This window comes from Cajanus cajan, chromosome 6 (assembly GCF_000230855.2).
Source record: "Cajanus cajan strain Asha chromosome 6, NIPB_CcT2T_4, whole genome shotgun sequence".
NCBI lineage: Eukaryota > Viridiplantae > Streptophyta > Magnoliopsida > Fabales > Fabaceae > Cajanus > Cajanus cajan.
The window spans coordinates 52,707,211-52,832,989 of NC_138522.1; the positions used below are offsets into that span (position 1 = coordinate 52,707,211).

At 30.3% G+C, this 125,779-nt stretch overlaps 9 protein-coding genes and 1 non-coding gene across 14 annotated transcripts; 7 read left to right on the top strand and 3 right to left on the bottom strand.

Moving 5' to 3' along the window:
* Positions 1-9,306: 9,306 nt before the first annotated feature.
* On the top strand, positions 9,307-13,247 carry LOC109801064 (indole-3-pyruvate monooxygenase YUCCA6). The gene is made up of 4 exons (XM_020362043.3): positions 9,307-10,532; positions 11,138-11,386; positions 12,113-12,235; positions 12,331-13,247. Exons 1-4 carry the CDS (start codon positions 9,852-9,854, stop codon positions 12,553-12,555), a joined length of 1,278 nt encoding a protein of 425 aa, XP_020217632.1. The 5' UTR covers positions 9,307-9,851; the 3' UTR covers positions 12,556-13,247.
* Positions 13,248-33,482: 20,235 nt separating this feature from the next.
* TRNAF-GAA (transfer RNA phenylalanine (anticodon GAA)) lies at positions 33,483-33,555 on the bottom strand. Its single transcript has one exon. It is a non-coding gene; the product is annotated as a tRNA-Phe (tRNA).
* Positions 33,556-35,389: 1,834 nt separating this feature from the next.
* Positions 35,390-40,468, bottom strand: LOC109801455 (Ribosomal protein S5 family protein). Its single transcript, XM_020362528.3, has 8 exons — positions 40,292-40,468; positions 39,131-40,193; positions 37,730-37,780; positions 37,536-37,643; positions 36,248-36,343; positions 35,960-36,058; positions 35,825-35,884; positions 35,390-35,733 (listed from the first exon to the last, which is right to left on the bottom strand). The coding sequence occupies exons 2-8, from the start codon at positions 40,163-40,165 to the stop codon at positions 35,668-35,670; spliced, it is 1,515 nt and encodes a 504-aa protein (XP_020218117.2). The 5' UTR covers positions 40,166-40,193; positions 40,292-40,468; the 3' UTR covers positions 35,390-35,667.
* Positions 40,469-42,737: 2,269 nt separating this feature from the next.
* LOC109799817 (P-loop containing nucleoside triphosphate hydrolases superfamily protein) lies at positions 42,738-46,672 on the bottom strand. Of its 2 annotated transcripts, XM_083077601.1 has the most exons (5): positions 46,166-46,667; positions 45,536-45,605; positions 44,897-45,059; positions 43,584-43,836; positions 42,738-43,342 (listed from the first exon to the last, which is right to left on the bottom strand). In XM_083077601.1, exons 1-4 carry the CDS (start codon positions 46,605-46,607, stop codon positions 43,618-43,620), a joined length of 894 nt encoding a protein of 297 aa, XP_082933727.1. In that variant the 5' UTR covers positions 46,608-46,667; the 3' UTR covers positions 42,738-43,342; positions 43,584-43,617. The 2 variants fall into 2 exon arrangements, with proteins under 2 accessions (XP_082933727.1, XP_020216043.2); XM_020360454.3 differs by lacking the exons at positions 42,738-43,342; positions 43,584-43,836 and adding an exon at positions 43,843-43,993 and having other exon boundaries at positions 46,166-46,672.
* A 4,712-nt stretch (positions 46,673-51,384) lies between these two features.
* LOC109800198 (adaptin family protein) lies at positions 51,385-61,414 on the top strand. Of its 2 annotated transcripts, none has more exons than XM_020360942.3 (11): positions 51,385-51,611; positions 52,232-52,748; positions 53,819-53,943; positions 54,482-54,680; positions 55,371-55,599; positions 55,730-55,896; positions 56,062-56,271; positions 58,843-58,953; positions 59,060-59,236; positions 59,891-60,346; positions 60,711-61,414. In XM_020360942.3, exons 1-11 carry the CDS (start codon positions 51,556-51,558, stop codon positions 60,999-61,001), a joined length of 2,538 nt encoding a protein of 845 aa, XP_020216531.2. In that variant the 5' UTR covers positions 51,385-51,555; the 3' UTR covers positions 61,002-61,414. The 2 variants fall into 2 exon arrangements, with proteins under 2 accessions (XP_020216531.2, XP_082933728.1); XM_083077602.1 differs by lacking the exon at positions 51,385-51,611 and adding an exon at positions 51,975-52,052.
* A 1,880-nt stretch (positions 61,415-63,294) lies between these two features.
* Positions 63,295-67,698, top strand: LOC109799903 (proline-rich receptor-like protein kinase PERK15). The gene is made up of 8 exons (XM_020360553.3): positions 63,295-64,250; positions 64,457-64,909; positions 65,073-65,159; positions 65,429-65,499; positions 65,934-66,019; positions 66,332-66,476; positions 66,743-66,904; positions 67,106-67,698. The coding sequence occupies exons 1-8, from the start codon at positions 63,461-63,463 to the stop codon at positions 67,295-67,297; spliced, it is 1,986 nt and encodes a 661-aa protein (XP_020216142.1). The 5' UTR covers positions 63,295-63,460; the 3' UTR covers positions 67,298-67,698.
* Positions 67,699-69,632: 1,934 nt separating this feature from the next.
* On the top strand, positions 69,633-75,384 carry LOC109801191 (signal peptide peptidase). 2 transcript variants are annotated; one of them, XM_020362201.3, is made up of 12 exons: positions 69,633-69,773; positions 70,016-70,122; positions 70,372-70,487; positions 70,599-70,750; positions 70,856-70,941; positions 71,667-71,794; positions 72,085-72,135; positions 72,257-72,343; positions 72,482-72,551; positions 73,222-73,358; positions 73,547-73,624; positions 75,005-75,384. In XM_020362201.3, exons 2-12 carry the CDS (start codon positions 70,083-70,085, stop codon positions 75,080-75,082), a joined length of 1,023 nt encoding a protein of 340 aa, XP_020217790.1. In that variant the 5' UTR covers positions 69,633-69,773; positions 70,016-70,082; the 3' UTR covers positions 75,083-75,384. The 2 variants fall into 2 exon arrangements, with proteins under 2 accessions (XP_020217790.1, XP_020217788.1); XM_020362199.3 differs by lacking the exon at positions 69,633-69,773 and adding an exon at positions 69,780-69,923.
* Positions 75,385-96,837: 21,453 nt separating this feature from the next.
* LOC109800833 (sulfite exporter TauE/SafE family protein 3) lies at positions 96,838-101,382 on the top strand. 2 transcript variants are annotated; one of them, XM_020361733.3, is made up of 12 exons: positions 96,839-97,451; positions 98,344-98,503; positions 98,835-99,035; positions 99,115-99,179; positions 99,424-99,451; positions 99,550-99,629; positions 99,703-99,789; positions 99,874-99,927; positions 100,080-100,301; positions 100,604-100,697; positions 100,811-100,951; positions 101,037-101,382. In XM_020361733.3, the coding sequence occupies exons 1-12, from the start codon at positions 97,242-97,244 to the stop codon at positions 101,120-101,122; spliced, it is 1,428 nt and encodes a 475-aa protein (XP_020217322.1). In that variant the 5' UTR covers positions 96,839-97,241; the 3' UTR covers positions 101,123-101,382. The 2 variants fall into 2 exon arrangements, with proteins under 2 accessions (XP_020217323.1, XP_020217322.1); XM_020361734.3 differs by lacking the exon at positions 99,703-99,789 and having other exon boundaries at positions 96,838-97,451.
* A 4,764-nt stretch (positions 101,383-106,146) lies between these two features.
* LOC109801467 (coiled-coil protein) lies at positions 106,147-109,539 on the top strand. The gene is made up of 6 exons (XM_020362541.3): positions 106,147-106,422; positions 106,910-107,037; positions 107,299-107,402; positions 107,551-107,638; positions 107,787-107,848; positions 109,025-109,539. Exons 1-6 carry the CDS (start codon positions 106,310-106,312, stop codon positions 109,175-109,177), a joined length of 648 nt encoding a protein of 215 aa, XP_020218130.1. The 5' UTR covers positions 106,147-106,309; the 3' UTR covers positions 109,178-109,539.
* Positions 109,540-117,237: 7,698 nt separating this feature from the next.
* On the top strand, positions 117,238-121,254 carry LOC109800876 (la protein 1). Its single transcript, XM_020361789.3, has 10 exons — positions 117,238-117,368; positions 117,455-117,533; positions 117,639-117,788; positions 118,156-118,295; positions 118,626-118,774; positions 119,159-119,260; positions 119,341-119,812; positions 120,076-120,223; positions 120,802-120,880; positions 120,990-121,254. Exons 1-10 carry the CDS (start codon positions 117,318-117,320, stop codon positions 121,087-121,089), a joined length of 1,470 nt encoding a protein of 489 aa, XP_020217378.1. The 5' UTR covers positions 117,238-117,317; the 3' UTR covers positions 121,090-121,254.
* The last annotated feature ends 4,525 nt before the right edge of the window (positions 121,255-125,779 follow it).

The window sequence follows — 125,779 nt, forward strand, 5'->3', positions numbered from 1 at the left end:
CAAATTATTTTATTATATTTTTTATTACAAAATATTTAATTATTTATTAGGTAGGAATTACGTACTATTTGTATTTTTGTCACTTTTTCTTGATAACCTAATAATAAAAATTAAATAATTATATAATTTTCATAAGATAAAGTATTTTTTATAATTATTTAAAATCTATAAATTATAAAATATATATTTAATGAGATTATTTTCATAAAATTTTAAATGACCAAAAAAAGTAATATTATAACTAAACTGAAAAATTTTATTCTCCAATAAACCTATATAAATATTCTCAAGAATCTTTATGAATAATCAAACAGATTTTAGTCATTTGTAGGGATCATGATTTATAATTTAAAGAAATCATAATTATCGAGATCTATAATTCTAAAGAATCATGATTTTTAATATAAAAAAATACTCTCCTATTAAATGTTCATTAGAATATTTCTAAAAAATAAAATTGTATGATGGAAATTGCAAAATAAACAATATAGTAAGCGGAAAAACAAAAATTAATACAATAAAATTAATATTGGTGGTAATATTCTAAAACTTCTTCAACTACAAAATATATATTTTAATCTTCAAATATGTTTGATCATTAAAAAATATGGTATTGAATATGATAAATATAATTATTGTGTAATAGATTTCTAAAAGAGTTATAAGATAAGACAAAAGTCAATTTTTTTATTACTTGATAAATATGAAACAATTTTTTATCTCAAGTATAAAAACGCTCATTATTATGATATTGTATCAATACCATTCTGACCCTTATCATCATCGCCTATCACTATTTTTGTTGATCACCAATGCTGTTATAATCTACCATCATCACTTACTATTATCTTTTCTTATCATTATCGTTATTATTATCATTATTATCATCAAACTTATTATTGTCTTTATTAAGGTAATAACAAATCTCATTACTAGTACTAGTATCTCAGTTAAAATAACAATAATTTATTATAATAATTAATATTAAAATATTATAATAAATTTAATATTATTTTATTTGTATTGATTATTATTTACTAAACAATGTAAAAAAAATTATTCAATAACTTAAACATTTTTATTGTATTACCCTCTTTTCTCACACATTTAATGTCTATCAAATACACTCTTTCTGTCCTACAATTTGCATTTTCACCTAGTAAAAGAATCATAAGGAAACTAACTCATACAATGGCTTTCGTGCCCAAATTTAAATAATAAAAAAAAATATAAAAAAAAAGTAACTTGAAGAGGAGAGAAAGAGACAACACATGAAAACTTCTATATATATACACAGTGTTCACAGTGAGCTCGTGAAAAAATAAAGATTTTTCAAGTTCTTTAATTCATTTTAGATGTTATTTAAAATGTTTCATTTTATTCTGAGAAAAAAAACTCTATAAAAGTTCCATTATATGAAATTTTTTTTTCTGGCTGAATAAAATTCCTTGAACACAACAAATCATCTTAATATATGACATTTTACATTCACATAAAATAAAATTTCTCTCACAAATCCTCATCCAAACACCATAGGCAAATCTAACTCTTGATTTATCTTCTCTTCTCTTTCATACTCAAACAAAATAAAGCCTAATCAAAATCCACTATAAATTCATTCTTAAACAAAAACCAATCTGAATTTAAATATTGTCCATAAACAGTGAATATAAATGAACTTCCATATTGATATAATAAACAATTGTTTGACCCAAAATACTATGCCAAATGCACTCGCATTTGACTGATAACAAGGATGACAATTACCCGCATGAACGTTGCAAATCATGATAGGTTATGAATATTAACATCATAAGTGTGTACTATGTATCTGGATATGCATTTTTGGGTTGACCTAAAAAGGTTGCATATGAATATTAACATCATAAGGGTCTCACACTGCACACTATATATTTTATTTGGAATTGTAATAAACCTACCAATTGTCGTAAATAATGTTATCCGACAATATTAATTGTTTTTAGGTAAAGTAGGGCTAAGTAATTGATCACAGTATGAAAATAGATAAATGCTTGGTTGAAAGTCCACACCAATTCTCTCCCAACTGGTAATCGGGGTCTGTATGTAACCAAAGATTTAATTAAATAATTATTAGTTCAGATAAGAGAGATTTCATCCACTGACAATATTTATCACCCCATTGTCATAAAACATTTTTGCGAGGGATAATTTAAATGAGCAAAACGTATCTTTATACCATATATAAATTTAATTAAGATTTTTTTTTTCTTTTTCGTGAAATCACATAAATATTAACTTAAACTTAAATTTTAATATATTGACATATCGTATAAAATTAAAAAAAAGTGTGAATGAATTATATATAAAGACTTCTTGGGAAAAAGAATATTAAGACTAGTTAATTTTAGTCTAAATTTAAAATTGATTTTTAAATTTTGATTTTGATACAGCTTATCAAAGTAATAACATTGAAAGATTCATCACTATATGTGAAACTAACTTCTATTATAATTTTTTTGTCTTTAAAATATTCATATGTCACACACACACAAACTTAGTAGATATTTTAAATTAACATATCAAAATCCAAAGCATTGTTTGGAGGTGGTTATAAGTTTAGGGTTTTTTTTTTCGAACTTATTTTTGAAAATAAAACCTATTATTAGATAAAAAAAAATAGAAATTATTTTAAATAAATTTTATAATCATTTTAAATCACTCTTGAAAAAAAATCATAGTTTAAATTTTCTTAAAAGTTGTTATATTCCTTTTGATTTGAGTATTCTAATTTTGGGTTATCTTGCAAAAGCCCATACAATATGTGTTTTTGTTGCTCTTAGGTCTCAATTTAGAAATTCAATGTTTTATACTACGACTTACATTGAGCCTACAAACGAATAGAGAACACACATGATGAAATGTTGGATTAAGTTTTAAGTTTTTAGCGCTCATTAAATATGAATATTTTTAAATCAATCAAGATTTTAACATGTGAAAAATCGCACAAATTGGGTTCACCATGCATACTTGAGCCTCATATTTCATGACTCGCATCAAATTTGTAGTCAACTAGCCTGAACCCAACGAAATGTATAACTTTTACCGTAAGTTTTGAGTACAAATTAAATTTGTATCTCTTTAACCCTAATTTGATTACGTTTTGATATGAATTTAACTAGAAAAATTATCCTACATATCAATCTTTAACAAGGATGAACTAAATTTGGGTATTTTAGTTTAACATGCTATAACATGTGATGTGACTGACTCAATCTATACTCACGTCTAATATATAATATTTATGTTCATAGCCCCATGATAAATTATTCTACTGTGATCTTTCATTATTGAATAAATATTATATATATATATATATATATATTTAAAAATTATTGTTTTGGTTCCTATATTTATTTACATTTTGGTCTGTACTTAAAAGTTAAAATCACTACATTTTAATTCCTATATCAATTTTTTTTAGTTCCGTCATTAGTTATCATGCAAGTATGTAACTCTATTAATACTAAAATTTCTTAATTCGTCACCAAATTTTAGCCAAAATAATTCCCTGTAGTCATGAAAACAAAATAATTAGGCTGAATTCAGTTCTATCTAAACAATAAAAAAAATCTGAATCAAAATATTTAAATTGGGTTAAGTGGATTTGGATTTATGTACACACACGTAAACACCTACTCAAAAACTCTTATTAAAATTAAACAGTGTCCTTTATCGGCTTTCTAAATTTTATGATCTATATCCTGTGAAAAAGAAATTATGATCTACATCCACTATTTATTTTACCGCATTTTAATATTTTGAAAAGCGTTTTACTTATAGTAATTATTTAACCGAAATGTAGAGTATAGACTTGCACGCGCTAGAGTTGGCGTGGGATTCTTTTATGGCGTGGAAAATATCGAAATAATTTATAAATAAAGTTTTTGTTGAACTCTGTTGGAGCCCACCTTAGAGTAGGTCATGGTCCCTGCCAGCCCGCGTAGTCGGGGAGGCCCAGATAATTGGTTGATTTGGGCTTTTGGAACTAACTTTTCGGGGGGCCCACCTTGAAATTATAAAATCTTCGACCAAAAAGGAATTAGAAAATAAAGTTAATAGAAGATTAAACAATAAAAACGTTTCTAGGGTTTATAGGCTTATAGCTTAGGTTAGATTCTAGTTTCAGTTCACATTTGAGAGGGACTAACTCCTATTACTTTTTTGACATAAACTAACTCCTGACACTAAACAATGTATCAACTTTCTCGTTTTCAATCTTGGTCCCTAGGTTTAGTTTGAGGTTTAATAAAACCCCTTGTGCTATCACATACTTTGCATTATTAGTTCGCCACCACTATAATTTCACCAATTTCTTTTTTAAGTTCACTAATAATTAATTTATGTACCACGTATTAATTTAATCACATGTATTACAATATGTATTTATGATCCAAGTCAGGAAGTATAACACGTCTACAATATGTATTGACTAAAATATTAGCACAATCGCGAGTTTATTTTCATTTTATTTTTTTTTTATTTTTTTACAATTCAAATGAATGCTTGAAAGTATAAATTTATGCTAAAATATATGCTACTTTGAAGTTTAGCATATATTTTTCACCTCAGCCAATAAAAAAAAACTTTGAACCACACTAATCTGTTTTGCCATGAGGTTTACCAAGACAAAATAAATTCGAGCCAATGTCACATCTAGGAATTTTAGTTTTTGCAAAAATATATGATCTAAGAATTTCTCAAAGTTGCAATACTTGAAAATTTTGATGACTATCGTGTCATTTGTGTGAGTGAAATTAATTTGGATTCCTAAAATAAGATTTTAGATTTGAGTATTGTAAATAAGAAAATGTAATTGTGAAAAGAGAATTAAACAAAAGTGACCAATTGAATTTTAAATTTTTGGATTGAGAATAATTATTAGTAAAATATATGATATTTTGCATAATAACACAATTAAAAAATTAAATATATTTATAATTATTTAAATACGAGACTAATTTATTTTTAGTCTCTCAAATTTAAATTTGATTATTTTAATTTTTATAATTTGGAGAAAAAATATCTGTTTTATCCTTAGACTAAAATGTTGCTAATAAATTTGTTAAATATTATTATACAAAATTTATTTATTAATATCTTTATTAATGAAAATATTTCATTAAATTCAACTAATATTAAATAATTATTTTAATTTTTCACAATTAGATATATTACCAATGACCTAAAAATTAAAATAAATTTACAAAAGTTAAAAGAATGAAAAAGATCAATTTTAAATATGAGTGACCATAAAAAAATTTATCCTAAATTTTAAAATCTAGAATCATATTAATTCTTGGAAAAAATTGAACCCTTGATTAAAAGTTGAGTCAATGGCACAACTACTTAATTGGAATGCTGAATTGAAGAATAACCTGTGCGAGTATTTTGGCCGAGAATTACGAACCTCAAAGGACTACGGAGAAGATGTTCCATCTGTCTCTCACTCACCCACTCTTCACTCTCATCAAAACTGTGGCATTAATTGCACAACTACTACCATCTTACAATTATCATTGTTACTGCATATCTATATCCAACAAAATTTATGTTTCTACGATGATGAGTGAGCCAGTCATATGCACACAACAACACATTATATCTATTTCAAAGACAAAGATATTGTTCGAAGGTCCAAATTGACCATCACACATTTGCAAAATTCTCATTTTCTCTTAGCAAGGTTGGGTTCCTAGACATGTTATGTCGTGCTAATTCAGATTGGGAAGTTTTCACATTAAAGATAAGATAAATAAAGAGTTTATATAAAAGGATAACACTTAATTTACAAAATTTATCAAATAATTTTGTGAGATTGATTTATAGTTGAATAATAAACATGCAGCTATATGTCCCAACTCAACACTTCTTCCCTTCTCGAATAGGAAAATGTCTTTTTAGATGAACCTCGTGATTAAATTCTGTACTTGGGTTCGGCAATTGATATTCATTACTAACAAACTCAATTTGAGAGAGATTGGACGACAATGGATGTAGAGCCATTCATTTTGTTGTAACTTGTCAATTTCATATTCAGACATTTGTTCTATATACGTAGTTTTTTTTTTTTTTTTGCTGGTTACAAAATAATTTTTAAAATCATTAATTATAATGCTTTGTAGATCACTTGGCTGAAAGACCTGCACCTTGTCAATTCTTTGTTATAATGCGTTATATTTGGATAGTCTAGAATTAGATAGCATAAATTCAATTGTACAAGGCTAAATAAAATTTTAATATAATGTATCAATTATTTAATACTTCCGCCATTTTTTTTATATATAAAAAATAAGTTATAGTGTTTGAGGTTTAGATTTTAAGGTTTAGGTTCAATTGAACTATATTGCGGAGGTAGTATATTTTCTTTTTAAATTTATTATTTTATCTTATTATGGCCAATACAATGTAGCAAATAGAGTTGTCCAACTAGTAGGGTGACTTTGCCTTGCTAGATCAAAGTGTGAAAAATGAGAAGTGCCAATTCTACTTTTATATGGATCATATTCTAATTGGTATGACCCGCTAATGATATTAAACTATTTTATTTTTTATTTAATATTTTTTTTATGCAACTTAAAAGACAAAAATGAAATATATCGGTTATCTAATGTTTGTAGTTTATTTGAATCAATCACTTATTTAGTTTTTCAATTTTTTTGATTTAATGGACCGTCAAAACAATAAATAATAAAGTTTTTCATTTTTTTTAATTTAATGGGCCGTTAGAACAATATATGATAACTATGATGAAATAAAATAATGATTTTTAAAATTGAATGGTAAATTGTTTTTTTTTTTATAAAAATAATTAGCATTCAACATATTAAACCTTTACTCTTATAGGAGTTAATTTAGTGGGAAGGAATTTTAATCCTATATATATATATATATATATATATATATAATTGTATTACTTACTAATAAGGATATAAGTTAAAAAAATATTATTAAAATTTATTAAATGCTTTAAATTATTAAAAAAACAATGAAGCAGATGATATTTATATTCTTATATAATAATATGTTATAATTTTCAATAAAATATCACTTTTTTTAACTGATATTTTGTTGTTAAATGTTAACCAATAAAATTAAGATATTTAGGGTACTGGTTAGTAAGACAATTTTTTTTAATTAAAAGTAGTTAATTAATAAATGGATCAAGTTAATATTAATTACTCCAGTAAGTTAATATTAATAAAATAGAGGTAAGAAAGCAGGTTTCATTAAAATAAAAAAAATAAAAATCTATTGGGTTAAGTAATGACCATGAAGAATATGTCAAGTCCGAGGGTGGCCCTCCTTTTTTCCATGTCATTTATTTATATGGCCTTCATTTGCGTATATTTATTCTCTTGATATCCTTTTCCATGATTAGGCCACTCATTGGCGATTCGGCGAGTTCAAGGGAATGTGGTATGATCTATTACTATTTAATGAGATTGCCAATTGACAATAACCTCAAATTATTGCTTTCTCATGACCCTACATAAACTTTAATTAGCTTTAGTTTCGAAATTCAAAAGCATTAACTAATTTAATTTTTAATGGAGTAATTACTCCCTAATTATGAAAATACCAGTAACACAAACTAAGAATATAAATGAAGGAGTTTAGTTCAGTCTGTTGAGTAGAATTTGTTAGTGTTGTAAATATTTTAGTATTCATTTCGATTCTCATAGATTAACAAAAAATATAATTATTACCATACACTTAGTTTTTGTATGTATATTCAAGTTCAACACATGAAAAAAAATGTCATGTATTCACAATATAAAATAATTTTATATAATTATTTAATCACAAACAATTTGTTGACTTTTGTGAAAAAAATTTCCATAAATTTGTTAACTTCATAATAAATATTTTACATTAATGACAAATTTTGGTTGACTAATTGTGTAAATATTTTTACATTAACAATATATAATTATTAAGCTCTAAAATATTTTTTCATCTAATATAACCTTATTTTTTTCTCTCTCTCTCATTTATACTATATAACAGGTATACAAAATATATCAAAATTAGGTATAAAAAAAAAGACATAATTAGAAAGATAGTATTTGCTGCTGTTTCGAACCTACTTCTAAGTGAATAAATAAATAAAAATAAAATATTTTTCTTGAGCGAATAGATAACAAAAGAAAAAACAGAGAAAATAAAAATTGAGACCTTTGACAGTCCTCAGTAAAATTTATAATAATAATTTAAAGATTTAAATATATTTTAAATCTAAATAAAATAAACATATTTTAGTTTTAATGTTTGTGAAATGATAATATATAAATTGTTATCACTGTAAATATTTTCTTTGATTTTCATTATACTAAAATTTAAAGTTATAGGTTTTTGTTCATAACATCCATTTCAATATAAATAAGTAATATTTATTTTAAAAATATGTACAAATTTTAGAGGTGTCAATCATAGATATATGTTGATATGAACAATATACAAAATTCACATAAATTAAAATGAAAAACTTAAAATCAAAATAGAAAAAAAATGTATTTAAAATTTAAAATGAAAACATCTACAAAGATAATTTGAATTCAAAATCTAACAAAGCAAATAAGTCAAGTCACATTCATTCAAATTATTATAGTTTAATAGATAGAGATAAATTAATGTAAGCTCAGACAAAACAATTATTATGTGTGTTTTAAGTCTTTGAAAACAAGTGCTGAATACCTTTTATTTATTTATTTTTTTTTTACAAAGTAAGTTTTAATAATTATTTTAATTTTCAAAGAGGTTAGTAGTTTATTCTTACCTTCATGAAGTTGTACCTTATTCTATTATAAATTTTTTTAATGAAATAATTTTTTATAAAGTGAAAATAAATTAATCAAATAAAAAAATATATGATACATTTTTATAATTATTTATTCTGAATTAAAAAAAAACATTTATTTTGCATGCAATTTTAGTTAGCAATTTTTTTTTTCCAATATCTGTAATTCATTACTATAAAATTTTTAATCAACAATTCTAAGTATATTTAAATAGGCAGTTAGACTGAATAATTAGTGTTCTCATTTAAATAATTTTATTTATTTAAAATAGTAAGTAAATAAGAGAGGGAAGGTGTGGTAGGTAATTTAAAGAGTACAGTTAAAAAAATATTTTTTATAATTATAAAAAATAAAACAAAAAAGATGTTTGAAATGTATTTGAAAATGGAAAATATAGCAGTGACGTGGCTATATATTTGGGATAGAATTAAGAAACCACCGAGGGGAAGCTGAGTCAGTCCTTCCGTTATAAAGCGGAGGAGCTGATATCAGTATATCACGGTTGGATTCGTTAACCACTTGAAAAAGGAAAAGAGAGTAGAGTAATTATTTTGTGGGAGTGCAAGTGCAAGTGCAAGCCATTGACGATCACAGTGACGTTGCTGCGCGAGGTTAAATCCGTAAAATCCCCACCAAAGCTAAGTGCATTTATTTATCTAGCTCAAATCATGATATAGTACTTAAATATTATGCAACTCGTCCCCACCATGGTTTTTACCACTTGGATTTGGTCCATATAAATTCCCTCTATGATGCAACAGGAATGAATATATATATATGATTTCCCCATCTTTCTGAGTCTGTGATGAATGCTGCTGATTTAGCCCCGTAGTTGTTGCTCCTCCTCCCGCTTAACCCTCCTCATAAGAGAGAAGAAACAATTAAGTGGATAACACCCTCTTAATCCACTCCAATTTTCACGCACATAAACCTCCTTTAATAAGGAACATAAACATAAATTTTACTTTACCACTCAACAAATTTAAGTGTGAGAGTGGGTTGTTGTTCTTGATGGACTATTGTCTGCGAGAAATAGAGGGAAAGCAAGCGCATGACCCGTTGTTCATGTCATCCTACTCCACCGTCTGGCTTCATGGGCCTCTCATAGTAGGAGCTGGGCCTTCTGGGCTTGCAGTGGCGGCGTGCCTCAAACAAAAAACCATCCCAACCCTCATTCTAGAGAGATCCAACTGCATAGCTTCTCTGTGGCAGCTTAAAACCTATGATCGCTTACGCCTCCATTTGCCAAAGCAATTCTGCGAGCTACCCTTCGCGCCTTTTCCCTCGCACTTTCCAACCTACCCTTCCAAGCAACAGTTCGTGGACTACTTGGAGCGCTACGCGGAGAGGTTCGGTATAAGGCCCAAGTTCAATGAGACCGTCAAGCATGCAGAGTTTGATCAAAACCTTGGCTTCTGGCGCGTGAGGAGCGTCGACAAGGCGGAGAACGCCACCGTGTACATGTGCCGCTGGCTCATCGTGGCCACCGGCGAGAATGCGGAGGCGGCGGTGCCGGATATCCAAGGGGTAGGGGACTTTGGAAGGCCCATAAGGCACACCAGTTTGTATAAGAGTGGGGAAGAGTTCAGAGAGAAGAAGGTTTTGGTTGTGGGCTGTGGGAACTCGGGGATGGAAGTTTGCTTGGATCTTTGCAACCATAATGCTACTCCTTCACTTGTCGTCAGAGACACTGTAAGAACTAACAACTCTCTCATCTCAAAAACCAAAAAAAAAAAAAAAAAAACTTTTTTTTCTTCTTTACGAAAGTTGGTGTCCCTCCTGATTTGGAATTCATGAAAAAGGTTAATTTGCAATACATCTTTTTTAATTGCTGACTTTTGTCGTGTTTCGAAATATATACACTGATGGGTTTTGCAAAGATGGGGTTTTTAATTTAGTTTAGTTTTTTTTTTCTTCTTCTCATGCAAAAATTTCGAACATAATGGTCGGGGGTTCGTAATATATACATGGAATTTGACATCATCGGAGAAACGAAACTGCAAGGGTTGTTTGTTGTGTTCGTTCTGAAAACAAAAGGAAATCAGTGCAGAGGTTGGCTTTTTTAGTCTCGCACACGAAGTTGATAATTAAAACCCTGGTTTGGTTCTAGCATATACCCACCGGCTTCAAGTAACAACTAGTAATAACAACCCATTGGAACTTGAGAAGCTTTTTGTTTTTTGTGGAACACGTGTCTTAAAGCTTGTTCTCGCAGTTTCTTGGGATTGATTTGAATTAAGCATGCGCGCATGGGTGTGTGATGAGTGATTAATTAACATGGTTTAATTTGGGTTAAGGTACATGTTCTACCACGAGAGATGCTGGGAAAATCAACTTTCGGGTTGTCCATGTGGTTGCTGAAGTGGTTACCCATACGACTTGTCGATGCGTTTCTGCTAATGGTGTCATGGCTGATGCTCGGTGACACTGCTCGATTCGGATTGGATCGGCCGCGTTTGGGTCCCCTTGAACTCAAAAACATGTCAGGAAAGACCCCTGTGCTAGATGTGGGTACCCTTGCCAAGATTAAAGGTGGAGACATTAAGGTACTTCCCCCTTCCCCTTTTTATCAAATCAAATTCAACTTTCTCTTTTAATATTCAATCTTCATATAACACATCTCTGGGCTCATCAAAGTGTTCTTTTTTACGACTTATCTCTTCAAAGTAAATATTGTTTTTTACGGCTCATCTATTCAAAGTAAAAACTTTTAAAACTAATTCCAAACTTTATCCAAACAATTTTTTTTTATATATTTACACGTGATCCGATCCGTGAATATTATTGCCCTTAAACATGTGGTTAAAGGTTTAATTATATAAAGAAAAATATTTATCAGAAGATTTTAATACCTTACTAAATCCTAATACTTACAAAATTAGTCATAATTTAGCAAAGTAAAATAAAATAAAATTACACCGTACTTTTTCCAAATGCTAGCTGCTACCTAATTTTTTCTTTTGCTTTTTCATCATAAAAATTTTCCATTTCCCCTCTCCTTTTTATATTTAATCAAATGAAATGACCCTCGGGATTTTCCATCATTGTGCGTTTTCAATCAAGTCGTGGGCGGAAAGCATAAGGTTTAGAATTTATTAATTTTAGGTTGTTGTTGTTTAATAAAAAATATCCGAAAGCTAATGGACAAAAGACGTTGTTCAGTGATCACTAATCATTGTTGTGATCATGCTTGGTGGGGTTAATTATTTCCGTTGTTTGAAAATCAACGCACAAATGAAAATCTGAGTATGTCAAACTCAAAATTGATGTAGGTACGTCCAGGCATTAAGCGGCTTAAACGTCATACAGTGGAATTTGTGGACGGAAGGACAGAGAATTATGATGCAATCATATTGGCAACTGGTTACAAAAGTAATGTACCCTATTGGCTTAAGGTGTGACACATGACACTTACCCGTTCCTTTTCAAATACATTAAATACAACAAGTTTATTTAATTTCTAGCATTCTTAAATTCATATATTGTGCAGGAAGAAGATATGTTCTCTAAGCAAGATGGGTACCCAAGAAAACCATTTCCAAATGGGTGGAAAGGTAAAAATGGTCTCTATGCAGTGGGTTTTACCAAAAAGGGACTACTTGGTGCATCCATGGATGCAAAGAGAATAGCTGAAGACATTGAACAGTGTTGGGAAGCTGAAGCAAACCATACAAGTGCTTTTGCTCGCTCACACTTGCCGCAACCAAATTCATAATTGATGGATCCTAATTTGGTTTTGGCTAAGTGCAGACATAGAGAAGAGATTGGAAGAAAAAAATGGCAATTGATGTTTGGGTTTGGCCAAGAGGCAAAAGAGAAGAGATTTATTGAAGTTGGTACATTAATGGAAACGGAGGATTTTGGTGGTATTACGCTATCATACGTGTTCATTGCTAGTACCAAAATGATGCTCCTCCAATATCCATTTATGCATGGGAGAATTGGGCAAAAGCGAAACAAAAATGATGAGGATTTTACTTTGATGCCCTTCAGCTTAATTTTGATGGAATCATCGGGGTTGAGAAGGAGATGTTGAATTGAAGTTGAAGCAAAGAAAGATGGTGGATTTTTCTTGTGGGGGCCTAGCTTAGGTCCTTGGTTATGCGTACGTCTTGTACATATTGCATTTTTTTTTTCCTTAAGTAGGTTTGACTTACAAGAGAGAGAGTGAGTGAGAGAAACAGAGTAGGAGAACATGGTTGAGAAAGCTGAGATTTCAGTTTAACCTATATATCCTTTTTATTTTTTTCACCTTCACCTTTTTCTCTAGGGATAGAGTATAACATTTTGATGTTTTTTTGGTTGCATGTTTATGCTTAAATTGTTTGGCTTGGGTTTATTTTGTAAGAGAAAAAAAAAAATCAAAAGTTAAATGAGAGGGAAAAAAAACTTATAGCTTGGGATGAAGTGCTAGATTGTGTACCATTTTGATTACCACTTCCACGCAATTTCACTGTCGAAATGATTTCATTCCAAGTAGGGATCAGGACCACTCCCGGTTTTCAGCTGAAGCTTGATGAGAATGTGCGTTTGGAAAGAGCCAGAAGCAATTAATTTCAGGGAAATGCAGTAGAATTGTTATCACATTTATTACCTACTCACCAACTTCATTAAATTGACACCGCTATGAGAATTCAAGCAAGGCGAAATAACTGGGACAAGCCATTATGCGGTGGCTTTGCATCAATGACAACCACCCTTTTACAAATTACCTTACCACTCTCAAATGTGAGACATATAATTGAAATTAATTCAGTAACAACAGTGAAACAAAGGCACGTTAAAGTGATTTCATTTGGGTTGCTTTGTCAGAAAGAGAGCAGTGTACAGAGTGACACAACCCCACCTACTATGTATATGTGTGCAAGTTGAGTAAGATATAGAAGTGAAAAAACTCTAGGTAGTCACGTTGATTTGATATGATCTGAGTCATTGCAATGATAATAAGAAAAAGGGCGAAGTGTAACTATTTATCCAGAAAAAGAAAAAGTGTAACAGGGTTGGAGGGGTCAACGTCATTCATTGTAGTGTCAAAGTGTCAAATCTGGGAGGTTAGAAGGGCAATGGATGACTGTGTTTGTTTATTCCTTTCCAGGAATGGCTCATAGTGCTCAAATTTATGCTTCTAAAGCAGCTACTGCTAATTATGCAGATCAAGTTTGATTTTACTCCAAATTTAGCACAACAATAGTGATCTCAACGAGTCAGAAAAAAGGAGCAGTCATATCTTTGCTTTCCATTTTTCCTCCAGTAATCTTACTGTTATTTAAGCATGATAATGGGGGAGGGAGGCACATAATTGACAAGTGCCTCCTTAATGCTGAAAAGGAATAAAATCAAAAGGAAAAAAAAAAATAGTGAAGAAAGTTGTTTAAATTGTAAGTAGAAAAATCTATTAAAAATGTAAAACCTTAGACCTTAGTCATTACCAAAGATCTTCTTTAGCTTAGAAATCAAAAGGTTTTACTTTATTTAAAAATATTTTAAAAAAAATGAATGTTCTTCAAGCAGTAATTATATTCAATGACATTATACATAACAAAATGAGTAAAAAAACGTGATTTTGCATACTAAATTAATATAGCTTAAATAATTAATTAGTTTATAAATTTTTTTAATAAAACAAGGGTATAAAAGATTAACAATTAATATATAAATTTGAAAATAAGTCTATGTTTCATTAGTTTTTTTTTTAATTAGACCAAAAACTTGTACGTATTTAATTTTTATATAAAGAATTGAATGGAGTAATTTAATAATTTATTTAATAAAGGATAATTAATATAACTTTTTATGTGATCCTAAATTTCAGGTGATTAGTCATAATTCAGTTTTGCAATTAAAATATCTTCTTACGGTTAATAAGGGAATCCCAAAGAAAGAGGAAAAAGGATAAGCAAAAATCAAGAAAATTCATACGTGGAATCTTTTAAACACGAGTCAAATTGATATGCACATGTGGGAGCATTTAAAACCAAGATCAACTACGACTGGGTAAAACAAAATGGTTTTAATGTTCCACTAAAAATTCATCTTTATCCAGTCTATGTTCCCCAAGTTGAGACAAATTATAACGTTTATTATGTCAAAACTAATAATCATCATCTAAAATTCAGGAATGAAAATATATTATTTAAATTACGATATAAAAATTATGTTTATTATTTTAATATAATATGCTAATTTTTAAAATTAAAATTAAATTGAGATCGAATATATTTACGTAGAATAAAAAAACATTTTCAAAAAGTCACAATCTTTATTTTTGATTGATTTAATTATTTTCCGAAATTAAAGCCTAACTTTAAAGTAAATGGCGCTGCAGTGAAGCTTTTCAAAAATAAGCTACAATTATGATATGGGATTATGTAAAGGGCAACTTTATTTTTTTTATTCGTAATAATTATAATAAGATTAAAATTTGAATATAAAATATTTTCTATATTAAACCTATTTTACCACCAATTCTTTACTTTTGTGCATTTTTTTTATGCCGTTTGAGTTGCCAATTACATATTATCTCAAATGTGTGTATTGACTATAGACCTGATTTTTTTTTATATATACTTTACTCTCTTCCATTTTTATTATAAAATTTAAATAACTAATTCACTAAGATTAAAAAATTTAATTATTTTAAAAAATTAATGAATATGTCTTAAATTTAAACTCTTCTTAAATTGCCGATAAATTAATAAAATATTTATTATATGTTCTTAAAGTTTTTGTATTCTAAAATTAAAAATAGAAGATTGTTTGTATTTTAAGGGAAATTCACTAAATAAATTCTACTTATTTATTGAACTCATTAATGCATTCGATAAGATTATTTTTGTAAAGTAAAAATGAATGTCAAATACGTAATAGATTAGGTCTTATAAAAAGGAATAAATCAATTTAAAGATTTGGCTCCTATAATAAGAATCGGAGAAAATATTATTGTTTATTTTGCACTTTTTCCTTATATATTCTTAAGTAGCTTATGATTTTTATTCGATTATTGTTTGTGACTTTATGTCTAGAGTTCGTTTTTCACCTTATTGCCTTAATATTAAGCATGTCAAATGGATTACCCTAATTTGATCCAATTCGCTTTTAACCTACTAAAAATTAGATCAAGATGGTTTAAACCTATTTTAAAAATTAGTTGAAAATCACAACCTATCATGTAATGGGTTGTAAATATCAATTTTTATAAAAAGAAAATTGATTCATAAGTTGAGATAAAAAAACAAATAATAAAAGTGAAATAAGCATAATATTTCAATCACAAAAATATTACCGCACAACTAAACTTTTTTAGTATACTTTTTTATAGAAATTATCATTAGAACAACAAAATAAGATGAAATTTAAAATACTTTATAAAAATTATGTAAAAAAAATTAATTTTTAATTAAATAGTTTATGAAAAAATTAAAATAATACAAGTCAGTAGGAAAACTCAACTCAAGTTAACATTTTACTAGTTGGATTGACTAGTTATGCGGATTGAGTTATGCAAGTTGAAAGGATAATCAATTCATTCTAACTCTTTAACATGTTAGGATTAATAATAATTTTTTCTAGGCATATACGTGTGTATTATACTATAAGTATAAATATAAAAGTATAATTATATTTTTAAATTATATATTTATAAGATATAAATTTATTTTTAATCTTTCAAATTTAAAATAAGGTTTTTAGGTCTTCAAATTAAAAATATATATTCAGTACCAATATTTTCAAGAAATTTTTTTTAGTAACTTAAATTAACTACGACATTAACAAAAGTCACTTATACTTATAATATTTTTATTAATAAAAATACTAATAAATAAATTTTGCATGAACAGATTATCTATAACGACATTTTGAACAGATGATTAAAATAAATTAATTTTTAAAATTATAAGAATTAAAAATATTTTTTTTTAAGTTTTAGGAAAAAAATATCTCAATTTTAAGAGATTAAAATATATTTAAACTTATTTAATTATATTGTATATAAATAATTAAGGACTAGATTTTTCTTTAGTTAAGAGAGTTCAAATGTATAATTAAGGACCTAGATTTTTCTTTAGTTAAGAGAGTTTAAATGTATGCTCAAATAGTTGATTACTTTTTATAGACATGTCTTACTACTTATTTTTATACAAATACATGAACTATATAATATAAAAGTACGATTTTTTTTGTTCAAAACTTCACATTATACGAAATAAATATGTTATAGACTCTAAGTGTATGAAATGAAATTTCAATTGTGTCTATTCTTAATAAAATGTAATAAAAGAAAAATTAAAACTTGTTAAATGGCTTAGATTAAATTGAACTTTTAGTACTAAAATTCTGACACCTACATGAAAAATAACTGATTTTGTTGGGTTTAACCAGAAGCCAAAAAAAAAATCCAATTATTTGAGTGTACCAGATAACAGAGATAAACAGCTTAAATATGTTTTTAGTTCCTCAAATTTAAAGTAAATTTGTTTTTAGTCCTTTAAATTTAAAATTATTATTTTTAATTCTTGTAATTTCAAAAAATCTTATTTTAGTTTTTATATTTAAATTTTGTTAAAAAATTTATCAAATATTATTGCATGAAATTTACCTATTGGTATCTCTATTAGTAAAAATATTACATTAAATTTGGTTGATATTGTATAATTATCTTAATTAGTCATTTTTAAATATGTTATTAATGACTTAAAAGATTAAAATAAAATTTTTAAAAATTACAAAAATTAAAAATAACAATTTTAAATTTTAAAAAAATAAATTTATCTTAAATTTAAGAGATTGAAAATATATTTAAGTTTAGGATTTAGGGTTTATTTAAGTCGAGATAAAATTTGTATATTTATAACGGTGTCATGTTTGGTAAGATTGTATGATTTGTGCAATGCTGCTAAAATTTAATGATGAGTCATTTCATGCATTGTTCCATGCATGCAATACAGTGAAGTGGGCAATGGGTACATATGATGTGTACTAATCATGTAGGAGAATGTTTGAGAATTTGACAATGCATGTACTTCTGTCATGTATTGTATGACATTACATGGGTCTTCAGTTTGGATTCTTATTTTTATTGAAAAGATTGCGTATGTATTGTATGACAGATGCAGACATCGAAGAACTTTCGTCTTATGCACCATATTTATAATTGTATTTAATCAAAGGAAACACAGTGAGAGATTCACCAAAAATAAAATAAAAAAGAAAGAGAGAGATTACCAAATACCAATTGACATGTTGCCTAAAAAATCATTGAGCCATCAATGTTGGGCCCATCTTTGGGCCTTAAATGTCATTACCTGTCCTTTCTCATTCCTCTCTCCTTTATCATTTCTCACACGGCATCTATCTCCAATTCGAATCCTTCATTAACCATTAATAATGTCATATGTCAATTTTAAAATTATACATATATATATATATATACTCTTGTATCATTAAACTTATTTTAAAATAAGCAGATAATTATGCCATTTTTTTTACATAATTTTGTATACAAATAATATTCTTCACATTGAACTTTTCATTTAAATTTATACCTCTCAAAATTTTCTTTTAAAATTCATGATATGGCTATTGTTTTTCTAATGGAATACTTGCAATTCTAAAATGACACATGGAGGCTCATTCTAATATTTGTTTTTTCTTCGATGTATACTGCAATTCGTATTCTAACGACATGCTTGTAAATCTAACGTGCCACGTGGAGGTTCATCCTAATTTTTGCATTTTTAAAATGTGGTTTCTCAAAATAGAAAATTGAATGTTAACTAACCTTTTTATATAGCGATTTGGTTTTCACACTTAATAGTTTAATAATTACAAGTAAAAAATAAGTCATAATTACCTAGAATTAATGTACATATAATTATATATATATATATATATATAATAATTTAGTACTAAAAATAAAAACTTTATGTTATCAATCCAGTAATATTATATAATCACTACCAAAAGTAGCACTAGTTACACTGTTAACAATTTGACTCTTATTAATCCAAAAGTTTATAGTCTAATCTTATTATATTCTCAAGTAAACATGATCATCACAATTCAATGACTAGAAAACATACAACGATAAGTTGGTGTACATAGAAATAATCATACAATGAGTATAGGAGTAACACTACCATACTACCACAACATGTAAACCACACCACATACACCTCAAGGTCTACAACTTAGCATCACAACAAAACACCTCATCATGACATTCAACACCTTACAAGGTAGACAACTCAACAATATATGATAATTTCATCTTTCACCACACAAATGTCATTCAATAATATAATCAATAAGCATATATGAACAACACCACAACCAATACATCATATGTATAACACCTCAACTACATGCGTTGTTATGTGTTCACTTATGGAGATCTCCTACAACAAAAATGAGCAATTTAAGTGGTTTGATCCTACCAAACTAACACAATCTTTTTAAACCTATTAGATCAACAACCAATTGGGATACCAATCCTTAATAACATAATTTCTCCAATGTTGTCACTTAAACTAGGAAGTCTAGTATTTTTTTCAAGATAGAACAGTCTAAGTATGAGCCTATACCATGACATTAACTTACAACACTAAGCCCTCTATGGGATTAGTCCATCGACTACCCTCCAAATACTACACTCTTTCAATAGTTAGATAGGGATTAAGTACCTACCTTGTACCTTATTTAGTTGGTTACTTTATACATATATGTCTCGACCTGACCCACATATTAATCAACATTGGTCACTTATAATAAGTATAACTCAACATAACCCCTATACGATGGTCACTTATAGCCAATATGCCTCGACCTGACCCACATATCACATCAACTAAGATCTTAGAAGAGTCAACCACTCAATAAGAGGTTTTAATAACTAGGCTAGTAGAACACCTGATGGAAGAGCATGGGCTAAAGGCCCAACCACTAGAGCTATGGCCAGGAGGTTACTTGAAGATTTGACTGCTTCAGAGCTTAGTGGGCCCAATGGGCTTGGTGGGCCTAGGGTGCTTCTCACTTGGGCTTTGATTGATTGAACACCATGTTTAAATGTATTTTCTTAGTATAGGAATTTACTTTGTTGTTGGTCTTGTATTTTGACCATAGATTAGGGTTTAGGTGTCTTGGGCTTAATTTTGGGCTTCTTGGGCTTTGGGCTTTTGGTACCCAATATTGGGCTCATTTTCATTCTTGTAATTTTTCCTTTCCATTGTATTCTTTAGACCATTGTATTTTGGTCATTAGATTAGGATTTAAGGAGGATTAGTAGTTCATTTGAATTAGGACAAATTAGGTTAAATTTAGGATGGATTTAAGTTGCATTTAGGCCACACTCTTGGCACCACCTTGGCTGCACAAGTGTGACATCGAAATGCAACCCTAAATACATACTAAATTCAATCTAATTTGCATTTAGCTCTTCATGACCGGTTATGCACATGTGACACAAGGTTTGAATTCAAATTTGAATTTGAATTCAAATCTTGGCGCCAACATGTGACCACTCATGTGGCGCCAAGTGTACTCCTAATTTTCGGAAGCTATATGTTCCCTCCTTTCACCTATTGTACTCACTTTTGATCATATATGAAATTTGAGAGCCTAAGTGCCGAGTTTCCCCTTCAAAAGTCTTGAGAGAATTCACCTCAAAACCCTAGGAAGATCACCTTCTTCCCTCTCTTTGAAGTGAGCACTCCATTGGTCCTTGAGCTTGGATACTTTCATCCAAGGCTTGAGCCTTCATCTTGTTCCGAGGATCCTCCTTATAGTGTTCATTCAATTCGGATTGCATTTCCTTGAAGAAGATCCGGCCTAGGCAATTCCAAGGAGGAGCACATCCTTCACTTCTCCTAGTGTTGCCATCAACACCACACCAATATCCTCACCATGAAATATCCAAGTTTCAAAAACACTTTTTCCTCTTGTCCTATGTCGATCCACAAAACACACCCTAATGCTTAAATGCCTTGGGCACTATCAACATCATCACACCATTCAATAGTTAATCAACATAACATTCTAAAATGTCTAAAGCATTCCTAACATCAACGCCTCAATAGTTCAATAGTTATTAATCTATATGCATTATCCGAAATCAATAAATATAAAACTAACAAAAATAATCAACACACAACATACCACACATTCACCTAATCTATTCATGTTCACTATTTTATCAAACCAACGACAAGTTTTCATAAGGCAATCCATGCTCGACGCCATACACCTTACACTTGGCATCATTAAGACATGGAGTTCTCTACTTCATCCATGTCCAACGCCATTCAGTCCATGCTTGACATGGATGAGCTAAGGGACTATCATGTCTAGCATGGCAAAGCCCATGCCCGACTCCATTGGTGTTCGACGTCAATCTAGACAAAGATAATTCTTTCTCCTCACGCTTGACACCATTGAACTTAATGGTTGGTGCGAATAAGATAAATGACCCCTGATTTGAGTCACGCTCGACACTATAAAGGCACACCTGATGTGATAGTGAATTTTGCACTTGTAAATTCATGAAATTGCTCTTTTCACCTGAAAACCATAAAATTTCCAACATACAACAACATATCCATACACCTCAAATAACCCATTTCCAATAGCTAACTCAACATGTAAACATCATTGATCAAAACATCGAATTTCATCTCATAAACCTTATGAACAAAAAAACTCTCATTCTCAATTCAATAACAACATAATCACCAAGGCATGCAAATCAAGCAACCATTCAAGAGGAAATTAACATAAACAACTTGAAAGCAAAAGGATCAAATCTAACTTCCCTTACTGCAAAAATCCAATAGAAAGAGAGGAAGAAGGAAGAAGAGCGAGCTCCACCAAGAACTCTGTTTGACTCTTCTCGAAAGTTGTGATTTTTAGCTCTACGGGCTTTGAATCACCAACAAGCAATCAACTCTCATGGGAAGGGTCCTGCAAGTACTTGGAGATCAGTAGAAGAAGCAGGATCTCATTGGTTCCAAAGTACTTCTCTCTATCTTATCTCTCTATAAGTTTTTTTTCTTCTAATGAATGAATTTATGAAACTCAAGTTTCAAAAAAAATAAATCTTATATACCTTCTCAAAGTCAAATTGAACCTTTATCCAAAAAAATTCTCTAAACACCTAAAAGCTCCTCAAAAGTTCCTTAATTCCTAAAATCTCTCAACAAACTCCAAAACACCACAACATATGATTATTAAAAAAATCACAATAATTAACAAAATAAAGTACAATGCTACACTTCAAATTAAAATTAAGAAAATAATATATATATATTTACAACGTAAAATATTTTATACTACTATTTAATTACAATTTGGTATGCATAATTAATTTGCTATTTTTTTAAAAATAATTGCGTTAAAATTATATTTATCATATTGTTTTAACTAATTAACAATATTTTTATAATGCATAAAATTTAAACTCGTAAAGGAGTTTAAATCCCATATATTAAAATAAAATAAATCGGTTTAATCTAATCTCACATCTTCGATTAACAAAAGCAAAAATGTTCAGTTAACATAACTCGAGTAGAATCATGAAGACTTAAGTTCAATCTTCATTGCGACCATCGATATAATTTTTCCTATCTTTATAAAAAAAAAAAAAAAACAAAAAAAAAAATGTTCAGTTAACATAACTCGAGTAGAATCAATCCATCTTACCAAAATCATTTTATCTTTGACTAAACTTCTTCATACCCTCTAGAATTGTTTGCCTTATTTATGGAAAAAACAAAACCAAAAAACAAAAAAAACGGTGAGGCTTTCTTAGTTTGAAGTTCAGTTTAGAATGAAATTAAATATTCGGAAAGTGTGTTCCCACTTAGTTTGCCAGATTCATTGTATGTAAGAAGCAATATTTTTAAAGTCGGATTAGCCGGATAAGGTACTGTCCAAAATTCAATAATTTTCGGTCGAGAAATTCAATAATTTAATTGTAATCGAATTGGTGTTAATAAAATAATATAAATAATAATAAATATATATAAAATAATATTACAGAAATATAATAAAGTAATTTTATGGTATTAAAGGCTAAAAACATTTTTTTTATGAATTTCTATCATTCAAAATATATACAAAAATCCAAATTAAATATATTACAAAACTTAAGTTTAAGTTTTAATAATATACATCAATATTCATTATTAATAATAATAATTTTACATATAGAATAGTGACATTAATGGCAAATGTATTTCTTTTATAAAAAATTAAATAATATTGTATTAAAAAAATTCTCAAAATTTTGTGAACCTTTTTTAATTTTTTTATTATTATTATTGTTTATTGTTCAGTTTTCTTAATCTTTGATAGATTTTGTTATGCCAAGTTTGTGATTTATCATTTATTTGAATGGTCAGATGACAAATTCATCGATCGATACCATCTTATTGTTATAACATAGAACCTATGCTTAAATTTATTTCATAAACAATTATAAGACAGTAAAATAAGATGGTAAACAAATTTTTAGTATGCTAAAAGAAATAAATTGATTTTCTTTTATAATTTTTTTAATATAACTTTTATTATTTAGAGAAATAAAAATTATGATTTTAATTATTTTAAATGATCAAATGTTTTCTTAAAAATAAAATATCAGCAGTGTGATGATTAAATTAACACTGCACTACTAAAAAAATACAAATCAAGAATTTTATTACTCCTTCTATTTCAAAATTATTGTAGTTTTAATATTTGAAAAAATATTCTAAATAACTGATGTTCACAATTTCCAACATAATATTAAAAAAAATTCCTAATTTTCTCCACATAAAAGTAATGCATTTAATTAGAGTATGAGACTATTTTAATAAAATTGTATCCAAAAGTGATATATATATATATATATATATATATATATATATATATTTATTAATTTGTGCATAAAAATCTTAAATTATTATCATTTTGAGAAAAAAAAAGTAAATTAAAGATTGAAATGAGAAAAATAATAAATTATTTATAAGCTATGAACTCGAGCACTATTTTAAGTAACGTGTGACAAAATGCTAACTTTATTTATAAAGCTTTTATTCCACAAACAAACTTAATTACTCCCATCATACTAATATTGATTAATACAAGTGATAACAGCTTTATTCTTAATTAAGTTATTTAGGATTTAATTCTTGATATTAAGTATAAACTAAATTATGTTAAAAGGAGACACTACAATAAAATGTTACATACAAAATGTATTATTGTAATAAAATATATATAAATATAAATTTATTTAATATATAGTTGCACATAATTTTAATGTTAATTTTTAAATGAAATTTAATAACATATATTGTGTATTACTATATCTTATATCAACATTTTTTAATAATATACCAACATATATAATATAGATAAAAGTAATTTTTGGTAACAAATATTATGTATCATTACATATTTGTTTTTAGTGAGAATATCAATGTACTAATACTAAGTTAGAAAAACATCACCTTCTCTATACATTTTGTTTTTGGTAAATCAAACTATCTTTTAGTTAAATATTAAATACTAATCTTCCATGCATTTTGTTTGATGTTTAACATTTTTGTCCAACTATCTATATATTTAATTAATATTTTAAAATCACAATCAAAATGAGTCAAAGAGTATAAACTAGTCAAACTAAGAAAGCTTTAATTTCTGTGCAACAATTAATTAGGAGAAACCAAATCAACAATTGGCACAGAGGAGTTGCAGAATTTATACGTAGCTCACCCATTTGTCCAAGTCCTTGTCTTCTCATGCTACATTGCTAGCTATTGCTATTACAAGAACAACTTTCACCCAAATCGTTTGGACTTTCGTCTAATACTCTCTTCTAAAATATTACATATGCATAGCAACAGTATATATACTAGTAATCATACCCAAGCCTTAGCAAACATAAATAATACCCAGTTGAGAAATTAATTAATTTTGATTATAATTTTTAATATGTGTTGGAAACCTACTTGATCATGAGGTTTCAATCAAATTCAAAGGAAAATGCGAGATATGATTGGCCTATCAGCCAGCTTGAATTGCTTTTGCTTTTGAGCATAAAATGCAACTCAAAGTAAGGAAATTAATTAAAACCCACAACTAAGGTGGTCCTTGCATGGTGTATAGTATAGCATTAGCATCCACAAGCTTTATAGGGCAATTCAAAATGTACGTACACGTGATGGTGCACATGGATGCTAATCACGATTCAGGACCATCGTATAGTTTGAGGGGTTAAAAGTCTTAATTGGGTGTGGTCCTAACCTTCAAATTATTCATCATCCCAAACGGGTTTCATCAATACAAACGTCTTGCACCGGATTTCGCTACCTATATGGACCATTGTATTTCTTTTCTCACTTCTTTCTTCTTAGGAACTCATTTTCTCCCATTTTTTATTGCTCACGCTTCCTTATTTTATTTGAACCAATTCTCTCTCCCAAGGAGCCACATTCTATAGTAAGATTTATGATTAAAATTAATTGAAGTATAAATTTCAATACATCAAATAGTTTGAAGTTAACTTTATTAAATTAGATCATTCAACTTTAGCAATATATATATATATATATATATAAATCATATTTAAAGTACTATCAGACACTAAATGTAAGCATATCTCTTGGCACATATTTAAACCTTACTTAATCACATTATGAAGGATTAATTTCTTGTATTAGACTCAGTATTTATAATTAGTAGTTACTAGACCTAACCCTCATTGATATAATAATATCATATTTATTTGATTAGAGATAAGAAGAGGTGGTGGTTTTTTTTTTTTTTTTTTCATTTGATTTAGAAGAGAGAAAAAGACAGATGAATAAACTAAAATATCTCATCTCATGTTTGTGTTTCTCTCATCTTTAAAAGGATAATGAACTAATTTATATTTTTTTAATTATGTAGACTAAATTACTCTTAAATATTATTTTATTTCTCATACTTTTTATTATTTATTAACAAGAAGAAAATAATATTGCATATTGTTCTGTTTCTTCTTTCTTCTTTCTTCTTTCTTCTTTCTTCTTTCTTCAACCTGTTACAAAGTATACCTTGGCTTTGTTTTTCTGATTTTTCTTCTTGCACTTTATTGTTCTTTAAAATTGAATTGGTGGTACATGCACGTTAATATATATGTAGAGAGAGAGAGAGAGAAGAGGGAAATAATGGTGATTGGAAACAGTCAGCATCAAGTCAGACGGTAAGCAATATAATTATTAGTCAACGAAAAGGTCATCTATCAATAGTCCAAATCTGTATATCATTAGGGTTCGATCATATGATTGCCTTTCCTTGGAATGTTTGTCAAGGAAAATCACCTCTTATACAACTTCAATTGCCAATATCATCTGATAGATTCGGCAAATTCCCAAGATACTCTTATATATTAAAGGGCATGTTTGTGTAAAAATAAAAAAATAATTTTAAAAAATCAGCTTTTTGAAAAGAAGAAAAAAGTTTTTTTATTTTTTTTATTTTAAAGGATAACATGTTGTTTTAGAAAACATATAAAAATACAAATATTTTTTAAAAAATCAAACAAAATATGTCACTTGGTAACAAGTTATATAATAGAATTTGAAATCAAATTAGAGATGACTAAAGGGTGGGTTTCTCATGCCAACCATGTCACTTGCCTACTGTACATGGATAGGTCAGTCAGCACTTAGCCCATTAAATTGGCTTGCTAAAATTATAATAGATCAAGCCATGTTAACGTGTAAGGTTTTTTTATCAAAGTGGGGTCGTTGACCAACTTATTTACGTAAATGAGGCTCTTTTGAAAGTATTTACGTCTTTGGAGCTGTTTACAACGGTGTAGCTATGGGCCATAGCGACACCCATGCCACGTGGCAATTTTTTTTTTGGCCCAGAATGGGCTGGACTGAGCCATAACAGTGTCGCTATGGGCTGGGCCAACACAGTTGATGGGCCAACAAAAATGATGTAGCCCATAGCAACACCATTTAAGAAAAAAAATGAAAAAAACTAAAATAATTTAAATGTACCCTAAAAATAATAAACTGAGTTTACTTATTATATATTTATAAAAATAAAAATTAATTTTTAAAAAACATAATTTTAAAAAATGTATTTAATTATTTTAAAATTAATTTTTTAATTCGTCAGAAAATAATTTAAAGGAAAAAATATATATAGAAAACAAAATAAATTACAGAATAAATAACTTTATAATTACAAATTCATATTTAACTGCTAATATAAAATAAACAAATTTTAAAACAAAATAAGTTAATAATTTAAAAAAAAACAAATAAACTAGTGGCACTATGGCCTATAGCGACACAGTGTCGTTATAGGTCATAGCGCCACTAGTTTAATTGTTTTTTTTTTTTAAATTATTAACTTATTTTGTTTTAAAATTTGTTTATTTTATATTAGCAGTTAAATAATAATGTATAATTAAAAAGTTATTTTTTTTCTAATTTCTTTTGTTTTCTATATAGATTTTTGTCTTTAAATTATTTAACCATGAATTAAAAACTATTTAATGATTTAAAAGTGGCGCTATGGCCTATAGCAACACTATGTCGCTATGGCCCATAATGACAATATCAGTATATATACCCCCTCCCAGTAACGTTTTTTTCACAATTGAAATCATATATTTATCAGTTACGTTTTGATCTGATTTAAATTTCTGAGCCAGTTACGTTTCTTTCTGATTCGGCGAGTATAATTTTGTTTTTGTTAAGATATAAATTGTAGCTATTTGCACTAATTAATTTTTGTTGTTGCAGATATTATGGATCAAATGATTGCTTATATTTACACTGAAAAGATGTATGAAGGTGCTGAAGGTGTAACATTTGATGGACCAAGAAAATGAATGTATATTAAACGAGGTATCACTTTGGATATATTAAAGAGAATGATTCACAACAAATTTAGTCTTAACTCAAATCAAGTGATATTATCTGTAAGTTACTGATTTTTAGTTTCACAAGGTGATAACAACATATATTCTTCATTGGAATTGAGTGACGATGATGATGTACAGTGCATGATAGAAGCATTTCAGAGCCAGAATGTGATGCCAATAATGGAATTATATGCTGAAATAGGCATGCAAGAATCTTCTACTTTTTCATTAGAAAATTTGTCAATTGAACGATCACCTTTGATCACAAGAGACGAAGATGAAGATGACGAAGAAGATGAAGACTATCATGTTTCATCATCATATGAAAGCATTGATGAATCCAATGAAGATGAAATTGATAATTGTGAACCATCTGATGATGAGGTGCAGCCGGATGTTCTTGTTAATAATCCAATGGTTGAACCAATTTCAATGTATCCATCTACTGAAGGTAACATCTGAAAATTAAATTTGTCAATAATTTGTTATTTGTTTAAAATAAAATGTTGAAATTGATTTTATTGAAATTACTAAATTCATTATTATTAAAATAGGTGGAAGTCAATTTTGGGGTAATTTACCCCACTACACTAACATCAATTGGAATCATCCCGATGAAGAAGATATCCAAGGGATGGATGTCGGTAGTACTTGGTCAATTGGGCAAGATTTATATGTGGGGTTGGAGTTTGAGAATAAAGATGCAGTTAAAAATGCAGTCAAGCAAAATGCAATGAGAATTTATCAAAGTTTTTATGTGGTTGAGTCGAAAAAGACTAAGTGGGTTGTTAGATGTCCAAATGCACATGATGGATGTGCATGGTACATGAGAGCCATTGAGTCAAAGAGATCTGATAAGTGGAAAGTGACTCAGTGGGGTGGACGTCATACGTGTTTGAACATGTCTTTGTCCCAAGATCATGCTAAGTTAGATTCTGAGTTAATTGCAACATTCATACAAGGTAAGTTATGCAAAGTTTATAGTTTATATTAATAATAATTTATTTTAGTGATTACTAATATTTAATATGTAGGAATGGTTAACCAACATCCATTAATCAAGATTAGCCTTATCCAAGAGAGAATAACATCTCAAACTGGGTTCAAAATATCTTATAGAAAGGCTTGGATGGCGAAACAAAAAGTAATTGTTAACGTTTTTGGAGATTGGGAAGAATCGTATGCTTATTTACCTCGATGGCTGCAATACATGAAAGAAATTGCTCCAGGATCATTTTATGATCTGTGTCATGATGATTTTTTTGTTGGTAATCGTTGTCATCGTGGTTACCGTCAATTTCACAGATTATTCTGGACCTTCAAGCCGTGTTGTGATGCCTTTAATTTTTGTAAACCGTTGATACAAGTTGATGGCACTCATTTATATGGGAAGTATCGAGGTACATTGCTGATTGCTACAAGACAAGATGGTAATAACAACGTTCTTCCTCTTGCATTTGTTGTGGTTGAAGGAGAAACATTACTTGCGTGGTCGTGGTTCTTGTCTCATTTGCGGTTACATGTTACAAACAAAGAAGAGATATGTTTAATATCTGATCGACATCGTAGCATTAAATCGACCATTGACAATGAGGCAATTGGGTGGAGACCGCCAAATGCATATCACAAGTACTGCATTAGGCACATTGCAAGTAATTTTAATACTCGATTCAAGGATGTGAAACTTAAACAAAAGCTTGTGAAGTTAGGTACGTATTGTTATTTTAAATTTTTTAATCATTTCAAAATTTTATATTGTGCATTATTTTTAATTTTTTATTATGCAGGGTATACACCGTGTAAGCACATTTTTTATCGCAATTTGCAAAAGTTTTGTGAATCTAGCCCTGATGTTGAAAGGTGGATAGGAGCGATATCAAAAGACAAATGGAGCATGGCATATGATGCAGATGGTCGAAGATATGGTCATATGACAACAAATTTGTCTGAATGTGTTAACAAGGTGTTAAAGGATTGTAGAAATCTCCCTATCACTGCATTAGTTCGGTCGACTTATACCAGGTGCGCTGAGTATTTTAGTAATCGTGGTAGTCGTGCTTTAGCCGATGTTTCATCTGGGAAGGTCTTCGTTTCAAAGTTGGTTGAAGCTTTGCAAAAAAATCAAGAAGAGGCTTGTTCCCACCAAGTTTGTAGATACGACATTCAATCTTCAAAATTTGAGGTTGAAGAGGCCTTTGATCCAGTAACACAAACAGGAGGGACGAAATGGGTACTCAATTTAAAGGAACGATACTGTCAATGCGGAAAGTTTACAACATTTCATTATCCTTGTTCTCATGTTATAGCTGCATGTGGTGTTGTTAGCATTCATTACTACTAGTTTATAGATCCTGTTTATACCTGTGATTATGTTTTAAAAGCCTACTCTGGTCCGTGGGAACCAATCGGAAATGAAGACTTAATCCCTCCAAGTAATGAGGATTGGATACTTGTCCCAGATCCAGCATCGGTGCGCGGGAAAGGGAGACCAAAATCCACAAGGATTAGAAATGAAATGGATTGGGTTGAGAGCTCACAACGACGACCAAAATGTAGCATATGCAAACAAGAGGGTCACAACAGGCGCAATTGTCCATCTAAGTCTAATAATCAGTCGATAAGTTTTGAAGATGTTTAGAATTTTGTAAAGATAATGTAATTATTAATGTGTATTCATCATGGTCATTGTATAACATAATGTAATTACTATTGTCTATTCATAATTATACAAAATCTACTCTTCATCGTCTTCCTCATCTTCCTCATGATCATGCCCTCTAACAGTAGCAGGAGTTAGAATACACCGTCGTCGTCTTTCCCTAGCAGCCCTTTGAGGATTTCTTCGAACAGGTAATTGTTCTGGCTGCGATGGTGGATGACTAGCCTCCGCAGAAAATTGTGGACGCAAATCAACACCTGCAACGTCATATTTGACACAAATTATTAATAATCATAATAATTATAAGAAGAAAATAATAACAAAATAATAAAATTTAATTCAATTTAAAATTTAAATAAATTTTTTTAAAAAAATTTAAATAACACGTTATTAAATTAAATGAATTTATAATTTAAATTAAATTATTTTCTAAATAAATATAAATTAAACAGAATTAAAATAAATAAATTCAAATTTTAAATATCTTTATTTTTAGAATAAATAAAAATTTCACAAAAATATAACTAAATAAATTACACACAAAAAAATATACTCATAATTTAATATTTACACAGAATTAAATTATATAATATTAAATTTAATTAAAATCAATTTTTATATAATTTACGTGAAATGACGTAGCCCACAGCGACTTTCAAATAATTACAAATATATATATATATATATATATATATATATATATATATATATATATCTAAATTACAGTAACTATAAAAATGAATAAAATTAATTAAATTACACAAATTAATAAAACATAAACATAAAATACCTGAAAGCTTGAATAAATCTGGAACTCTGAAAAAATACAAAATAACCTGAAAAAATAATTTAAATATCTAAACGTTACACAAAATTTAAAAATAACTAAATCATTTTAAACTAAATTCAACACATAAATTAAAAAAAAAAAAAAAAAAAACTTACCTTATTTCTCGGAGGCAAGAGTGAAAACGTGAGGAGGGGACCATCTGAGAGGGTAAAAACCCTTATATAGCCATTTTTTTTTACTGTTCGAAGTCCACGTGTCAAATTACCAGCGGCTGAATCTGCGGTCATTTGACACGTGGCAACTGTAATAAATTTTCAACCACCATCTGTGTCGCTATGGCCTTTAGCGACACAATGTCGCTATAGGCCATAGCGCCATCTATTTTCACGTTTTTTTTTAATTTTTAACTATATTATTTTTTTAATTCTTTATTTTTATATTATCATATAATTTTAGTTACTAATTTATAAATTTATTTTTCGATTAATTTCTTTATTTTATAAATATATATATATATATATATATATATATATTATAATAGTGGCGTTATGACCTATAGCGACACACAGTCACTATAGGCCATAGCGCCACTTATTTTCACGTTTTTATTTTTTTAAATTATCAACTATATTATTTTTTTAATTCTTTATTTTTATATTATCATATAATTTTAGTTATTAATTTATAAACTTATTTTTCGATTAATTTCTTTATTTTATAAATATATTATATATATATATTTTTTATTTATTTATAATAGTGGCGCTATGGCCTATAGCGACACACAGTTGCTATAGGCCATAACGCCACTTATTTTCACGTTTTTATTTTTTAAAATTATCAACTATATTATTTTTTTAAATTCTTTTATTTTACATTATCATATAAATTTTAATTACTATTTTATAAATTTATTTTTCCATTATTTTATTTATTTAATATATTTTTTGATTTCTTTGTTTTTTAAAATGAAAATATGGGGCACTATGGGCTGTAGCGACTTTATTCAAGCTGTATGTGTTGCTATGGGCTGCAACAACTTGGTTAATATGGCTTTCATGACTTATCTGGAGTTACAAAAATGCCACGTGGCATGGGTGTCGCTATGGGCCATAGCGACACCGTTGTAGACAGTCCCAAAGGCGTAAATACTTTCAAAGTAGCCCCATTTACGTAAATAAATTGGTCAACGACCCCACTTTGGTCAAAAAGCCTAACGTGTAATGAACAAAAAGCTGTTGAAAAATAAAATTGAAATCATTACAAAGTTAAACATAGTAATTATATATATATGTGTGTGGGGGAGAGGTTTAACCCTTTCTCTTAATATAAAAAATCTTCTCTAAATCAAACTTTTATTAATATATATTTAAAATTTTTAAATATTTACTAATTGAGTTAGATATAATTAATTGTAAATCAAAATTATTAAAAAATAGTTTAATATTTATATTTTTTAATTAAAAATTAAGATTTGATCTTTAGTTTTATTTTGTATATGAAGTCACGATTGAAAGTATTACTTATTCTTAAAAGACTAACTCACAAATATTACTTTATTCTTAAATGACTAACTCACAAATATATTATAAAGGAACAATATCTCCTTATAAAAATAACAACACTTGTCAATTATAACATTATTTGGAAGCAAACATTTATCTTTACATATTGTTCCGGGCTAATACATTGATCTCATTTCATTCGAGACCCTTCCTTATAGTGTATGTGTATATAATAACCCATAATTTATACTCATCCAATATATATCATGTTTCTTGTTTGACCTTTTTGTCCTGACAATTGTCCCTTAGATGAGTTTGTAAAGGAAAGTACATGAAGCAAAGTTATGATAATGTGAGCGTAACAGTAAAATGCAGTGATGTAAAACGCGCGAAACAGGGAAGAGTCATTGTTTGGTTTTAATTTTTAGGTTTAGGACAAAAAAGAAAAGGGTACACAGTTACACAATAACACACATTTTGTGATTAATAATTACTACTATTATAGCTTTCTATTGCTGCCTCCAGTCCCACCCGACACTGAATCTATACGCAAATATTCATCAGTTTTTTTTTTTTTTTTTTTTTCCTTTTGGTACAATATCTCACTCTGTTGCATATCAATCTAACAAGATCTCAAGACACATTAAAGAAAAAAGCATTCATCTCTGACTCTCTTGCAACTTGCATTATTTTTTCTCTTTTTCGACGATTACTTTAGTGGACCTCTACTTTGACAGAAATAGGGGGAGAAAAATAGTAAAATAAATAAATAAATAGTAAAAAAGGATGCGGTGAGCGTGGATCGAACACGCGACCTTCAGATCTTCAGTCTGACGCTCTCCCAACTGAGCTATCCCCGCTGATGACATTGGGTTGTTTTTCATGATAAAGATTTAGATATTTTTGAAGAGAGAATATGAAAATCTATAAATTTGGATATGATACAAATTTTCATGAAATTAATTGGAAATCTATAATCACATTTTTAAATAAATTATGTCCGAATAAATATATTAAGATGTCATGTAAGAGGTATTGATTTTAGTTTAGGAGAAAATGTTTTTTTTTTTTTAAAGACAAGAAATATTACAGAGATGATCGTAATGAGGATTGAACCTAGGTTTTCATGCTTCAAACTACCTCAACCCCTTCCCACTAGGCTAACCCTAGGGATCAGGTGAAAATGTTATTTAAGTTTAAATATGATATATATGTTATTCAATTTGGAACTCATTTATTTCTAAATGTCATTTATTCAGATAAAATTTAAGCATGAATTATTTGAAAATCTTCCTGAATTCAATAAATTTTCTTATTTAGACAAAATCTTATAATATTACTATTATTTTTGTATAAAACTTGTACCATAAAATTATTTTAAAATTTTATATTTTTTGTGGATTTCAATATTTAATCTTGTTAACCTATATATAAGTGTAGACTCATTAATTTATTCAAAATTTGTATTATTCTTTTTAAAACATCATTTTTCAAGTTATTTGTAACTTTTACCGTTTTCTTTCAATTTTTTCTTTTAACTTTTACACATTGTAAAAAAATTTCCATTAAGAGTTTTTATTTATTTATTTTTGTTTTACTGTTTCATAAATTTGAAAATTATTTATATTTTATTATTTTCAATATTTTTAAATTTATGTTATATCAATCACACTAAATCATATTTTTATACTTTATAGTTTTTATTTTGATTTATCATTTTGATATTTTCTAACCTCTATTATAAGTTCATATTTTTTTATCTGTAATATTGATTATTTCTTTCACATTATTTTTACTATTTTCTCTTAATTTTTGCAACTTATTATATTTAAAATGTTTTCAAAGGGGGAGGAATTGAATGAAGAGAAATTTTATCTCTCCCTTTTATCTTAAAATTCAACCAAACATTACCGTTAAAGTAAACCCACACTTGAAAAACAATTTTTCACAATGCAATCCAGTAATACGAGAACAATAATAAAAAGAAAGCAGTTTAAAACAAAAGCTTATATTGAAAAAAAAAGAAAGATTATAAACATATTTTTCTATTAAAAAAGTTTTTTTCAGACTTATTTTCAAACAGAATATTGTTTAATTCTGTTAAATCAAATACTAAATTGAATGAAAAGGAAAATTTGTTACAAATTTTATTAAATTTAAAATATTATTTTTAGTTTCAAAATAGCATTTTAACATATGCAATACACTATATTAATTTTTCATATAAAAATTTGAGTTATTTACATTTCCAAAAACATCTCTTAATAAAATTACCTCATTCTAATTCATGATTCACATTAAATTTCAACAATTAAACTGCTCAAGTTAAAAATTCTTATTTAATAAATTTTTATAAAATTTGAAAATTATTTATTACTTTATTACATTAATTCAATTGATGTATAATATAATTTTATAAATATACATCAATTTGATTATAAACCTAATCAAGTTCGGAAATTTCCTTTCTTCAAACTGCAAAAATATTTCAATTAAAAGGATGAAACTCGGAAGAATTGATGAAGTATTTAGGAAATGTGTATTTCCAAAGCAGATACCCAAGATCAACGGTGAATACATTATCTGCAGCTTATACTCAACAAGTTTCCAATCAATAGATATCGATAGGTAAAAGAGACTTAAATTTTGCCAAACATCATTCATTGAGCTATGCGTTCTCACTTTTGACTATCCTTTTGAAGGCGTGAGTATGAGAGATTGTAAATTGAATGCAGCTAAAAGGAGTGTATGGTACAATGCCTCATAAAAGGTGAGGAAGAAAATCGCATAATTCAAAAGGAACCTTCCTAAACTAATGTTCCTTTTGCATTTACGAACAAAAAGTTAAATACAGGCAAAATTCCATAGTAAATGTTCACAAGTAATGAATTTGGGAAACTGTCTTCCAATTCTTGGTAAATAAGAGATTCAATGGAAGACAACCAAACCAAGACCACTGAACTCAAATGTCATCACAACAGATACTTCTCAACCACAGTCCTGCCAAACTTCTCTTGGACATCCCTTGGCGTTTCAATCTGGAACAAACGAGAAATGCCACATGAGATATCAGAGGGAAAAGTTGTTAAAAATACTTGAATTGCAACATCAGCAAGGTCAGTAACTAACCGCATTAAGTGCTTTGAAGACGGCCTTAACTGTATTATGAGGATTTCTGGAACCAATGACCTATCAAGACCAAAAAAAATTAGAGCAAACGCTTAAATTGCAAGACCATGTTCAATTTTTTTAGGCATCAGTTACCTTCGACTTGACATTCTTTAAACCAGCTAAATGCAGAATGGATTCGACTGTTCTGCCAGCTTTCATGCCAGTTGTAGTACGAGCAGGCCACAGATACACCTATGGAATACAATGCAGATGGCATGAAATCCATAATATAGTATACAAGATGAATACAAGCAGTAAAAACTCGCTTATTACTCATCTCAGGCAAGTAAAACAAAACATTTCAATTTTTACAATAGAAGATGAACTTTCATGAGATAAATGGGGGAAGTACTACTAGAAGAAGGATAAGAAATTGAATACCTTGGTCTTTTTATAAGACGTTTGTACTGCATGTGCAATTGTATGCTCCTCATGTCGCTCAACGTAATGCAAATTCTGAAAGCATTTCTCGTACGCCTGAATGCCGTCAAATCAAAACCATTAATTCTATATTCTATCAGAAGTCTAAAATATTAAACTGCATCAAACATAATGCACATAACTTTTTTATCGAGATAAAATAAATATACTTTTATACTGATACTACTTGTTTTAGCAATATTTTAAATGCATACTCAAAAAGACCATGTCATACAAAATTTGAAACATTCAATATTTGAATTTCAGATTACATGTAAAGTAAATGCATTTAGATAGTATTTGCTTGGGGGAAATGGAGGGGAAGGGAGAGAGCTTTATAAACTTTTGTTGACTGGTTCAATTTTTAAAAGGGATGGAAAGGAAATGGAGGGGATTTAAAATATTATGAGATAATCTTTGAAATACCCTTACTTATATTTTGAAATTCAAAATTATAAGGATACAAAGATAAATTAGTTTTAAAAATCCCCTCACCCCCCTCCTTTTAACCAACAGCCCTCCTTTTAACCAACAGAATTTTTAATAAAAATCCCTCTGTTTCCTTCCCTCCTTTGAACCAAATAGTTCCTTAGTGACCAATAAAAACAATTATTGCATAGTTGATAGAGAATGTACAATAACAACATACCAATATCTGGTTTTCAGCTAGACTAGAAAGATAAAAAACCAGTTAGTGCACCTTCTGCAACTCATTATGAACAATATAATGAAAAAGGGAAATTATTGGGGTACTCTTTATAATAATAAAACCTGGTATGTTAATGAAATTAGTATCAAGCTTATTGAAACACAGAAAATTTGAAAGAAATTTTTGTATGAAGGTTGATCAATGAGATGAGTAAGGTTTGTGGTATCATTATGCAGATGTTTTCTATTCAACATTTCTAATGAAAGATCAGAACTCAGTCATCAAATAATTATGACCAAAATATTTCAAGGATTAACCATAAGTTATGTCACTTCAACATCAGAACGTTGGCCAAAGAACAGAGCCCAGCCAGTATAACTGGCAACAAATAACTCAAGATTTGTGACATAAATCAAAACTTCAATAAGCTTGAAACTACTAGTTATTGAAACAAAAGCAAATCTATATATATATATATATAAATGTCTGGCTGTGAAATTGTGAAACTTTTCTACATTGAACACGGAACAATTGGAAACAATCCACTACCAGAATCACTTTAAGGAGAACTTTAAAGACGTAATAAGATATGGTGTATACCTTCTGAAGGGCAACGGGGACTGCAGGGCCTTTGGCTTTTGCAAAACCAATAACACCATTATAGTTGCCACAAGCTACCATAGCAGTATACTTAACAACTTGTCCTCCCTAGATCAAGAGATTCAAAACAAACTAAGATCATACAAAAGACAGAAGAGGGAAAGCACAGCAGAAAGCACAGATTTATCAAATACCTTGGTGACTTTACAAGTTCGGTTCATGTCTATCAATCTTGTATCAAAACCCTTGTAACATGTACAAAAAACCAAACAAAAACAAATCATAAGTCAGCTTTATTAGAAGCAAAACAAGAATATGGGAGCGAACTCGGAATTATTGAATATTATTATTGTTACTTGTTTAAACTTGGAAGGTTCTCACTTGGTAAGATTTGTCACTAGTATCAGTTTATTTTACTATCACTTCACCCCATCTAAGGCTATGCTTGGATAAAAGTTGGAAATGTGCTTTTGGGAATTTCAATGCCCATTCTCAAATTCCAAAGCACAAAATGAAGAAGGAAAAGTTTGTTGCTTTGGGAGTAAAAATACTTCTAGGCTCCTCCAACCAACTGATATCCAAACATGCACTAATTCCTCCCACAAATTACAAAACCAAACATACCATTAAGTCAACTAATTTATTCACGAGGCTAAGAAATTGTTCTTAGTTGGTCAAAGAGTCACAGGTTGGGAAGTGCCTTGCAAATTTTTGTTTCATACTTTTAACTGAAATGAATAAAGATAATGAAGTTTTCTTTCTATAAGAAGTACAATAAAGGTCACTAGGCTAATAAGTAAAACAAAAGGCAATGATAAGAGTTTGGCATGGTGGATGCACGTATATAAAAGAGTAAGCTCCTATTAAGTGAATTCATCTATAAAATGAGCCAGTAACAGTGTATTCACCCTTGGTGCATTTTGATCTTAATCTACTAAAAATCAAGAATTGATACACTCTTTGCTTGCTCACTTCAAAGAACACTCGGACATAAATGAAGGAAGGTGAGTAATTGAGTATGATTAATAGTAGGTAAAAAATTATTCGGTCCAAAATGCAATGACAAATAGTGTGTTTGGTTCCATATCCAAAATGTGGTTTTTCATGTTTACTAAAATAATTAATAGTTAATAGCGTGTCTGGGAACAAGTTTTGGACATGAAAAATCACATCAATATGTAGCTTCCACATCTTCTATGAATTGAGTGAAACTATGGATTAAACATACATTGGGCTTATTTGGATAAATTTATCCAAAAATACTTTCAAGAGAGAAAAATATGAAGGAAAAATGAAATAGGTTTCTCTATAAGTTAAAATTAGCTTATATGCATAAACTAATTCGTATAACATTTCTCATTAAGTTCTTCAAAATCTTTTTTTTAACTTACATATAAGCTAATTTTAGCTTACACTGAAGCTTATTTTGATTTTCCTTCCGGTTTTTCTTTCTTAAAAGTGTTTCTGAAAAAATTTATCCAAACAGACCCATTACTGAATAGATTCCAAACACACTAATAGCCTCTACATCCTACTCGTGATTTCTTACTTCTAAACACACTAAAAACCAGAGAATTATGCAAGCATGAAACTACCTTCCGGTAAAGCGGCTTCCGTTTCTTCTCAGTCAACTCGTTTCTCTCCTCAGCAAGATCCTTGATCTCTTCCTCGAGGGCCTTCCCCTTCCTCCCAAACGTATACTCGAGCTCCGCCAACTTCTCCTCAAGCTTCCTATCAATAGCATCAAGCTTGGCCAGCAGTATATTATCCTTCTCCTTCATGTCATCAAACTCCTCCTCCTCCTCCTTCTCACCACCACCATCTCCTTCCCCAATCAGTTTCTCCTTCTCCAACTCAGCCTCTTCCTTCGCATCGGCGGCAGCCGCAGCATCCGGCTGCTCCCCCTGAATGACACCATAATTGGCAGGGTTATCAGGATCATAAGCCTCCTTCCACCTTACCAGCCTCAACGCCCTATTAAGCTTGTTCTGAAGAACAAACTTGTCCTTGATTTCAGTGGCGACCTTGAGGCGGTTCAGGAGCTCGCCAATGACACGATACTCGGGGCGGAGGCGGAAGTGCTTGTGCTCGAATTTGTCGATTTTGGCCATCCACTTGAAGGCGTCGTCTAGGGTTTCGGCGTCGGTGAAGCTCTGGAGGAGGTCCTGGTGGCGCTCGAACTTGCGCTCGAAGTCGCTTTGGCGCTTGTCGACGTCCTCCATGGTGTCCTCGTCGGAGTCGTCGTCGGAGTCGGTGGGCTCCTCGTAGCGGCGGAGGTCGGGGGAATCCTTGAGCTTCTCCTTCTCGAGCTTCTCGATGAGGGGGCCCACGCCCATGTAGTCGTGCGAGGGCTCGGCGTCGATGTCGGCGGTGTCTAGGCCCAGGCGCAGCCGCTCGTTCCGCTCCCGGAGGCGGTCGCGCTCCACCTCGGCGAGGAGGTCCTGCACGATTCGCGCCTCGGAGGTGGCGGAGAAGAGAGCGTTACCGAGGAAACGGGAATGCGAATGGGAGGGCAATGGAGGCAAAGTTGGCGATGATTGCGATCTCGCGGAATTCGTGACCACACCGGTCGCGGTTTTGAATCTGAATATGTGTCTGAGACTGTGTCTTCCATAGCGGATGTAACCCATTCAGATTGACGCCTCTCTCTCTCTTTATCTGCGTTGGAACAATTGCAGCTCTGAGTTTGAGAAATGGAAGAATTCGTGGAAAGAAAAAGAGAGTGTGGAATCGGAGTTATAATTTGTTTAATGTACCTCAAAATGAAGAGGATGGCGCGTGGTGGAGTGTAACTTTTGGCGGCACCGAAATTCTCTTCTCTATGGAGTCTCTCCGGTCTCTAGCAGCGGGTTGCCTACAGAGGAAGAGGGTTAAGGTAAGGTACTGTGTTCAGGGTTTTTCTTTTTTTCTTTAATTATTATTTTTGTGTGTATTCTGGGATATTTAATTCATTTACGTATATTTATTTAGTGATAATGTCTAATGGTAACAAGTCCTCAAGAAAATATATAAAATAAATTACTAAATGATAAGTATTTCATATAGTGTACACTTATTTCTCTTATTCAATAAATTTTTAAAATATATTTGAAAAATATTTAAAATATGTATAATTAATTTGAATAAACAAGTAATATAATTAATTGAAACATTGTAAAAGAAAAGAGATTTTTAAAAATATTCGAAAGAGTGAATTACTTATACACAAAGAAATTTAATATAAAAGGATTTTTTAAGCGGTCAAAGTTAAGATTTTAAGGAAAATAAAGAGGAATATCAATGTAAAACTAATATATATATATATATATATATATATATTTTTTTTTTTTTTTTTTTTTTTTAAGACTTGACTAAGATCGATACGAGATAAATATGAAATATTTAATTTTTATCTAGCGCTATCTTTTTATGTGACATCATTTTATACTTGCTATCTTAGACAAATTTTAGATATAATTTTGTTTTTTTTTGTGTGTTATTTTTTTTAATTGGAATTGAAGCTTCATCTTAATAATATTTTAATAAAAATTTGCATATTTGATGTTTATGAGATATTAAAATTTATTTAAAAATTCACTGTTATCATATATTTTTTCATAAAAAACAAATTACGGATAAAACTTCTAATTATATATCTAAGAGAAAAAATTATTTACTGATCATGTTACTACTCATATATAATATTTATTTATTTGTAAAAATCAAGCTTGATAAAAAACTTTTACAACACTTATCCAACCTATTCAACTATTTAAACTAAACATGATTTTCTAACCTTTTATATTTACACATATAATATTTTGGTTTAGTAAACACCCCTCAATCAATTAAGGTAGTATGTTGGTTAAATAGAAACTTTTTTTTCGTAATCGTGAATCTCTTTAATATTTAATTTTATGATTGTTTTTAATCCTTAACTTCATAAAACATTTACATTAATATTTAAGGGGAGTTAAGGGAGAAGTTTTTTCATACCCAACGATCATAATTTTTAAAAGTTACAAAATTTGAAAATCATAATTTTAAGAATAGTTAAAATTTATTTGATTACTCATAAAGATTTATAGGAATATTCATATAAGATTTTTGAAAATTAAATATTTTCATATTTGATTAAATTATTATATTCTTAGAAATATAAATATTTTTTACTAAAATATCTTTTATTAAAATAAATTTATTAGATATATTTATTTACTCATATCTCATTACAAATATTATATTAAATTATTTTTAAAAAAATTAAAAATTTATAATTAAAATTATTTAAATACAAAATTTAACAAAAAATAAATAAATAATATTTTATGATAATTAAGAAGGATAAAAATATACATTTCATTTTATTAAAATTAATTAATTAAAAAGTTTTAACAAATATATTAAATTATAGAAACAAAATAAACTTTAATAATATTATTAAAATTAATAAAATCAAAAAATAAAATACAAGAGAGAGAAATAAATGAGAGAGAGAAAGAGAAATGAAAGGAGAAAGAGAGAAATAAAGAAGGGACAAGGAGAGGAGGAGTGAGAGAGAGGGAGAGAGAGAAAGAAAAAAGAAGGGAGAGAGAGTGGAGTAAGAGAGAGAGAGAGATTTTATTTTTTTTATTTATAAATATTATGCTCTTTTATATGCATTAAATTTTTCTCTTAAGTGGAAAAAGTTAAATTCCTGAAATTATATTCCTGAAATTCTCTTCTTTTTTTTTTAAATAGTTACCAAATATTAAAAAAAAATTAAAATTCTCATTTTAAAATTTTCTAGATTGTTAAAACATTTTACGTATAAAACATTCTCTAATATCAACGAAAAATGTAACAAAAAAGACTAAAAATCTTTTTAACGAAGTCATGGAGCAAAATCAATTATTAAAATAATGGATACTAACAACAGGACGGTTATAAATTTACCTCACATATAGGTACTTTCACCATGCCATCTTTAAATACGACATATACGAGTGCGAAGGGTTATTCTGGTAGGTTACTTTCACCAACAATTCCAACAGCAGAGGCAATTAACTTTTACATGTTACAGTAAGCACCAGTTACGTGTAGTAGATATGATCGCTATCGAAGTTTAGTTAACCTAAGGCGCCCTTTTACGAGCCTAAGACAATTTAAGTGTCACTGCTGTTCAGCATGCTTTAGTTATCTGGTGTGCAGTTGTATGTTAGGGAAGTATAAACAGCGAGAGCATAAAGGATGAATGATAGATTTGATAAATTACAGAAATTGAAACAATATCTGATATCTCATTCTTCTCACTGTCGTATAAAGAGAAAATTGTTAAAAAAGATTTTACACGGGTGCTCTTTTCCGGCTACATCCTTGCATGGCATTTTGATTCTTCAGCTCATCCCCAGCCACAAAAAGAAATTTGCGGTGTGCCTGCTAAAAGTAAGGGTGTTGTGAACGCTCATGGAAAGTGAACATGTTCCATGAGGTGATACCTCGGAGGAGAGGGAAAAATCTTACATAGGTTATTTAAAATCAATGACAAAAGAACTTCGGAAGTATACAAGTGTTTCAATGAGAATATCATTACTGATTTTCGGGTGATAATAGCCATTTGTAAAAATCCAAACCAAACTTCATTAGAACAATAGTACAGGGCTGGGAGTATGCAAGCATGGTGTTGTGCAGTATCAAGCGTTGTTCTAAATGGTTTTCTTTATCCATTTTTCTTGTCACTAGCTTTAGGCCTTGTTGTAGGTACTTGGGCAAATGGCACACCATGGTATATAGATAAATTGAGAACCACATTAACTGGTAATCAAGCAAGTGTATCTGGAAACGCATATCTGCAATGATAAAAAAATTTACTATTGTGGATATTAAAAGCATTTCATTTGATTTTTAATAATATATAAGAGTTAATTTAAATTTTAAAGCCGATCCTCGGTTACTAAAAACATGAGATATTGGATGAATTAAAAACTTAAATCATTAGCTAAGATACATGGTGTCTCCTACAGTCGGCACCATAAAGGAGAACATAAAGCAACTCAAATCTATAGTCACTAAGATTCAAGATTGACATACCTGCTCTAACGACAGGATGTCATGTTTCTCAGAACTAGTGCTTGAGCCAGTAGTTACGAAGCTGTGCCATATGGAGAAGTATCTCATCACGACCCTGATTGGTGACACTACTGGTCATGATCCATGGAGGCACTGATTGGAAGAAACCTCGAATCAATTCCTGAAAATCATTGACATTTTCTTCTGGTCTTTTGCCTCCATTCTTTTTCTTCTTCCGCTTGTCACATTTAGTGAAGATCAATGTCATTGGGATCTGAAAGAAAAACTATATTAAAAAAAAAAAACAAGTCTTATTACTAAAAATAAATTAACTCTCCTATGTTAACACAGCTGCAAAAGTCCCATATGGCTATGTTTGAGACGTGATCGACTTTATGATGTTCCATTTGAAGTAGAGTTAGACGCCCTCCCTGCTTAATGACACCTTTATTTAGGATCTATACATGAAGTGGTAATAGGTGTAAATGGGCAACTGTCGTTACTCTTTTCAACACATGACTAACATAAGAGATTGCGTGTGTGATAAAATTATTTGGATGGAAGAGAAATGCTGGCAACATACTATAATCACTGGGTAAAATTCAATTGGGAACCATTATATGATGTGCCATCCCCCTTCTAATTTTACCTAATAGTAAAATGCATTTGAAAAAAAAGAAAAGTCACGAGTGTATTGTTGACATTCCTCTTAAATAGAGAGACCCTGCTCTTGACAGCCTGGCATTTTGGAGTGGGCTCTTCTATAGAATCTTTAAATTTTCTTCAAAAAACCTCAGTTCATGACAACTATTAAGCTGTAAAAACAAATTTATGTTGCAGCTGTATTATTATTTGTCTTCATATGAAGATGAGTTGTTACTGAATAAAGAATTTTATTTGTCCTCCATGTAGAAGACCGAGTACTAGCTCAGCAAAACCACCACCCTTATAGGTACTAGTAGGGAAAGAGGCACTTCATGCCTCTTAAAAAAATCAAATTAAAAACATTTCAGTGATTTCAGTTTCCATAACTGAGGTGTAATATTCTCAGTATCATAATTCTCAGATGCACATTATCCACAGGACATAAAGATGAAGAGGCGGTAACTCAGATATGCCAATCAATTATTATCTATAGGAATTCTACTCAGAAATATTTATTTTGTAGCTGCAACTAGACAGAAAAAGGTAGGAATACAAAATTGAGCCAGACTTCCACACAAGTTAAGCCATGACCATCAGATCAGGTAGTATAGGCAGGATTGGCAGTAAGCAAACATAAAGCATATAGCTTCATTAAATTAATTGCCAATGAAGAAACATTGATACGTTACCTGATTCTGACCCAACCAACTGGCATAATCAAGATCAATTTTTTTAGCAGGAATGCTAGCATCTATTAGGAGGAATACCGATACTAATGTTGACCGGTTAAGGAAATAGTCCTTGGTGAATTGTTCCCAATCCATTCGAAGTTCATGTGGGGCAGATGCATACCTAATGAAAAGAACAAAAAGGCATAAAATGGTCGTCTTAGGAATGGTGAACAGGATCAAATTATTCATCAATAGTTGTACTAAAAAAACAGTATACACTAGCATTTCAAACAAAATCTGGCCAGAAGACAAGAAAATGTCAAAACAGTAACTGTAGTCTGAAAAATGCTACTTAAAACAGTACAACAATTTAGTTCTAGAGCATTTCAAGAATTAAATTGGATAATTTACCACAGAAAAATGCTTTATAAAAATCATAGGACAGCAAACCGCCATATTAAATTATTTCCAACCTTGTATAATTAATCCATCAACCTAAGAGAAGTAAAAACACAATGGAATCCTACCGCTCTTAAAGTCTGACACTCAAATTTCATCAGTAACATTTGCACCAAATACTAGTCCCTTGATACAAACATATTAGTCAATATTTCTAATCTTCAACATGAAGTGAGTATACATGGTAGTTAGGCATACCCATATCCAGGCAAATCAACCAGGTACCAGCTATCATTAATCCGAAAATGGTTTATGCATTGCGTTTTTCCTGCAAGAAATTGAAAACAGACAGTTCAAAGCTGGCCAATTACCAATAAATTAAAAATCCCTTTATGTCTCAACTTTCACTGTGAATGCACTACTGTTATATACTCTGCCGTTTAGATAAACTTTTCCAAAAAAATACTTCTAGGAAAAGAAAATAAAAGCTTAAATTAACTTTATTTTTGACATAAACAGAAACTAACTTATGTATAAGCTCTTCGAATAAGTTAAATTTAGCTCATTTTTTTTCTTATTTTCTTTTCTTATAAGTGCTTATGGATAAGTTTATTCAAACAGATTCTCTGTCCAGCACCTTAACAGCCAATCAACCATTACTTGTAGATTCTTTATCCTACGTTGCTTAATCCCTACAATACATCCTTACCTTTCTCTACATTCAATTTCAATCCACCAATTTCAAAAACTTCATCCCTCCAAAATACCCTAAGTTACGTCACTTCCAAATAGGTGGCGACATATTCAACACATGCCTGACATAGAGAACACAAAAATTCTCCGTATCATACAGAAAACGGTAATTAAGCAATCGTAGCAATAGCTTACCAGGCTTCTTCGAAGTCAAGGCGAGCTTCTTGCGGCGCACGATGGAGTTGAGGAGCGAGGATTTGCCGACATTGGAGCGGCCAACGAGGGCGAACTCAGGGAGGCCATCGGAGGGGCAGTCCTCGGTTCTGACACTGCTCTTGACGAATTCGGCCTGCGAGACCTGCGCATCGTTGGCGTAGCTACTGAGCAGAATGTTGGAACCGTTCAAGATCCTGGCAGTGTCGACGGACACGGTAGTCTCCGGCGGAACGAAGAGGTTCTCGAGGGATAGGGATAAGGATAGGTCTTCGGGGGAAGGGGTTGCGGCGGGTGCGGGTTCTGAAGTGGTGAGGATGGACTTGGGAGGGCGTAAGAGGGTGGTTCTGGAGGAAGTGGAGAAGGCGGAGCGATATGAGGTGAGGAAGTAGAGAGGGAACCTCGGCAGGTGAAGAAGGACCATTTCGGGTTCTCTTTGTTATCGGGTTATGTATGTCTGGGTGCCAAGTTATGGACTCAACGAGTCACTGATGATGAGAGAAGGGAAAATATCTTGGCAAACCAATAAACGACACTCGCGTTCCACGCTACACTCTAAGGCAAACGTCGTTTAACAAATTATTTGGATTTTTTAAAAATTATCTAACAATAGTGAATATTTATTTATATTTTAAATATCGTATGATATATGGAGTGATAGATGTCATATTTTAATGAATTGAGTAATAAAAATTTGGTCTCTAAACTATCAACTGATTTTTAAAATTTATTCTAATTAGTAAAAATATTATATATATAACTGTTGAATCAATTTAATTTTAAAAAGACTATTTAAATTTGACAGATAAAAAAACTATTAAAAATATAATCTTACTCACTTTGACACTTAAATTTATTTTTATTTGGATTCAAATTCCCTTGTAACTCATCGACGGTTATATTAGTTCGTTATATTACATAATTTTTTTTAGCTTTAATTGATTTAAATGTTTAATTATATTACATATTTTATTTATTTATTTCATGTAAAAATAAAAATATCAGATTAGCTTAGTTTATGGCATGACCGAAATATAGTATATATATATATATATATAATTGATATAAAATAATTTAAAATTAATATTAAAAGAAACTCATAAATCAAAAAAGTTGTATTATATATTTCAAGTCCAACCTATTTATTTAACGACTTTTTAACTCAATTTCAGCTCATTTAATATTTATTTAAAATAAAAAAATTATATATTTCCTCCTCTTTGTTGTTTAATAAGGTGAATGATTTCTGTTGTAATAGTTTTATAGTGCATTTATTTAGTGATATAAAGTTATTTGGAAATCAGTTATTAAGTCTCGTCAAAATTATTAAAAACATGCACATGAATACATTATACGCTGACGATCAATAAACATCAAGTGTAACTCTGGTTTACGGCTTAGAGGATATGATATTTGTCTTTGTTGGTCTAAATCCTAAACTTTAACCCTAAATTTGGTCTAAACCCACTAGTGTCACGCTCAAATTAAATTTAGATGTAACTTTTTTCTCGTAATTAACTCATTAGTTTTGGTATGTATATTAAATATCACAATGGATAATTTATTTTAGCTAAAACAAACTTCTCTCATGGGTTTCCTACTTCAACTGAGGCAAAGACAATGACTCTATTGGAAACACTCACGTGACTTAATGAATTGAGTTTGCAAAATTTTGTCATTAAACTTAATTATAAGCACGTTGTTGATAAATTCTTATATATATTTTTCAAGTAACTCGAAGTTTGGACAAATTATTTGTACATGCACAGTAAAAATACATCATTTCCAAAATGTAATGGTGCATTTTATTTAGAGGAAGACTAGTCGACTCACCCATGGTCTTCCAATGATGTTAATATTGTACTCTAGTAGCCATATTTTGAATAAGTGATATAATTTCCTTTTAGTAAAGAAAATGTGGAATGAAAGAATAAACGTATGGACCCCATAAAATTAGAGTTATTCTCAAAATGAGAAGAAAAACAAAGAGAAACTTGTCTTATTAATTGAATGTATAAAATAACTTCGAGCATTTAATTTTTAATAGTTTTTTTATAATTTTTTTATGTACACAAACTTAACCTTTTTTCCTTTTATTTACATTCATGCCATACAACTTATAAAATATTTTCATTTTTGATATTAAAATATACAAAGTTTGACATTTTAATTAGTCATGTAACATTAAACATACATACAATTCATACTCAAACATGTTCACCCGCTCAAAAAACCTCACTTACAACTCATTTATCCTAACAAGTTTGGAACTCAAAGGGCTTATGTACTGCTCAGTTCAATCAAATTGAACTGACTTTCTCCTACTTGTCCATACCGAGCCCTCAACCCATCATCATAAAGTAAAACTCCAGGTAGTTAATTCCTAACGGCTAATAAGATATCTTGGCATGAATATCTTCTAGAATATGGTAATCAAACACTTTATGTTCACTTATCAATAACAATATTCCCACCCAAACATCAAAATATATATTAAAGATATCACGCAATATTATTTCGAAACCTATAAATAAGTTCAATTACCTGTATATAGGGTACCAAATATCATTTTATTTGAATCTCATTTTTAACCTAAATTTTCCTTTAACTTGAGTGTTCGAGAATTTTTGCAGGTGCCCCATCGTCGTGGATATTGGAGCAATCGAGACACCATTTTGACCGTTGGTGTACTTGTAGAGTTTGATAAGAACACACACGCATAAGTGCGCGTACACACACACACAAATATATATATATATATATATATATATATATATATATATATATATATATGACTTAAATTTATAATTTTCCTTTTTCATAACAATAATCTTCTCATTATATATCTCATAAATTAAGTAGTTAAGTTTGAGTAAATACTCAATTTGGTCTCTAAAAGATGATAGAAGTGATCGATAGGTTATCAAAAGATTTTTTGTGACATCTAAACTCCTAAGTTTTAACTTCATTATGCAAGTTTGTCATTTTGTTATACATAGTTAATACTTTGTTAGTCTCATGAGCTGTCAACAACTAATTATTATGTTAATACATGTTACATCTCCCTATTGGCATGTAACTAGAGATGTAAAAAAATATCATACTTGTAAATATCGATAAATAAAATACACTACAATTAGAAAATAGATATTGTTTTTTTTTTTTTTTTTTTTAGTTCGTCCTTGAAGTATCCACCGCCGATAGTAGTGACTAATCTCCTCGCTACATTGAAGGCACCTCGAAGGGTGGGATACCTAGCCCCAAGATTTAACGCGGCTACATACACAAGGCAGGATTCGAACCCCTGACCTTGCTTAAGCGTGGATCAACCCCTACCGCTGAACCACACGCTTGGGGTTATACAAGTATTGTCTATACATGAGCGAAACAAGCACATGTATTATAATATTTGTATCTGAGTACATATTAATATTCAATTACATAATTACATATTATATTTATTTAAATATGAAATACTTTAACAATTAAATTTAATTTTTAAATTAAAGAATATTGATTAATAAAATTTTGTATAAATTTGAATAATTTAAGTTTTGAATTTTGAACTAATGTTTTAAAATAAATTATTAGAATAAATAATAACAATAATAATAATTATATATTTTTAAAATCCATCGATAATCATGGATACATGCAAATATTGAGAAAATACGTGAATATTCGATTGTCAAATACTCGCACGAATATGGAGATGACTATGATATGGACAAATATTTATTTGACAGGACAAGTAATGGGGGGCTACTACCCATACTCGCACTCGCTTGTTGACATCCCTATGTGTAGCAGTTACAAACTAAGTAGATTTAGACATGTGATAAAGTAAGGTTCAATTTTAATTTAATTTTAAAATAATTGAAGTAGCATTTGAATGACTTTTTTTTTTTTACTCACTCCCATTTAGTAAGCAACAAAAGACAAGTATAGTAAAACATTGGTCTGATAGCGTGCAAGATCAACTACAATGTCTGAGTTCGAAGTACATGTATATAAGGTTAGAGAAAGAAGTGAAGTTGCTAAGCTATATCTTGAGAAGTGGGAGTTTGATTCATGGTCAAAAGTCTTATTTAAAGAGGATTGCAAGATCAATAACATAGTGAATAACATTTCTGAGACTTTTAATGCTAAGAATGCCAAGTGCAAGGAAAACCCTATTTTAACCTGTTTAGAATAAGTTAGATGCTACATAATGAGAACTTTAATAAAGAATCCATATTTGATTGACGCATTTGTACTTAAAATTTTTCAGGACGATCAATCATTTTGGCTAAATCTCAAATTCAATAATTTATGAAATCTTAAACTTATAGCCACAATAGATGAAGAAATCAAGAATGACAGAAAATTAAATTATAAAAAACTATCGAAATACAACAACAACCTTTCATTTTAATTAAAAAACATGATTAAAATATTTAAATATGACAAAGTGCTTGATGTTGATTAAAAAAAACCAAAAAAACCTTAGATTATAGTTCATAATAAGTCATCAAGAGAGAGAATAACCAATAAAAAATAATAAGTGTCAACTTGAAACTTAATTATTAATTGTTTAAAAAACTAACATAATACAATAAAATAATTAATTTACATAATCAAATTAATTTTTAGGAATTCAAATATCACAAAAAAAAAATCTTTTAAAAATTTATCCATCACTTCTGCCAAAAATCAAATTGATCAATTACTGAGTTAAGTTTTGTATACTTTTTCAATTTTTATTAATTTTATAAATGAATCTCCAATCAGTTTATTTTTTTCTCCAAAGGTCAAGTATTATGGTCATCAAATTATTCGAGACTGTCAAGTTCTTTTAACATTTAAAAATATTTTTAATTTAGGATTCAGGGTTCTTTTAACTAATGTAGCTATGCAAAGAGTGCATATACTTACGTTAGAGGACAATAAAAATATCAATTTATTAATTTATTATTATTCTTAACATTTTAAATATCATTACTAAAAAAGTACTGTAAAAATTAAAATGTTATTTTATTTTATTTTTCTCTCGCAAAAAACATGTCGTAGAACGGTAGAAGTTAGAAGTGGAAGAGAAAGAAAAAGGCAATGAGATCTCGCCACTTCAGCTTCTCATACGTCGAAAATGTATCCGAAAGGTGAAATTTATTTATATTATTATTATTATTTCTGGCTATCATTTCTACCCGTAATTTCTAAATTACATTTCACCAAATCCCACTCAATTTTTTGATTAAAAAATTTCACAAGCTCATTCATCACTGTAGCTACGATTTCCGAGCACTCTTCTTTCTTCGTTTAGATCTCACTTCCTCTGCAGAAAGAAAGAGGCGATCTAATCGCGTCGTCGTTCTACTCAACTTTCACCGGCCATGGCTCCGCCACCACCGCAGTCCAATCGATCCCCCTCGCCGTCGCAACCGTCGGGGTAAGTTCCCAAATTCACTTTCCCTGCCTCCACTTTTCTTTGTTCTTTTAACTTTCTTCTTAATTTGAACGATTCACGCTTTCAATTTGGACTCATCTACGGAAGCAACTGCAGAGCAATTGCCGCCTTTTGGTTTCAGACAAATACGAAATTTCGTATGTTTTGGTTTTATCTCGCAACATGTCTTCAAATGTTTGAATGCGTACTTCGCTAGGTTATCATTAACATTTGAGATCCAATGCCGTTGAGTTTTGTCCTATTTGGCGTACGATTGTGAAATCCAATGTGCTTGTGTGTTATAAATTAAGTAGTTAAGTTATGTATACCGTAATAGAAGGCATAGCATCGTGTCTCGCGAATTCATCATTACGCATTATCTTTTTCATTTCAGAAACTTGTTTCTGGAATAAGGAAAGGGACTATGTTAACTACATTGAATTGGTGCATTAGCTTTTTCTGTCCTTTCTATTTTTTTTTTTAATTTTTTTTTTAACCTCAAATGTGCTTTTGATAATTAGCATCACAATTGTTTTCTGTTCGTGTTGTTAAATATTTCTTCGTCATGGTGTAAATTGTAATATATTTACTTCAAGTACTGACCTAATGTTTGATATATCCAGGAAGAGTGAAGTCTCTGATCTGAAATCGCAGCTCCGGCAGCTTGCTGGGAGCCGAGCGCCGGGTGCCGATGATTCTAAGAGGGATCTCTTCAAGAAAGTTATTTCCAACATGACTATAGGTATTGATGTCTCGTCTCTCTTTGGTGAGATGGTAATGTGCTCCGCAACATCAGACATTGTTCTGAAAAAAATGTGCTACCTATATGTTGGGAACTATGCAAAGGGCAATCCTGATCTTGCACTGTTGACGATTAATTTTCTGCAAAGAGATTGCAAGGATGAGGATCCTATGATTCGGGGGCTAGCGTTGAGGAGTTTGTGTTCGCTTCGAGTGGCAAACTTGGTGGAGTATTTGGTTGGGCCATTAGGATCTGGGTTGAAGGATAACAATAGTTATGTGAGGATGGTGGCAGTTATTGGGGTTTTAAAACTATATCATATATCTGCTTCCACCTGTATTGATGCAGATTTTCCGGCAACACTGAAGCATTTATTGCTTCATGACCCTGATACTCAGGTGAGGATCCCATTTCTGTGGAAATTTCATCCTCATACTGATCAACTATAACACTGCTGTTTAACCTTTGTGAAAAATAGAGTTTCACTTATGACCAAGCTAATCTAAATTGTCCAATGATTAATGAATTGCAAGCATATAGGCCATTTATAAACAAATAAATATTATGCTTGATTTTTTTTTTTGGTTTCTTGTTTGATAAAGTATTCGATCATTTTTCTATTTTTCGAATTATTATGAGCCTAAATTATGTTGTTGTCCCTAGATGATATCTTTGGACATTTAGAACTACATATATCTTGTTGATAAGTGAAGCATGCATGACACTCATAACCAAATAAAAAAGAAAAAAGCTTTTATGGCACTTATCTCAGTTTGACTAGGATACCTGTGTATTAAAAAATACACTGAAAACCAGTTCTGTTTAAATCAGGACTTTTTAATTTTATCAATCTGAATCATTTGATTGAAACAAGTGTGTTGATTGTTTTTGATTTGATACCAGTACAATTTCCTTGGGTGATGACACTATAAATGGGCTGGTCCTTGAAGTCTCATTTTAATAATTTTTTGTTTGCTTAAAGTTAAATGTATGGTTTTTGGTATAATGCATGCATGCATGATGCATATATGTGTATATATACAAATAGAGGAGCATATAAAGTGAGAGGGCTTTTATTATGAGTGAAAGGAGTGAATTTTTCACATTGGATCATATCATGAACGGTCAAGATTAAAAGACAATGTCATGTGACTTTTTTAAGTTGTCATCTGATCATTACATAACTTTTGATCCTGATCATGCATGTATGGCTGTATGATCTAGATTTACTCCTTTCGCTTGTATGTGTGTGTGTGTCTCTCTCTCTCTATATATATATGTATGTATGTATGTATGTATGTATGTATGTATGTATGTATGTATGTATCAATTTTTTGTTCTTATTGCTTTTCAATTGTTCACCTATATATCAGAACAACAATAGTCTTCATGTTTCAAAAAATTAAAACAACAGCAGTCACCAGATAAATTGTTCTTTACATATATATGGTCATGGTTTTTTTGTCAGGTAGTCGCAAATTGTTTGTCTGCTTTACAAGAAATTTGGACCTTAGAGTCATCCACATCAGAGGAAGCTGCCAGGGAGAGAGAAACTCTACTTAGCAAGCCAGTTGTATATTACCTTTTGAATCGGTAATTTTTTCTCAAGTAATTCCTTGCTCTCTGATACTTTGATGAACACTAATTGGGAAAGCTGTAGTGCTTAAGTTATATTTCCCTATAGGACAACACCATTACATTCTTTAATTAACAATTTTTAAGGCCATACTAGCATTCTTCTGAACACACTAGATAAACTGAATATTCTCAGCCACCCCCTTTTGGGATTTCTTTTCTAAGGAATTTTGTGTCTTTCCATTTCTCGTTGCCAAAGAGGCTCATAGACTTATAGTTCCCCTATAATCTGCCACTATATTAGCTTCTTTGTCCTTGTGTACACTATAAATCAATGATATATAGTATGATTGTGGGAGTAAATGGTTGACTGAGTAGTATCTTCACTAATGTGAACAAGAATGTTTTATTGTTACCTTACTATAAGTGCTAACTGAGGTCCTATTAGACTGTTGATAATTGTAGCAGCCATTGGAGATAAAAAGAAAGTATCTGTAATATCTTGCAAAAATACCAATTTTAAGAAAACATATTTCTTATTTTTTTTTACCTGCAGCATTAAGGAATTTAGTGAATGGGCACAATGTCTTGTGCTGGAATTGGTGGCCAAGTACATTCCATCAGACAACAGTGAAATATTTGATGTTATGAACCTCCTTGAAGATAGACTCCAGCATGCAAATGGTGCTGTTGTCTTGGCAACTATTAAAGTATTTCTACAGTTGACTTTATCTATGGCTGATGTTCATCAGCAGGTATGTATTGATTTGAGTCTCTCTCTGTGTGAAAACATCTCATTAATCTCCTTGTTTTTCATTACAACATATTTTTATACATAGTTATTTTTTCCTCACATAAAATTCTCTGATCTGAATTGTACTTGCTTTATATCTAGTAATGACTTGACTTTTAATTACTATCTTACCAAATCATTCACAGAGGACATATATTTGGCATTTAGGTTTTTCATGCTGCAAGATTAGGCTTATGGTATTCATATATGGACACCTATAATTGGGCCAATGTTTTGATCTCAAACTTAGGGATGCTTGAGGATGCAATGGGTTGAGTGTTGTGATGGTAAACTTGGAGAATTTGTAGGTGGCATATAATTTAAATAAATCAGTAGTTATTATAATTAGGATGTATGTGTACAATGTATTATTTATATTATTGTCTGTGAACTACTTGGGCTTGAGCTGTTTATTAAACAAGCTGGGGTTTGTGCTGGGATTTGATCTCAATTCATTGAGCTTAACCTCAAGCTTAGGTTTTGACTGTATTTGTATATGGCTTGGTCAATCTCAGCATGGCTTGATTGCATATTTATTTAAACTATTGTTTTTATTTTCTAAACTTTTTTCTTCATCTTGAAGTTATTTTGACTTTATCCTGTCAGCTTTGGTTGCTTCCCAGTGATTTTGTAGCAAATTCTTGTTGTTTAGGTATATGAGCGTATCAAAGCCCCTCTTTTAACTCAAGTGAGCTCAGGAAGTCCAGAACAATCCTATGCAGTTTTAAGTCACCTGCATCTTTTGGTCATGCGTGCACCTTATATATTTTCTGCAGACTACAAACACTTCTATTGCCAGTATAATGAGCCATCATATGTCAAAAAGTTGAAGCTTGAAATGCTGACTGCAGTTGCAAATGAAAGTAACACCTATGAGATAGGTAAGTAACTCTTATTTGCTATAGAGAGAAAAGGTTAGGAGAGGGAGTGATTTATGTAGGATGATTGCATTTTTGCTCTGAGGCCCACATTTTTATGACTTATTCAATAACTTCTTGGATCTCATTTCAGTGACAGAATTATGTGAATATGCTGCAAATGTTGACATTCCCATTGCAAGGGAATCAATTCGGGCTGTTGGGAAGATAGCATTGCAGCAGTATGATGTCAATGCTATTGTTGATCGACTTCTCCAGTTTCTTGAGATGGAAAAGGACTATGTTACTTCTGAAGCTCTGGTAAACATGACAAATGACTATTAGATACAGTAGAATTTGTTCCTAAGTGTAGTATCACATTCTTTCATAAACTATGCAAACATGTTGCATGCGTGCAAAGTATGACATTTTGATTTGACTTATGGTAGGGTAGACTAATGCAAAGTTTGAAGTTCATCTATGCAGGTGCTTGTGAAAGATCTGTTAAGAAAATATCCACAATGGAGTCAGGATTGTATTGCTGTTGTTGGCAATATCAGTAGCAAAAATGTCCAGGAACCCAAGGCTAAGGCAGCTCTTATTTGGATGCTGGGGGAATATTCTCAGGACATGCACGATGCTCCATATGTCTTGGAGAGTTTAGTTGAAAATTGGGATGAGGAACATTCTGCAGAGGTAGTACACCTAACTTTTTATGCTTTACAATCTTGCAATTTCTGCATTTGAAATTTAGATTTCCATATTGAATGCCAAGTTATTCCCAAAAACATGGGGCAGTTTAATCTTAGTTATAGATTCAGTTCTGCCCATGTTGAACTATATTCTTTGGTTTGGGGGGGGGGGGGGGGGAGGAGATATTGAGACAATAAAGACTTATTGTCTTGTGTATTTTGATGTGTTACATATGATAAAATATACTAATGCTAGATCATCTTCCTAATTAAAGAAAGAAATAATTAAATATTACAAAACACAAAATAGGGAAATTAGTCCCAAGAGATAATCTCTAAGACACTCTAAATTATTCAAAGATATAATCAGGATATTATTGGATATTTTTCACTACACTGAATAATATTCTCTTGTGTATATTGTGATGTTTTACTTTCGTAAGATTATAAAACATAAACCCCTAACCTTTATTTATAATAGTACTAGATCATAATCCCATCTGAATAAAGAGACTAGTCATGAAATATTAGGAAACATTAAAACTAATGAAATAGGGAAACTAGTCCTAAGAGATAATCTGTAAGATACTCTAAATTATTCCAAGATATAATCAAGATAGTCTAGTTAGGGAAATGGGTCAATGTGTCTCTTGAACTGAACGTTTTTATATTGTAAATAATAATTATAAATGCATTGCAAAATAGATATGTTAATAAAAAAGTTAATGAATATTATGCACTTATTTAATTACTCATTAGATTAATACTTTAAGAATAATTATCACAATTAATTATTAAAAAAACTAAATAATTGATAATACATATAGTATGAGAACGGAGTTGGTTATTTAAAAAATTAATTTCTTGAAATCTTAGATTAGTTTTAAAAAGAGTTAATGGTGTTCTCATTAAAATTTAATATATCCTCTTATCAAAATTTAACTGTGAACCGTAAGTATATTTTTTTTATATCAATATCATAGTTCTATTTATAAGGTAAATTGAATATATATATATATATATATATATATATATATATATATAATTATACTAATTATAAATATCATTCTATTGAATCAATTAAAAAGTCTACAAAAATAATTCTCATAAAACAATTTGAATAATCATTCTATTCAAATACCTTTTATCCTAATTATTATTAAATTGTTTAATTTTGATAAGAAAAGGGAAAGAAGCCAAGGTTAATCTCAGCTCAACTATTGATATTAGCAAGTTCCACATTGGCCAGTTAATGCTAGAAGCAGTTTTTTCCCTTTGTATATGTGGTTTGCTTGAGTAATCAGCTTAATTAAGTATTTATTCAATATTCTACTGTCAAACGAGAGCTTATTCAAAAGCTTGCCGTGAAACTTGTTGAAATGAATTACAAAGAGCTTATTGGAAGGTCAAAAACTACTTTCATAAACCCAAATAATCAAATGTCCTAGGACATGACTTTTGTTAGCCATTTGGTATTTTGTGTCATTGGTCATAGTTAAGTCACAGACTCAAAATTGTTAGGTATGGAGGCAGTGGAGAATATGCTGTCTGGATACTACATATATGCTATGAGATTTTAACAGTCTTGGTTGAGTGAATTTGACAAAAACCTGTGGATTGTGACTAAATTTGAGCAGTGCTGTCCTACTTTGAGCTGAACCAGCCTAAGCTGTAGTTTCACTGGTCAGACAGGCTAGACCAGACTAGGTTTAATAAATATACTGTGAACCTTAACAATTGTATTTGTAAAATATTTGAAAGATATTTTGTTTTCAAGTATTCATTAGAAAATTCTTTAGTAGGTTTAATCTTTTTGTGTCCTGCTGATTTTATGGCAAAGGCATATTCACAATCATTATTCTCTTATTCTTTTGACACTTGAGAATTCCCCCTCCCCTCTGCTTCAATAACTCCTCCCTGCATTGGCAATAACAATATAATACAAAACATTAACTGCTGTCTTCATATATTCATGGAGAACAAAGGAGGCATTGATCAGCCTTTGCATCCCTCTCCAGACATACCAAGAGTACGAATGTCTTCCATGGAATCATTGTTGGGTTTGGATTTCAATGTGGTTGTTAGGAACCAAGAATTAGGAAAGAGAAAGAAAAGAAAGATTTTATTGAATATGTTGAAAAGAACAAAAAAATAGGAGAGAAATATCTCCTCCAAGGGTTTCCCCTTCACAAAGGATTTCTCCTTTCACAAAGAGCTAATGCTCAATTTACAAATGTGAACAAATCTGAATCTTCCCCTCTACCAAGTAACCTCCTATTTATAGATGTGATGGGCCTAGCCCATGATATCTTTCTAACTAATAACTATTCTAATTCCCTTTATTCTATATCCTAACAGTGGTCCTAATTTAATTGTCATAATTCTATCATTGTAATGAATAAATAAATGCATACGTCATTGATACCCCCTCCTGGTGGTTGCACGTTAATCATGAAACCATTGTTTTATCATAGAGATTATTTAGTGGTATCTATTGTTAGTATTGCAATAGGATATTAGTTTTTATTTATGTTTACTTTATTATATTTTGAACAGCTGCTGTCTCATGATGCAGGTTCGCTTACATCTTCTTACTGCAGTTATGAAGTGTTTCTTTAAGCGACCCCCTGAAACTCAAAAAGCATTAGGAGCTGTTTTGGCTGCTGGTCTTGCTGATTTTCACCAGGTTTGAATTGCTGCTACATATTACTTTGAATGATCAAAACAATGAGATGTTTGATTATTTTCTTGTATCACAGTGGTAAGTTAAATAAGCTTTCTGTTGATTGCAGGATGTTCATGATAGGGCCTTATTTTATTACAGGCTTCTGCAATACAATGTATCAGTGGCAGAGAATGTGGTCAGCCCTCCAAAGCAAGCAGTTTCAGTATTTGCTGATACCCAGAGCAGTGAAATCAAAGATCGTATATTTGATGAATTTAACAGTTTGTCTGTTGTATACCAAAAGGTAGCTAAAATCTACCCCCTTCCCCCACTGGTTAATGAACACATTATTCGTTGAGTTTGGACTGATTTTAAGTACTTGACTCCATATCTAAATTTAATATTTTTTGTTGCTATACCGAACAAATTTAAACATAAAATGGCAATGGGGAGAAAATAAGAAATAATTCATCTTACCATTAAATTTTTTTTTTTTCTGTTTCTTCCCTGTAAAATGAGTCTGACATCGGAAGGTTTTATGTTTAGTCTAGCCTCTACTGTCACGAGATATTCTAAATAATATGCTGCAATTTGTTATTTACATAAGAAGTCATTTTTAACATTTTAAGGATAGGAATGTTGGTGACACTATCTATCACACTCTTTCTAACACACTTTTATTGACTGAAATGTATTTGAAATCCCAAATTTTGGTTGGTCTTGATTTTCATTTAATGAATCTCTCAATTTAGTAGTGAGATGAGATCCACTAAAATTTGATGAGTTTCAACTAATAATAAAGAAAGTCTTAGAGAGTGTCATTAGCATTTTCCTTCTAAAAATATAAAACATTTGTTCTTAGAAAGTCTTAGAGTGTTGTTACTTGAAACATGTTTATGTTGTATTGATCCTTGTCTATGTCAAAACCTGTCAAACTAACAACGGAAAATTCTTGCAGCCTTCTTATATGTTCACTGATAAGGAACACCGAGGGACATTTGAGTTTGCAGATGAACTTGGAAATCTATCTATTAGTGCAGAATCCGGAGAATCTGTTGTTCCAGCTCAGAGAGTGGAAGCAAATGACAAGGATCTGCTTCTAGGTACTTCAGAAAAAGATGAAGGCAGAGATCCTGGTAGCAATGGTTCTGCCTATTATGCTCCTTCCCTTAATGGTTCATCCGCCCCTTCTGCAACTTCACAACCACTTGCAGATTTGGCATTTCCAACTACTGGCATATCTAGTCAAGCTCCAACTTCTAGCTTGGCAATCGATGATCTTCTTGGTTTAGGTTTTCCAGATGGAACTGCAGCTACGCCTTCACCTCCTCCATTGAACCTAAATTCAAAAGCTGTACTGGATCCTGGCACATTTCAGCAGAAATGGCGTCAACTGCCAATATCTTCATCAGAGGTTTGCTTTGAAATTATCAGTTTCATTAGTGTGATAACTTTGGCTAACAAATATGTACTTAATTTGAATGCATTGTCATTATAAAAAAAATTACAATACCATTCAATGATGTGTTGCCACATTATTTAATGAATTTGACATCTTACAAGTTGTTAAGCTTATTAAATAATGTGTGGCACCACATATTTGGATGATATAGCAAAACGGTAATATACTAATTTTCATTTGTAATGCATCAAAAATTCAAAATTGAACTATAGAACTGTTCTGTTATCTACTCTTTTTTTTTTTAGGGGTCTCCCCTAACCAACAAAAGTGTCGAGAATGGTTTATATGTGGTATATAATTCATAAATCTGGTACAGGAACATTCTTTAAGTCCTCAAGGAATCGCATCACTGACAACTCCCCATGCTCTCGTGCGGCACATGCGAAGTCATTTGATACACTGCATTGCATCCGGTGGTCAGTCTCCCAACTTCAAGTTCTTTTTCTTTGCTCAGAAAGCAGAAGCAACATCAATATATCTTGTAGAGTGTATAATCAACACATCATCAGCCAAGTCACAGATTAAAATAAAAGCTGACGACCAGAGTTCATCCCAGGCATTCTCAACATTGTTCCAATCAGCCTTGTCCAAATTTGGTTTATCTTGAAACTTTATGGTGCATCCTTCAGAGATGTGGAAGTGGAATAGGCACTCATGCAATTTTGGAATCCTAGATTGAATTTACAAGGAAATGGAGGATATCGGCTCTGTAACCAACCCCCGCCGGGAAAAAAACATAAAAGAGAATTCAGATAGGTGTATTACAGAAAATGCAGGGGATTCCATTGGCTAAAAGATTTTGTAGTTGTTCTGTATCCAAATCACGTGATGATCATCAAATATTCAGTTGTAGAGAACCTAGTCTGCGTTGTAAGTTTGTAGAGGTTTTATGTTTATTTTCTGACATATTTTTCAAGTGTTCATCGTTGTCTGTTCTGTGGGTCATTGGCATTGGTTGACTAGGGGTTGGTAATGAAATGTGAAACTGGACCCTTTATTAATTAATTGCTTTATACACCATGATGCTCGATGCCTGTAATATTATTGCTAGTTAGTTTGCATTCGGTGATTTTCGAGGTCTTTTTTTTTTTTTTTCTTTTTTTAAAGATTAAATTACCAAGTAAGATTTTGAATTATTTTAAAATTTTTAAGTAGGTTTTTAAACTATTTTTTAATTTCCTAAAGTAAAAGTAGGTCGTAGAAAAAATTTTAGTTCAAATTTAACTCATTTAATTTATAAATTAATTTATTGCTCCTTCAAATAAAGAAATTGACGAAAAGGAAAAAACAGCAAACGTTATGTCCTTCAAATAAAGGAAGTTGTCGAAAAGGAAAAAAAGTGGAAACATTATCAAGAACAGACATGTCAAATAATATGTAACAGTTACGGTTTCAATATTTCACAAATTCAGCAAGTAGTATGAGATCAATATCCATACAATAATTGGTTTGCTCAACAAATTATATATTATATCTTAGAAACAAATATTCTCAATTATCACTTCTCGTCTAAAAACTAATTTAAAACGAACTGGAAACACACTTCTGTGAGCTATTGTTGCCCTGAAACATTACACAGAGATATTGGACGGTTTAAACAGAAGTCTTTGTTCTTGTGTGTGAAGGAACATACTTGTTTTAGTTTTGGAAAAAATGTCTAAGCCAGAAAGTTAAACTAACATGTTAGAGGCGGGGGAACGAGAAACAACAGTTAATCCGGCTAGTGATTTCCCTTTTATTTATTCAATCATTATTTTTATTTTGAGCGGCTATTTCGAGGTACATGTGACATCTTGGGATACTTGAAATGTTGACCTCGGATGTTTATATTTTGTCTGTTTTAAATTCAAAATGCAGCTTTATATTTAATTGGTAAATATACTTTCTGCGTGCGCGAGTGTTTAGCAATAGCAGATAACATTGAAGATGAGGGTGCCTCATTGCCAGTCTGCCATGCATCATCTAATTTCCATCAATAGCCATTCGTTCCTTGTATTTTTATTTTTATTTTTTTTCAATTTCAACCACTCTTCTTTTTTAGTTTCTGAAAAAGGTCACCCTACGGGGACCTACATTATTATATTTTTCGTAAAGGTCAACCACCACATGCACCTCTCTCTGTCTCTACTCTCAACCATGACACCACAATAAAATTAAAATTTATTTATCCCAGTAGCTGCTAAGTGTAATTTTCTTCTAATATGCTGTTTGGTTGGATGGATAGGGTTAAAGAAAATGAATGGAGAAAAAGTTTTATAAGCTTTTATTATTTAATTTAATTTTAGGAGGAGAAGAAAATGAAGGAAGCAAATTTTCTCTTCATATTTCTCTTCCAATATTGGGAGGAAAGAAAAGAGAATTTAAAATAATTTTAATACAATATCTAAAATATTTTTGTATTATTTTAATTCAAAATCATGAATGGTACACAGATAAATTAAGGTTAAAATATTTTTGTTTCTACAGTTTAAAATACATTTTTTAGTTCATATATTACTTTTTTTAATCTTTTTAATTTCTATAATTTAAGATAATTTTTTTTAATTTCAGTATTATAATCTTTTTGATTCTTATTGTTAATTTTTTTAACATTGATTGTTTATGTTGTCATTGTAAAAATTTTCAATTTTATGAGGGTAAAAAAATATTTTAATAATGAATTACAAAAGAAATACGAAATATCAAAAAATTTAATTTAAATATGTGAGTATTATAAACTTTAAGGAGGATTTTGTAAAATTAAAATATAAATTTTTGTATAATACAAACAAATAACTATATTATAAATACATCAAAAGTTTTATAAAAAATTGTATACCATTAATATGTTCTAATTAAATTCTTATAAAACTAACAACACATAACTCAATTTCTTTTGTAGGCATTTGCTCTTAACTACTGAGTTGGACTGCACTAGCTATTAGTGGACCAGTCAGTGCTGTGCCACCATAGCATCCTTTTCTCTTCGTTTTCATTTTTCACTACAAATTACAAAACACCACATTATGAGTATGTTGCAATAAATTTTTTAATAAGAACCAAAATTAGTTTATACTTATCTGCTTCATGCGCATGAATTTTGTTCACCTTCCAAGTCATAACCACTGTTTTTATACAAACAAAAGGAAAACAATGTTTGCAGTTGCACCATATTATTCTCCGGCCACTCCTCCGCCGTCGCCGGAACCAGCTCCGCCACCACTCCGCTCCTCGCCGTCACCATCAATGTCTCAGACGCCTCCGGTCACCTCGCCGTTGCCGGAAACTTTACTCCTTCCGGATTCGCCACCACCGTCTTCACTTTCGCCACTTCCTCCGACAATGCCGTTGTTGCCGTCTCCGTCGCCGGAGTCTCTGCCACCGCCGTTTCCACCGTTTTTCGTTACACCGTTGTCTCCGGCTCCAACCGCCGCATCTCCGCCACCGCCGTTTCCATTTGCCACGGCACCTGCAACGACAACGTTTCCACCGTTCGAAGTTACACCATCGCCGCCATCTCCAGCCGCCACTTTTCCACCTACATTGTCAAATGAAATGAATCCGCCACCGCTTCCGGCGGCGGACACGGCGACGGAGACTGTTCCTCCGCCGCCTCTATTAACTGCGTTCACGGAACCTGACTTGGCAACGCCGTCGAGAACACCAAGTGAAAGTTTGCCGGTGGCTGTGGAAGTTCAGAAGCCTTCAACATTCCACGTGTCAAGTGGACTCATCGTTGGGCTTGTAATTGGAGTTATCGTTTTCGTGTTTGTTTTTACCGTTGGATCAGTTCTATGCAGACATAGGAAGAAAAACAAACGCAAGAAGCTGTTTACCCCTCACTATAAGGAACCGTCACCATATGTTGAATCCAAGGGTTAGAAAACCTTATCCTTTTTCTTAAATTTGAGGACATAACTTAACTGTGTTACATATGTTGAGGCTGAACATTGCCTTGTGTTCTATAAAATAAAAAGTAAAAATTGGTGTAATATAATCAAAGTTCTATGCATTTCATGTTTCATTAGATTTGTTGGACAATTACTGACCTGCTTGAACACTACATTATATCATCATCATCAGGGTCTCATGTTATTCGAGTGCAATCAAATCCAACGCCGCCACCACATCTCACTGAGGGTGGTGGAGCTTCTGGTTCTTTTAACTCAGTGTCTGTGAAAGCAATCCCAAACCGTGCTCCAAGGGTTGGCTTTGGTTCCGTGAGTGGTATTTTCACATATGATGAAATATTAGTGGCCACTAATTGTTTCTCTGAGTCAAACCTTCTTGGAGAAGGTGGTTTTGGGTATGTGTACAAAGGAATTCTCCCTTGTGGAAAGGAAATTGCAGTTAAGCAGTTAAAACCAGGGAGCCAACAAGGAGAGAGAGAATTTCAAGCTGAGGTTGAGACCATTAGCCGAGTGCATCACAAACATCTTGTTGAATTGCTAGGATACTGCGTTACCGGGGCAGAGAGATTGCTTGTTTACGAATTTGTTCCAAATAACACGTTGGAATTCCACTTACATGGTATTGGTAAGTCTATAATTTATGGTAGCCTTCACTAGTGGCACTAGTGGTTTTTTGTGACAAAGTTTTTAAGTACCATTGTTTTCTTTTATCTAGAGTGGACAAGTTTTTTTGCGGTTCCATTTTTCAGTTGCATGGTCTTTAAGATGACATAAAAAATGTATTGCAGGGGAGGAGGGCAGCTTCTTAGAATGGACAACGAGAGTTAAAATTGCCTTGGGATCTGCAAAAGGGCTGGCATATCTACACGAAGATTGTGAGAATTCTTCGCTTTTTAATTAGAAACTAATTCACGATTTTCCAGTTAAGATATAGCGTCCTAATCTTTAATTTCTTGATTTTCCTAAAGCCTGTATCTACTAAATTTTTGTTTTCGCATCTCATTACAATGGCAACATAAAAAAAAAAAAAAAAATTCTCAATAGGATGCCTTGAAGTTACATACTTAACATCTCATATAAATCTACTGTGGTTATGAGTATTAGAAATGTCAATTGATTTTAACTATGATCATCGTGTCTACAGGTAATCCGGCAATTATTCACCGTGATATTAAAGCATCTAATATTCTTCTTGATTTTAAGTTTGAACCCAAGGTAAGTTTCATCTTGTTCACTTAAATATTATACGATGTTGTTACTTTTATACAGTTTTCTACGACTTACTTTTGTTACAATAGGATGTAGAAAATAATACTAACATTTTTTAATATGCTTAATACGAAATGTTTCCTTCAGGAAATCAGAATGCTCGATTTAAATGGAGATGGCTTTTCCCCCTTTTCTATTCGCTGATAGATCTTATTCTTACTGTTTTCTAATATTTTCAACTGATAAGAACAGATAGAACTTTTTATGCCATTACTCATATTGCTTATTACTCTTTTGGATTTCCTTAAAAAAAGTTCCTGATTTTTCCCAATGCACCATACAGCACATGAAGTTTTCCTATGTAAATAACTGTTGATCTGAGACGTCTATTTATCGATTACTTTGGAAATATATTAATGATGAGCTTCTGTTTGTATTAGGTTTCTGACTTTGGCCTGGCAAAAATCTTCCCTAACACTGACAGTTGCATTAGTCACCTCACCACCCGAGTGATGGGAACCTTTGGGTAAGGCCACTTCTCATCTCACTTCACGTACCATAAGTGCATTACTTGACATTGGCCCTCATCGTTTTCTTGAATAGTAACCTACCCCTAAACATTGACATTTCTTTTAATCCGTCTACGTAAATGAGCATCTCATAGTTTTTAAAGTCAGGTTTGTAGGGTACGTGTTGTCTTAAAATTGACGGTTAATAGCACAGTTACTCAGTTAGCATGTTTCTATACATCTATGTGTGTTGCCAAAGTTGTCTATTGCATATGTCAAGATCAGCTTTAGCCAACTTTAGAATTTCAAAACCAAAAATTTCATTGCAGGTATCTGGCTCCAGAGTATGCATCAAGTGGTAAATTGACAGATAAATCAGATGTATATTCCTACGGTGTCATGCTTTTAGAACTTATAACGGGACGTCCACCAATCACTGCAACAGGATCAAGGAACAAGAGCCTGGTTGACTGGGTGAGTTGACTCAGTTCTTTCCAATAACATATATGATATGACAAGAGTCATCATGTTGGAAAATGCAATTTTGTTTTATAATCAGCTTCGGTGCTCATGTATGTGGATGATTATTAGAATGATAATAAATATTTTACCAACTCAAAGCAATAGTGAATTTTTGGGGGACAAATTTTTCTTGTTGCACACAAGGTCTCTTTTGCTGCTGTGCTGATCCTCAAAATGATCTTGCAATATATTTGTGTATTGGCAAATTGGCACTACAGGCTAGGCCATTGCTTGCTCAAGCACTACAAGATGGTGACTTCAACGATCTTGTTGATCCAAGGTTGCAGCAAAATAATGAAGCTCAGGAAATGGTTAGAATGATTACCTGTGCAGCTGCTTGTGTGCGCCATTCAGCCAGGCTTAGACCTCGTATGAGCCAAGTAATAATATCTCTTTCCTTTTTTTAATTTTCCATCACAACTCATAAGGTGTAAAAGACGAAAAACTTAAGTTAATTTGAACTTTTACTAGACAATTAATTCTTAGTAGCTAGATTTACTTTATCAAGCTATGATAAAACATGGTATGTTTACAAGAAGTACATATGGGGCTCTGATCACAAAGTTCACAATTTGTAACAGATAGTTGGAGCCTTAGAAGGTGTGGTTTCTCTAACCGATCTAGTTGGAGATATTACACCGGGGCATACCACAATATACAATTGGTCAAATAGTTCAGATTATGATGCCAACCAATATCAGCAGGACATGAGAAATTTCAATTTGGCATTATCATGTCAGAAATATTGCTCCAGCGGTTATGGTCTTCACTGATCAGGAGCAAGTAGTGATGTTCACCAATCAGAGGCATATTATAACAGAGGTCAGAGTGAGTGGAATGAGTTGTGAACTCCATTCAGAATTATGGTAATTATGTTCTGCTAAAGATGTAAAGTTCGTATTGTCCAGACTAGAGTGACTAGACGTTCAAATTCTTGATCAGTTTTCAATTTTTTTAACAACTTATTATTAAAAGCTTCTTTTGCTTACTGAATTAGAGATTTCAAAATGTGTGAATTAAAGTAGATTGATTTGCTAAGAATTATAGTACTACTATCATTTTGTCTTTTTTAAAAAAAGTACAACTATCATTTTAATATTTATTATCGTCGTTGTAACTAACTCTTCTTGTCGTCGTTATCTATGTGATGTTTTTATCATTGTTATTGTTATCATTTGTCACTATCATTATTATTATTATCGTTTGTCACTACCACTTTGTTATCACAATTCTTGTTACTATTATTCTCATAATTAAGATAATAATAATTTATTATGATAATTAAATATTGAAAAGGATATTGTAATAAGTTTAAAATTATTTTGTTTGTACTATCTATTATTTACTCAACAATGTATAAAATAAAAATTTGTTGAACATTATTCTTATATTATTTTTCTTTTCTATATTTTAATGTGAATCAAACCTACCCTAGAGTTGATATGATGTGGGTTGATACTTCGAACAGGTCCAAAAACACACCACTGGACCAATAGATTTTAACAAGTTGGAGATTTCCTAACTCAGTGTAAATATAAAGATATTGTTTGGTCAATTAAATATAAAGATTCAGGCCTTACCATACCTCTATACTATAGTCTGGCATTAAGTTGCTACAAACATTAGCACGCAAGTTTTGTTTTTCTTCTTGACTAAAAGCATACATATAAAGTATGAGCCGACATCCTAAGCCCAAAAGTGAAGTTTTAGGCCCAGACAAGATGTTAAGTGAGATGCTGCCAATTTCAATTCTCACAAATAAAAAGATACTTGGGGTCTAATAAAAGAATTAGATAAACATTTGTAATATTTTATCTCTTAATTTTTATTTAATAATAAAAAACATACCAATTTAATTATATTAATTAATTTTAATATTTATTAAATATTATATATTTATTAAATTTAATAATTGTTATTTTTTTTAAAATGTGACTTTATATGAATATATATATATATATATATATATATTAAATTTTAAATTATACATTTTTAGTTTTAAAATAATCAATTTTATAAAATATATTTTGAATTATAAAATTCAAATATACATTAATATAGTAAAAATAATTAATAAATATTAAAATCAATACAAAAAGTAATTTTGTAACACATTTTCTTTAATTTATGTAATTGTGTATTTTTACTTTACGTCTACGATCTCTTATAGCATCTTTAGTGGGTTGCTTAATGCAATTTTGATGGGTTCCTATACAAGAAAATGATGGATTTGGATTTTTATACTAGAAATGTTGCTTGCATTAGTAATCATCCCTTAATAATTTATTTTATTTTTATCTTAAAAGTTAAAAAAAATTAAGAGTTTTTATTATTGTGTAAAATAAGAAATATAGAAATTGGATTAAATATCTGGTCAACAATGAAATATTTAATAAATTACTTTAATTAATAATTCTTTTTTGACAAATACTTAAATTAATAATTAGATTTGATATATATATATATATATATATATATATATATATTACTATTATGCCAATCTTTTAACCGTAAGAATATAATTATATCAACAAAATCTTCAAAATGTATCTATATCTCATTAATTAATTATGATATTTGATACATTTTAATGTTAATGATTCATATTATTAATTTTAATAAAATTATATGTAAAATGTTTTTGAAACATTATTTATAATAAAATATAAATTTATGAAATCTATTTCTTTATATATTAGTATTTTAGTTTGCATATTTTACTGCTAAATATTTATTATATATAATGAAAGTTTATAATAAATCATATAAATAAATATCATATTGAATATATAAATTATATTTAAAATTTTTATAAATAAATATTCTTATATATATATATATATATATATATTTTTTTTTTTACTCCAATGAAAGTGATTGTTATACATAGGTGCAGCAGCACTGGTGTTAAATAAAGGACTACTTTTTCAAAAAAATAAAATAAAATAAAAGTTTTATGAAAATATCTGTCTCTTTTCCTTTTTGTGCCTGCAAATGCAATGACTAGGCTGATGCAGTTTTGACGAAGAAAGAGATTATGAAATCCTACGTGGCATCTTGCAGATTTTTGATTGGTTGAGATAGCTCAAATTACGTGGTGGGTCGGTTTAACAGAGTCAAATTTCATTTCATCTACGGTCACCGTAACCGTAACCCAATTAATTCCATTCATTCATCACAGCACAAAGCAATCAATTCCGTTTGCCACGTCATAAAATCTTCCTTCTCTCTCTGTGTTTCACTCTTCCGGTAAATCTTAAAACCCTAACTCTTCAATTTATTTATTTATATATTTTCATTTCCCCAAATCAATTTCTCTCTCTCTGTTTCTCCGATCTGCTTTGTTGCTGGGGCTGTGTTGTGCCCAACCGGTCCTGCAATTCTCCTTTGCGATTGGAGGTTTCTTTCTTTCTTTTACCGTTTTATCTCTTTTATCGAAATTGATCGGTGGATAATTTCCTATTCTTGTTCTTGCTGTTTATTGATCGCAGTGGAGGCCATTCTCGCAACGTTTGAGTTCAGTAGATCCATAATTTTTCAGGAAAGAGGTTAAGGAGAATGAAGAAAACGGAACGAATTGCGAATTTGGCTTTAGCAGGTTTGCTTCTTGCTTCAGTTCACACTCTTAATTAATTATGAGTGAAACCTTCAAAGTTACTATGGGTTTCACAACGATTCTTCTTGGCATTCTAGTACAATGTAGCTGCTATATCATCGATTTTTCTTATGGATTAATTCTTTTTTGAAATTTGGTTCTGTTCCGAAATACTAGGGTAATGAATTTTGGTGGTCTGTTTTTGTAACTCAATTACTCAATATTGTTATGGCATTTTGTTTGTAATCACAGGTTTAACCTTAGCGCCGCTTGTTGTGAAAGTAGATCCGAATGTAAATGTTATTTTGACTGCTTCCATCACCGTGTTTGTGGGCTGTTACCGTTCTGTCAAACCAACCCCACCAACTGTATGTAGTGACTCTGCTAATTCTCTTTTTCCCATTGCATTTTTCGTGGTTCAATATTTGATTTCTGTGAAGATCTGATTTATGCGAATCCTGTCGCTTATGATTTTGCAGGAGACAATGTCCAATGAACATGCCATGCGTTTTCCCTTTGTTGGGAGTGCGATGTTATTGTCACTTTTCTTACTCTTCAAGTTTCTATCCAAGGACTTGGTGAACACTGTATTGACAGCCTACTTCTTTGTACTCGGGATTGTTGCACTTTCGTATGTTCTTTGATTCATGTCCAATGTGTTTGTCATGTGGTCAATAGAATCATTTCTTAACATATTTGTTATTGTATTAATTATTTTCTCTTCCACTGTCTTCAGGGCAACGTTATTACCGTTTATCAGACGTTTTCTGCCAAAGCATTGGAATGAGGATGTCATAGTCTGGCGATTTCCATTTTTCCGTTGTATGTGACTCCCTGGTTCCGTATTTTTTCTTAATGTTGGTGACAATATTCTTGCTCTGATATGTGGAATTTGTACTAATCATTTCAATTGATTGGTTGAAGACAGCCTTTGGCTATTATTGGCACTGATGGCTGCTTCTAGTTTTGTGATGTACCCAATGAAATATCATAATGTTTGGGTTCCAAGTTTTATGATGTACCCAACAACAATGCATATATTTTCCTTTTTAAACTATCTGCAAGTTTTAACCCTCAATTTTTTGTGCACAACATTAACACATTGTAGGTTCTACTTGCATTCTTGAATGAATTTTGAATTAATTTCTCGAGAAGAGATTAGAAATTCAACCAAGTAGAACACAAAATAATGATAAAGGCATTCATACCTCATTGATCCCACATGGCTTGTCACTATAATTAGAAGGGGAGTTATTTTCTGATCATTATAGAAATGGTTGACTAGTCGGTGGTTCTAAATACGTCCACTAATTATATGATTAACTTCATTTCAAAGTTTGGTTGGTCATGTATGATAACTAATGTCTTTGGCTAATTATTACACCTTACTAGCTATGGTGTTGGTTTTTTTAATACTTTATTTATTATCATGATGATTCGAAGATCCTTTTGTGTTGAATTGTTTGTGTTGTTCTGTTGATATGGTTATCATTAACTTGCTTCTATCATGCAGAATGATATATTTTTCCTTCACTTTTCTTACACAGCTTTGGAGATTGAGTTTACAAGGTCACAGATCGTTGCTGGAATCCCTGGTACTTTTTTCTGTGCCTGGTATGCTTCGCATAAGCATTGGCTGGCAAATAATATATTGGGCCTTGCTTTCTGTATTCAGGTTTGTCTCATTTCATGTATATAATAAATGTGCCTATTTATAAAAAAGTTTTTTTTGTCTATTGAACCAATCAATTGACCATATTTTATATACTAATTTTTTGGTATCAACTTTCTTCATGGTTTGAAGCAATACCTTTTTAGAACCAATCTTATTGCTTCGAAAAGGAATTGAAAAATAAATTTCACCATTCTATCATTTATGCTTATGAATGTCAGCGTAAAATTGTGAATCGATTTTGATTACTAAACAGTTATTGAATCTGATGACTACATATTTATTACTTGCAGGGAATTGAAATGCTTTCTCTTGGGTCTTTCAAGACTGGTGCTATTCTCTTGGTAGGTGTTTTTCTTTCTTCTTTTTTTTGTAATTATTAATGCTCAAACTTCTCTTTAAGAAAACATTCATACAATCCTTTTTCAATATGGTTTTTGACTCTTACATTCATGTATTTTACAGGCAGGTCTATTTGTATATGACATTTTCTGGGTTTTCTTTACTCCAGTGATGGTTAGCGTCGCAAAATCATTTGATGCTCCAATAAAGGTTAAAATTTTTGCTAAATGAAATGGAAATTTTTGTTTGCTCATCTTTCTGAATTTTAATTGTGTATTTACTGTGATATCAGATAAAATTTTTAATAATTTTCTACCTAATATTGTCATCATTACAATTATTTCGCAGCTTTTGTTCCCCACATCTGATTCTGCAAGGCCGTTTTCAATGCTTGGACTTGGAGATATTGTTATCCCTGGTAGGATAAGTCTTCATTGATATATTGGTGTATTTCTTTTGAGAAATTCTCTGCAAAATACAGTTCAGTTCTTGGTATGTAACTAGCATCAGATTTTGCTTACCTGTGTTTGGAAGTTTTTGAGAAAATGGTATGGAATGGAGAAAGACTAAATTATTGACTCATGAGAAGTGAGTCTGCATTTCACCTTGCTCTCATGTCACAAGTTCAAATTTGTTGGATTACATGATGAAATTGGCTAGACTTGGTGTGGAAAAGCCTGTTTGGAATGACGCAGTAGGGACTTTAATACTAAATAAAATGGAATGAGAGGGGATGAAATGGAAAAGAGTCATGACCCCTTGTTCCTCCTTCTTGAATTATTAAATGAGGGAAGTGAGAGGAAGGTAAATGGTCATGACTCATGAGTGTTGACCTTTTACCTTCAGGCTTCAGGTAAAAGGTCAACACTTGTGGTGTATTTCCCAATACAAGTATCTGCTTTGTTGAGTTGAACTGTTAAATTGTTGAGTTTGTGACTTTATCAGGATCTTTGACAATTTTCAAAATGTTTATGCTGCAGCCACTTGATGTATATGATCCATTCATGTGTGGAATAATTTTTTTCTCTATAATCATTTGGTTGTTACTTCAATATAATTTGATTAATAATTATTTTTTTTTCCTTTAGGTATTTTTGTGGCATTGGCTTTGAGGTATGACGTGTCTAGAGGAAAACAGCCTCAGTATTTCAAAAGTGCATTTCTAGGATACACATTTGGCTTAGTCCTTACAATTATTGTGATGAACTGGTTTCAGGCTGCACAGGTAACGGATTTGTTTCATCTTTCTACTTTTTTGGTAGGTGTGGGGGAATGGTTAGGAGTTGTAGTCAAGTCATTAATGCCAAATATTATTCTAATACATGACTGGCTTAGCTTGTATAACTATCATGGATTTTTGATGATCAACCTGCTCTATTAATTTTACCTATTTAATTGTTTTCCTTTTTTCAGCCTGCTCTTTTGTATATTGTACCTTCTGTAATTGGATTTTTAGCTGCTCATTGCATATGGAATGGTGATGTCAAACAGGTTTGTTTCATTGCTTAGTTTTATTATTCCTCATTTCTCATATCAATGTTAACCATCCTTTTTTATATATATCTAGTTTGCTTTCAAACATTTGTTATAATCGAGTATAATGCTTCTTGTTTTATATTATGAGAAGCAAGTTTGTCAAACTTGAAATTTTACGTAAACTCGTGAAGCTTCTAATGACTCAAGTCGTAGGCTTGATTCGGAAACTTGTAAGAGTTCACTTATTATAAAAATAACATTAAAAAAACTTATTAATGACATATGTATAACATAATATAACTTAATACAACAATAATTCAACATTTCAACCCCATAAAAAGGCAACTGTAATAAACTACAACAATAAAGTGTTATAGTACATTAGTACTGAATAGGACTAAACTACATAAATGATCAAATTATTTACATTTTCATAAGATCATAGTTCCAAAATTGAAATTATTTCAAAAAGGAGTTTATTTCTTCAAATCATTTGAGTCATATTAATATACTAACACTACGGGGTCAATAGGAGCAAAAGTTACATTTGATTTCAAACTCGCTAACTCACTTCCTGACTTGAGAGTTTATAAAAGTTTAAAGAGTTTACTCAGAAAAAAGTTTACTATATAGTTAATTCGTTTTCTCTATTTAGGATCGTAAACTCTTAAAAGAGTTTGCTAGTTAACTTGAGTGTTTGACAACCTTGATGAGAAAAGTGTAAATTTGATTTATGTTGTGTTAAACTCTTTACCCGTCAATAAACAATATGGTGCCTCATGATTATAATATTTCTCTAAAACATACGATAATTTTTCAGGAGGCATGAAATGAGTCATTGACTATTAGACCAAAATTAAACCCTGTAAATATTCATTAACAAGGTCATAAATTCTAATCTTGATATTGTCATTATAAATCTTATTGATGAAAAAATTGACACCAGTGTACCACTAAAAAGTGTATATTTACTAAATTTTAGACTGCTGAAAAATCGTTTTTATATTTGAAGGTGTACCAAATCTGAAATAGATAATTTATAGATTTATATATTATATGTATCCATGTTTTCAAATTAGTTTATGAGGGATTCCAGCAATTCAAAATGAACTTGAGGAAACAGAAGATACATAGATGTAGAAGATGGGCTTCTGTTTAGTACCCTTCTAAAGGCAACCTTGCTTTTTATAAACAGCTTTAAAAGGTTCCTTGCAATATCTTTTGTTTCAATGGAATGACTATCTTTTGGAAGTTATTGGAGATATGATTGTGCTTTTTAAGTAGTTATGTGTAAAGACTTGAAGCCGGCTGGGATTTATGCCTACCAGACCATATATGCTTCCAAAATGTGGTTTAGCAAATTTTAACAGCTTTTCTTACTTTCTATCAATGCAGTTGTTGGAGTTTGATGAGTCAAAGACTGCTAATTCATCTGAAGAGAGTGATGCCAAATCTAGCAAAAAGGTTGAATAAGTTGAAGCATGCCCAATACCCCAATAGTCACAGAAGACATACTGCAATTTTCTAAGAACACCGGTTACTTTTAAAGCTAACTTATTCAGCAGCAACACCCCCTCTGTAACAGATTGTGATTAAAAAAAATGTATTAGTCTTACTTTTCAAGTTGGCATTTTGCTTTTACTGCCTGACTGCCCATTCTGGGTTTCCATAGCAAACTTTCAAGTTAAGGGGCTGTTTGGTATGCCTGTTTTTTGTTTTCATTTTCACTGAAAATGAAAAATGGTGATGAAAATGTGTATGTTTTAACTTTAGAATTTATTTTTAAATATTTCCACAAAAAAAAAGGTTAAAAATTGAAAATGAAAAAATTTTGATTTCGGTGTTTTCTATGAAAATGAAAATAGAAGATTGAAAATGCGGTGGCACTAAATGTAAATATAATCACTTTCATTCTTCTAAGAAATGAAAAATAATTTTAAAATTCATTCTATTCTCTAGTCAATATTCTGTAGACAGATCCAGCTACTTTAAGTTTATTTCACGTTAATATGTTTGCAACCCAATAATTTTGATGGTGATAAACGTAATTTATGCCGAAAAATGCAGGTTAAATTCCATTTATCTCGTCTTTAATGCAACAATGCCAACTTGTTTGTGTTGCACTATTGCAATGTTCATATTTTAAGCTTTACTCTATTTTTTTTATTTTTACGTTAGTTGAAAGTCAAACTTTGGTATTTAGGTGGTTAATAAAATTTTGATGTGAAAGTGTGATACATTAGATGGTTTATACACCAGGACGTCTTTAGATAGTTTGCATAGGACACTTTTTCATGGCTTAAAACTTTTAGCAGTTAATCGGTATTATCTTATTAAGTTGGTCAGCTACTGAAAATATTTCTCAGCGAAGATTTCCGTTGATACCACTTTTCAGATTCTTTCATTAACATTTCTACTTTCTAGTATGCTTGCTACTGAAAGTTATTTTCAGGTTCGTACTTCTTTTTAGTTTGATTTCCTTTCACAAACCCATTAAAGGATCGAATTGGAAAATTCCTGTCTAGTACTAGCCCAATTCATTGAATCGGTTGTAAATGTCTCCTTTTATAACAATCTTTTTTTTCTTTTTCTGAAGTATCATTACCAACTATTGTCAAAAAACAAAATATCATTACCTACTTTTTTTTTATTAAGCTTAAATATACTATATCTATACCATTATAAATATTTTTTTTCGTAACCACATTTAGTTTCTGCTTTTTCTGAAGATCATTTTTATTAATTTTATATTATCTCACTTAATTTATATACAATGATACCAAATTTTGTTTTACAATTTAAAATCACTATACATCTTATTAACTGATCACTTTTTTCACAGCTATCTTTCATTTCATTTTTATTTTTTATTAAACAAAATCTAATGAGGTAAGAAATATCACTTTTAGTAATTATAAAATGAATTCTTTTATTTAAGTCAACGTATTCTACCCCTTTATATATAAAAAGATTATCATAATTTTAAAATTTTTATTTAGTCTGGAAGCTAACTAGAATTATTAGTAAGCAACAAGTTATTTCAAAAAGAAATAAAATAATAGACATATGAGTACAATTTTTTTAATATTTAAACTGTCTTAGACTCTATTTGGATGAATTTCAGTAAATATTTATCTATAAAAGATGAAAAGGTCATATGATTAAGCTTTGCCTTCTTGTTTTGTTAAACTAAATCCAATATATTGACTCTTCTTTTGTATCATTTATTCTCTCTTTTTTTATTATTATTAAAATACATCGTTCAACTAAACCAAACACATGACCAATAATTAGACACAACAAATTTAAAATAGTGGATTACAAGTATAAGACAAATGTCAACTACTGGGGAAAAAAATATTAACTATTGTTATTGATGTACCTTTATCACAATTTTTAATATATCTCTGACATTATTTTTCTTAATACTTTTCATTTATTTCTTAATTAGTATCTCAAAGATACTACCACAAGTATAAGACATGATTTTTCTTAATACTTTTAACAGCATCCTAACTATAAATATCTGTGGAATCAGCAGCACATGTTAAAGTTACATTTCTTTTTTCATATTTCAATCAGTTGCGATGATGAATACTGAAGTAGCAATAATTTAGTAGACGCGTCAGCAGATTATTATAATGTAAATCTCGAGGACGCAACAAAGGTAGTATTAAATTTAATATTTCCAATTAGCTAGTGCTGGTGTCAATTTTATCATGACACTTAAGAAATAAAATGTGCTGAATGCTAAAAATGTTTCATCATATAATAATAATAATGTTTAGATAACGAGTATTTTTAGAATATTAGTTAAAAAAAATATTATTATTTTTTAAAAAAATACTAGCATAAAGAGGAATAAAGGGACTCTTTTTTATTTCGTGAATAAAAATATTGTGTATATATAAATTCATGTTTATTATCTTATTCAAATGATGTAAAATTTTGATAATATTTCAATAATTATTTTTTTAAACAAATGACTATCATATTCATCGAATTAGTCATTTGGTCAAACAAATGACTCTAATCATTTATTGGGAAGAATTCACATACATGTTTTTATATTAGTAAGATATTATCTACTTTGAATATAAGTTTTTGCTTTTAATTATCACCCAAGAGAGGTTTTTATCAATGAGAACAAATGTATGTTTATAAGCTCATATTCGAATGTTGTTTTCAAGATATCGGACATTGATTATATCCTAATTAATCATACTTTAAATATTTGTATTATCGTTCCATCATTAACATAAGAAGTCTCAAATCCACCTATCGAATCCCTCATACTCGTCTAGTCAATCACACCATTTAATCTAATATCACTTGTTGTGCACCAGAGATTATCATACACATGTGTCTCTATATTGTTAAGATATTATTAACTTTAAACCTAAGTCATAATTTCATTTTTGATCATCTCTCAAAAGGTCTTCTGCAATTGAAACATTGTAGATATATAAATTCATATCTATTCTCTTATTCAAATTATGTGAAACCTTAATTATATCCCAACAATTATTAAAAATAGATTATTCAAAAATTAAGATATTCACAGCCTTTTTAATTTGGAGATTAAGACATTCACTACTATTTTTTCCTTTTTAGTAGAGAGACTTTTACTATTTTTACCATCTCGATTAGGCATTCCCAACATTATCTTTATTTTATCATTTTCATGCATTTCATTCATCACTCCTGGTCTCCCACAATTAGTTAAATAATTTACATGCATTTCATACATCATCTCAAACTATCCTTCATTTTGGTTTAAATCTTGATTGTCTATTTTCTAATCTATCATTTTTAAATTTTTATATCTAAATTGAATTTTAATAATTTTTAAAGAAATTATCAGTAAGTAAAAAAAAATATTACAATTTTATTAGTTTATTATAAATATAAGTATATATTTATATTGATTTTATTTATTGCAAATTTGAATTTTATATATATATATATATTTATCTTATCTTATCTGATATATATTAACTAAATTGATTTTTTAAAATACCAAGTGAAATGACATCAAATTTTCAATATTAAGTATTCTCTAGAAAAGCCAATAATTACACGTAAGTCCTCACTTTTCAAATTTAACAAACAAATTCAGAACAGCTGATGGGCCACTTGTTATTTAGAGATTTTCCTCTTGCAATTGCATATAAAGTACAAATGGCAAGTAGGCTACAACACATTCACATTATTTTTTTTTCCCTTGGTGTGTTAGTGAGCGTCTTGCATTTTTTAACGAGGGCAATGAATATGTTTAATACTAACACACATTTACACATCATGGAGAAAAAAATTAAAGTTTTTTTTATTATTAAATACGGTGTCAAATTATGTTTATGTGATTATTTTTTATTTATTTATCAGAGTTATAATGAAAATTTCATAATCCAAACTTAAAACTTTATGCATACTATTTCTAACCTCTCAGCATTAAGTAGTGCCCAGAGTATAAATAAAATTATTGTGAAAAATATATATTAAATAAACATTAAGATGATTAATAATTTGTTTTAGAACTAAATATTAAATGATATTAAAAACAAAATATCGCAAAATAGTATAATTAAAAATATCACCTTATTTAAAAAATGAAAATTTAAATTTATATTATAGCGATTAATTTAGAATCTTACTGCTGATAGTACATGGCTTACTGGTAACAGATTCATAAATTTTATATTATGAAAACCATACTCGCATAAACTTATAAGAACAATACTTATATTATGTATTATTTCTTCACTGCATTTCAAATTTTAAAACCAATTTATAATTTTATGTGTAAGTTATATTAAGAAAAGTTTAAAATTTGTCGGATGTAGATCCATTTCTGCTTACATGTGAAAATAAAGTAAATAAATAGCATATACAGCAGAGACATTCCCCCGAGTAGTTTAAAGGAATAAGCATGTGAATCGTTTTCTGTTTAAATTAATGTTTTAAAATTCAGATGGCATCATTTATTAGTTTAATTGGTCATACAATGCTATTCAATTGGTTTTCTTTTTTCAATTCTTATTCTTCTTATTATTATATTGATTATTGATCGGTTTAACATATAAAAAAATCTAATTTGTTCTATTCCATGTGTTTTTGTTTCTTTTCATCCCGTGAGATAAACAGATACAAAAAGGAAAGTCATGAGGAGCACTCGATTGCTTTGAGTTCATAGCATCCTTTGATTGATATGTAATTGACTCTACTTATAATAGAAAAGGGCTTAGTTGCAATATTGTATTCATCAAGCTTCCACACTGATGAATTGGGTACCGGAAGTTGCTCTTGTAGACGGTAATATATTATTTTCCCTTCGAATCATATGAAAAATATTAATTTTATTTGTTGTTTTGGATTGGAATTAAAGTCAATTCAGTGGAGAGGCTATATTTTGAACTAGTCTAAGTTGCTAAGTATTGACTGTGTAATATCCTAAATTTCAGGAACAATATTTTCAATATTATTATTATTTCATGTGTAATTAATTTTTTTTTTATATATATATAATATATAAACACTAGTATTTTATTTTTATCTTAGAATTAGAAAACCAAAAATATATATATATATATACATATAAGTTATTTAGTTATGTTATAAATATTTATAATATTAGCTAAAAAGAAGAATTTATTATAAATTTGAATGATGATATGAACAAATAAAATAAAATGGCTTAGTGGATAGGACATGTGACTATCATTTAAGGGAACCAGGGTTCGAATCCTACAAATTTGCATTTGGTTTTAAAAAAAAAAAAAAAAAAAAAAAAAAAAAGTGAGAAGCATTAAATGCGGGGGATAAAATAAACGGATGAAATTTCATCCTTTACGAATCTTTAGCCACGTAACGTAATCTTGTAAAATTTTATCTACTCCTATTTTTATTTATTTATGTTATTTTTTTTATGTATATTTATTTAGTATTTTATATTGTTTCATTATTTTATAATGATGGTCATTTTTATTTATATCATTGGTATTCTTAATATATTCTTTTTACATGGATATATTTATTGTAAATATATTTATAATCAACTATGTTATAGTTGTGATATCTTGGACTCGTTTTGTTGTTATTTCTTCACGTATTTATGAAGATAAATATTCTATGGCCATAGAAGATAAAGTTTGAATTATTTGTAGCTGGAGGTTTGACCTTGGGGATTTAAATGAGTAAGAAATGAAGGTGAAATATCCTATTGTTGATTAAGGTGAAATATCCTTTTATTGGTTGATGTTATGATGATGCTCATTTATCCTGACTAGTCACTACAAGTATAATTCAAATTTTATTGTATCATGAAAATTTAATATATGATCTGTATATATATTTATATATATATATATATATATATGTGTGTTTAATATTGATTATAAATAATTCTGTATATTCTTTTGAGTTATTATATTTATTGGATATTGTTCTTACTCCTTTCTTTTCTTTGTTTTATAAATTAAATATATTACAAAATAGATGGATCTACTTTGGATTCCAGATCATTTTGCAGTTGATATAGTTGTGGTATTCCTTGGAAGGAATTGGAATGTGGAGGCTATTTGATGAATCTATTACAATTTTTTGTAAATTTATTTTCACTATCAATGTAAATATTGTAATAAAAGTGGAAGAAAAATATATTGTGTAAAATAATACATTATTGTAAATATTTTAGAACGATATATCATTCACAAAATATGATTGTTCTTTATCTTTATCTTTATTTAAAAAAAAAAAGTATTGTTAACGATATAATTGTGAAAATATTATATAAGAAAATATATAATTATTATTATATAAATTAGGCGTTAGAATCGGGCTTTACATTAAGTGGTATCAGAGCAACGTTCCATGTGTAACTTGGGGAAATGTGCTAACCATGTTTCTAGTATAATAACTAATTTATAAATTTCAGATGGCAGGAAGGAGGAATACAGAACTGACTGAGGCTGTGCAGGCTATTCGAGACATGGCTGCCGCCTTGTTAAGGAATCAACAACCGGAAAGAATAGGGGAGTCACAGGGACTAATAGAATTTAGAAACAATAAACCTTCTCAATTCGATGGAGGATATAATCCTAAAAAGGCTGAGTTATGGATAAAAGAAATAGAAAAAATATTTCGAGCTATGAACTGTCCCGATAACCAAAAAGTGAACTATGCAGTGTTTATGTTAGTAGGAGAAGCAGAATATTGGTGGGATAGTACTAGGAGATTATTAGAAGGTGGAGGAATAATTATTACATGGGAAGTGTTTAGAGCTAAATTTTTTTGAAAAATACTTTCCTAATGATGTTAGGAGAGCTAAAGAAATAGAATATATGCAGTTAAAACAAGGAAACATGACGGTGGGAGAATATGCTTCTAAGTTTGAGGAATTGGGAAAATACTCTACTTTCTTTTATCATCCCGATGAGAGAATGAAGTGTATTAAATTTGAAGATGGACTTAGACCAGAATTAAGAAAGGCAGTAGGAATACTAGAAATCTCTGATTTTCCCACATTAATACACAAGTGTAGATTTTTGGAAGGTTTTGATTATAATAAGGATAATAGACCAAAATCCTTTGGCCCTCAGTTTAATAAGAAAAAGAATAATGAAGGAAAACCTTATGATCGACCACAATGGAAACCCCAATCTTCTCAATTTGCAGGAAATTCCGGTAGACCCATGAATAATCAAGCTAAGTGTCTTAAGTGTGGACAGGGTCATTATACTAAAGACTGTCATCTCAAAGGACCTGTTTGTTTCAAGTGTGGAAAGCCTGGTCACGTATTTTCTGAGTGTGGACAACCAAAGGTAACCGCAAATACCTCTGGACCCAAACCGAGACCTCCTACAACTGGAAGAGTTTATACCATGACCGGAACTGAAGCTGCTCAAAACAACGATCTAATACAAGGTAAATGTTTCATTAAAGGTAAAACTTTAAATGTACTGTATGATTCAGGCGCAACTCATTCTTTTATCTCCAATGATTGTGTTCAACATCTTCAATTACCAATTTCTTCTTTAGAAAATAATCTAATTGTTTCAACCCCTACAAACAAATCTGTAATTGCCAACAAAGCCTGTTCAGACTGTCCTATTTTTATTAGTGACAGAAAATTTCTTGTAAATTTGATCTGCTTACCTTTATCACAATTAGATGTGATTTTAGGTATGGATTGGTTATCTTCCAATCATGTCCTTCTCAATTGTGCAGAAAAATCTGTAATGTTTTCTGATTCTAAGGACCTATCGATTTCATTATCCAAACCAAAAAGCAAGTTTTCATGGGGTAAATTTCAAGGATATTTAATTTTATCTTCTATGGAAGCTAAAGAGGAAGTTGACTTGAAAAATATAGCTGTTGTTCAAAATTTTCCTGAAGTTTTTCCTAACGATATACCTGGTTTGCCACTTAACAGAGAGATTGAATTTTCGATTGATTTAATACCTGGAACTGGACCAATTTCAATGGCACCTTATAGGATGTCACCTTCTGAGTTAGCAGAGTTGAAGAAACAATTAGAAGAGTTACTTGAAAAACAATTCATACGCCCTAGTGTATCACCTTGGGGGGCTCCTGTTTTGTTAGTTAAAAAGAAAGATGGAAGCTTTAGGCTGTGTGTGGACTATCGGCAATTAAATAAGTTTACCATAAAGAATAAATATCCTCTTCCTAGGATAGATGATTTGATGGATCAATTGAGAGGAGCCACTGTGTTTTCTAAGATAGATTTAAGATCAGGATACCATCAAATCAAAGTAAAAGCAGGAGACATACAGAAAACTGCATTCAGAACAAGGTATGGTCATTATGAATATCAGGTAATGCCTTTTGGAGTAACCAATGCACCTGCAGTGTTCATGGATTATATGAATAGGATTTTTCGTCCGTATTTAGACCATTTTGTGGTGGTCTTTATAGATGATATCCTCATATATTCTCGAACTCATGAAGAGCACGAAGAACACCTTCAAACTGTTCTTCAAATTCTAAAAGATAAACAATTGTATGCCAAACTTTCTAAGTGTGAATTTTGGTTAGAGGAAGTTAAGTTTTTAGGACATGTGATCTCCAAAGATGGAGTGTCTGTAGATCCGTCTAAAGTTGAAGCAGTTCTATTATGGGAACCTCCAAAGACGGTAACAGAGATCCGTAGTTTTTTAGGTTTGGCAGGATATTATAGGAGATTCATTGAGGGATTTTCTAAAATAGCTATGCCTTTAACTCAACTCACCAAGAAAGGGCAATCCTTTGAGTGGACAGAGAAATGTGAGAATAGTTTTCAAGAACTTAAGAAAAGATTAACCACTGCACCAGTTTTAGCATTACCCAATCCTAATGGACAATTTGTCATATTTTGTGATGCCTCAAAAATGGGATTAGGGTGTGTTCTTATGCAAGATAGAAGGGTAGTAGCATATGCTTCTAGACAATTGAGAGCTCATGAAAAGAATTACCCAACTCATGATCTAGAACTAGCTGCTATTGTTTTTGCACTCAAAATATGGAGACATTATGTGTATGGTGGTAAGTTTGATGTTTTCAGTGATCATAAGAGTTTAAAATATTTGTTTGATCAAAAAGAACTGAATATGAGGCAAAGAAGGTGGATGGAATTTTTGAAAGATTATGATTTTGAATTACATTACCACCCAGGGAAAGCCAATATTGTGGCTGATGCATTGAGTAGAAAATCTTTACATATCTCTTCATTAATGATTCATGAGATGAATTTGATAGAAAAATTTAGAGATATGAATTTATCAACTACAGTAAGTCAGGATAGAATACAATTGCATGCGGTTCAAATTACTAGTAACTTACATGGACAAATTGGTGAAGCTCAGGTAGCTGATGAATTCATTCAAAAGAAAAAGAGATTATTGGGGCAGAAAGATGGTGAAAAGTTTAATATAGATCAAAGAGGAGTTTTGAGATTTAATGATATGATATGTGTACCCAATGATTCAGAGATTAAGAAAATAATTTTAAGTGAGGCACATAAGAGCAAGTTGAGCATACACCCTGGGGCAACAAAGATGTATCAAGATCTCAAAAGAATGTTTTGGTGGCCCGGAATGAAAAAGGAAATAGCACGATATGTGGCTACATGTTTGACTTGTCAGAAGGCTAAGATAGAACACCAAAAACCAGCAGGAATGTTACAACCCTTAGATATACCTGAGTGGAAATGGGATAGTATAGCAATGGATTTTGTAGTCGTTTTACCACGAACAATTCATAAGTATGATTCCATATGGGTTATCATAGATAGGCTAACAAAATCTGCTCACTTCTTACCCATTAACATTAGGTATTCACTTGAGAAATTGACTGAACTGTACATAAGGGAAATTGTACGATTGCATGGTGTACCATCTAGCATTATATCTGACAGAGATCCTAGATTTACTTCAAAATTTTGGGAAAGTTTACATCAAGCATTAGGAACTAAGCTTCGCCTTAGTTCTGCATATCATCCTCAAACAAATGGGCAATCAGAAAGGACCATACAATCTTTAGAAGATTTATTGAGAGCTTGTGTGATTGAAGATTCAGGTAGTTGGGATAAGTATCTTCCTTTGATTGAATTCACTTATAACAACAGTTTTCATTCTAGCATAGGTATGGCACCCTATGAAGCTCTATATGGGAGACGGTGTAGAACTCCTTTGTGTTGGTTTGAAACAGGAGAAAATTTAATCTTGGGCCCTGAATTGGTGCAACAAACCACGGAAAAAATCAAAATGATTCGAGAAAAATTGAGAACAACTCAAAGCAGACAGAAAAGTTATGCTGATAAAAGAAGACGACCTCTTGAATTTCAGGAAGGTGATCATGTATTTTTGAAAGTTACACCAACAACTGGAATAGGTAGGGTAATGAAATCCAAGAAACTTACACCTCGATTTATTGGTCCTTATCAAATCCTCAGAAAAATAGGTCCTGTTGCCTACCAAATTTCTCTACCTCCTTTTCTTTCTAATCTTCACAATGTTTTTCATGTGTCTCAATTAAGAAAATATATCTCTGATCCATCTCATGTAATAATGCATGATACAGTACAATTAAAGGATAACCTTACATTTGAAACAATGCCTGTACAGATCACAGACAGGAGGATCAAGCAGTTGAGAGGCAAACAGATTTCACTGGTAAAAGTCATTTGGAATGATGTTACTGGAGATACTACGTGGGAATTGGAAGATAAGATCAGGGAAAATTATCCTCATTTATTTTAAGCAATAAAAATTTCGAGGACGAAATTTCTGTAAGTAGGGGAGAATTGTAATATCCTAAATTTCAGGAACAATATTTTCAATATTATTATTATTCCATGTGTAATTAATTTTTTTTTATATATATATAATATATAAACACTAGTATTTTATTTTTATCTTAGAATTAGAAAACCAAAAATATATATATATATATACATATAAGTTATTTAGTTATGTTATAAATATTTATAATATTAGCTAAAAAGAAGAATTTATTATAAATTTGAATGATGATATGAACAAATAAAATAAAATGGCTTAGTGGGTAGGACATGTGACTATCATTTAAGGGAACCAGGGTTCGAATCCTACAAATTTGCATTTGGTTTTTTTTTAAAAAAAAAAAAAAAAAAAGTGAGAAGCATTAAATGCGGGGGATAAAACTTATCCCTGCTGCACTGCTAAACGGATGAAATTTCATCCTTTACGAATCTTTAGCCACGTAACGTAATCTTGTAAAAGAAACCATCTTCATGTAATCATTACAATTTACCTATAAATAGGCAAGAATAAGGCACCGAGAAGTAGAAACAGAGAGTGAAAGTAAGAAAGGAAAGAGTGAAAGTGAAACTGAGAGTGAAAGTGAGAAAATTACGAAGAAAGTGACGAGCAAAATTTTTCTTCTTGTGTTCTTCAAAATAACAAGGTAAGGGGGAGGAGAACCTTATCTCTTTAAAATTTTATCTACTCCTATTTTTATTTATTTATGTTATTTTTTTATGTATATTTATTTAGTGAGGTGTCCCTAACCTCATTTATTTGCTTAACTTTTGATTATTTTTGTCTATAATAATTATTAAGGTGTTCATATTTTATATTGTTTCATTATTTTATAATGATGGTCATTTTTATTTATATCATTGGTATTCTTAATATATTCTTTTTACATGGATATATTTATTGTAAATATATTTATAATCAACTATGTTATAGTTGTGATATCTTGGACTCGTTTTGTTGTTATTTCTTCACGTATTTATGAAGATAAATATTCTATGGCCATAGAAGATAAAGTTTGAATTATTTGTAGCTGGAGGTTTGACCTTGGGGATTTAAATGAGTAAGAAATGAAGGTGAAATATCCTATTGTTGATTAAGGTGAAATATCCTTTTATTGGTTGATGTTATGATGATGCTCATTTATCCTGACTAGTCACTACAAGTATAATTCAAATTTTATTGTATCATGAAAATTTAATATATGATCTGTATATATATTTATATATATATATATATATATGTGTTTAATATTGATTATAAATAATTCTGTATATTCTTTTGAGTTATTATATTTATTGGATATTGTTCTTACTCCTTTCTTTTCTTTGTTTTATAAATTAAATATATTACAAAATAGATGGATCTACTTTGGATTCCAGATCATTTTGCAGTTGATATAGTTGTGGTATTCCTTGGAAGGAATTGGAATGTGGAGGCTATTTGATGAATCTATTACAATTTTTTGTAAATTTATTTTCACTATCAATGTAAATATTGTAATAAAAGTGAAAGAAAAATATATTGTGTAAAATAATACATTATTGTAAATATTTTAGAACGATATATCATTCACAAAATATGATTGTTCTTTATCTTTATCTTTATTAAAAAAAAAGTATTGTTAACGATATAATTGTGAAAATATTATATAAGAAAATATATAATTATTATTATATAAATTAGGCGTTAGAATCGGGCTTTACAGACTGAATTTAATATCACTCACATGCAAGATTCCTTTAATATACTTGTAAACAATAAAGAGTATCCCATTAGAGTAAAATTAGCTTTTTGTTATATCAAAATGGGGGTAATATTATCTCTAGAAGCTTTCAAAGTTGTGTTAAAGAATATATCTCATTAAATTTTGATAAATAGAACTAGTGTTAGATAAATATTTATTACGGATAAAATTGCTATTGACTTTAGTCTTAGAGTATTTATTACTAATATTACTCTTAGTTTTTGATATCTCATATTATCAATGTTGTGAATATGTCGAGTTAAAAATCAATTATTTAGAATTGAACTTAAAATTTAGTTTATATAATAGATCATTTTATCTTAAATATTAAACCAATTTTAAGTTACTTATGAATAATATCAAAGTCAATATCTTTACTTAGAGATAATAAAACAATTCATTTATCTAAATTTGAAAGCCTTTTGACTTAAAAAAAAAGTTTTTCTAATTTTTTTAAGATTATATTATAATGTAATAAATTATAATATTTTAAAAATATTTTTATCAAATTTTGTAAACACATTTTGATGGATAAATCGAATATTTGTCCATTAAAAACTGTACTTGTTAAAGGGCGTACTAGTAATATTCTCGTAGTTTGCAAGTAGAACAAGAGCTCTGAGCAGATATTCTGATGGGAGGAGATACCTGCAAAAGGCACTCCGATGCTCAAGTCAAGACAAACACGAATATCAATAATAATAAATAAATAGTGACTTTACCTCGAGATGTGAATTATTTATACTGACATTGATGGGCTCAGTTCTTGATGAGCTTTATACTAGAATTACCAAATTAGGTAATACGCTGGTAATTAACTTTATATCCATGACTAGCCCTTAATTATTGATTAAGGATAATTAATGGTCATTAGAGGGGTCTTACTCATTTGACTAAGAATGCAGGGTGGTCTTTGGCTACCAGAGACGTTGGTCGGTCCTCGGCCGCTGAAGACGCCAAATCATATGGGTTTCTCAGGATCCAGGGTACTTAGGGGTGTGCCGAATGGCTTGCCCATTGCCTGACTGATTGGCCAAGTGGTCGAAAGGCATTAATATGATCTCTGAGGACATACCTAAATGCCCTACTCTAATACATTATTTTTGGCAACCGAGGGTGCCGAGTGGTATTCAATTGTCATACGTTCCATGTGGTCTTAGGTGCCAAATGATATGGCTGAATGGCTTAGTATTCAACTGTCATACGTTCTATGTGGTCTTAGGTGCCAAACGGTATGGCCAAATGGCCTATCCGGTACACTAGTGTGCCCTCTGACAGGTACATTTTGGCGTCCACTCTCATTCGCCTGCAGACTACGAAAAGATTACTCATGTGACCTCTAATAGACACACTTTGGCCTATCTGTTCATTAATTACTATCAATATTCATGTTTGTTCTAACTTGAGCGTCAGAGTGTCTTTTGCAAGTACCTCCTTCCATCGGAATATTTGCTTGGAACTCTTGTTTGACCTATAAACTACAAGAAAATTACTAGTGTTCCTTCTAACAAGTACATTATTTTTGATAAATGAGAGTGCCGAGTGATATTCAATTATTATATATTCTGTGTGGTCTTAGGTGCCAAATGACCTAGTATTTAGCTATCATACTTTCATGTGGTCTTAAATACCGAACGGTCGAATGACCTATCCGATAAAAAACCAAATATAAGTGAGAATGTTTTAGCCATTTTAATGCATTAGAACACTTTTTTCTATTATCATCTTCGTATCAAAACAACAAGAATACATAAAACACGTGTCTCATATTAATTTTAATCCTTCCTTCCTTCAGAATTATAAATATGCCGAAAAAGGAACTGACTTTTTTTTTTCGCTCGTCCCTTCCTTTAAAATCTTCCAAGTTTTATTTCTAAAAATCAACTTCTTTTCCATTTTTAATTTCCTTTCGAAACAAATAAAAAATACGATAGTTTCTTTCTTTTTCTTTTCTTTTGATTCATCATTCAACCAAAGACAGCGTTAATTCGAATTCACAGCTGGACGGCCTATTTACCCACGTGTGAACCAAAAAAGGACACGATCGATTTGAAGCATGACTCACGTGTCTTGTGATCTTATCGACAACTAGGTCAAATTTTATCCTTTCATGAATATTCAAATTCAGATCAAGGTCAAAATTATGTCTTCATGAATATTCACATGCAGATACGAATCTGAATGAAAACATTAAACATGCCACAACAAACCAGATATAGATACAGTTTTACACCACTATGACCATCTTAAATACTTAATTTATTCCCCACAAACGTCACTAATGTATTAATATCAATGGTGTCGGCATCGTTGGTCCATCCAATAAGCACTTTCCTATGTATTATTATAAAAAATAAAAAAAAAACATAACTTTAAGATCTATGCAATATTATCGATAAATTTTAGCTCGCCATTTGCAATTATTTTAACCTACTTAACTTGTTGGTAACGTAATTTCACGCACCATTGCAAGAAACTGAAAATTTTCTTGTCATTAAAGATATTAAATAAAAGCTTAATAGAGATGTAATGTTAATTGTAAATTATTTTTTACTTTTTAATTAATCAAAATAATAATAATAATAATGATAATGTCGTTTGATTTTTCACATTATTTTTGCTTATGTTATTCTTAATAAATGTAATTTTAAGTAATTTTTCACATTATATATATATATATATATATATATATATATATATATATATATATATATATATATATATATATATATATATATATATATATAAAGGGAGCATATCAAATGAGAGGAAATTTATTATGAGAGATGAGAGATGAGAGATTAATTTTCTCTCACTTGATTAAACTCCAAATTTTCTCTTACTTAATTAGTTGAAGGATTATATTTTAACCCTTTCATTTCTTATAATAAATTCTCTCTCACTTGATATGCTCCTTATATATATATATATAACATGTTTAATTTTATATCAACAAATTGATTTTAGAATTAAAATTGTTCTTTAAGTTCACACAACAACTAAGAATAATCGTATAATCGTAAGGTGACGATGTTATATACACAAACCCCACGTTCTAAAAATGGCATAACCATGATAATTAAAATGGAAACCGTAAAAGTGACTTTTACAAAATAAAATAGCAAAACTGCCTTGAAATATATGCTCTCTCTCTATATATATATATATTATTTTATTTTATTTTATTTTTGTGTTTTTCATAATAATGTTTCTCTTGCTATATGTCTCATAAATTAAGTAGTTAAGTTTGAGTAAACACTTAATTTGTTCTCTAAATCCTAAACACTCAATCAAAGATTTTGTTTTCATTACTTAAATTTATCACATTTTTTTTTACAATTTTACTTAAAACATGTAAGAGTTTTTCTGAAAATATATATGACATTATTCTCTGAATTTATAAAATTATAAACAATTTACCTTCTTCTGTATTAGAAAGTTTGCTCCTTATTTTGTGCTGTAATTCAACCTTAAGTTAATATACATAAAGTATATACTTTTAATATTATCAAAATAATTTACACGCGCCATTCTACATTGCTGAATTCATACTTGATAATTGATACAATTAATAATGTTATGGAATAAAACAATAATTGAGAGTAACATAATAATAATAGTAAAAATACAAGAATATATAATTTATTATTAATAAAACATCAATGATTGTATTGAAAATTGGGCCAGGGAATCATTATTAAAAAAGAAATCAGAATAAAAATGCTATGGTGCGCTGTCACTGTCAGGCGTTACAATGTAATAAGGCACTTAGTTACTTATATTTGATTCGATAGGCACCTGAGCCTATCTTTGATCGTACTCGAGGTCCTACATTAAATTGGTTTGGCCATATAAATTTCAAAATATGCAAATAGATGCCGAAAAATAAAAAGTTACCATCACTTTGGAGAAAAAGAAATGGAAGAGAATAGAAAATGATAGAAATGATTAACTTATCTACGTTTATTCATTTTAAATATAAAACAATTTTTTAATCGAAATATATATAATATTAAATATATTATAAAAAAGTGAGTTTGAACTTTGAAGTAAAAAAAGAAAATTACACGAGATTCACATAGGTAACAAATCAAGGCAATTCATTCCTTGCAATAAAGCTAGTGAAGCTTGAATAAGCTGAGAAATTCGATGACCCAGTAGTTTCAAAAAGAAAACTCGTTGTTGATTTGGTAAACTAAACTAAGGTTAATTTTATAATATCAGATAATACTCTCTCCCTTGTGTTAGCTTTTATTCTTATTCTTATCATCCCAATATGAATAATATATTTGCCAACAATTCAAGCTTTGTCGTCTAGAATAAGCGTAAACAAATTTCCTGTGTTTAACAGTAAGAGATCATTTTAACATATAAATTTCGTTAAAAGCGTGCTCAAAAGAACAAGACGAAGGATTTATGTTTGGTTCGGTAAAGTCTGGTAACTTATATTGAAAAGAAAATAAGTAGTTGAAACTTTTGAAAACTATTATATTAATCATTAGTAATGTACAATGATCATAAGATCTATTATAAAACATAAGGGACAATATCATACTCTTTAAATTAATTATTATAAGTATTAAAGTAATGTTTCATCAAAAAAAATTATATTTTGTGAGTATATGTTTAATGATTGGTTGAGATTGTAAATTTATAGTAATTGTGAATTTTAATAATTTTTCTATTACGTGTATTATGCCTATATAAAAAGAAATAATCATTGATGATTTTTATAAAGGAGAACTGTTCTCATCTTCAATGGAGGTACTATGCATTTAATTTTCAAACTTTCAATTTTTTATTTAAATATGCTAATTATTTATTGACTCTTGCAATGTTGGTCTCCAAAAGGTCAGTTAATTGCTCATTTTGTCCCACGTAAGAACACATCGTGGGAGGGAAGAAAAGAGAAGGCTACTGAAATGTCAAATATTTATAATTTAAAAAAAAACAATAATGATTCCTTGCAACAGTTAATTATCAATTATATATTCTAAAAAAAATAGAAAAAAAAAACATGCAAGGTATTTTTGTTTTTTCCTTACGTATTCCACCAACTAATGACGTTGGAAGAGTGAATAATAATTGAATATTCCTCAAAATTCAAACTACCAGGGGAAGAATCTTTACTTCCTCTTGATTTAAACAAAGAGGAAAAGATAAATATTATATATCTTAAAATCATTTTCTATTTGTTCTTAAAAAAAATATACATTCAATTTGTCAATAATAGGCCAGAAAGTAAAGCCTTGTGGTTGTTTAATCGAATAAACGCGTGATGATGTGGATTTGATCCATGCCATGTTTTTTAATCGTATAAAAGCGTGTTGATTTGGGATTCATTCAATCAATGATCATCTGAAAGCTATTTTGTCCTTGATTAAAAATTAACTGAAAATATCCCAACTCATTTTGTAACATATTTGGTGATAAGAAGCAAGGTGTTTGGATTGTTGTCACGTCAAATTTAGTAGTAAGTGTCGTATGGCACCGAAAGAGAAAAGCCGAATGTAGTGACGAGTACGATGTACGAATATTGGTGGTGTCTCAGTCTTATTCCGCCATTTGTGTCTTCTCTAATCAAAATTCCACTCCATTTAACACACGAGTGTTTTTATCGTGTTTTTGGTCAAATACTTTGGATCTTGAGTTAGTGAGTGCGTCTCTATATTTCTTTTATTTAATTGGGGTATAAGACTTTTTTCTTTCTCAATATTTGAATATCTTGATTTTTTATTAGTTATTTGTTGATGATTTTTAATATTTTATTTACATTACGTATCGTATATTAGTGTTTTGGTTAGATTTTTGTGACATAATCTAGACTTTTCCAAAATGTTTAGTATTTTACTACTTAGGTAATTTTTTCTTTTTTGTCATATTTTTTTTTAATAATTGGTTCGTTAGTTTATAAATTGTTTAATCATAGGCACTGATCAATAAAGTGGTCCTTTATGGATAGATCCTCTACAGTGCAAAAAGAATAAAAAAAATTGTTTAATGCGGTTGAATCTTTCTATAATTATTTTATTTAATTAAAAGTGTATATCAATTATTGGGGAAATTTGAACGGCAATGATCTTAATTCTTCGTTTATATTGCCTTTGAAGATCTTAATCCCTCGTTTATATTGCTTTTTGATTAGGAAAACTTGAAATTGCAAACAAACGCGGACTAATTTTAGATGGGTTGATTGGCTCGTATATTATTATTTACTATTTACTTTTATTTTGTGGGTTATATAGGTTGAGACAAAATTAACTTATGTTTATATAGTTTATTAAAATTCTAATAAGGTTATTTATTTTGATTTCGGACTCCAATGTGATTGAAATTTTATAATATGTGAAACAATATTTAATTAACTCGTTTTGTTAATATAATATATTATCTTAATATTATGAATCATTAAATTATAAAATATAATTAAGATACATTTTATACTATATTTTAAGATAAATAATATTAATATAATACCATGTTAAATAAAATACTACCTATTAAATATAAAAAAACATTAATATAGTTATTTAAATTAAATTTTTTAAAGAAAATACAATACTTAACTAACTTTTTTATGGTACAAAAAAATGAATACACAACATCAATACTTGACTAACTTGATACAACTAAAAGTGTACTCTAAATCATCAACATATGAATAGAAAAAAAAATAGATGAAAAGAGAATATTACTAAAAAAAAAAGTAACCAGCTATTATTTTAACAATGATTAAGGTTTAAATATATTTTTATTTATTTTTTATAAAATAAGTGTGTTTTGATTTAATTCTTATAATTTATTTTTTTATTTTTCATCCATCTAAACTTTGGAATAATTATTTTTGATCTCTATAAAATAATTTTCTTTGATTTTCATTTCTATAAAACTTAAAAGTCACAATTTTAATCTCTAATTTTTATTTTAAGTTAAAAAGTATTTATTTTAAATTTTATTAAAAAATAAAAAAATATCACATACTGACATGATATTAAATACAGTGTGGGAGTCACTAAGAATAATTACTTAACTATATGATAAACATATCAATAATTAAAAAGGATTACAAAATATTAAGGATTAAAAACAATAATTTCAATTTTAAAGGGATGAAAAATAAAATAAAAAATCATAAAATCATAATTAAAAAAATAACTCATTTTATAATATAGAGATTCAAAAATATTTAAATCTATTAATGATTCATATTTCAAAAAATTCAATAAATATTTCATACTTGCGATATGATAAAAAATAATATAAATTTGTTCTCAAAATATATTATAATTATTTTTAAAAGAGAATTCCTATTAAGAAAAAAAAAAAGAAGATGAAATTGATAAATGATATAATGGAAAATGACCAGAGAAATTAAAAAAAAAAGTAGTGAAAATAAGATATAAGATAAAGTAAATATGTGATAATAATAACATTTTTTAATCAATAATAATTCATTTTTAAAAGGCACGTGAAATGTAACTTTAGATCGAGTAGGTTCGAAACGCTAAATTATTACATGCCGAGTTGACGACCATCTAAGTCTGGGCCATCTACATTACACGTTACTACAATTTTATTTTATTTTATTTAAAGTTAATAGCATTCTTGTTTTTTAACTTAAAAATATGGGAGATTGATTTTCATGAAATGTGACTTAATATATTACTTTATCTAAAGATTGATTGAGTAAAAAAGAATTATATCTCTATGTTAAAATAATTAGTAAATACTTAATGTGTTTTGATTCTTTTATTTAAAGAACAATAATCAATAAATAATGTCAAATAATATAATTTTTATATGTATTAGCATGTATATATAATTTTTTTTTGTCAATCAATAAAAAATATTGTCAATATTACTTTTTAGGAGCATATTTAATTCATGAGAATTTGTTAAATTTTCATGTTTAATTTATTATTTAAAAAATTCTATAAGAAAATATTGTTTCTTAATAAATATAAATTTCTATTTAACATGATAACACTTTTTTAGGAGTTTTTTTTTTTAAATAAAAGGATTTTTGAGATTTTTTTGATTTTAATTTTTTATTTATCATAATTATTTATGAATTAAATTTCAATATTTTTAAATTAAATTATTGTTAAATAAAATTAATATTATACTATAATATAAATTATTGATAATAAATCTTAAATATAATTATATAATTTTTAAATATAATTTATATATTCAAATATAATATTAATTTTTATATATAATTTATTATAAATTTTAGTTATATATAATAAATATTTAACTTATATGTTATACATATTAAAATACTAATACTTTTCATTTTAGTTTTTGATCGAATTATTTTAACAAAGAGATAAGTATCTAATTTTAAAATTAATCATTATATATCAAATACAAACTTTTATGAAAATATTTTTATGAATTATTTTTAAACAATATAATATTTAGACATTTTTAAATCTTTTTTAATTTAATTTTTGTTTATTATAATTATTTATAAATTAAATTTTATTACTTATAAAATAAATATTACATTATTCAAGTATAAATAAATATTAAAATTTAAATAATTAATATATATTAATTTGATGAGGAATAATATTTTATATTTTTAAGATTATATAAATTAAATAACTCTATTTAAAATAGAGAAACAAAAATTATAGATTGAAAAATAGTGACTTAAATCACAGTTTAGTCAACAAAAAATATATCCTATAACTTTATTTCTTAATTGAATGTGATAAAATTTGTTGATCCTCAATTAATAATATAAAAAATTCAAAAATATTTATTACCAACAAAAACAAATAAATTTTAATTAAAAATCACGATTTTAAGCATAAAAAGTCTCTTCAACCAAATACAGTTATGTAATGAATATAAAATAATTATTATAATTATCATACATGTCTTGGACAACAATGTATAACCTTTTTGCATTATTTGTCTGTATGTACAAATTATTTTACTTTTTAAACATAAATCATATGTTTTTGTCGATATATAATTTTAGTTTTATTATTTTAAAATAGAAATATTTAAATTTTTATCTTATAAAATATAAAAATATTATATATTTTAAATAAAAAAAAGAAAATTAAAAATAAATAAAAAATAGAATAAACTTGTAATTAAATCTAACTTTTATATATTTGTTAAGATCGTGAATCTCAATTATTTTGTGTCTTTATAAATGGTAGCTAGTATGAGAAAGATGACTCAGATATCACACGCGAGAGGAGAGGAGAAGAGAAGGGATAAACAAGCGCGCACTTCGCTGCTCACAAATCCACTCTCTGCAAATTCTTCTCATTCTTCATTCCCATCTTGTTTTTCATTTTCCACCCAATAACCTTTATTTATTTATTTATTTCTATTAAATATTTGAATCACGCAAAAGTGAACTCCTTTGGAGGTTGCTCATTCATTTCATCTGAAAAAACCATCTTTGTTCCTTCACCCAAACATCAACACCGCATTTTTCTCTTTCTTGTCCCAGTTCTTTCCAGACAAGATATTTGATCACCGCAAGGTGAAACATTTCCAAGGTTTCTATTAATCTTTGTTTTGAAAAAAAAAAAAAAAGAGAGCGGGGTTGGAAAAAAAAAACATTATGGTCGAGTTTGGAACGAGAATGGGATCCTTATGGATGGTGTTGTTCGGTTTTGCATCGGTTTTGGCGGTCGTTTCTGCGGAAAGGAGCATTACGAGAATGGAAGTGCCGAGATTCAATGTTACCCGAGAACGTGAACAGAGTTTTCTCACAAGAGCTGTGAATTTCTTATGGCAATCTGAGGAATCAGGTTATCATCACGTGTGGCCGGTAAGCTCTTCCTTTCGTGTTGAAAATTTATTACTTTTTTTTTGGTTCGTCAAAATTTATTACTTTAAGCCAAAGGCAAGGGAAAAATCAAAGAGTTTATTTGCTTTGTTTATTTATCTTTGGAGTTATGATTTGGATAAGTTCATTTGACTATTTTTTATGTGTTCTCTTTACGCTTTGTTTGATTGATATGTTTTGGGAAATTGATGGTTCGATTGGATCGGAGGAATAACAATGGGGAAGACACGAAATTTGAATCCACCACTAATTTCACCATCTATATTATTATTCAATAAAAGCATTTATGTAATTCGTGGAATATTATTTAGTCTTCAAATTAATATATTTCAATAAAGAATAGAGATTAAGTTCAAAAGTTTATTAATATTTAGAGAGTAGTACTTTACATGATTTTCAATTTTTTTAGGATTATTTAACTTCTTTTTTTTTTTTTTTTACTTTATGAACCACTGGAGAGAAAGTAATATTTTAAAAATAAAATTTCTAGTTTACTCAAGAAAATTTTGGAATTTAAATGAAAGAGAGAGTGGAAGAAAAATATTGCCTTTTTTTTAATTAATTAAATAAAAATAAATTCTTATTTATGTCTTCTTGATTTTATTTTTTTTTTAATTTTTCCCTCTTGTGTAAATTGAATATGGAATATTTACAACAACAACAAAAAACTTGTTTATAGTAATTTTGTCCGAGTAAAATTACTTGTAGGATCTCGAAAAGAATGAACATAGAAAAGAGTATTAGGCTGAAAAGTTGCTGGTCATGGATTTGTTCGCATTCTGGGATAGACTTTGTTGGTTGATTGTCATTATCTCTGTTGTGATTGCATGGATAAGGTGCCAAGAAAAAGTTATGTTGGATGTTACTTTTGCAGGATATGAAATTTGGGTGGCAAATTGTTGTGGGCACTTTTGTTGGGTTTTGTGGTGCTGCGTTTGGAAGTGTAGGTGGTGTTGGCGGAGGTGGCATATTCGTTCCTATGCTTAGCTTAATCATTGGATTTGATGCAAAATCATCAACAGCTATCTCAAAATGTAAGATTAGTTCCTTGTCACACTCTTATATTTTTTTTTTATAAAATAAATATTTTCTTTTTCTATAATATTTTTCATTATTTAAACCCAACCCTTTAGCTGATAGTAACAAAATTAACTATTCTAGCATCATAAAGAACTAGCACAATATTCTCGGGCATAATCTTATGCTTGGAAAGATAGAGAGAAAAATGAAAAAGAAAAAAGATTGCTTTCATAAATGATTTTATTTTATTTTGTTTCTTCTTCAATTAAATTGAAAAATACGTAGTCATCTATATTTCTAAACTTTTTTACCACCTTTAGTAATCAAGTGTTATGTTTGTGACAGGCATGATCATGGGTGCAGCTGTGTCAACTGTGTACTACAACCTTAAGTTAAGGCATCCAACGTTGAATATGCCAATCATCGACTATGATTTGGCACTTCTCATTCAACCAATGCTCATGCTTGGCATCAGCATTGGAGTGGTTTTCAACGTTGTATTTCCTGATTGGATAGTCACTATATTGCTTATTGTTCTTTTTTTAGGTAACGATCATTGTAACTTTGCTTTCATTTAGTCATTCTTCGTTTTGCTACACTTCTTATTGATTTTACTGTCTTTCAGGCACATCAACAAAAGCATTCTTTAAGGGAGTTGAAACATGGAAAAAGGAAACCATAATGAAAAAGGTCTTCTTTAATTAATCATGTTTATTGTTTTCTTTGCATATTTAGCACTGACATTTTACCATAGCAAACAACAGATTCCATATTATTTAACTGTAAGAAAGTAATGTTTTGGTGTGTCTTTGAATATATTGACCATAGAAGATCACTTATGAAGGTTTTCTTGTTAATTGTGTAATGATGTGTGTTTTGGTATTCAATCTAGAATTTATGGCTAACTGTCTGAACACATTTTGTTTCAATGTAGGAGATCGCAAGGCGACAAGAGTTAAACGGTGAGCTTAGACTATTGATTAACACAATAAATCATATTAAAGTTTTGCGGATCAATTTCTTTATGATGATAAAGAACATGCAACTTTCCTTTTGGTAGGTTCCGGGACTGAAGTGGAGTACAAACCTCTTCCAACTGGACCAAATAGTGGCACTGAAAAGGACACAAAGAAAAATAAGGTCATTATTCTCTCCTCTAGTGAGTTCATGTGCATAGGGTGATTTTCATTATCTAACAATGAGGATTTTGCAGGTGACTATTCTTGAAAATGTATACTGGAAGGAATTTGGACTTCTTGTATTTGTTTGGGTTTCATTCCTTGTACTACAGATTGTCAAGGTTTGCTTTTTCATATCTACTGCCAAGTAATAATTCACACCATCAAGTTTATCTAACTCGAGACCAATAATCTCCCATTGACAGGAAACCTACACGAGTACTTGTTCAACGTTATATTGGGTACTGAACTTGTTACAGGTAATTTGGTTATTCTCATAAGTGTTTGCTTTTATTGATTGCTCATGACATGACATAGTGCTTATGTTAAAAGTAGATCTGAGTGCCTGTTACAATAATATTTGGAAACCGTTTGAACTTTGAAGCATGTTTTCTATATATGTATCATGCAGGTTCCAATCTCAATTGGGGTAACTGCATATGAGGCAGCTGCATTGTTCAGTGGACGTAGAGTAATTGCTTCCACGGGAGATGAAGGGAAAGATTTTACTGTTCTTCAGCTAGTGATCTATTGTGTCTTTGGTATACTTGCTGGTTTAGTTGGTGGCTTGTTGGGACTAGGAGGAGGATTTGTTATGGGTCCGCTTTTTCTAGAGTTGGGAGTCCCACCTCAGGTCAGTATCAAATATTTGCTTCCCATAGCATAGAAACCAATTCTGCATGAATTAGTGTTTGTATGAGGTGACGATAATACTGTTCCAACTTAAAATTTGTATATATTACTCTCTGACTCTAGTACTAGGCCACAATCTCTTCTTCTATGATATTATTTACTTATTTCACTCATGGTTTTGTGAGAAAATTGAAATCATCCAGTATTTGAGTGTAGAATTACTTTGCATTTGGTTCTTGGAGGGGAAGCAAGGTGTAGAAGTTGAAGTTCTGCTACTAACAATATTTACCCTCTTGTGTGCAGGTGTCAAGTGCCACAGCCACCTTTGCCATGACCTTTTCCTCATCTATGTCTGTTATAGAATACTACTTGCTAAAACGTTTTCCAGTCCCTTATGGTTCGTGCATGAGAACTTCTAGTTAACTATGTACACTCTGTCCAAATAATTATGATTCAATTAGTTATTTGATTGCCACTAATTAAGCTGTGTTTTGATAATTGTTGCTCCAGCTGTTTACTTCACCCTTGTGGCTACTGTTGCTGCATTCGTTGGACAGCATATTGTGAGGAAACTGATCATCCTATTTGGGAGAGCATCTCTTATCATATTTATTCTAGCCTCTACAATATTTGTCAGTGCAATCTCATTAGGTGGGTTTCTCAACTTTCTTGTTTTGATTTTTGGATAAATACAAGGCTCACGTGTATTAACGTTTTTTTTTCACTCACGTGTTAGGTGGAGTTGGCATTGTAAATATGGTACACAAGATCCAAAATCATGAATACATGGGCTTTGAGAATCTCTGCAAGTACGGGTCATAACACATTTTGGAAGGTTATTTTGTCGTATTCACGTTATATTATTCATGCTCCGTAGCAAAGCTGAGAACCGAGGTCACCTAATTTGACTTTTGTTTCTTGGCAAGCCTTGGCTGTTTCAATCGCGTTTGTTAAATGTCATTTATTTTATTATTGCCAAGTCATGGAGTGATTTGTAGGGAAATTCAGATGCTGAATTATTCCGAATATTCATTGTTTTAGATGCTGAATTATTCTAAATTTCTGCAAGTACTTGATCTAAATTCCAATGTTTTTTTATTATTTAATGTCAAATTAACAATAATTCATAGTACAATATCAAATACGATTAAACTAAAAACACAAAGGATTCTAATCAATAGCTAATAAAATGAAAATCAAGACGTGGGGAGAGTCATGCAGGTTGGGAGAGTCGAATGACAATTTTAAAAATTAATTAAAATTTATTTAATAAATATATAAATATTAAATATTATAAAAATATTTATAATTGTGTGTTTTTAAAATAATTTAACAATATATGTCAAAAAAATTTACATTAAGAAAATTAAACAATTTTTTAGAGACTCAATAGTATAAATATTCATTATTAGTTTCACATATTATCTATAACTTAAAAAAAATAGTAAAAATTGATACTTACATAAATTTTTTAATGAAAAAATTTAATTAATCATAAGAATCTACTAAACTAGAAATAAACATGTTACATACAAACAATGAAAACAAATTAGAATAAAAGAAAGAGAATATGAATATATCAATGATAGAAATAAAATAAAAGGTTATATGTCTGTGTTTAAATTTTTTATCCTTTATATAAATTTCTTAAGTTTAGATTATTTACAAATGTTAATAAATATCATTTATTTAATAAATAAGTATAATAAGAATATTAACAAAGCCATTTGGTTGCAAATACAATTATGTTTAACTTTAACTTTAATATAACAATAAAAAATTATAAAATGAAAAAGTCTATTAAAACAAAATAAATTATATTATTTTAAAAAAAAATACCTTTATCTCCACAATAAAGGATATAAAAAAAATATTTAAAATTTTTTGAATATACATAATTAATTAAAATTAGTTAAAATTTTATAAATACAAAATAAAATTAATTAATTGAAATACATTTAAAAATTTTGTAATCGAAAAAAGTTAGGGAGACCAAGGCACCGAGTCCATCCGTCCCTGATTACAGGTCATTATTATCAAGGTGATAAAGCGAATTCAACTTATCAAGTCAATCTACTTGCTCCCAAAAAAATGAGAGATAAAGTTTCATAATTCAAACTTCAATCCACTAATAATTTGCTAATTTGCTTTAACTTTGTGCCTAACTCAGACTCCACTGGGTTGAAGGCAAGAAAGTTGACATGTTTAATATACTAATATTTAATAATTTAATGTATATATAAATAATTTTTTTATACAGCTAAAAATAGAATAATATTTATTCTTATATTAGTATATAAAGAGGATATACTTTTTTTTATATATTTTAAAAATATTTTTAACATTATAAGTTATCTTTTAATCACCGTCACATTTTTTAAATAATCATTTGTTCTATCAAAATTACTTACCATTTTTATTTTTTCTTTTAGCATAGGTACGAAATACCTTTTTTCGCCCTAATGTATATAAAGTCAAATGAATGACATGTTAAAAGTAAAAAAAATTATACATATTAATTTTTTTGGCAAATCAACTTGGAGCATGAAATTTTATAAAGACAACAACCAAATTTAAATATATATATTTTTTGTCTATAAACATATTTTGTATAGTATTTTAAAATTCATAATTAAAAACTAATTTATATTCGTAAAGTGTAATTTTTATTAATCAAATATTATTTTAATGTATAATTGAGTTTTAGAGCAGCAAATCAACCAAATTTGAATATAAGAAGAGGAATATAGTATGTTAAATCCCAAATAATTATTACGGTGAAACCTCATGCTTCCAACTTTTGGAGAGGCATGTGTAACATGTAGGGTTTGGTGAAGCAGAATATATATCATCAGGAGGGTAGGTGATGGCTCTCGAGTTTTGTTTTGGTTGGATTTTTGGCTCAAATTGTCTAGCAATTGTTAATATTGCTACGGGACCCGTCCTAACATAGGAACGTGAATATGTATAATATCCAGATATGTCAATGAACATGATGAGTGTGACCTACAACGTATAAAGCACCTACTACCTATTGGGGTAATTTGGAAGCTTATCACTGGGCATGTGCTCCATCTTTGCATGAGGAACCTGATTGTTTGGCTTGAAATTCCTCATCAGATGGTTCCTTCAATATGAAGAGTGCCTATGACATCATCCCCATACCCCCGCCTACCCCATCTCACACTAAGTTTTCCGATATATTAGAGATTGCAAAGGTCCACAACATGTTAAAACATTCTTGTGGCGAGATGTTCCTGTAAGTTTAATGACAAACTCTGTTATGTTTCATATATAGAGACATGACAGTGTTATCTGCATGTCCCATTTGTTTGAAGGAGGACGAAACCTTATTACACATGCGTGACTGCCCTCAAGTGATCGTTGAATTTTTGTATTAATGATACGTGCGACTGGATTGTGATAAATCTCAGGTATGTCTCGCAAGCCTTGGATGATTGGAGAGTCTCTTTTGTTGTAGCCTTGGACATGAATTAAAGTCTCATTTTTTTAAATATAAAGATGGACATGAATTTATAAACATATTTATAGTTTTTATAAGTAAAAAATATTTTAAGTGATGATTAAAAATAAAATCATGAGACCTAAGATTTATGTATATTGTATATGTGTTAACCCTGATATATAATATACATAAAATACTAGCTTATGCTTATGAGATTTGTAAAGTTGAGAGTGACAATACATAAGTTTGTAGTGTTATTTATAAGAAGGGCCGTAAATTCACTCGGTGGAAATTTTCTCCTCTAGATTTGTTTTAAATTAAATTGTGATAGTGTTGTGAGTGATGAGTTTGCTTCATATAAAAGTATTATTCAAAATAATCTTGAGAGATTTGATGTAACCTTTTCTCGTGATTTAGGATATTGCTTAGTAGTTCAAGTTAAACTTTGAATTATTCACATGGTCTCAAAATAATACAACAAAAGAATTTTGCAAGCCCTATCTTGGTGGAAACTGATTCTACTTTGATAGTCCAATTCTTAAATAGCGAATGCTATAAGCATTACTCCGACTATTTTTTTTAGTAAATAAGGTGGTTAATATTATTGGAAATAATCATAAAGTGATGTGTAAATGTATTTTTTAATAAACAAATCATATTGTTAATAACTTGTTAAGAAATGACGCTTTCTACTTGAGGGGTGTCCATATTTATTAATTCCCTTTTTTGTAGATCTAAATTGGTTTACTTGTCGATCTTTTAGCTATGTCTTTTTTGTTTTTTTTTTGTTTTTTGTTTTTTTTTGAGGTTTTTAGTCTTGGACTTTAGCCCTCCATTATTAAAAATAAAATAAAAAATATTAACACAAAAAGTTATATTTGCCTACTATTTTTCCGTATCATCTTTACTATATATATCACTTCAATATCTATACAAAATCGATTCCAACTGAATAAAGTTTTTTTTCTTCTTATTTTTGTAGCATCTAACTGAATTAAGTGTAGGGAACACTTCGGGTTCAAATCAATTTAAATATCAAATATCAAATATACATTATAAAATAATATATAAACAAGACGTTGTTAATTGAATTATATTTTGGATTGGGCCACAAAGGCCAATTTTATTGAAACAGGTTATTTCAACTTAAAGTTTATATCAATTTAAATAGTAGAAATTTATCGAAGTTAACGTTCAAATATTTTTTTAATGCATAAAAATTAATGCCAAAATCTAATATTTTATACATACTATTTTAACCTGGGCAAGAAAAGAGGATAGAGACCACTCAATAAATGAAATAAATTAGATAAAGACTTTATTTTCTTTTTAGTTATTTGAAAATTATCTAATTTGAGTTATGGAATTATAAATATGAGGAGTTGTTTTATTTTTCTTTTTATAAAAAAAAATACGAAAGAAAGATATTCATGTCATATTTTAATTAATTTGATGATTTTACTGATTTATTTGATATCATAATTATATATATATATATATATATATATATATATATAATTTTTTATTTTTTCAAGTCATACGAAAATAAAACTTCTTATACATTATACATTTTTAGAGGAAGTGCATTATTTATATATATCTATCTCAATGAACTATTTATCAAATCGTTACAATTGACGTTCATAATTAAACATATGTAATAATTTGTCTTTTAATTTTTATATTTAATAATTGAATACATATTAGTTTACTTATATAAGATTCCACATGAATGAATTTTATGAGCATATATTATTTTCCTCTTCTCTTTTAATTTGTAATTTATAATAATGTTTTGTCAATAGTAAAATTATGTTCGAATACATATTAATTTTTTATTTTATCAGTTTTGAGTATATAAAATATGACTATATATATATATATATATATATATATTTATATGTGGGTATAAATAAATTTTTTATATAATATATTAGTTTTAATTTTTTATATATATTAGCAGAAAAAAGACACGTCGTCATGTTTGTATTGTATTAAAAAAATAAATAAATAAAAAATTATTCATAAAATAAATAATTATTAAAAATAAATAAATAATAAAATGATTTATATAAAAATAAAAATTAAAAATAATTATTGAAAGTGATATTTCCTTTATATATTAATATTAGTATAAATTTATTAGTTTTAAGTTTTTAAGATTAATTTTTTTTATTTTTTTTTAAATAAAAAGATATAATAATATATAAAAAAGTGAAAACTAATGTGAAAAAAAAATATATTCCTTAGATAAAATTTCACATTATATACACACTTTTTATTTATTTATTTATTTATTTTTAATTTGTTTGCATTTTATTAAAACCTAAAAATTGCGAAGCAGGTTTTGTATTTGTACCCCACGAAAAGGCGTATTTGGCTTTAATAAATGAGCAGAGGGAAGATTCGGTGTCCGTGATTATGATTTACGCAGCGATTCGGATAGCAAAAGCAATCCCCCAATTTTGATTGTGTCGAAGAAAGGACAGGTCCTAGAACCCTAGCCCCCTTTCTTCTCCTCTGCGTTAAGCCCACGCAACGCCATGGTGTTCTACTTCAAAGCGCGCCCTGAAGCCGGCGATTACACCATCTTCATGGGCCTCGACAAGTTCGAGAACGAGGAACTCATCAAATACGGTTTTCCCGAAGACATCTGGTAACCCTAATTTTTCTATCTTCCCATTCCCTAATTTCTCTGCATCGACTCATTATACGTATGACCTATGTCTCGAACGCCATTTTATTTTATTATCAGACACCTAGCAAGGGTTTACGTGTTGTTTCGTGTTTTGAACCGCTTAGAAAGCTAAAAGTGAATAATTATTAATTCGGTTGTTAATCTTATTGTGCAATAGGTAGGTTTCTTCAGAATTGTGATTCAACAATTCTGTTGTCAGAGGAACTCTATCTTTATTTTGTGTGACTAAGTTGAGTTGTTTTCGTATATAAGAAGCAACCGAATCAACTTTTGGGATGTGATGTGTGTCTGGAAGATATAAGTTTCTTCATACATTTTTGATAAGTTCGTTGCCTGGAATTATGGCTTCATTATATTTTGTTTTGATTTGATGTTTGCTTGGATAGTTGGACTATTATTTATGCTTTCTCTGAGGTTCTTTAATGATAATTTATGTGTGTTGTAGGTTCCATGTTGATAAAATGTCCTCAGCCCATGTCTATGTCAGGCTGCACAGGGGCCAGACTATTGATGGCATGAGTGAGGGTTTACTGGAAGATTGTGCTCAGCTTGTCAAAGCAAATTCAATTCAAGGTAGAAACCTGATTGATTATTTCTCTGGTTTATTAGATTTAAATGCCAATTTTATGTATCCTTGCAAAGCTTATAAATAGCACGCCATGTCACCCTTATTTTGGTTTCTTTAGTTATGTTTACATTTAGAAGTCTGAAAGTCTAGCTCTCCTACTAGGTTTCAATATACATATATGTTTGCAGTTATTAATTCACATGCATATATTTCCTTCCAATTACTAATTTTTTGTGTGTCTTATCCTTGTCCTTTATTCATGGCAGGAAATAAAGTGAACAATATTGATGTTGTTTACACTCCCTGGTCTAACTTAAAGAAAACAGCTTCAATGGACGTTGGTCAAGTTGGTTTTCACAACCCAAAAATGGTGAATCTTTTTACTCTTGGATTTTTTTTGCATATTCTTTCTGTTTTTTCAGTTCTTTATCTTTTGCCCTTTTTTTTCAGTGGGTGGGTAGATGAATGCCTGAGGTTCCATTTTTTTAGTATCACTTTCTGGTTTTCATGCATTCTAGGTTCGAACTGTGAGAGTTGAGAAGCGGATAAATGAGATTGTTAACAGGCTAAACAAGACAAAAGTGGAAAGGAAACCTGATTTGAAAGGTACTTAATAATTATAGAATTAGTATGTTTTTTTTGGGTTATCACTTATCATACCTAGCCATTTACCCATTAATCATTATGTTGTCTCAAGCATAATATGCTTACAATTTTGATTTGACTTATTTATGTATGGTTACATGTGCTGCAGCTGAGCGAGAAGCAGTTAATGCAGCTGAAAGAGCCGAGAGAAAACAACAACTGAGAGAAAAGGTGAGTACTGCTGGATTGTTCTTTTTCTTTTCTTAATTCATGCACAACCTATTCATTGCTGTCAATGTCCTTGTTATCTATGCTCAGTAGTAGATTGCGCTGTATAGATTTGGATCTAATAGTATACTTTAATTTTGATGCATTGTCACTGCAAAAATGTTTTTCACTTCCATCCAATCCACCTCATGTACTTTTTAGTATATTTAATATCATTAGATGATTTGTTATCATATCAACAGATTTTTAATACTGATGCAGCATCAAAATTGAACTTATAAACCACCATGTTGCATACCATTATGTTGTATAGTTTTCTATTTTTTCTTCTAGTTTGACCTCATCCACTGCTTGAGTTCTTTGAGTCAAGATTAGCAAATCAAGATTCATATTGTGTAGCATCAGGTTGATAATGAACCATAATTTATATCGAATCTTAAGATTCAGTGACAATGATAAAATACTTCAAATATATCATATTATATAGATGATATATAGTGCTCTACGTAAAAAATTTCAACTACAAAGAAATTAAACTATTTAACCATAAGCCTTATAGAACAAAATTATTAGTTATATCTAAGTTTGTGAAACCATTGTCATTGAAGAATGGAAACGAAGCAATTAAGTTAACCAATTAGAGTGCATGCATTGAATGGGTGAGGGACAAATAAAGTAGTGGAATAATCAAATAGGATTAGTTTAGAAATGTTCCTTCAATTCCTTTCATTTAACAATTAAGTTTATGACTTTTTAATTTTTTTTGTGAGTAATGGTGGAAAGAGTAAAAAGAAACGAATTGTTGAATTGTATGATCATTGATGATAGAAATGCACAGATTGCCAAATGTTATCAAATCATGAAGCATAAGATTGTAATAATTTTGCTTGGAGTCACTTTGTACCTTGTTACCCTTAAGTATTTTCTGTTTGTGAACTTGGTTAAGAATTAGAGGATCTAATCCAAGGTTTCTGGGATGACTGACTGCCAAATTTGTATGATAAAAATGAAAGGTTCACTTTGAGGTTTAGCATATGTGAAATTTAATTAGTGCGCTTTAATTGATAACTCATCTTCGTGTCTTCTTGCTTGGTTTATTGTTCAATCTGCATGACAGAATGCCTGAATAAATGTGAAAACGTTTTTATATATTATTTACCTACATGTTTCTCCATCCAGAAACGCCGTGAGGAAATGGAAAGACTTGAAAAGGAAAGACAAGCGGAACTTAGGAGCTACAAGGGTTTGATGGTCGCAGAAAACATGACATCCAACAAAGATATTGCATCAGGAAGCAAATCCTTGCAGGAACTGGAGGAAGATTTCATGTAATCATTTGATCATTGGGTTATAGGCAGATGACTGGTGGCCAACTTGCTACCTGGAAGATTTATATCGATTAAATAACCCTACTACTGGAATTTGAAGCTGCATTATCTTGGTTGAGGAAACCAAGTAGTGTGTACACAATTATGATTGAGGGATGGGGGGAAAAGAGGGGGGTGGGGGGGAGATGTAGTGATTGGACCGTGTTCCTGGTAAGGCCAATGTACCTTATCGATGACATTGTTTGAGACTTTTTTTCCATTTTAATGTTCTCAGTCGAGTCAAAAACTGAAATGACTTGGTATATCTGTCATGGTAGGTTACGCTTGTCCTGTTTTGAATGAATTTTGTTGCACTTTTTTGTTTGATGTTCACTGGTTGAGAAATTATTGGGGACATCATGTAGTGTTTATGGTACTGGCAGACTGATAAGACTCTTGGGCCCAAAATCAGATAAGAGCAGCAAATGGATAAAGTGCTGGACTTGAGTCCAAAAAGGCCCATAATATGGAGGGTATACTCCCGAAGGAAGAAAATAGGGTCAGGGGAGAGTTACTGACCCACAGGGTGAGATTCTGTTAAGCAGCAGGGTTTTAGAAGCAGCTGGGAAGGAAGAGAATATTTAGTTTTTGGACATTTCTTATTGTGATGGTTAGGGGAGTATCTCTGTAGAGTCCTAGGCTCTGGTTTACGCATTCCTTTGTTGTGAGAACTCTAGTAGCTCCTTTTACAATGAATAATACTACCTGATTGGAACTATTTCCGAGTCTCTATAACAAACTTGTTGATATTAAGACTAATGATGGAACACCTATTTGGTGAAACCATATATTGTAAGATTTGCATATAAACAAACGTGCAAGCGCTGTAATATCTGCTACCGTCTGTAAGCTTCTTCATGGTACGATAAACTCGTGAAACAGCACGATGATATTTTGTTTGTTTGAAAGCTTCATTTGTAAGTTCAAGTATCAATTTTGATTAAGAGGTTAAAATGGTTACACGATTACATTTTAGAGACATATTTACAGTTCCATACAATAATGACCGAGATACGTGTGTGTATGTATCATAGTAGTTAATAGAGGGCGGAGCGGCTGCTATCGCGGCGCTCTAGAGCTGAGCAGCCTGACCATGCAATCTTGCTGCTGTCGCGTGGTGGATGTGTGTCGCGGCCGTTGATGGTGGAGTGGAGCGGCGAAAAATCGCGGAATCGCGGCGCGATTTCGACATACCCTTCTTTAAGAGTAAGTCTGTCTTTTCAATTGGGCTTTTTGTGCCCTAATGCTCCCCTCTCCCTTTCGCGGAACCACTTCTCAGTTCTCGCACTCCCTCTCCTTTCTCTCTCTCTCGAACGATTGTTTCTTCTTCGTTGAGGATGATTGCGGACGCGCAGTCCTCTAGTTCCACGATGAACTCCAGCTCTGATGTGCCTCCACCTTCGACGCGCCTCCCTCCGCTCATGTCTGCTTTCCAATCTTATGTCTTCTCTCTTTTTAGTTTATGCAACAGAATTTTATTTTTAATTTTTTATTAAATTTAATTCAATAAATTTTATTTTTAATTTCTGATTAAATTTAATTTAGCAAATTTTATTTTTAATTTCTGATTAAATTTAATTCAGCTGATTTTATTTTTAATTTCTGATTAAATTTAATTCAGAAAATTTTATTTTTAATTTCTGATTAAATTTAACTTAGCAAATTTTATTTTTAATTTCTGATTGAATTAAATTCAGCTGATTTTATTTTTGATTTTTGATTATATTTAATTCAACAGGTTTTATTTTTAATTTCTGAATAAATTTAATTAAGTAGATTTTATTTTTAATTTCTAATTAAATTTAATTCAGCAAATTTTATTTTTAATTTCTGATTAAATTTAATTTAGCATATTTTTTCTTCTGATTAAAATTAATTCAACAAATTTTTTTAATTTAGCATTTTGTTTTGGAGACATTTTATATTATGTATTGTTTGAGTACTATGAACTTTTAATTATTAAAAATGTTTAATGCATGAATTTAGAGTTATTTTTTTGTTTTTTTAGCTTATATATATATATATTTAATTATTTTATATATATATATATATAAATTAATATTAAAATAGCGGTTATCCCACTCCGCGTCATCCCGCTATCCCATTTTTAGGGTCGACCGCTCCGCTCCGCTATCCGGGATTGACTACTATGGTATGTATGTATGAAGTAATAGGATAAGATAAATACTTCCTATTTTCTGATTCCATTATATTCGATAGTGTTACTCCCATTGATATGGTAGAACTTTTGTTTAAATTTAGAGTTCAAGTTAGGCGTGAGCAGAAAGTTTCGAACCACCCGAAACCTAAGTTTTCCTTGTGTACTATCCGTACTGCTATGCCGAGCTTGAGCTCGGCATCACAGCGCGGAGTGACCTCAGACACGCGCTAGGCGACATCGGCTCGCTATCTAATTAGGTCATAAACTGATCTCGGGCCCAAGGCCCAACAAAATCCTAATACACACAAAGGTACGTGCATTACTTATACGAGACTCATACACCCATAAACACTAACTTTAGCATCGGAGTCTCTTTTGCAGGTACCACCCCCATCTTGGAGCATCAAGCGTACCAGCGAAGGAGGCTCACCAATCTTACTCGGAGGATCATCTCTACAGCAGATTTCTGGTAAGAACATTTGGCGCCCACCGTGGGGCCGATCAAGACAGCTCTTATCGGCCACTCTTATGGTTTTTACCAGAAGCCATAGCAGACGCGCAACAGACGACCTAGATCACGCAACTACCATGGACAACGAAGCAGCATTGAGAAGGCTGATCGAGCAGGTCGAGCAGATGCGGCAGCAACACACCGCCGATCTGCAAAACATGCGTGCCAAGCACGAAACTGACCTAGCCGCGATGCAAACCGCCAATGAAGCAGACCTAGCGGCGCTGCGCGCCGAGAATGAGCGTATCCGCGCTCAGCTACCACGGCGCACCTCTGATCAACCCCCTCAACCGAGTCACCTAAACGAGGAAGAGGGGCACTCCGTTTCTCAACCGCCAATAGCGCATAGGACACCGACTCCAAAGCCTGCCACACATCGATCTCATGCACCGACACACAAATTGGCTCATGAGGTCAGCAATGCTCCTACTCATGTCGCAAGGGATCAACCAACCTTCCGCCGTCATCCTTTTTGTGGATGGCATTATGGAGACTCCATTCCCTCTCGGATGGAAGCCTCTCCACCTTGACCGCTACGACGGCACGACAGACCCAGACGAGCACATCAACCTGTACACCACACAGGTAAACCTCTACACCAATAACGATGTTATTCTGTGTAGGGTATTTCCGACCTCGCTCAAAGGGGCCGCGCTCAACTGGTACACCCAGCTACTTGCCGAGTCAATTCACAGCTTCGGCACCCTGGTTAGACAGTTCACAGCGCAATACGCAACGAGCCGACCTCATCACATCACATCCTCCGCGTTGGCCATCCTTAGACAGGGCGACGACGAACCATTAAGGGCATTCATGGAGCGCTTCGCTGGCATCTCCGTCAAAATCCGCAACTTAAACCCCGAGGTCGCACTGCACTCCATGCTCATGGCGTTGAAGCCAGGACCTTTCGTCAACAGCCTTTGCCGACGACCTCCTCCCGACATGGACGAGCTCCGAGCTCACGCTGCAGGGTACATCCAGATGGAGGAGCATGCCGAGTTTCGCAAGGCAATTCGCGACAAACCATAAGGAAAGCAAGACCAAGGTCAGGCCACGAACATTTAAAGTTGGCAATCTTGTTTGGCGATTACGGGGAGAAGCAAGAACAGACCCCTCCAAAGGAAAATTTGGAACTTGGAATTCCACCCACCTCGAATTTTATTTCTCTTAACTTGTAAATTCAGGGGATGTACTCTTTTTCCTCCTCAGCCTTTTTTCCCACTAAAGAAAAAGGTTTTTGGCCAAGGAAGGTTTTAACGAGGCACCCCTCAGAAATAAATCAACAAAGCAACTCCATTCCCATACATTTTCGGTATTGGCACATTAACCATGACGACTTGCCAAGGTCGAGTTCGAACCTTGATGTTAAAGTCGGGTTCGAACCTTCAAATACAAATTACGTTGCCAAGGTCGAATCCGAACCTTGATGCCAAGGTCGAGTTCGAACCTTGATATGCCAAGGTCGAGTCTGAACCTTGATATGCCAAGGTCGAGTCCGAACCTTGAGATCATATTTTCTTAACCAAGGTCGAGTTCGAACCTTGATATGCCAAGGTCGAGTCCAAACCTTGAGATCACATTTTCTTAACCAAGGTCGAATTCGAACCTTGATATGCCAAGGTCGAATCCGAACCTTGATGCCAAGGTCGAGTTCGAACCTTGAGATCACATTTTCTTAACCAAGGTCGAGTTCGAACCTTGATATGCCAAGGTCGAGTCCGAACCTTGAAATCACATTTTCTTAACCAAGGTCGAGTTCGAACCTTGATATGCCAAGGTCGAGTCCGAACCTTGAGATCACATTTTCTTAACCAAGGTCGAGTTCGAACCTTGATATGCCAAGGTCGAGTCCGAACCTTGATATGCCAAGGTCGAGTCCGAACCTTGAGATCACGTTTTCTTAACCAAGGTCGAGTTCGAACCTTGATATGCCAAGGTCAAGTCCGAACCTTGAGATCACGTTTTCTTAACCAAGGTCGAGTTCGAACCTTGATATGCCAAGGTCGAGTCCGAACCTTGATATGCCAAGGTCGAGTCCGAACCTTGAGATCACGTTTTCTTAACCAAGGTCGAGTTCGAACCTTGATATGCCAAGGTCGAGTCCGAACCTTGAGATCATGTTTTCTTAACCAAGGTCGAGTTCGAACCTTAATATGCCAAGGTCGAGTCCGAACCTTGAGATCACATTTTCTTAACCAAGATCGAGTTCGAACCTTGATATGCCAAGGTCGAGTCCGAACCTTGATATGCCAAGGTCGAGCTCGAACCTTGAGATCACATTTTCTTAACCAAGGTCGAGTTCGAACCTTGATATGCCAAGGTCGAGTCCGAACCTTGAGATCACATTTTCTTAACCAAGGTCGAGTTCGAACCTTGATATGCCAAGGTCGACTCTGAACCTTGATATGCCAAGGTCGAGTCCGAACCTTGAGATCACATTTTCTTAACCAAGGTCGAGTTCAAACCTTTATATGCCAAGGTCGAGTCCGAACCTTAAGATCACATTTTCTTAACCAAGGTCGAGTTCGAACCTTGATATGCCAAGGTCGAGTCCGAACCTTGAGATCACATTTTCTTAACCAAGGTCGAGTTCGAACCTTTATATGCCAAGGTCGAGTCCGAACCTTGAGATCACATCTACTTAACAAGGTCGAATTTGAACCTTCAAACAACAAATTTGGGAACTCCTCAGAAGCCCCTTTGCTCTTATATCACTCGGTGCTTGGGGGCAAGTGTACTGGCCAGCCGAGTTGCCGACTTGTCCCTCACCAATCTGCTGACTCGGTCAAAGGTTTACCAGCCTAACCAAACAGTAAGCTCATTATTGTCAAGCTCCTCAGCCCGACCATGAAACATGGACATCGGAACACTACATCGGCCCAAAGAGGCCACGTCATCAAACAAATAAAAATACAATCTTGTCACCGCGCTACCCACGCGTTATGGGAACGAGGTGACGGTTATGACACATGGCGTCATGAAAAATAGGCGTACGCGAAAAGTCACGACCCCTTGTCGAGCTCGGTCTTAACTCCTCGACCTACGATCTTCGGAGCTCGGGGGGCTAGTGTACTATCCGTACCGCTATGCCGAGCTTGAGCTCGGCATCACAGCGCGGAGTGACCTCGGACACGCGCTAGGCGACATCGGCTCGCTATCCAATTAGGTCATAAACTGATCTCGGGCCCAAGGCCCAACAAAACCCTAATACACACAAAGGTACGTGCATTACTTATACGAGACTCATACACCCACAAACACTAACTTTAGCATCAGAGTCTCTTTTGCAGGTACCACCCCCATCTTGGAGCATCAAGCGTACCAGCGAAGGAGGCTCACCAATCTTACTTGGAGGATCATCTCTACAGCAGATTTCCGGTAAGAACACCTTGGTCTATTTTTTAGTTCGGACGATTTTTTTTCAGAATTTTCAATTTTACGGGTTGTTTTACTCAGTTTAATATGGGTTTTGTTGGTCGGGTTCGGGTTAAAATATTTGAACCCGTCGGTATCCATACCCGACCGACGCATAATAATTAAAATTTAAAAGGTATGTTATTACTTATTAGCTAGCACCGTGAGAGTAGAAGTTGTAGAAACCCTAAGCACCGCGAAACCCTCTCCTCACGCCAGTAGGAACTAGAAACCCTACTGCTGCCTGTCCCGTCAGGATCATCCCTCTTTACAACAACCCCTATTTTCCACACTGTGCCATCATCTCCACAATCCAACGCATTCCCAGGTACTCCACATTTCTCTTCTAAAAAATGGGTGTCAATCGTTTTCCACAATTTCCAAACTTTTTTTCCCCTTTTAACAAATTCCTTAATATTTGCAAATGGGTAATGTAATACCCATCTTATGTTAACGCAACGGTTCCAACAATGACATTTTTTTTCCTTTTAATGTATGATCAGACATTATCGGTGGGCAACTTAGAGATTGTGGGGTGTTGTTGGATGAAGTGAAGTTTTGTGTTTTTCGTCCAAGATTGGATTTTTCGTTGTGGGTAATGATTGTTTCGTTTGCCTTGGGTGTTGAGCTTAAATGGGGGGTGTTGAGCTCAAATGGGGGTTGATTGTTTCGTGTTGTGAGCTCGGGTTATGACCCAATTCGACTAATCCGATCCAGTTAATCCGAGGTCCGAAAATCCAAACCCCATAAACACGAAACACTGTTACGGTAAAAAATGGGCTATTTTTTTTTTTGGATCGGTTTGAATTAGGCTAAATATTTTTTACCCAAATCCGTTCGAACCCGCCCCGTGCTCAGGCCTAGTTCAAGTTAACCTATGAAATAAAGTTGTACAATTAAAATAGTAAACAATAAATTTAATGAAAAAGTAAGGATCAAATTTAGATTTCGATGTCATTAAAAAGATTAACAGACTAATTGAGTAAAAATAAATAGAGACATATGGTTTATGAAAATGAAACAATTCACGCCAAGAACATTTATATAAAATAGATTTTATTTATTTATTATTTTTTTATCGAGAATATTTTTAGGAGTTATTTTTTAAGTTTAAGTATATTTTAGAAATTTTTTTTTTCAAATATATTTTTATTTCATTTTTTCCCTGATTATCTTAACTCACTCTTCTTTTATCTTTTACAAGTGTAACAACTTATATTTTGTACATGTTAAGTTTATAAATTATTAAATTTATATATTGTTATACTTTTAATATAGTTCTAGATTAGTTTTTAATTTCACAAAATTATATGCTAGCATATATATATATATATTTATTTATTGATTCATGTCTTATATTATTTTAATTTACAACAAAATATGTTGGTAGAACATTTTCACTCTGATTTTTGGCTCTATATCAAACTTTTTCTTCAAGTTAAACGACACTATACTTAATTTTGAACATCTATATAATAGATAATAGTCTTGACTATGATTTTTGTAGCATACTAAAGCAAAGATTGACAATATTACGATAATAACATAGAAATTTAATAGATTGTATAGAAATTTCTTTTATTTTTTTATAATTATTAAAATATAAATCAATTAAATAATTTGAATTATAATAACAATTAAATAACAAAATTAAAACTATACATTTATCTGAAAATATAATATAATTCTTAATTTTTTTATTTTAATTCATAAAAAATTAACATTTAATTTTTTATTTTTAAGTTCTTAATTCTTCATTATTTAATTTTTATTTATATATTGTATAAACTAAATTATCAAAGGAAGTTGAAAAAAAAAAGTGGACGCTGTAAGCTGTTAATCGACTACGTGCTGCGTAGCACTAATCCCACTTATTCAGTTATTATTCCCCACTTATTCCGTTTTATTTCAAAGTTGAGCTTTTAAAAGTACACACACCACATTCTAAGCCCGAAGTTTGAGTTACTTAGCAAAAACCCTAAACCCTCTCTTCTCTCTCGACCACTCTTCCGCTCATCAATGGCAACGCAATCGTTAGACGAAGAAACAACCAAGAAAGTTATACGACAAGTGCGTTTCATGATCGTGTTTTTATTTCAGCTTTCATTTTCCTATGATCATTCATCATTCAATTTTCGACTTTTTTCTTTTCTTAGGTGGAATTTTATTTCAGCGACAGCAACCTTCTCACCGATGGTTTTATGAGGAAGAATATCACCGAAAGCGAAGATGGCAGTATCCTTTTTCTTCATTCTCGTGTTAACTGTTTTTTGTGTTACTGTGGAGTTTTGCTCGAGTAATTTCATGTTTTCATTGTTGGCCTTGACTGTGACTACACAGTGATTAGTTTGGCTCTGATTTGCTCTTTTAATCGAATGCGAATGCACCTTAAGTTGGGTGATGTAAAGCCTGATGATGTGTCTGAAGATACCGTCAATGCTGTTGCTCAGACTTTGAGAAATGCGGCTTCACTCAAGGTCTCTGAAGATGGTTAGTTTCCTCTGCTCGATTTCTCTACGTTTTTGTTCAATTCTTTTGTTAAGAATGTGCATTTTTTTATTAACAGCTGCAGAATATACTTTTTATTTGTTTTTCTATTAAGCTATTTTGGCTAGTGAGTTGAATAGTTGAGGAGGCATATTTTTATAAATAAATTTATTTTGGAAAACTTTGTGTTTTGTGAGTGGACGATGAATTGATGTCAGTTGAATATCATATTTGTCGGTCTGTGAAATCTGTGGTTGATTGGGTGAAAATGCCTTTTGCCATTGATTATTGGATGCTAATCGTATCTTTAGTAAAGAATGATCGGTTTAATACTATCTTCTTTTTTTTCCTTTTTCTATTTATTTTTCAGGAAAAAAAGTTGGCAGGATAACTGAACTTCCGAAGCTAGAAGAGGTTGAGCAGGTGGAGATAAGAACACTTGCTGCATCACCATTTGAATATGACCTGAAGCTTGAAGACGTGGAGAAGTTTTTTGGGCAATATGCCAAGGTAACAATGACATCAGGAGTCCTGCATATCATGTTAAGTTGCTAAATATTTTGGCTGAAATGTATTACGTTTCCTATACTTATCCTTAGTTATCAATGTATGGTGTGAGGCAACTGGAGTCAAATCTGCATAAGAGAAGTTTCTTAAGTCATGAACTTAAGTCACTATTTCAACGTTTGTTTATTTTTTTAGTGCTTTAGATTTATAAATTATGTATTACTTTTAATGAGTAGAGAAACTGTGTTGTTTAGCTGATGGGTCTTTAAGTATGACTACGAACTAATTTGTCTGAGCCCCCCAATTTTTATAATTTTAAATATATTTTTTCAGGTTAATAGTGTCCGGATTCCCCATCATGTTGGAGACAAAAAGTCCTTCTGTGGCACTGCCCTTGTTGAGTTCTCTTCAGAGGAGGAAGTAGAAAAACTTATGAAGGAAAAATTGGTGTATGCCGGGGCTGAGTTAGAATTAAAACCAAAGTAAGAGAATTCTTATAGCCCTTCAATGCCTTTACCTGGGACTGGGATTAATTATATTAAAAAATGTCCAAGTTTTGGCTTATAAAAATAATTTCTAAAATATGTGCAAGGATGGTTTCCTATATGTAAGAGAAAGTATTGCAATAGGAATTGCACACTAATTCTCTATATTTGTGAAAAATACAAATAAAAGGAGTTTCTTTAAGTTCGCATCATTTTGTGAAGAGTTTAGATTCAGTGCATTGTTGCTTGTAACTTGTGCTTGTGATACTATAGTTGAGAACTTTGGTGTTTCTGACATTCAGAAAGAAATGCATTAATGTGCAGTGTCTGATAATATATATATATATGGATGTTTCTGATGCTTATATTTACCCAATTCAGGAAGGACTTTGATGCTGAGAGAGAAAAAGAATTAGAAGATTATAAAAAATCTCGTCCACCTGTGGGTTCAAATGACCAAAATAACTCACATGTAGAAGAAAAGTAAGAAGCAGCCAATTTTTTTTATCTCCCTAATGAAAATATATATACCAACTGATAGTTTTTATTCATATTCATATCAGCTACCCTAAAGGCTTAATTATTGCCTTCAAACTAAAGAGCATTTCAGATGAAATTCCTTCAGAACAGAATGGTGTTGATCAAGAAGCCAATAACAATAGTGTTGTCTCAAAAGCGGATGAAAAGCCCCCCTCTGAAATTACTTCTTGGGAAGATGACCAAAAGGTAACAGAAAATGTTGACAATGGTGAAGAAAAGAATGGGATGGAAGAAGCAAAGGAAACTGAAAATGAAGAAAACAATGAGATGAAGGAAGCAAAGGAAACTGAGAGTGAAGAAAACAATGAAAATAAGGAAGGAAAGGAAACCAGAAATGAAGAAAACAATGAGATGAAAGGAGGAAAGATAACTGAAGGTGAAGAAAAGAATCGACAAGCTGGTGAAAAATTTTCTGCTGCTGCTTACAAGGACAATATGGATGTTGTCTCGCGTGAGGATTTGAAGGCTGTTTTTGTGGAGTTTGGTACAGTGAAGGTACTTGTGTTTCCCCTTTCCTCTAGCTGGTAGAACTTATGCCTTCTGGTAGTGTTTGTTTGAGGTTGTGGGCTGTAACTATCTATTATAACTCATCAACCTCTCCCCCCTGGAGGCTGGACTTTATATTCCTGTTTAGGAGGATACTTTTCATTTTAAAGTTTTGTTTGATCATCCTGATGGTAGGCTAGATCCCTGCTACTGAAAAGTCTGCTACAGTCAAGCTTTCTGAATTGATTAAATATTATTGTTTTCGTGTTTAGTACATTGATTTTAGGATTGGAGAAGAGTCAGGATACATCCGATTTGAAGAAACTGAAGCTGCTCAGAAAGCTCGTGCTGCTGCAGTTATTTCAGAAAAGGGCGGCTTGGTTGTAAAGAATTACATTGCTACTCTAGAGCCAGTGACTGGTTAGTGTTACTTCAATTATTTCTATAGAGGACGTTTGATTTAAGGTATCATATCACATATCTGGAGATCACATTCCTTGGAATGTTTTTTTAAATTTGAAATAATTTAAATAAAAATAATTAGAAAAAGAAGTTACAAGTATATTAGAATGTAACTTCCAATATTTTCTTGAGAATATTACTTTCTCAGTGCCCTCACGATGGGAATAAAAATGCAGGAAACATGATAAAAAAATATTACTGGGAATGAACAATATCTGGGAATGTTTTCTCAAAACTCGTAACAAATACAGAAATATTACATTACTGCAAATCTACTTGTCTATAAAACAAACACCCCCTTAGCAGCTATCCTATGTGCTTAAAATGTTATTTCTCATCATCAGTTTCTGATGATATAAGCTTCCACTTTATTTAAAATTAAAAACACACGGTACTTGATGAACAAAACCACTTTACTAGGAGGAAAGGGATTTGGAGAGTATAGTTGTTTAGATTATTATAAAAGTGATATCTGCTGACAGTGAAATTGGATTGGTTAAGCTGAGAGTGCCACTTTTGTTTTATGATGATCTCAGGGGAGGCCGAAAAAGAATACTGGGGTCTGCTTCGCGGTAATCAAGGCAAGCACCGAGATTTTAAGAGTAAGCATGGGAGGTACGTGGCTTTATTCAATGATGCCTTGAGTTTGACCGTACCAATATGGTTTTACTTTTTCCTATGTCAAAGGCTGGAACTATTATTATTAATTATATCCTCTTTGCAGGGGAGGAAGGCATGGTAGAGGGGGCAAACATGGTCGCTCTAGGGAGAATGAATCTAGAGGTGATCGCCCATATAAAGCTCAGAAAGTTGGTGCTGCATAATGGGTTATACACACCAGTTTCGAGATCAAGATGCAAGGTTTCCAACCAGCTTACTTGCTTTCCTCATGTATTCTCTGCTAATATACTCCAGCTTCTGATTTTACTGTTCGTAGTAATGTTTTTTTATTTATAATATATATAATTTATAACATGTTATTTATTTCATTTTCTCTCGTTTGAGGTTCACAGTTAACCTAATGATGTAGAATAGAATATCAGAGTAAGATGATTGGATAAAAAGTTGAAAATTTTTGACACGGTAAATTAATTGATTTTATTGTACCCAAACTCGCCATCCTATATATATAATTCAAAATTATTTATATATTTAAATGTGCGTGTAGTTGTGAGTGCCGTATTTTTTTATTCTCCCTTTATGGCCCTTCTGACATTAATTTCATGAAATAAGATTACCTCTCGAGAATCGTACGCGTTTTTTCTTTATCTTTTGACTAAGGGAGTCTAGTTGCAACCATGAAAATCCTGCAACTCGTTGTGTTTAATGTGTTCTTTGGTTCATGCTTTCTAATTTTTGCATTCTTGTTTTATCTTCACTAATATAAAAATGAAATCTGCAACACCCAGATAAAATAAGTAAAAATTCAACACAAGACAGCAAGGTGGAGTGGCATTCTTGCAGTGCTTTATTGTCTTCGTGCATTTTTCTGTAACTCCATAATTAGTAATTGAGTGAAGGTGGAATAAAGCGCTAACGAGAATGGTAGAAAGGGGAAGATGAGGTGGATAGAAAATTTCCGAGCGGTTGAAAATGTAATCTTCAGGTCATTAAAAAGAAATTAAATTCTCAACACTAAATAGAGTTATAGAAGTGAGTGCACTTAAATGTTTAGTGTTGAAGCCACTTAATTACACTCCAAATGACGTTGATTGTGTTTTGAGGAAAATTAAAAATTAAATTAAATTTCAAGTAAGCTGCTCCATTTGAAGTCACATTTTATCTCAAAAGTATGATTGTTTCTAAATTCTAACCCTCATGTTGATCATTGCCTTTTTTTTATCCATTTCATCCGTCGAATTTTGTAAAAAGGGGAATCTGACGGGGTATCAATGTCTCACAAAGGTAGAAAATGCAGAATTGATGTTTTATTTGGATAAACTTATCGAATAAGAAAATAAAATGATATACATTTATCTTATAAAAATAGTCTGTGTGAGTTAAAGTTAATTTTTTTTTAAAATTAATGTAGGAGAGTTTCTAAAATATATTCTTTTATAAGTAAAAAAAACTATTATTATTACTAGGCCCCAAATGGTATTTTCATAATCCATAGGGAAGATTAAAAAAAAAGAGGATGTGATCTCATAACACATGTCTCCCTATCAAAATTGGTACATCTTTAAGGAAAGACAATGAGAACAACTGGTAGTCCGGTATATACTCCATCCATTCTCACCTATTTATCTTTCCTTTTACAAATTGTGATGCACAATACAAACTAAACCACGTTGTCACCCCTGACCCCTCACAGATCACTTGTTCACCATGAAACACAATACAGCAAGACCGCTAAGTGCTTAGGCCACCTGTGAACTCTTATAAACATACAATTCACATTTTTGAAACAATTTTTTAGAAATACCAAAGCTCCACTAGCATTTGTGCATGATTGTATCATATCTACTACATTGGTAACCTCTTTTTTAATGTTTCAAAATCATCATACCAACGTGTCTAGTAATTATATATCCATACTCAAATTAGCATTTGTTAAACAACCAATACAAGCTATATATTTATACTCAACACACACACACACATATATATATATATATATATATATATATATATACTTTTATTTTTTTTGTTCGTTCGTGGAGTATCTATTACTGATAGCAGTGATTAATCTCCTTGCTACTTTAGAGGCACCTCAAAGGGTGAGATAGTTGGCCCTAAGATTTAACGCGGCTGCATACAATATATATATATATATATATATATATATATATATATATATATACTTTAGATAGTGGAAATAATACTTAGTCATATATTTGTAGTATTAAAAATTTTATATATAACTTTTAAAAGTATAAATATATATCATAATTATTTTTTACAAGTTTTTATATCTATGATTACAATTAGAGATGAAAATAATTAGGTCACACTAAGCTATACTATAATTTAACAGGTTTGAGCTTAACTTTCATTAAAAGTATATATTCTAAGTATGACTTATTTATCTATTATAGGTATTTTTTTAAATGTTTGGTTAGAACTATAATTCTAAAAGTTTACTTTATAATAATCTAACACTAATAAAAATATAAAAATAATATGTTAAATTTTATAAAAAAATCAAGTTTAATTTATTTATGATATAAACATGTTTTTAATATCTAATATAAATAATTTATTTTAAAATATATTGATAATAAAAATTCTAAATAAAACATAAATCTTATAATCTTCACTATTTTATTTTTTCTAATCAACGTATATAATAAATAGAAAGTACGAAAGGTAAACATGCATGCTGTAAATTCTATTTTATCAAAAAAAATTAATATGTTACATTATATATGTGAGCATTAATGTATATATATATATATATATATATATATTATATATATATATATATTATAATCAAACTTTTAAAAAAATAATTTATTATCAAGGAGTATTCTTCATCATAATAATTAATCTCCTTCGAAAATTTGACGGACATCAAATAAATGAACATGTCATATAAACTTAAATTTTATACATATAATTATTTAAACATATATTTATTTTATTAATTTTTTTTAAATATATTATTTTTTAAATAAAAAAGTATATATATATATATATATATATATATATATATATATATATAAACAATCGCATTAAAAAACTATAATAAATACCCGTTATATATCTGTATTCAAACTAGTATTTATTCTTTCTTCTATTTCCTTTATGTTAAATGCGCCCGATACTAACCTCGATTAATGTAGGTAGACCTAGAATAATGATATTGTTCCATTACCTTGTTTCATTTCCAAGATTGATGCATCATTTCTTTTAGTATCTATTTCATCTTCTTACAAATTAATTTATAGATAAACTAATTTTAGTTTATGATAAAAATTTATTTTTGTGACAGTCATTTGTGCCTTTTATTTTTATTTCTAAATTCTTGTGAACAAATTATGTGGAATATGCTGAAGATCAATTTTTAAGAGATAAAATTAATTTGTTGGTACTTTTTATAAAAAAAAAATTACATTATGGCTTATTAATAAAACATTTATATTTTAAATAAAATAAATTAAAATTTAATTATAAAGAATCATTATTATCTTTATCTTATCATTTCTTATATTATCCATAGTCTCATGATGTGACAATTTTTTTTAATAAATATTAATTAATGTTATAATGATATAAAAAACTTTAAAAAATATTTTCTTTTATTAAAAATGTATTTATAATATATCTTAATTTTGTTTTTAATATGTTCTATTTATTAATTCTTTATGTAATGAATAGTAAGTAAAAAAATATAGTTAATTTTGCCTCTGTAAGAATAAACTTGAGCAATATAAAAACAATAGCCCGCCATCTGCTTAAATTATACTGTCAACTTAAAAGATCTAAGGAAAAGGGGAAAATGCCATTTTTTTAATAAAAAAATTCATGTTGCTTTCTGATAAAAAAAAAAGTAATATGTATAAAACTAAATAGTTGAATTAAAAAAAAGGATATATTATTTTTATCATCGTCAAAAAAAGTTACCAAAATTTAAGAAATATATATACTACAGATATTATATTATCAAAAATTTCCGTGATAAATATATTGATATTGTTACTAATATCGATAAATTATAATATAAAATTATTTTTGAATCAAGTATGTGTAACCTAAGAAAAGAAATAAAATAAAATTTAAATATGTTTTTAGTCTCTTAAATTTATGATAAATTTATTTTTGGTCTCTCAAATTTAAAATGGTTAATTTTTAGTCCTTATAATTTTAAAAATTTTGTATTTAGTTATTATATTTAAATTTTGTTAATGAATTTATCAAATATTGTTATATAAAATTTACCTATTAGTCTCCTTAAATTTAATTAATATTACATAACTGTCTTAATCTTTTACGTTTAGATATGTTATTGACTACATGAGAAACTAAAATAATATTTTTTTAGAATTATAAGATTACAAATAATAATTTTAAATTTGAGGAATAAAAAATAATTTTACTCTTAATTTAAGAGATTAAAAATATATTTATCATTTACAATATTTCTTATTGACTTATATTATTTTTTTTTAAAAATCATATCATCCTTAAATGTCATAAATTTCTTTTGAATCATATAAATTCTTACAATAGAAATTCATTAAAATTTTGATTATAAGTATTTTTTATTTATAAAAAATTCTTAAAAATTATTACATTTGTCCAAAATCTTTTAAAATCTATGATATATTTTTATGCTAAAATAATATATTTTAAAATCATAACTCAATATAATCCTTAATTTATTGTAAAAATTTAAATTTTTGTGTTAATATTAGGTTAGTTTATTTAAAATTATTTCTTTTTATAAAAATTAGAAAGAAAATTTTTTTCTTTCTAAATTAACTGATTTAACATATGAAAAAAATCTTAAAATAATTGAAACTTTTAATGCTATATTAGTTTTTTTAAATTTATTCTCTCATATTATTTAAC

Bases quoted from the DNA above. Each gene is read 5' to 3' on its own strand.
- LOC109801191 (XM_020362201.3), top strand. From the start codon at position 70,083: ATGAAGAAAACGGAACGAATTGCGAATTTGGCTTTAGCAG. The intron at 70,942-71,666 runs GTATGTGACTCC...TTTCTTACACAG, and splicing joins GCGATTTCCATTTTTCCGTT to CTTTGGAGATTGAGTTTACA. The intron at 72,344-72,481 runs GTTAAAATTTTT...ATTATTTCGCAG, and splicing joins CATTTGATGCTCCAATAAAG to CTTTTGTTCCCCACATCTGA.
- LOC109801467 (XM_020362541.3), top strand. From the start codon at position 106,310: ATGGTGTTCTACTTCAAAGCGCGCCCTGAAGCCGGCGATTACACCATC. The intron at 107,038-107,298 runs GTAGAAACCTGA...TATTCATGGCAG, and splicing joins CAAAGCAAATTCAATTCAAG to GAAATAAAGTGAACAATATT. The intron at 107,403-107,550 runs GTGAATCTTTTT...CATGCATTCTAG, and splicing joins GTTTTCACAACCCAAAAATG to GTTCGAACTGTGAGAGTTGA.
- LOC109800833 (XM_020361733.3), top strand. From the start codon at position 97,242: ATGGTCGAGTTTGGAACGAGAATGGGATCCTTATGGATGGTGTTGTTC. The intron at 100,302-100,603 runs GTCAGTATCAAA...TCTTGTGTGCAG, and splicing joins AGTTGGGAGTCCCACCTCAG to GTGTCAAGTGCCACAGCCAC. The intron at 100,698-100,810 runs GTTCGTGCATGA...TTGTTGCTCCAG, and splicing joins ACGTTTTCCAGTCCCTTATG to CTGTTTACTTCACCCTTGTG.
- LOC109799903 (XM_020360553.3), top strand. From the start codon at position 63,461: ATGCGCATGAATTTTGTTCACCTTCCAAGTCATAACCACTGTTTTTAT. The intron at 64,910-65,072 runs GTAAGTCTATAA...AATGTATTGCAG, and splicing joins ATTCCACTTACATGGTATTG to GGGAGGAGGGCAGCTTCTTA. The intron at 66,905-67,105 runs GTAATAATATCT...AATTTGTAACAG, and splicing joins TTAGACCTCGTATGAGCCAA to ATAGTTGGAGCCTTAGAAGG.
- LOC109800198 (XM_020360942.3), top strand. From the start codon at position 51,556: ATGGCTCCGCCACCACCGCAGTCCAATCGATCCCCCTCGCCGTCGCAA. The intron at 58,954-59,059 runs GTTTGAATTGCT...TGTTGATTGCAG, and splicing joins GTCTTGCTGATTTTCACCAG to GATGTTCATGATAGGGCCTT. The intron at 59,237-59,890 runs GTAGCTAAAATC...AAATTCTTGCAG, and splicing joins TGTCTGTTGTATACCAAAAG to CCTTCTTATATGTTCACTGA.
- LOC109800876 (XM_020361789.3), top strand. From the start codon at position 117,318: ATGGCAACGCAATCGTTAGACGAAGAAACAACCAAGAAAGTTATACGA. The intron at 117,534-117,638 runs GTATCCTTTTTC...GTGACTACACAG, and splicing joins CACCGAAAGCGAAGATGGCA to TGATTAGTTTGGCTCTGATT. The intron at 117,789-118,155 runs GTTAGTTTCCTC...TTTATTTTTCAG, and splicing joins ACTCAAGGTCTCTGAAGATG to GAAAAAAAGTTGGCAGGATA.
- LOC109801455 (XM_020362528.3), bottom strand. From the start codon at position 40,165: ATGGGTTACATCCGCTATGGAAGACACAGTCTCAGACACATATTCAGA. The intron at 37,781-39,130 runs GTAGTTTCATGC...ACATGTTACAAG, and splicing joins GGAAGCCGCTTTACCGGAAG to GGTTTTGATACAAGATTGAT. The intron at 36,059-36,247 runs GTATTCAATTTC...TGTATTCCATAG, and splicing joins CGTCTTATAAAAAGACCAAG to GTGTATCTGTGGCCTGCTCG.
- LOC109801064 (XM_020362043.3), top strand. From the start codon at position 9,852: ATGGACTATTGTCTGCGAGAAATAGAGGGAAAGCAAGCGCATGACCCG. The intron at 11,387-12,112 runs GTACTTCCCCCT...AAATTGATGTAG, and splicing joins TTAAAGGTGGAGACATTAAG to GTACGTCCAGGCATTAAGCG. The intron at 12,236-12,330 runs GTGTGACACATG...TATATTGTGCAG, and splicing joins ATGTACCCTATTGGCTTAAG to GAAGAAGATATGTTCTCTAA.
- LOC109799817 (XM_083077601.1), bottom strand. From the start codon at position 46,607: ATGGTCCTTCTTCACCTGCCGAGGTTCCCTCTCTACTTCCTCACCTCA. The intron at 45,060-45,535 runs GTATGCCTAACT...TCTTTTCATTAG, and splicing joins GTTGATTTGCCTGGATATGG to GTATGCATCTGCCCCACATG. The intron at 43,837-44,896 runs GTAACGTATCAA...TTTTTCTTTCAG, and splicing joins GTTGGTTGGGTCAGAATCAG to ATCCCAATGACATTGATCTT.